Genomic DNA, 121,896 nt, shown 5'->3' with positions numbered 1-121,896 from the left:
TGTGCTACACAAATTACAGGAAGGTGGCCTTGAATCCTGTCCAGAAGTGAGAATTGGCCTTTTGTTCCCTTACTCCAGGAAAACAGCCACCCTTTCTTCCTGAAAAACAGAATACAGCTTCTAATATTGTTTTTCTAACCTGCTCTTCAAATTCCTCCTCAAAAAACTCAGACCAAAGATGCCCAACTGGAAGCATCCTGTTTTCTGGCCTTCGAGTCTTAAAATGACAAGAACTGAGAACACTTTAAAGAGTTCCTCTCTAGTTTAGTTCCCTCATTTTATAAAGGGGAAAACTGAAGCCCAGGTTAGGGATTAGTAGTAGCAAAGACAAAATTAAGATCCAGTTCTCCTACTTTTCAGTCCCAAACTTTCTCCTCACCATTCCTTAGGTCTCCTTTTGATTTAGGGGTCCATTCTCTCTAGGTCCACTCTTCCTGATTTCTGGTCAACACTAAGGCCATCTCATATTTTTTCTGTTGGCTTGTTCCTATTCTTGGGCTTTTCCCTAAGTTTTGCCACGTGGTGCCATCTCATTCTTAAGTCTAACTCTCTTTTTGTCTGCCTTTTTTTGAAAAAGGACTCAATTCAACCCATTTCTGTTCCCTAGTTAGCATTATCATTCTTTCTGACTCTACCCTGCTATATCATGCAATGGGAATCCAGTACAGTGTGCAAAAAAAATCATTTTAGAGTCAGGAAATTTGGAGTTCAACCTGTGCTCTTATACTAAATTTGTGTGATCTTGGGCAAATCACTGAAGTGTCACCAGGTCATACCTCTGCTCTGAGATTCAGTTTTCTCATTGATCATTATAATTTTGCAACATTCTGTTTTGATTGTTTTTTGATGGTTATTTTAATTTATGTCACTGTAGTCATTGTGTTATGTTATAGTTTTCCTAGTTTAACTTTTCATTCTCCTTCAGTTCATGTTAATCTTCCTTGGGTTCTCTGAATTCATCACATTCAATATTTCTTATAGCACAGAAGTATCCTATTACATTTATATCCTTCAGGTTATTTAACCTTTTCTTAATTGATAAGCATCTACTGTTTCCAGTTCTTTTGGTATCACAAAAAGGGCTGATACCAAATAAATATATTAATGTATATGGAATCCTTCTTTTTGTCATTTACCTTCTTGGAGATATATACTTAAAAGTAGAATCTTCTGGTCAAAGGACATGCACATTTTAATTTCTTTATTTGTATGATTTCAAATTGCTTTCCAATTCACAGCTTCACTCACAGCGCAATCGTGTTGTTGTCTTTCCACAGTCCTTCCAATGTTAACTGTTAAAATCTTGTCATCTTTGTTAACATATTCAGTGTTAGATGAAACCTCAGAGTTTTTGTTTAAATATCTTATTAATGATGAAATGAATTTTTATTATATCACTCTATTTCTCTCTGTATACTTCCTCCTTCTCTTCCCAGAGAGCTATTGCATGTAACAGTTTTTTAAAAGACAAAAAAAAGAGGAACAATCAGCATACGTGATTGATACATTGAAAAAGTACATTGTGCTACAGTTACAGAGGTTCAGTTATGGACCTCTCACCTTTGTACAAGGGTGGGCTGGTTGTTTTTCTCATATCTTTTCTTTCAAGTCATGTTTGTTTTCCAAAATTTTGCAACATTCACTTCTGATTTTTCTATTTACATTGTTTAGTCATTGTATGTATTGTTTTCTTGGTTCTCCCTATTTCACTATCCCAACAGTTCAGATCTTTCCAAGCATTTTTTAATTCATCAAATTGATCAGATTTTTTTTCTTTTTTAATAGCCTTTTATTTACAAGGTATATGCATGGGTAGTTTTTCAGCATTGACAATTGCAAAACCTTTTTGTTCCAATTTTTCCCCTTCTTCCCCCCACCCCCTCCCCAAGATGGCAGGTTGACCAAAACATCTTAAATATGTTAAAGTATAAGTTAAATACAATATATGTATACATGTCCATACAGTTATCAAATTTCTTATAATACAATAACATTTGATTACATTTATGCATCTATTTAGTTATTTCTCAACCAACAGGCATCTACTTTGTTTCCAATACTTTGTTATCATAGAAAGAGGTTTTATAAATATTTTGGTTTCTATCAGGATGTTTTTCTTATCAATGGTCTCCTTGGAGTATGAACTTAGTAATGAATATTCAGGGGAAAAAGGTATGGACATTTTAGCCTCTTTATTTGCACAATTCCAAATTGTTTTCCAAAATTTATTCACAATTTCATCAACAATGCATAAGTGTGATCATCTTCCCACAATTCCTTCAAAAATTAGTACATCTTTGGCTATTTACAAGATATAAAGTTTTCACTTTTTCACTTCAGGGGTTATTTTGGTGTGTGTTTATCTTATTTAAAAGATTTAGGACATTCTATCCTATAATTATTAATAGTTTGCAATTCTTCTTTTGAAAATTATTTGTTCATATCTTTTGATCACTTATCTATCGGAGTATGGCTTTTGGCCTTTTATATGTCTGCTACTTGCGTATATGTCTTATACATCACTTTTCCGTAGAGGTGTAAACTATTTTTGTATCTGAGACTGTAAAAAGCATATCTGGGACAAACTGAATAACACAAAGATCCTCAATGATAATAACTCAAAGAAGGGGTGAGGAGAAAGGGAATGGGATCAGGAAAGGTAGGACGGTCCTTTGGGATGCTGTGATGAGTGGAACTTAGAAGTACGGTCTGGAAGCTTTCTGTTTTAATTAATTCTCTCTAACTGGATGCTGAGCTCTGTTTTTTTCACACTGCAGACAGCAAATACTTTAAATGCCCTCTAAATTTCACATTCTAATTATAGCTTCACTGTTCACCCATAATCCATTTTTGTTGGGGAGGAATATTTTACTACAAAGTCAAGTTGCAATACTTCCTATATGGCAATAGCCCATATCACACCTCAAATCTCCATTCTCAGGATGTGGAAGTGGCCACTTTTTTCATTTTCTGCCCTGGGGAAGGTTCACTGGGCTGGTTGCCTAACATGTTACTCATTGACTTTGAGCAAATAGCAGATTCCCATATCAGGAGGTGAACTGTCCTGGGGGGCAGCTCAATCCTTCATCATGGCTGTCACAATAAGGCTGTACATCTCTCTGGTCCTGCTCTCTGGCCTGGGCACCTCTCATTTTTTGATAAATCCTCTCAGGAACAACAGGGTGAGTCTAAAATCTCTACTTTCTGAGATCTGGGCCATACTTAAGGTTTTGCTAACAAACAAGTCTATGCCCCAGTGCTGGTAGACCTTTGGCTAGGTGGGCAGGCAGACGGATGGGGAATCCTTAAGGTATTTATTCCATGCTCTCCAGTCTGCAACTGCTGCTTCCATGCTCCAAATTCCCCAGGAAATAAATCTTACTGACTTCCCTTGGTCCAGATATGAAGAGTCTCTGAGTCAGACCTTCATTCTGGACTTTCACATTCCTGAGAAAGTCACCAGGGTCTAATGAGCTAGAAAGCAATAGAATTGGATTTGAGTTCTAACTCCACTACTGACCTCCCTCCTGAGCTTGAGCAAGGCACCTTTTTTCCTCTGGCCCTTGGTTTCCCCTTCTGCAAAATGAGAATAATAATATCTAGCCTGCCACCTTTACAAAGAGTAGTCCTTTGAATGAAAGTGAAATCTTGAAAGAAGGCACTGCACAAATATTAGAGATCAGGAGTTGCTGGAAAGATTAGATTGGGGCAGATTTGACTAGGACACAAATTGGGATCACTTGTTGCCCCCAGAGGGGAAACTCTTTCCAGATGTTGCCTTGTAGAGGAGAAAATCTGAGGACCAATAGAGAATGATGGGGGTATTGGAGGGATTAGAAGCAGGAGTGAGAAAATCAGGAAAGAGAGTAACTGCCTTGGAGATCTGCCCTCAAAGGCCAATTATATCTGAGATGGGACCAAAAGGCCAGGGTGGGAAAATCAGAGGGTACTGGCATCCCTGCCCTAATTCTGACCTCTAAGGACAGAACCCTAAAGATGCTGGTTCTCCATTGCCTACTCCCTTTGAAGTTCCCAAATCCTGCACCTGTTTCTATAAGTATATGAACCCAGGATTTTATTATCTATCCTTATTTCCCTATAAACTTTTCTTTTTGTTTTTTCTTGTGGGGCAACTGGGATTAAGTGACTTGCCCAGGATCACACAGCTAGTAAGTGTCAAATGTCTGAGGTTAGATTTGAACTCAGAATCGCCTCACTCCAGGACTGGTCCTCTATTCATTGAACTACTTAACTGCCCCACTATCCCCATTTTCAATGGCAGCTTGAGCACACTTCCTTTCCCCTGCATCCTGGCAATGTAGAAAGCTCGGGGAGTGAAGTCCTGTTGGGATTCTTCACATCCATCTTTTCCCCTTTCTAACCCTCTACCTCCCTACCTCCCACTCCCCACCCAGGGATCAGTTAATTTGTTCTAGGATCCTTTCATTCCCCTGGAAATCTTATCCCCAGTCCTCTCCTTCGCACCTTCCTTAACAGCTGTCAGTCCTTCTGTACTAGTAGCAGAGAGAGTCTGAGATCTCCCAGGGCATGCTTCCTTCCCCTGCATGAAGTTGAACCAAGAAGAGGCTCCCCATCCTACCTAAGGCACAAAAATGGCTATTTCCAGCTTTAAGAGAGATCCCAGATCTGGGCTAAGGACAGTCCTTGCTTCTCAGACCACCCCCGTATGGTCACAGCTCTGTGATTGATCACCCTTTGGTCTCTCCTTGACCACATTTTTGTCTATTTTTTTGTTTTCACAGAAGCGGAGCCTCCCAGATACGGTAATGCTTTCATCATTTTGGGGGAACGTTGCTCAATCGCTAAATGGATGACAATAGCTATATGTTACACAGTAGGAACCTACATGCGATTCCAGTATAGATCATATGTGCTTCACAAATACAGCAAGACCCTGTTCTGTACAATATCAAAAAATTAACTACTGGCTCCACACATGACTTAGAAAGATTCTTTCCTTCTTAAGTCTCACTTTTCATTTATAAAACAAAGGTCTTGGATTGGTTGATCTCTAAGACGCTTTTTAAATTTTAAGTTCTATTAGCCTATGACTGATTCTCATTATCCATCCAACCATCCATCCATCTATTCATTTTTTATCTACCAAGTGGCCTGGTGATACAAAGTTTAGTAAGACAAAATCCCTGAGTTCAGGGAGCTCCTGGTCTAGTTGGAAGGACCTTGACAGGTTAGCTCAAGGCACAAGGTAAGATATGAAATAAGAAGAGATAATATTTGTGAAATGTTTTATAAATCTTAAAGCATCAACTTCATCAAAGTAGGAAAGGAGGGATATAAGCTATACTTGCTGGGGACATTTTAGGGATACTTCCTGGAGAAAGGGACCTGAACTCTAACAGATTAGGGTTATATTACAAGAGCCTTTTAGGCTTAGGATTTAAGGAAGGAGTATTGTTTTTATTGGGCCCCTAAGTTCTCAACTGAACTTCATCTCCTAGTAGTTGGGGCTGTGGGAGGAGAATTTAGGGTAAAACCATGAAAGGATCTAAGAAGAGTATGTACAAATTATTGGATGTCAGACCCATTTTGGGTTAAAGAGAAATAGAATGGGTTGGGTTTGGTGCCATTTTTTGGAGGCTGACATCCTGAAAGATAGCACTATCCCTTTCTTGATTTTTCTCTAGTAATCCTAAAATAACTTCGATTTTGTTCTGCCTGAAGGAGCAAAATCTTTAACTACTTCCAAGAGAAGTTCAAATTTCTTAACTTGGTCTTCAGGGCCCTATACCACCTTGTGCCACTTCCTAGGCTTATATTATTCCCTCTCCCCCTCATACTCTTTAGGTTTCAGCCACACTAGACTCTCCATCCTCCAAACACACCATGAGATCTTCTGCCTCCTGCTATCATGAGTTCCTGATGTTCCTTATGCCTGGAATTTCTGCCCAATCCTAAAATACAGTTCAAATGCCACCTCCTTCAAGAAGTCTTCCCTGTTCTTCTGGCCAGTGATAACATTCCCCTTTGGGCCCAATATAGCACTATTTATACTTCTCTGGTATATTTATGTATTGTTAAGTATTCGTTTTATTTATATTGGTGTCTTGTCCTATTAAGCTCCATGAGGGTATGGTAACTCCCCCATTATTTAAAGCAGAGATCTGCATACAGTAGGGACTTAATCAAAATTTGTTAAGTATTACTGAATCCCATCTCCCATTCTGACTCCTGAATGGATAAATGAACAAGAAAGTGTTTATTAAGTATTTTCTATGTAATTTGATAGCTCGATCCTGCTATCCTTTCTTTATTTCTCCCTGGACAGGTTGTGGATGGCATTGAAATATATAGCACCAAGATCAACTGCAAAGTGACCTCCCGTTTTGCCCATAATGTGGTAACGACAAGGGCTGTCAACCGTGCAGACACTGCCAAGGAGGTTTCCTTTGATGTGGAATTGCCCAAGACAGCTTTCATCACCAACTTCACCATGTAGGTATCTGTTGGTTGATACTCCCTGTTCAAGATGCTTTCTCTATGTCCTTTGATTGATCAAACCCCACCTGGCCCTGCCATATCCTATTCTGAACCCCTCAGTGTCACTGAAGGTTAGAACATCTATGTCACTTTACATCAGTTTTAGGATTTTTTTTACTCTCTTCCCTGTTTGCTTGTGCATCAAATTAAAGTTTCTTATTCAGTACATCTTATGAGCCCAGCCTTTAGACAGGCAATAAGAGTCCTCCAGAAGTAAGAGAGAATCTTTAAGACAAGATCATGGTTTTTTCCCTTAGACTAAGAGGCCAAACCCTTTATCTCCACCTCAAATTGGGTGTTCCCTGAGGCAGAATGAGTCAGTTTCTGTTTCCTCTCTTCTCCTCACTTTCCTAACCCTCAGTCTATTGCAGTGAGCCCAGTAGATACCCAATGAATGTTGCATAAACATATCAATGTAGTTGCAATAAAGATTAAAATTGGGACCCTCAAGTAAATGGAATCTTTTGGACATAATCCTGACACTTACACTTAGGGGGATGAGATGGATCATGATCCTACAAAAGAGATGGAGAGGAGAGGTCAGGTAGGTGAGAGGAAAACCAGGAGACAGGAGTGTCATGGAAGCTAGGGAGGAAAGGGTATCAAGAAATAGAACATGGTCAATAATATCAAAAGTTGTCAAGTGGTCAAGAAAAATGAGAACTGAATAGGGTTGAGGGAAAGGTGAGAAGGTGAAGGCAGACTGAATAAGAAACATTTTCTAAAAGAAGTGAAGGGAAAAAAAGATAAAATGATAGCAGGGTCTAAGGAAGTTTTTTTTGGGGGGGAGTTGCTTTTGTTATTTAGGATGGACGCTGTGTTTATAGGCTGAGTGGAAGAACCCTGGGGAGAGAGGAAGGGCTAGAGAGAAGAAATGAATATGACAGAGAGGTGATGATTGATGGATCAAGTTCCTAGAGGGAACAGAGGGCACAGGATCATGGGTACCAATGACAACTCTGGTGGAGTGAACCTCTGGAAAAGGGCATAGCTTTCTCATTTTTTGAGGCTGGAAGAGAGGAGAAAAGAATGGATAAGGACAGTGAATGCAGCAGAGTGATTCTCCTTGCATTTCTATTGTTTTGTGAGACTGTTAGTATTTTTAGAGACTGGTATCCCTATCCATTTGGGGACCTAATTTTCTAACTATGTTCTGAGCATATAGTCAAAACTTTTGGGTCCTTGGCTTTTTCTTTCTTAGATTCTTCCTAGAGAAGCAAAACCAGGACATATCATCAAACTGGAAAATTCGGAAAGAATAGAAATTCTGTCAGTTGTGCTCCTAGACAAGTCACTTAACCCTGATTGCCTACAAGAAAAAGAAAGCAAGCAAGCAAACAAGCAAGCAAGAAAGAAAGAAAGAGAGGGAAAGAGGAGGGAGGGAAAAAGGGAAGGAGCGAGAGAGAGAGGAAGGAAGGAAGAAAAAGAAAGGAAGAAAGAAAGAAAAAGAAAAAAAGAAATTCTATTAACTATTTGCATTACACAAAACTATTTTGAATAGTCCTTATATCAATTGTCTAGTTGATTCCTACTAGCTTCTTTTTTTTAAAATAGCTTTTTATTGATAAAACATATGTATGGGTAATTTTTCAACACTGACCCTTGCAAAAACTTCTGTTCCAACTTTTCCCCTCCTTTCTTCCACCCCTTCCCCTAGATGGCAGGTAATCCCATATGTGTTAAATATGTTAAAGTATATATTAAATACAATATATGTATACACATTTATATAGTTGTCTTGCTTCACAAGAAAAATTGGATTTAGAAAGAAGGTAAAAATAACCTGGGAAGAAAAACAAAAAGCAAACAATAACAGAAAGAGTGTAAATGCTATGTTATGGTCCACACTCATTTCCCATCCTACTAGCTTCTTAGAGGGCATTATAGGACATAGAAAGACTCTTTGCTTCAATACAACTAAAAGATCAGGGAATCTTTGAGGCAGGGGAGATGAAACCAGTCAAGTCCAAAAAAATAAAGTAGATTTGACAACTGATGGGCACTTTTATGAACTAGCAAAAGAGGTGAAAATGCGTTGATTAGTCCCAACTCCTCCATTGTAACAAAAGAATGATAAGATTCTCTGCTAAGAAATGATAGCAGGGAGCATCAGGGACTTGAGGTTCTGGACACTGGGAAGCAAAAGTGACTGCTACACATCTTCTTCCTGACAATAGGACAATTGATGGCGTCACCTATCCTGGAAATGTGAAGGAAAAAGAAGTCGCCAAAAAGCAGTATGAGAAAGCTGTGTCCCAGGGCAAGACGGCTGGCCTGGTAAAGTAAGTGGAGCCTGGGAAGGGAAGGGCATCTGGTACTGAGGCTCCTTGAAGCCCATTGTGATGAGACCTGAGCCGCATGGGCTTGGACTCCCCCCAGATCCTCTAGCTTGGACTGGTTCAGGTCCCCTTTCATCCTTTGTTGAAATATATCCTCTTCCCTCATCTGGCCTTGCTGGTCTCTGACGTACATACATAAATGTGTATCCACATATTGAACCGGCAGACTGCTTTCTGTAGATATCTTTTTGGTACATAATGGTTTCCATATTGTCTTTCCCATTAGATTGGGAATTCTCTGAGGTCAAGGATTGTAATGCTGAATAAACATGTGTCGTCTTGATTTAACTTAAGAACTAGATAATTAGTGGGCTTGGAATCAGGAAAATCTGGGTACAAATTCTGCTACTTATTATGATCCATGAGATCCTGGACTTAATCTCAATGAACCTACGACTTAACTATATTATATTACAGACATGCTGCTATCTACAATGTGCAGGGAATGTCCTTATTAGTCTCTTTGAAGAGCCCTTTGTAGGGACTGGGTCATTGCCCCTGTTCTTATTTTTATACCAGGGTAAGGGTTTTGTTCTGGGAATCTGGCCTCTCATGAGAGGGTGTTCCCTTTTCCACACACTCTTTTCATTAAAAACATTTGAGCATCTAGATGATGCTGTGGATAGAGCACAGAAACTAGAGAAAGGAAGTTCTGAGTTCAAATACAGTCTCAGACACATCCTAAGTGTGTGATTGTGAGCAAATCATTTTACTTCTGTCTCAATTTTCTAATTTGTAAAATGGGAATAGTAATAACACCTCCTTTAACACCTCCTTCCCAAGGTGATTGTGAGAAAAAAAGAAGATAATTGTAAATTGTTTAGCACAGTACCTGGCACTTAATAAAAGTTATTTAAATTGTTATTATTGTTATAAAGTTCAGGGCTTGGCATATAGTAGGAGCTATATAAATATTAGTTGTTATTCTTCCTACTTCCCCTCTACTATCCCGTGTCTCTTTCTGGATCTATCTGAAGTTCTATAACCTTTGCTTTATTTTAAAATTAGGCAGTTTTAAATCAAACTAGTAAAAGAAATCATAGAAAATAAAATTAGCACAATTATTTAAAAATGAAATTTTATGGAATAAAAAAAATATCAAAGTATTTGCAATTCTGGTTCTGCTGGTTTCACTTTGTATCTCTTCATAAAGGTCTTTCCAAATTTCTTTCATAGTTATCTCTTGTATCTCATTGTATTTAATCATAGTGCTTCTCCATTTTGATGGATCTGGACTTTCACTGATATTGGTACTTTCCCCTACCCTCCCCAGAGCAGTTCATAATCCATCCACACCTGCTTCTCATGGGTTCTTCTTGTCTCTTTCCTCACAAATCCCCAATATGCAGGGGGATGCCTATAGATCTCTTTTCATTGTTTGAATACAGAATACAAATCTTGTCCATTGGTTATTATCCCTCACATTTCCTACATGATTTAACTACCTTTGCAGTCATATAATATACACAGCTCTCTGAGTACTTTTTTTTCCTGTAATTTGTCATTTGGTACCATGTTGCAATCTGCTCACTTCTACCATCAGGTTCTTCATTGCCCTATAGGTGACCTGAAATTTTTATGTTTTGGAGTTTGGGTAATTCCATGATTTATAGCATCCACCAAACAATATTGTTTAAAAGATAGGTTTTTGTTTCAGAAAGAAGCTTGGGGTTTTTAAAAATATTGTGCAGTTTCCCAAAAGCAATTCTGTGTGCCTCTTCTGTTCAATTCTGGGCCCAACTCATTACTCATTTGCAATGTTAGTCCAAGATAATATACACTTATAAACCAGCTCAATAAATTGTCCATCCAGCACTGTATCCTAGTCTGGACCAACCATTCTTCATCTACTTGCTTTTTCCTTTGTGGATGTTTAGGTCAAATACTTTTGAGTGATTATGGGCTGGCTCTGAAACATTCTGGGGCTTGATGTAGTCAGGACAATGCCATCTATCAACAGAAACACACAGCGGACATTATGTTCCCCTTTCATTTGGTTAAACATATTCTGATTGGTGGACATGCAAGTTATTTGCAAATTTTTACCATTACAGATGGGGCAGATATAAATATTTTACATAGATAGTTTTGTTCTGCTCTCTTTATTATCCTTTGAGGATCTAGCTAGCAATAGAATCCTGCTGGGCCAAAAAAATGACCCTTTTTATAGTTCTTAATATATTTGTTATGCTACTGTCCAAAATGTTTGTGTAAGTCTTCAGTCCCATAAACAATGTATTTTTTCCTATCTCTTCACTATGGAGTATCATTTTTATTATTTTTGTCATTCTAATGAGTGGAATTTTCATAATTATTAGTGAATTTGAGTATCTTTTCATATGGTTATAAGAAGTTTGTATTTCCTTCTTAAAAATCAAAAACTCATGTTCATTGCCTATTGCTATTGGATAGTGTGTATTTTTAATTTTATGTTCATCAGTTCTACATAGATTCTGGATGTCAGCATCTGACTTATTTCTTGAAAATATATTTACTAATGTATTTCTTCCCTTTTAAAGATTTTATTTTTATTGTGTAGAATCTTATGTTTGAATAATCTTATTCATTTTATTTTCCATAATTTCTTCTACTTGTTTGATACAAATGCTCCACCGCTTCATAGCTTAAAAATTCTTTTCTTTTACTCCTAAAAATGATTTTAAAATACATTGCTGATAAGTTAATTTGTTATGGTATATGTATTAGATATGATTTGTTTTTGCTTTGTTTTGCTATATAGCTGTCCAGTTTTCCTAAATATTTTCATTTAAAAAATGATTCCACTATTGGATTCAGAATGCAGATTGAAGTTTCTTCCTTTTTTTTCCCTCCCCCCTGCCTCCCTTCTTTCATCCCTTCCCTCCTTCCTTCCTTCCTTCCTTCCTTCCTTCCTTCCTTCCTTCCTTTCTCTCCCTCTCTCCCTTCTTCTCTCTCTGTCTCTCTGTCTCTATGTGTGTGTGTCTTTCTTTCTTTTTTCCCAACAAAAGATCAACTAATGTCTGTGTAACACCATAGGATCAAAATTTATATTTGAAATGAATTTTAGAATTTTAGTCCATTTTCTTTCATTTTACAAAGGAGGAAACCGAGGCCCAGAAAAAATGACTTTTTTCAGGATTGCAAATAAATTACAGCTAGAATCAGGATTTGCTATGCTTTCTTTGCTATATGTTTCTTTTCTTTTAAATATATTGTTTTTATTGTATAAAATCTGATCTTTAAATAATCATGCTAATTTTATTTTCTGATTTCTTTTACTACTTTGACACAAATGTTCCACCACTCCATAGCTTTAAAAAATTGTTTTAGTTTTAAAAATGATTTTTAAAACATATTGCTGATTCAATTAGTTTATTGTGGTATATGTATTACATATGGTTTGTTTTTAATTAGGATTAAGTGACTTGCCCAGAGTCACACATCTAGTAAGTGTCTGAGGCCAAATAGTTTGGATCTATTCTCACTTTAGGGCTGCTGCTCTATTTACTGTCCCATCTAGGTGCTCCTACAGTCAGGATTTGAACTCAGGTGACTGAATTCTAAATCCAATGCTATTCTCGTCTGAAAGCTTCCAATGCTAGGAAGCTCATCAGTTTCCATGCTGTCCACTCCCTTCTATCACTGAGCAGCTCTAATCATTACCTAGCTCTTTCTCACTTTGAACCAAAATCTGCCTCCCTGTAACTTTTACCCATATGTCTAATTTTCGACTCTCTGGGAACAATCAGGAATCTCCACCACAGTTAGTCCTTTAGACACCAGGGAGCAGTAGTCCTCTCCTCAGTAACTCTGCTTTTCTTCAAGTTAAACAAACCAGTTCCTCCTGATTGGGGCAAGGGGTGAGAGGGATGTGTATGTGCCTTTCAGTACTGGCACATACATGTTTTGTCCCTGTCTTGTCTTTACCCAGAGCCTCAGGAAGAAAACTGGAAAAATTCACTGTCTCTGTGAATGTGGCTGCTGGCAGCAAAGTCACTTTTGAGCTGACCTATGAAGAACTGTTAAAGCGGCACAAAGGAAAATATGAAATGTACATCAAGGTTCAGCCCAAGCAACTGATCAATCACTTTGAGGCAAGTGCCTGGCGAGGAGTTGTAGCTTCAGAGGAAAGCAGGGGCTGGACAGAACAGAGCTGATGTCCAGTGGCTACAGGGGGACCAGGGACAGGGGCATTTCTGCTGGTGGACATTGGGAAAGGGACTTGGGTAGCCCCAAAAAAGTACAGTCCAATGTCAAGGACAGAGAAGCTAAGGTCCTAATCAATAGCCAAGGGGAACAGGTGAGCATCAGAGGTAAATCTGAGGCTAGAACATAAAGGTCAGAAGAAAAGGGGAGGAGAGATAAGAGACTGAGAGAAGAACCAAAGTTGCCACAATAATAATTATTATTTAAAGATTATAAAGTATAAAAAACAAAATTACATGCAGTAGATGAATAAACCTGTTAAAAAGTACAAAATCTTCAGTATTACCATATAAAATTGAAAAAATTATATAAATTAATTCAAAAGACTATTTCATTTCTTTTTTGGAAGATAATCAAGTAAGCAATGTGAAAAAATTATAGCTTTTTATTTTTCAAAATACATGCAAAGATAGTTTTCAACATTAACCCTTGCAAAACCCTGTATTACAAAAATTTCTCCTTCCCTCCAACTTTCCCTGTCCCCTAGGTAGCAAGTAATCCAAATAAGTTAAACATGTGTAATTCTTCTAAACACATTCCCACATTTATTAAGTGCATAAAATTCTAAAGGACTCCTACTGTGGAGTAGGTCTTTTGGAGATACCAAGTCCTCATTGTTCCCAGAACCACACTAATATGGCCTTATTTTTTTTTTACCTTCCCCCACTCCTTTCCTGGTATTGTAGATTGTGGCAGACATTTATGAGCCCCAAGGGATCAAAGAACTGAACGCTGATGTTTCCTTTATCACCAATGACCTAATGAATGTCCTCACAAAGTCCTTCTCAGGGAAAAAGGTATTGTAAACCATTAAGTGCCTAAAGAGTGGATGATATGTCCATCTATCACTGTCTCCATGTTACCATGAGGATACAGAGAATTCCGGTTTGGGGGCTGGGGATCCAGAAATTTATTCATAGCATAAATCATAGGTATGATCTGCAAAAGAAAAGATGAAAGCAAAAGATCTCAAGTAACTTTCCCAAGATGACACAAAGAGTGGATGAAGGAAATAGCCCCAAAACTCATCTCCCAACTGCTGGATCAAGGGTTATTTTTTCTTTTTCTCTTAGACCTTGATGTTTCTCATCCATTGACAAGAATTTTGGGATCCTAGTAGTTCAGGAAATCTATTTCAATCCTTACTTGATGTCGGAATCTAGTCAATGATTTCCTCAGAAAGTTGCCATTTTTTGCTCTTCTTCTCCCAAGGTGGTTATTATTGGACAGATCTCAGTGTTAGGATATTCCTTATATTGAGCCAAAGTGGATCTCTCTGGAACTTGCATCCCTGCATCCTCATCTTGCGCTATGATTCACTGGAACAAATTCCCAAATATCAAGACTGGTGTCCTTCCAACCTTTGACATCACTTAACAAATCTTCCTCCCTCTTCTTCAGGGTCATGTTTCCTTCAAGCCAAGTTTTGATCAGCAACGCTCATGTCCAACTTGCTCCACTTCTCTCTTGAATGGGGACTTCATAATAACATATGATGTAAACAGAGAACAACCTGGGAATGTGCAGGTAAATCATACCTTTTGAAGAATCACTTATCAGATGGAGACTTGAGTGTGGTTCTGGGCCTTCTGGTAGAATCATGAGGAAGTGATCACTATGGAGGAAGGCATAATGTTGGGTTGTGAGTCTGTCTGTCTAGCCTTTCTATCACCCAATCATAGCTTTTTCTACTCACTGATGAAGGCATCCAGGCCAGCATCATCCATTACTAACCTTATCTAAGACAAACTGTTTACACTGGGCTCCTTCCCCAGATGGAAAGAAACAGCCAATCAGTTTATCAGCAAGCATTTATTAAGTGCCTACTAATTTGCCAGATACTATACTCATCTCCAGGGACATAAAAACAAGATTAGAAATAGTCCCTTCTTCTAGGAGCTTACATTAAACAGGAAAAGATAACATGCACATAGGTAAATATATAAAAAGTAAATAGGAGAGTTTGGGGAAGGCAGGTAGAGGTGAAGATACTAGCATTTAAAGAAGTCAGGAAAGTTTTCATATAAAAAGTAGCTCTTGATTTGGGACCTGGAGGAAACCCAAAAGGTAGAGGTATGGAAGAAGTACACTCCAGGAAAAGGAGTCAGTCAGCATGAAGATTTAGAGATAAGAGATGGAGGAAACTTAATGAGGAACGGTTAGAAGGACAGTTTGACTAAACCATGGAGTATGAGGAGTTATTTATAGTAAACATAGAAAAGGCTTTAAATGCCAAAGAAAAAGAATTTATTCTTAGAAGTCCTAGGGAATCCTGGGATTTATAGAGTAAGGGAAGGTCATGGTCAGGTTTGGAGAGGGGAAATACTTGAGTAAAGAGACTAATTAGCAGGTTGTTGCAATAGTCAGGTAAGAGGTAATAAGTATAGAATAATGAGATGGGGATTGAGTTCAAAGATTTTGTAGAATTAAAAACAGTAAGATTTGACAACCAATTGTTTTTGGGTTTTTTTCAGATTGTCAATGGATACTTCGTGCACTTCTTTGCTCCCCAAAACCTTCCCATTGTGCCCAAGAATGTGGTCTTTGTCATAGATATCAGTGGGTCCATGTCTGGTCGGAAGTTGGCCCAGGTATGTGATTATTCTGTAGAAAACACCAAGGAAAGGAGAAAGTGACACAAATGTGAAAAATCTGTCATTTATTGTGTTGCTGGAAGGAATCTGGGCTGAGGGTACTATTAGGGACATCCATGCCTTCACAATGAACCTGAGACATTCTTGACTAGGCAGACATTATCACCTGCTCTGATAAATTGGGGAACAACAAGACATACCTTCTCCCTCCTTCTGAGAGAAACAAATTATCTAGAACAGTGCACATATGAACATGAATCCCCTTGATCACACAGAGGTTCCCAATGACTCATTACTTCTCAAGGTGGAATTTTTAGGAACTTTTCCTCCATATATTTTGTCTTTTTCTATGATTTCCACTCATTATTCCTGGTTTTGCTCTTCAGGAACCAAGCAGAATAAGGTGGTATATAGTGAGTGCTGCACTTGGAATCAGAAAGACTTGCTTTCAAATTTATCTTTGGATTCATTTAGCTCATATGTAAAATGAGGAGATTGGACCAGCTGGTCTCTACTGTCCCTTTCAGCTCCAAATCTACAATTTTACATTTATCCTTTCTAAATTTTTTCTTTTTCAATTTGATTATTATTAAGGCCAACAAAGATCTCTACTCTCTCAAACTTGTGTTTTTTGCACATTTGATAAATATGCCATTTATGCTTTCATCCAAATAATTAATAAAAATGTTGATCAGTAGAGAATCAGGGACAGACATCTTGGACACTCTTTTATAAAAATCTTTCATCTTGACATTGATTCATTAGTCTTTACTTTTAGGGTCAAATAATTCAATGAGTTCTTAATTCCAGGTATATAGATCTACAATATTCCCTTTATCTACTAGTCTATTGATCTTATAAATAAAGAAAATTAGGTCATTCTCTCATGGAATTTCTTGATGGACCTGTGTTTATTCTTACTAATCATCTCTTCCTTTTCAAATTATTCACAAACCATCTCTTAATCTTCCTTTCATTTCTTCTACTTTTTTCTTCCTTTCCCTTCCCTTCCTTTTCTTTTCCCCTCCTTTCCTTTCTTTTCCATGATTATTTTTCAAACTCACCAACAAAGATTCAGCCAACACCCCTCCCAATTCTTTTCTGTAGTTTCTCTGAACTAGTGACTAAAATTATTAAAGGCAGCTAATTCTCTTATGATTTCTTCACTTATATTAGATTTTAACTTTTGTTACTTGTTTTTTGTACTATCCCTCCTTTTCCAAAAATTCTTTTTTCCCCCCTGAGACAATTGGGGTTAAATGACTTGCCCAGAGTCACACAGCTAGGAAGTGTTAAGTGTCTGAGGTCAGATTTGAACTCAGGTTCAAACTCCTGACTTCAGAGCTGGTGCTCTATCCACTGCACCACCCAGCTGCCCTCCCAAAATTCTTTTAAAGAGAAAATACAGAATTTTTTTGCATGCATTGCTATTACCTATCCTCCTTAATCTTTTCTTTGATCTTCCTCTTAATACTTAATACAGTAACTGATACAAATAGTAACTTAAACTTTGCAAAATAATACACAGACTCAAGTTCATTTGATTCTCACAAATCTTTGAGATAGGTGCTATTATTCTCATTATATAGATGAGAAAACAGGCTCCAGAAGGTTGAATGCCTTTTCCAGAGTCACTTAGTTTAGGAAATGTCCGAATTAAACTTCAAATATAGGTTATTCTGACTCCAAGTCAAAAGTCTATCTGAGGCAGCTAGATGATGCAGTGGATAGAGCACCAGCCCTGAAGTTGGAAGGACCTGAGTTCAAATCTGACCTCAGACACTTAACATTTCCTGGCTGTGTGACCCTGGGGAAGTCAACTCCAATTGCTTCACACAAAAAAAGTTTATCCACTAAGTCATACTGGTCCTGATACTTAAAAAAAAAAGAGTGCCATCCTTTGTATCCATCTAGTAGTTCCTTATCCTTGTGTCTTAAATGAAAACAACAAACTTGCCCTCTCTCTTACAGACAAAGGATGCACTTCTCCATATCTTGAATGATGTAAAAGAAGATGACTTCCTGAATTTTATCCTGTTTAGTTCAGATGTGACTGTTTGGAAAGAAAATATGGTCCAAGCTACTCCTGAGAACCTCAAGGAAGCAAGAAACTTTGTAGAAAACATGCAGACCGCTGGATGTAAGGAATTGTCAGCCCAATTGGGCTTCATGTACCCCATTCCATCCTCAAAGACCCCCTTGTTATCTGGTCATCTACCCTCCAGATCAGGGTGGGGTGTGACTTAACAATCACAATCATCTCTGTGCTAAGTCCTACTGCCTCTAGCTAAAGTACTCCGGCTAAGTCGGGGGTTCTGGGAAAGCAACCTGTGAGTGAATCTTTAAGAGGAAACTTCTTAGGCTCAAATTCTCCTAGCCAAGCAGAACAGTGACCCAACTTCTGGATAATACCATCAATTTAGTAGGTGTCCCTTATCTAAATGTCTTCTGGTTCCCTTCTGGAGCCACGTATCTTCTTGGGTCATGCATAGAGAGAGAGAGCCAGCTATGGAGAAAAGAATGAGATGGTATAATACAATAGTACAAGATGATAGAACTGGATGGACTTTGGAGATCTTTTCAGATCTCCAAATTTGTGAGAGAATTTGTGAATTATGTCTTAAAATAACACTTTGAAAATTATATTTCAATATTTTCTGATGCGTTTCTGCAATTCTACGAAATTCTGATGATTTTATTTGCAATTCTATGCATTCATTTAATGCACTTAAAAATGCTACTCTGAGGAGAGGAATGTTTTACCAGATTGCCAAAGGATCCGTGACATCCACAAAAAGGGTTAAGAATCCCTGGACTAGTTTAGTTCTCTCATTTCAAAGTTGAAGTTGAAGCCCAGAGAAAGGCACCCTTGCAAAGTCAGGCAATGAATTAGTGGCAAAGCCTGGGCTCCTGATTCTGCAATTCAGGACTATTTCCCTTGAAACAAAACACCCCGCTGGAGTCTAGGAATAGGAGCCATTGATGTTATTTGGATCATCCATTCATAGTCAGGAAATTGGTAAATAAGCCTGTCTTGGGATGAATCCCAACTGGGTTCTTGGTTATAGACCCTGATTTTTATAGATGCTACCAGCTGTCACCAAACTGGGAGCCCAAGAGGGTCCCAAGACTGCAGAGTCCCTGGCCTTTGCCAACATTCTGAGACGATAAAGCAGTGCTCAAAGATGTTTTTAAAGCCTTTGTTTGGCTCAGGTGGTTCAGTAATCAGACCTCAGTTCAAGGACATGGGTTTAATTCTCTCTACTTAGCTTCTCTTTAATGCAAAGTTCTTTTCTGTTCCTCCACTCCCTAATGTCTCCCTTATAGATGCACTTGGTCACAAAAGAAATCAGGAAAGAGAATCCAGATGGTTCATTTCAGGGCCCAGACACAGCTCAGGCTCTATATCAAACAATTAAACAAGACCTACTATGTTCCAGTCACCATGCTAGGCATTGGGGATAAACATACAATAAATGAAACAATCTCTACTCCAGAGGAGCTTATATATTCTACTGAGATTAGACATCATTCCCATACTCAAAGTCTGGAGGCAGTCCTGTTTCTACATTCGTTTATTATGGGACTTTGATTAAGAATTTTTCTCTCTCTGGGCTTCAGCCTCCTCCATAAAATTAGGGGAATATTTAAATGATCTCTAAAAGGCAGGGTGGTGTTGTGGGCCAATAGGACTGGGTTTAAATCCCGCATAGACAAGCCATTTTTGTGCTTGTGATACCTTTGTTATCTAATCTGTGAAATGGGAATACATTTGCTTGACCTACTTTTAAAGGTTTTTGTGAAGAAAAATAATTGTGAAATTGAAAGTACTATATAAATGTGATTATTTTCAAGTCTAGAATTCTAACTGCTATGATTTATACTATCCTCACTGCCCAGAACACAGCTTTTCAGGGACACATTCCAAAGGGAATACGTCTGAGAATCTCTGTCCCCTGGCCTTCTAAACAGGAGGTTGATTTTAGTCTCTTGTTGGATCCCAGTCTTCTCTATCCTCTCACAACTATCCTTTCCCCCAAATTAGGTATCCATCCACTGACTGACCACCCATTGTTTGTCCTGAAGCTTCCTAGAAACAGGTGGTCTCTCTGTTGGTCAGCCAGGTGTGCCTTTGTCCTGGAAGGGCCATGCTTGCTTGAATTCTAATGATTTTTCCACATAGCCTCCTAGGTGATCCTATTTTTCTGAACAATAATAATAATGTATTTCTAAGTAAGATTAATAACATCATTCCATATAGCACTTTAAAATTTACAAACTCTTTTATGTTACACTATTTCATATCTTCAAAGAGATTCTAATCCGCTTCTTGCTTTCCACTATTGAAGGTTGAGTAGTCATCAATGCTCACCCTATGAAACTTTTAGTTGAAACCTATGAAATTAGCTTTCATAAGAAGACCTTGGCGGTAGTGTATCTCTAGAAATGGATAGAATGCATCTTAGAGCTTTGAACTCAAATCTTTTCCTCTGCTAATCTTCAAATTTGAATTTTTCAATATTCAAATCTCAAATTTTCACCAAATTCAAATCTTTTCCTCCGCTATAAAAATGTTATTTAAATTTTTTTCAATTAATAGGCATTTTTTTTTCCTCTCTTCTTTACTTCCCCGGGGGAAAAAAGAAAAAGAAACCTTATTGCAAATGTAAACAACCAAGCAAACAAAAAGCATCTGGGATTTTATAGGTATGGGCATATCTACCAAAGTAAATCAATAGCTTTATCAATGACCTTCAAGAGCTGTTATGACCAAAAGAATCTATCAGTCTGTGGCCAGCCTAGTGATGTTATAATCTGAATTTAACTAGACTGATGCTTGGACTACAGACATGCACTTTAGGATAAGGTCTATTCTTAAAATCTTTCCAAAAGGTAGCGCCTGCCTACCTACCACAGGTAGCTTACTTCCATAGCTTATGAGGTATCAGTGGAAGACTCCCATGGCAGCCTCTGTTAGGGTAGAGTAATTACCATCAGAGTGTCTCATACTCATAGAAGGTTTTTACATTTTTCAAGGTACTTACACATCCATTGTTACTTGGGATCCTCACAGCAGCTCAAATTACTTAGGCACAAATATTATTATTCCTATTTTGCAAATGAGGAAAAGGAGGCTCAGAGAGTGTAAGCTTCCTCTGAAAGGAGGCTCACAGCTGTATAACTTAGTAAGGGATTTGGGACTAGATCCTACATCTCCTCAGGTGCTCTATCCATCGCAAAGGTGAAGACCGAGAAGTTCTCTTCCAATGGAGCTTTGTCTTTTGTCTGTCTGTGTCATAGTAACCAACATCAATGATGGCCTTCTCAAGGGCATTGAGATGGTGAACAGAGCTCGAGAGATGGGAATCCTCCTTGACAGAAGTACCTCTATAATCATCATGCTGACCGACGGGGAAGCCAATACTGGTAGGTGGCTCAGCAGCAGAAAAGGTGGGAGGGGTGAAGGACCATTATGGGAAAATGGCAGGGCTCCTGACAAAGAGACCCCTGTTCTGGTAGGAGGAAGTTACACAGTTGTGGAACTGCAACTCACAGTTCAGTGTCTGAGAGTAGCACCTTAAGTGAGCCAAAAAACAAAATCCTTAACCCCACAAGGCCAGTAGTTTGCATCTTACTCATCTGTTCTAGAGGCTCCCTGGGTGGAGGAATTTAATTGTCCAAAGAATGAATCAGATCCTCTGCAAAACATTGTTTATCTTACCAAGCTAAAAAAAGGATTTCCTAAATTGTTTTCCATTTCCCTTTCTCCAGTTCTTAATTCACCCTCTTGTGACCAGCTCTGACTCTAGCCCTGACTCATTTACAATCTCTCCTGCAGGAGAAAGTAGAGTTGATAAAATCCAGGAAAATGTAAAGAATGCCATTGGAGGCAAGTTTCCCTTATATAATCTTGGCTTTGGCCATGATGTCAATTATAACTTCCTGGAAAAGATGGCGTTGGAGAATCACGGGGTGGCCCGAAGGATCTATGAAGATTCTGATGCAAATTTACAAATGCAGGTACGGGTCCAATCCCATGTCAGCAGGAAAAAATCCATCTGCCCCTCAGCACTTTGAGCCCAAGAACCAGTCCTTCTATACTTTTGATTCTAACCTGAAAGTCTAAAATTCTATGTATCTGGCTTGGATGATTTAATGATTCTAATGTACAATTATAGTATTCTATAAGAGACAGAATAGCATAGTGGTCAGAAAACTATTCTGGACTCAGCATGACCTAACTTTATGGTTTTTCTCTGATATAATAGCTGCGTGATTAACGGTAAGCCATTAAAATTCTCAGTGCCTGGCAACTATAAATTCCAGTTGAATTTCTATATCAATGGTGGGAGTTTTTACACTGAGAATTCCCTACAAAAAATTAATAATAAATCTGTCACATCCCCTTACCCTATAAGACCCCAAGACTCTGCCATCTCCAGATCCTTTCATTCCCATTTATAAATCTGAGATTCCATGGTTCATCCTTTCATTTCTAAGATCTATAATTCTAATTTACAAGTCTAAAATTTCACATCCTAATTTCTAAACTAAAGATTCTATGATTTTAAACTTTTGTTTCAAAGATCTTATGATTTGAATTTACAAGCCTTCAATAATCCTACCTTTTCCTAACATTTCTATGAATATAGTCAAGTTTCCAAATTATTGGGAGTCCCTTATTGGGTACAGCAGGGAGCTCGAGCCTGCTGAGCTACTCAAGAGAGTCATTCTCATCATGACAATATCCATAAATTCTCAGCAAGGTTGCTTTTGCTATTTCTCAATTACAAGGCCACAGTTTCTCTCTTTTTTGGAGTGGTTAAAAGCTACATAAGCTTTAATGTTCTATTTCTGAGATCCTGAGTCACTCAGTGGGACTCAGGGGTGACTATGTCCTAACTCTTATGTTTCTCAGGGTTTCTATGATGAAGTGGCCAACCCCCTGCTCATCGATGTCGACCTGCAGTACCCACAGAATGCCATCAGTGACGTCACCCAGAACAACTACCAGCATTTCTATGACGGCTCTGAGATTGTGGTGGCTGGGAAAGTGGTGGACTTGGAGAGCAACAGCTTCGTTGCTGATGTTAAGGGACATGGTGTGAGTTACTCTCTGGATTGGGGGTCTGGGACTGGGCTCCTCATCAAAAGGGAGGTTGTCTTATTGTGGCATCCGACCTTTGCAGCTTGCCAGCTTGGGATTTGGTGCTCAAGATGCTTTCTTGTGAATGACACACAACTTATTGTTAGGAAATTCATTCACTTACGGTCATCTCCCTTAGCTTCCTCCTCTGGAAATTTGGGAACCCAATGGCAATCACCTCTCTGTATCAAGCCCTCTGTCTGCATAAACATATTAATGTGTCCTATCTAATCAGGGGGATGACCTGAGATAAGAGTTAGGTCCACTGCCTTGGGCCTTGATCTTCTGCTGAATATAACACCCCCTCCCCCATTTTTGCCAAGACCAGGATGTTGACCATCATTCTTTTTCCTCTCTTCCAAGGCCTTAAATGACCTGACATTCACAGAAGAAGTAGACATGAAGGAGATGGAGGAAGCCCTTAAGGAGCAAGAATACATCTTTGGGGACTACATTGAGAGACTCTGGGCCTACCTCACAATTGAACAGCTCCTGGAAAAGCGGTAACCCTTTTTATACCTCTCTTCTAGCTAGCATACTGAGGCAATTGTGAAGACCCTGACTCAGGGTCTCTCAAGACTCTTGAGTTCATTTGGATGAGGTCTGATTTTTAGAGCCTTCCTTAGGTTCTATGACCTCTGGTTTCTGACTCATTTATTCTGAAATAATCTCCAAATTCACCTTGTGTCTAGGTTTATACAAAAGGAGTTTGTAGGGTCCCTAGCTCCTGTATAAGCACATTTAATTATATATGCATATAAACAGAAGAGAATTTTTATTCTGCCTTAAAGAAATATAGAAGATTTAAAAGTACTCACAAAGAAATACAGAAAAAAAACCAGAAAATACTTATTATAGCCCATCAGCTCCCTTACAAGAGAACTGATCGTGAGGTAGTTAGCAGGGTTACACTGATTTTTGGGTAAAATTTCTCTCTTCTACACAGTTCCTCCCATACTCATAATGTTACCTTGTTGTTTGGGTTAACTCTGAAAGAATAGATAGACAAACTTCTTCCTACTGGACCTGCACCATTCAAATTAGTCACTATAAAAGTGGAGAGTGATAAGATCTTGATGTCTTGCTCAATGATGTCCCAGTTTTATGCTCCTTGATTCTGCTCTTCTATCTGTAAGAACTACATAGACAATCTTAGAGCATTACTCTAAGGAACTGATTTTTTCTTTCTAGAAATCCAGTCCCCAAACTCTTGAACTTGGGGCTACTTCCAAGACAGCCCTAAGATTAGCACTGTCCAAGAAATCTTCCTTCCTTGACTAGAAGACTAGATTCTGGAAGCAAACTGTCTAGGAGAACTCCCCTTCTCTACTAAGGAGACAGTTGAGGGATGTTGTTCACCATTGTCCATGAATTCTCCTTGGTCATATGGGCCAGTGTATGTAGTTTTCCCACTGCAATCACTAACATCCCCAGTGATAGATTATGGAATCCACAGACTCCAGTCTCCCCTTTTCTTGCCCCCTTTTCCTTTTTCTCCTGCCAGGACCGAGGTACAGTCTTATTCCACTCTTCTCTGACAAGTACAAAGGTGAAAAGATGCCAAAGCAGTGTGTCAGTGATCTTTCCTAGGCTGGTACACAAAGGTGACTCCCCTTTGACAGAAAGTGTGCAGCCTAAGTTGCTAAAAACCAATGGGGAAGGGGGAAAGCAGTTAGATGGTACAGTGGACAGTGCACCAGTCCTGAAGTCAGGAGGACCTGAGTTCAAATTCAGCCTCTAACACGTAATACTCCATGCTCCCTAGGCAAGTCACTTAACCTCAATTGCCTCAGTAAAATAAATAAATAAATAATGAAAAATGGATCAGGAGTTTAAATAATAAAAAAATCAATCAGGAGATATTTTTTGTACTTTTAACAAGCTGTCAATGGACAATTCATATTGTCAACAGGGATTTGTTTTCCTAGCCCTAGACAAAGACTTACCACTCTGTAAACTTAGGCGCAGTTAGATGGCTCAGTGAACAGAAGGCTGGGCCTGGAGTCAGGAAGGCCTGAAATCCAACTTCACACACACTATGTGATCCTGGGCAAGTCTTAACCTCTACTTGCCTTAATCCATTGGAGAAGGAAATGGTAAACCACTCTATCTTTGCCAAGAAAACCCCATGGACAGTATGGTCGATGAAATCCTAAAAAGCCAGACAGCAAACCTCAAATTAACTGGGAAAACCTTTCCTTCCAATTAATCTTTTATGCTAATAATTACCACTTAGCAGTACAATCCAGGATTGATTTTTGTGTGACTTTCCTCTCAGCTCAGTTCCTCGAGTGCTTCCCTGAATTGGATCCTTCTCTTCTTGCTCTCATCCCATCCCTCAAGTACTGAAGTCACCGGGTAGGGACTGAACCCAGTGCCCAGATCTGCAATGGCTTTACCTTTTTTGGCTCTGTTTTAGGAGACTTATTTTTAGGAGCTAATGTTGAACTGAGCTGAGATCTACAAATAGACCTCTATGGCCAGCTACTTGAAGACCATTGTCTTTACGCCAACCTCCAGTTATCTCAGAGCCCAGCACTGTTGCTAAGGAACCATCCATCCCTGAGTGGTCATGAAGCTCCCATGCTATATGTGGCCTCAGAAAGTTCAGTCTTATGCATTAACAGGATTTTCACAAATAAAGCTTCTAGGGAAGGGAAAATCAGGGTACTGTTACATTAGCATTGGAGTAGGAAAAGAGTTCTAGTTACACCTGTCCAGGGAGTTCACCCTTTGCCCATTCCCTCACAGGAAGAATGCTGAGGGGGAGGAGAAGGAGAACCTGACAGCTCAAGCTCTGGATCTGTCCCTAAAGTACCACTTTGTGACACCACTGACATCCATGGTGGTCACCAAGCCTGAAGACAATGAAGAAACACAGTCAATCGCAGACAAGCCTGGTGAAGGTAGGGGACCAGACACCATGCTTTGCAAGGAGCCCAGAACAAAGGCATCAGGAAGCTGGCTTGGGTGGGACTAAGGTTCAGATAAGCTGAGAATATCTACAGTCTAGAGACTGTGGAAACAGTCCAGAACACGGTCTAGAGACAGTGGAATATAGTGCAAAAGGGCACTGGTCTGGAAATAAGAAGACCTATGTTCAACTCTCTCTGGTGCCATTAATTTGGGACTTTGGGCAGATCACTTGGCTGCTATGAGCTTCAGTTTTCACCCTCTATAAAAGACCAGCATTGGACAAGGTGACTTTTAAGGACAGTTCCACTAGTTAAAGCTTTGGTTCTAAGCTATATCCAGTCTGAGTTTATCCATTTTCAACATGAATGAATCATGTCTCTGTTAATTCAAAATGTGACAAAAAATAAGGCAGTAACTGCCTTCAGTTTCTGCACAACTAACAGCTTTTGACTTCTTTTCTTTTTCCCCATCACTTGATTACCTGGAAAACAGAAGGTAAGTCTTGATATCTGCTTTTGGGTGGGGCTTGCTAAAGGGATCATGGAGAAAGGGTGGAAATGGCAAAGAAATAGGAAAACCTCTCCCAAGTAATATCCAGGTTTCCTTAAGCTTCTCTGATTTTTGGTTTCTGGACCCACACTCAATAACTCTAGATCCCCTGGCATTGTCAAAAGTTAAATTAAATATCAAAGGACTGGGCTATAGTATTATTCATATTACTCACCTCTGTATGGTGATGGAAAGAGCACAGTAGGTGAGGGGATCTAGTCTTAAAATTGTCAATAACTTACTATGTGAGTATGAGTAACGTCCCTTCTTTTGGCCTTAGTCTCCCCATTTGTAAAATGACCTACCTTGTTGACCTATAGGATGATTGCCATGATCCAGTGAGGTAATGAATGTGAAAGAACTTTGCCAAATGTAAGGGATCATTTACCTCTCTCCCCCAACCAACATAATAATTTCATGCACTAACAGCCTGATCATGGCCTCTTGGGGCTACTAGTCTTTCTTCCAACTTCTCACTCAACAATAGCGTCATAAAGGGATTTCCAACCCCCTTCCCACCATTTCACAAAGTTTATCTCTTAGATATCTCAGATAATATGGCCTTAGGTCCTCATGCTCAGGACACTCAGGGAGGCTTTAGACCAACTACATTACAATAGCTTGGGAGAAAACCCAAGTTGGAAACTATCGATTTGGAAATGGGAGAAAGAGTGTGGATTCTTTCCCAAATAATAAGGAGGCAGTGTGGTAAAATGAAGCTACTCTTCCTGGGGAAATATTCAGAGGCAGAAGGCTTGGATTCAAAACTAGAGTCTGCCAGTTACACAGACTGACTTTGGACAAGTTTTTAATCTCTGATTCTCAGCTCCCTCATCTTTAAAATAAGGAGAAGGATACTAGTACTACCTGCCTCATAGCATGGTCTTGTAAATTTAGGGCTATATAAATATGAACCATCAGAGGCAGCTAGGTGGTACAGTGGATAGAGCACCAGCCCTGAAGTCAGGAGGACCTGAGTTCAAATCTGATCTCAGACACTTAATACTTCCTAGCTGTGTGACCATGGGTAAGTCATTTAACCCCAATCACCTCAGGGGGAAAAAAGGAAAGAAAGAAAGAGAAATATAAACCATCTTTATCATGAGCTATCAGCTTTTCCCTCTGCCCAAAGGCAGGAAGAAAAGGGTGTAAGCAGAAATGTCCCATAAACTTTAGTGATGAAAAGACCTTGGAGATCATCTGGTTCAACCCTTCATTTTATATGTGAGAAAACTGAGGCCTAAAAACATTATGGAATTTACTCACTAGTAATGACTGCCCACTAGTAAATGTCAGAGCTAGGATATGACAGTGAGTCTCAACAACCAAGTCAGAGCTCATTTTACTATTCAATATGATCGCTCTCTTTTTTAAGGTCCCACCTTTACTGGAGATATCTTTGCTCCAATGGCTTAGCCCAAGTCCAAAGTCTGAAGGGATCTTATAGAGAGTCCTGGCAGGTAGACCCAAGAGTGGGCCATGAGCCTTGGAGTAAGACTAAAAAACTGCTGTATCTTTCCTTTACAGTGAAGGCTGATCAAATCTCCCATGTCTGTGAGTATCTTATTCTGCTAGGGTAAGGGCTAGGATTAAATAAATGATTTTTCTAAAAGAGTTAGTGACCAAAGACTGAAGGTGTTTGGGTGAGAAAGCATGTGAACTATTAAAGGATATTCCTCTTTCAAAGACCACAAAAAATATTTTCTTTTCTGAAGCATCCAAATCTGGGCATTAATATCAACATTCTGATTGAGGACCAAGCCTTCCTCATGTAATACTGCTGTTTATTCCTATGTCTTTTCAGATGCAACCCAACTTAATTATCAGCCTCCATCCAATCCCTACTACTTTGGTGAGTTTCAAGTCTTCTCTGAGCGTTTGGATCCTAGCAGCAACAGCAAAAGTTCCTTCAGAAAACCCCTTCCTCCCTCTGGGCCAGCATCAAAGGCCTGGGGATCAAAGAGCACACGCAGAGGGAGCTAGTGAAAGGGACCTTGGGGAAGGAGATAAGGTTGGAGAGGTCTTGGGGAAAGGGAAGATGATTTGAGGGTAGAAGTGGATTGAGGGAAATTAAAGGGAGAAATTTTTGGTTGCAAAGGAAGAAGAGATACTTGATGGGGGAAGATTAGCTGAACCTCCCCTCCTTTCATGGGACTTTGTACCTCTTAGCTCTTAGCAGAGCTATCAGAGGTATTAAACTGTGAACCACCCTTCATTAGACCAAAAGCTTCCTCAGGATGGCAACTGGCTGGATTTTATCCTTTTTTTGGTTTATTAGGAAGCACAGTATCACTCATGTATTAGGCATCCACTTAAAAAATATATATATATATAGATAGATTGGATTGCTTGCTGTCTAGGGGAGAGAAATAGGAGTGAGGAAAGGAGAAAAATTTGGAATTTAAGGTTTTGTAAAAGTGAATGTTGAAAACTATCTTTGTATATACTTTAAAAATAAAAGCTATTATTATTTAAAAAGAGAAAAAATAAAAATTATATATATAGAAATGAGGTAGTCAGATTAAAATAAAGGAAGAGTTATAAAGAAATCCTATGTGAAGGAAGAGAGAGATGGGAAAAAGAGAGGAAGGGAGCGGGGACAGAGAAAAGCCAGGAGGAAAGATTCAGGTAATGGATTTTAGGTTAAAAACAAAGATAAGATGCAATACATTCTCTCACTCTCAACTCTAAGTGAATAAGGATAAGAATAACATTTATATATTGCCTATTGTGTGTCAGGCACAGTGCTAAAGTACTCTACAATTATTTTTATTTGACCCTTACAACCATGCTGGGAGAGGTGAGCTATTATTATCTCATTTTATAGATGAAGAAATTGAGGTAAACTTGCCTAGAGTCTTCCAGTTAAGTAGCTTAGGACTTTCACCCTCTTCATGACCTTCAGTACCTTCTTGGGGCAAACTCAGATCCATAGACCCATGTCAGGGCCTTTGAGAGGCTGAGTGGTACAGCAGAGATTGCTGAGAATCAGGGAAGAGCCAGATCCAAATCTTGCCTCTGATACTTCTTGACTAATTCAATCAATCAATTAACCTCTCAGAGTTTCAGCTTCTCTATCTGGAAAATGGACACAATAGTACCACTAGTGCATACCTCTCATGCTTGTCAAACACGTCACGCCCTGTCCCTCCCAAGTGTCTAAGCCATTTCCTCTCTACCATGTGTCTGCAGTGGATGGAGACCCACACTTTATCATCGAAGTGCCAGAGAAGGACGACGCTCTCTGTTTCAACATTGATGCACAGCCCGGGGTAGTGCTGAACCTCATCCAGGATCCAGACACAGGTGGGAGCTGAGGCAGAAAAAGGCTGGGAATAGACTGGCCCCCAGCATGCTTCTGCTAGGAGCCTTAGGAAGGACAGGGAGACTCCACGAGCTTTTGCCCCAATAGGGACCTCAGATAACAGGTAGACCAACCACCTTCCTTCAAAGTGGAGGAAGCTGAGCCCCACCGTGCTTAAAAGACATACCTATAATTGATAATAATAATAGCTAGCGCTCAGTAGGGCTTTACAAAGTGCTTTATATATGTTCATCTTATATGACATACTTGGGGTACCATATGTCAGAGACAAGATAGAAGAGAGAGTCCTCTGACCTGGGACCCAAAGCTCCTTCCATGGGTCAGTCTGGGGTCTGGATCAGAAGGGTCAGTCAATAAACATTTATTCAGCACTTACTTCATGTCAGTCACTATGCTATGCCCTGGGGATGTAAAAGAGACAAAAGCTCTTGAAGAGCTCACAATCTCATGGAGGAGACAGCATGCAAACCACTATATACAAAGCCAATATTAGACGTTAGTTTGGGCAGAATCAGGGTGAGTCTGCTGTTTTTGGAGAAAAGGTAATAGCTCAGAATTCAGGGAGGGATCGGAGGCTGAGAAGCTCGAATCGCTCACTCATATTTCTCACTCCACTGCTGTCCAGGTATCACAGTTAATGGGGAGATCATTGGAGAAAAGAAAGCCAGTTCAGAACCAAACAAGAACAAGTCCTATTTTGGGAAGCTTGGAATTGTTGCCCTTCAGATGGATTTACAGGTGGAAGTAACACCCCAGAGGATTACCCTGTGGAGTGGAGGCAGGAAAAGCAGCTTTACGTGGATGGACACAGTCACTATCACACAAAATGGGTAATTAGATTTTCCAAATGACTCAGAGTCTGGCCTTCCAGAAACCCTGAATGATCCCTAAAGAAAAACAACAAAGCTGTGGATCACAGAACCTTAGAGCTTCCATCCAATGGAGCTTCCCCATCTTACAGATTAGTAAAACTGAGATCCAGACAGGCAAAATCTACAAAGTTACTGTTAGGAAATAACCTGAGAAGCAGTACAAGAGAAAATAGGACTGTTTTCAGAAGGCTTCCAATAAATCCCTGGAGAGTAGACTCCTAAGGAGTTACTAGGAGGAGTTGGGAGTCAGGGAATGAGACCATTCCTCTCCTCCTTAAATGGCTGCATCAGAGACAGATTTAAAGGAGTGGCTCATAGGAAGTTTTCTGATTCTGACAAAAGTAACAGATGAAGCTGTAAATAGGAAAAGAATAACCATAACAACAACAGCAATAACAATAAGCCAATGCTATATTTACCACACTTTTCATTTTCACAGCTAGAATCCTAGCTGGTGTTCACTACAACCCAATGAGATGGGCAGGGCAGAGATCATTATCCCCCTTCTGTATTTATCATGAAGCTTAGAAAGGGAAAGTAACCTTGACTTGATGGAGTCAGAGAAAGAGATCAAATTGTCTTCTACCCGCCCCGCTCCCCCAGTCTAAGTTTCAGAAAAATCCCTTAACTGAACTAGTTGTGTGCCCATTTAATGCACAATACAATTGATCTGAGAGTTCCAGGAATTCTATTTGTATTCAGGTTCTATTTTTAATTCAGAGATGTTGCTTCCCTTGAATTGGGCTTCACACAATGTCTGGGGACAATCTCCCAACACACGGCAAAAACTTTTTGTTTTTCAGTTTGTCAGTGACCATCAACCGAAAGAAAAACATGGTGGTCTCAATTGGAGATGGAGTCACCTTTGTGATCGTCTTACATCAGGTGTGGAAGAAACACCCAATTCACCAGGACTTCCTTGGGCTATATACAGTTGACAGTCACCGGATGTCAACAAAGACACATGGACTGCTGGGTATGAGTCTAAGCATATTTTAGAGCCAAAGACCTTAACATTTTTGGGCAATCTGGTAAAGTGTATGTCTCATTTTCAGAATGATCTTTTTAAATACATAAAATAAAATATTTAGGATTATAAAATAAACCAATTATATTGAAATATGGTCATCAAATTTATTATATTTATATGTAAATATATGGTGTGTATTAGAACCTATTTATATATAAATATTAATATATTGATTAATTGATATGATTGATATGCAATATATTGTTGAATATACAATATGTATAATATAATATATAATAACATATTATATATATATGCATATATATTTAAAGCTCAGAAATCTCAGTTTAGGAACTCCTGCTTTATGGGGACCCAAGTACTGTAAGTTTGACATATGGTGATTTGTTTTTAGTCACAGTAACTCATGAAAGCTATATCTACTAAGATTGCGAAAGGGATTGCAATTGTCATCTGTGGAAGGAGCAGCCACATTGCTAAAATCACAGATCCTTAAAGTATTGTCATTATTATAACAGTATTATTGGAAGAATATTATTTGGTTCAAAACCCCCTAATAATAATGACAATGATGATACTACTTACTATTTACATAGCACAGTAGTTTCCAAAGCACTTTCACAATCATATTTCATTTGATCTTCACAACATCTTGGAGAACTAAGTAGGGAAAAATATTATTCTCCATTTTAAAAATGAGGGAATAAGAAGCTCAGAAAAGTGAATTCACATACCCAGGCTCATACAGCAAATCTTGTAGAGCCATGAATATAGAACTCTCTTGACTCCTAGATTAACATTTAACCAGTCATGTCAAAATAGACATTTTAGGGAAGTGACATAGGAGGTGTTGATAGTGTGGTCTTTTTCTTTCTAGGACAATTCTTTCACCCTTTTGACTTTGAAGTTTTTGATGTTCGGCCAGGATCTGACCCCAAGAAACCGGATGCCACCATGATTGTGAAAAACCATAAGCTGACAGTCACCAGGTAAATAGGTTCTCCTAAAAACCTAATTTTTCTATAGATCCTGTGCATTTCTGAGGACTTCCCTTGGACCATACAGAATTTCCTATGAGATCCCTAGATCACACTGTTTTCATAGTTTAGGGTTTTCTTTGGGGGACCTTTCAGTAAGAGAGTCCATAGAAGTATGATTGATCCATGGAGAAGTCCAAGCCCCCAAGATGAATATCAAGGGACTCATGCTTCTGTTATTCTACACTGGAATCAGATCTCCAGCACAGGATCTCCCAAATCCCTATCCTGGACAGATCCAGGATCTCCTATATGAGCCTGATATCTCACAATCTTGACCAATTTTACAGTGAATCATTTTTTCTTTTCAGGGGTTCACAGAAAGATTATAGGAAGGACTCTGGACAAGGCACCAAGGTCTTCTGCTGGTTTGTCCATGACAATGGATCTGGGCTGATTGATGGTGTCCACACTGACTATATTGTGCCTGATCTATTCTACCATAGTCCAATTCAGTCCTAATCAGACAAACATGCAAAAGACTGGATTCCAAGAGAGCAATAAAGAATATTTTGGCCTTTTGTATACCGTTGTAATCTGTGAAAAGGGGGCTAGTCTTGATGGAAATTATAGAAATGTAAATGCTTAGAAACAATGAAAGATTTTAATAAAAAAACCCCAAAAGAACAAAAGTCATGCAATAAATCTAGAATCAGAGAATTTCAGAATTGGAAGGGCTTTTAGTTTGACCTATAACTCAATTAAAAATCCCTACTTAACAAGCAATCAGCAATCTGGACCACCAGGGAGAGGGAATGATGGATGCAACCTGGCAGGAGGTGAAGGAACAAAGAAAGAATAAAAAATGCCACAAAGAAGGATGTGTCAGAGTCAATGCTAGGTGCTGAGGGTACAAATATAAAAGGCAAGAGTCTCTGCCCTGCCCACAAAGAGTTTACATTCTGTTAAGGGGATATAATGAATACACAGAGAGGTTATATACAATATAAATAATTGGGGTAGGGTGAGGGTGTAGGACTAATCCCCGGGGGGGGGGGAATTAGGGGAGATTCTTGAACATGGTACTGGAATTGATCCTTGAAGGCAGGAATCCCAAGAGGCAGAGGTAAAGAGGAAGAATGTTCTAGGACGATATAGCCTGTGCAAAGGAATCCTGTATAGGAGAAACAGATAGGTGACAGATAGGCATCTCAAGCTGGGTGGTATAGTGAGCCCAAATCATGGGAAGATTAAAGTATAATAAGGCTGGAAAGATATGTTAGCTCCATATTGTTAAGGGTTTTAAATGCCAAATCTGTATTTTATTATATACCAGACAATAGAAAGACATCAATTATTTTTTAAGGAGGCATGTAATGTGGGAAATCACTTTAGCAGTTACATGGAATATTGATAGGAAAAAGAAGAGATTAGGGGATAATTATGAGACTGGGAGAGTCCTGGGAAGTGATGAGGCTCCGGATATGGATGGTTTTGTTGTGAGAAAAGAGAGAGATGATGAGGTAGAATCAACAAGACTTGGTAACTGAATGTGGGAGTGAAATTCAAACCTGTGTTATCTGGAAGAATGATGGTGCCCTTAACAAAAATAGGGAAGGTAAGAGGACTAGTAAATTTAGAAAAAAAGATGATGATGCTTGTCTTTTGGATCTGTTAATTTTGAAATTCTTAAAGGACATCAGGGTGGAATTGTAAGGCAAGAAGTTGGAGATATGGATCTGGAGCTAATGAGAGAGATTAGGATTTAATTCTATAGACCTAAAAAGAAAATAATTTGTATAGAGATGATATATGAAGTCATAGGAGTTGAAGAGATCAAGAGGGAGGAAGTAGAGATGAAGAAAAGAGCTGGCAGGACAAAGCTTTGGGGGTACATCAATGGATAGGAATGGAACACAGATGATGAATCTGCTGAGTAGACTGGAGGATTATTTGGAGAAGATGTGTCCAAGACTATATTTAACTATGTAATTTTAGAGGCTGAATGTTTATCTCTTCATAGAATCTTCATACAGCTCCTTCTTGGGTACAACATTTCTACTAAGAAAGTTGTTCAGATGGGCTCAAAAGTGCAAGTTCCTTATAACTATAACATATGTGTGTGTGTGTGTGTGTGTATGTGTGTGCGCGCACACACACATACACACACACATACACACACCTTATAGTTACTAAGGCTAGCTCTATTTTGAGTCTACAATCCAACCTCTTCAAGATCAGGCTTCCCATTCCTCAAAGCTTCTTTCTCCTTCAGACGTCTCCCTTTCTGTGTCTATATCTGTGCCTGGATTTCTTTCAACCAAACTGCTGGATAGAATGTCTCCCTTTGGGCAAGTTGCTATTAGATGCCATAGCCAGTGGAGTTGGGAGAGGAGACAGACCTTTCCTCCTCTCTGCCCCACTGCAGAAATCTTTTCTACAAAGTTTTCCCAGGTCTACATGGTTTCTATTCTTGCTTCTTTATGTCACTTCTTTTCTTGCTTTTGTCCTATGCTATGGTTGAGAGGGACAATCACTCAATCAATAAACAATTATTAAATGTTTAGTAAGTATCAAACACTGCTAAGCTAGCGATTCAGCCTTTTATTGGTTTTCAAAGGCATTATTGGTTTTCTGTGCAGCCAATCACATTGTCCTTTTTTTTTCTGATTTACTGAAAGGATTTATTTGTATCACCTGAAAGTAGAGCCCCAAGTAGTTCCAGGGAGTAGTAGATAAAGTGCTAGTCTTGGAGTGAGGAGGATCTGAGTTCAAATTTGACTTCAGATATTTACTACTCATGTGAACCTGAGGCAGTTGCTTAACCCTGTTTTCCAGTTGCCTTATCTGTAAAAATGAGCAGAGAAGGGAATGGCTAACCATTCTAGTATCCTTACTCAATAAAACCCCAAATGTGGTCACAATCAGCAACAAAGATGGTGGGACCATTATCTATTAAAACTTTGTCATCTGTGACTTCATCAGCTGAATTGCATATGTGGAAGAGAATGCCATACATTCTCCTTTACACATAATACAATATTTCTTAAATAGATGCGTCTACTAGAATATCTAGTAAGTGGACTATCTCTCTTCTTGAATCCAGAATTCTTGCTCCAAACCCAGAGGTTCTGGCAATTATACTTTTTTGAGCTTGATTAGTTCCCCAAAGTTGCACCCCTTTGGATTGTCAAAAGATGGTCAACTGCACTTTCCAACTCAGGCATCCAGTACGTAATAGGCATCCGAATGTACTTTAGCTCATTCTGAGAAAGAACTTGGGATCTGGTGGGTGATGGAACTCACAGGATTATAACTTTCCCAGTTCCAGATGGATTGATGGATTGTTCCTGGTCAGGTAATCTCTCAGACAGCAGGGTGAATAGGTTCAACCAGTCCAAGCAAGAAGTCATGCAGCCATCACACTGCCTTGGAACTCTTCTTTCTGACCTTCACTCTCTGCCTTTTTTTTGTTCCTGCTGCATTATGGAACTTTTTTCCTTGCTTTACAACCCAAATCCTCTTTTGTTCAGTGGTATGGCTGGAAGGAGCAATCATTCAATCAACAAACAATTTATTAAATGCTTAGCATGCACCAAGCACTGGGTTACATGATGAAAATACAAAGACAAAACTAAAACAGTACCTGCCTTCAAGGAGCTTACATTCTAATGGAGGAAATTGGCATGTACTTATACACAAAACACATACAAAGCACATTCAAGGTAACTTTGAAAAGGAAACATTAACAGCCAAGGGGATTTATAAAGGATTAATAAAAGAGAGAGAATATTATCAGTAAAATTTGCTACAGACTCCTCCTCCCCCAATTAATTGTTTCCTTTCTAATCTTAATGACATTAGATTTGTTTGTGCAATGGCATTTTAATTTTATATAATCAAAATTGTCCATTTTACTTCTTGTGAATCTCACTATCTCTTGTTAAGCATTGAATTCTTTCCCTATCCATAAATTTGACAGGTATTTTTCCCCCCAAATTCCTCTAATTTCTATTATGTGACCTTTAATATCTAGTTAATGTATATCCACGTGGAGATTATCTTAGTATAAAGTGTGAGGTACTGGTCTAGAAATAATTTCAGCTAAACTGCTATCAAGTTTTCTCAGAAGTTATTTTCAAATAGTGAGACATTACTCCAGCAACTAGAATCTTTGAATTTATTAAATAGGCAATCTTTTGCTGATTTTTATCTGTTAATTACATACATACATATTCCACTGAAGGGATCTCTCTGTTTTTGTTTTGTTTTTTGGCTGAGGCAATTGGGGTTAAGTGAGTTGCCCAGGGTCACACAGCTAAGAAGTATTAAGTGTCTGACACCAGATTTGAATTCAGATCCTTCTGACTTCAGTGCTGGTGCTTTATCCACTGTACCATCTAGCTGTCCCTCTCTGTTTTTAAATCGGTATCAAATTGTTTTGAAAATTATTGCTTTGTAGTATAGTATGAGATCTGGTCTTGCTAAGCTCTCTTCCTAATCACTCTCTCCTTCCCTTTCCATCCCCATCACCACCCCACTTTCTCCACCATTATTTCCCTTGAAATTCTGGCCACTCTTTTGTTTCTCCAGATAACTTTTGTTTTTACTTTATAAAGTAATCTTTTAGTAGTTTGGTATGGCACTAAATAAGTAAATTAATTTAGGTAGTACTTGTATACAAAATAATAGTAATGTTCTGGAATGACCAACTGTAAATGATTTTGTTATTCTCACTAGTACAATCATACTCTGAAGGACTTGTATCTGGATACATATTAAAGCATTTTCTCTTTCTCTTTCTATCTCTCTTTTTAACTTAATTTTTCTTGAGGGTTTTTATTTTCATTAAGATGAGAGATCTATGTTTTCTTTCACAATTTGACTTTTATGGAAATGTTTTGCATAACGTCACATGTGGTTTCTTGTTAAGAGACAGGTCAACAGCCGTGAATCATAGTATCTGAAGGAGTTGCAAGGCAGCCTTTGCTGACACAGGTGTTGTGGACTGGGTATGAGATAAATTGGAGGCAGAGGGAAGAGGAGAGAGGTCAGACAACTCAATGGCCACTCAGTGAGAGAGGTCAGAGAATAGCAACGGCCTCTCAGTCTCCTTGTATCATCCTCTCACAAGAGGAGATCCATTCTGTAGGTCTGGGTTGGATCTCCAGCAGCCACTGTGAGGCAGCTCCCGTGTATTCCAACAGCTCTCCGGTGTATTCCAACAGTTTTTTAATTGTGGATGGAAATAAAGGAAAGGACTTAGAACTCAAAAATCTTACAAATTTTTAAAAATTGTTTTGAATGTAACTGGAGGAAAATATTAAAGAAAAGAATAAAGAAAAAAATTAGGTAGTACTGCCATTTTTATTTTATTAAGCTCAGACTATCCACGAGCAATTGTTGTCTCCAATTATTTAGGTCTTTATTTCTATAAACAGTGGTTTGTGGTTACATTTATGTAGTTCTTGGTTATGTCTTGATAGATTCCTCAGGTATTATATACATTCTGTAGTTATTTTAAATGAAATTTCTCTTTATATCTCTTCTTACTGGGTTTTATTGGCAATATGGGGAAGAATGGTGATGATTCATGTCAATTTATATCTACAGCTCTGAAGTTATTATCTCAATTACTTTCTAAGTGACTCTTGAGGATTCTTTAAATACACAAAATTATCTGCAAAAAAGTGATCATTTTATTTCTTCTTTGACTATGCTTCTTTGACCATGTCTTATTGCCATAGGATTTCTAGTACAGTGTAAAAGTGGACAATAGACTTTGTCTATTCATTCCGTGTCAGCTTTTGGTTTTAGATTTTCCTTCATGTGAAGGAAAAATAATTTTAATCCCATGTTTTCTCCTGCTTTTTATTCCAAATATATATTTTTTAAAATTTGTACTTTAAAAATTTTAAGATTATGTCTATCTTGCCCTCTCCAGAAATGCATAGACTACTCATAGATCTGTTTCCCTTCTTAATGGTACAGGAGCTTTGACCTACTCTATTTCTGCTCTACACCAGTTTATTCCTTCTTAGACAACTTGTTAGCCCATAGCTACTAATACAGTGCTACTAATAAATATGGATACCAAACCTAAGTTGGATGGTTCATTGGCTTAGACAAGTGAAACTCAGAACTCCCAAACTGTAATGACTCATCTATCTAAACTTTCCTGGTAGCAGGGCAAACAGGTATGCACTACTATGTCTAGCTTTTCTAGTATGTGTGTGTGTGTGTGTGTGTGTGTGTGTGCATATATGTATGTGTGTATATTTAATAAAAATGGATTATATTTTGACAAAAGATTTTCCTGTATCTGTTGAGAAAAATCATGATTTTTGTTTGTCAATCCTGTTTTTCTAGCATTAAACCAACCTTGTATTCCTGATATAAATCCAACTGGTCAGTCTATAATTGTAATATGTTTCTGTAGCTTCTTTGCCAATATTTTACTTAAATTTTTTTTTTACATTTTACATCAATGTTCATTAGGGATATTGGTCTATAGTTTTCTTTCTCTGTTTTTCTTTTTCTTTCTTTCTTTCTTTTTTTTTGCTGAGGCAATTGGGGTTAAATGACTTGTCCAGGGTCAAATCTAAGTCAAATTTGAACTCAGGTCCTCCTGACTTCAGGGCTGATGCTCTATCTACTACACCACCTAGCTGTCCTACTTTCTCTGTTTTTAACTTTCCATGGTTTTAGTTCAAGACCATATCTGAGGCAAAGAAGGAATGTGGAAAGATACCTTCTTTTGCTATTTTGGAACAGTTTGTGTAATATTGGAATTAATTGATCTTTCATAGAGTTTGCTTAGAAATTCATCTGTCACAAGTTTTTTTTTTTTTTTTCTTTTGAGAGTTCATTTAGGACTTGTTTAGTTTTTTGGGGGGATATTGAGTTATTTAAATTATTTATTATTTGCTTAATTTGTAATTTTTTCTTTTGAAAATATTTATATATTTCATGTTGCCAGTTTTATTGGTGTATGGTTGAGTAAAATAGTTTCTAATAATTTTTATTTCTTCATTTGTTGTAAGTTCTCAGGCAGCTAGGTGGCGCAGTGGATAGAGCACCAGCCCTGAAGTTAGGAGAATCTCTGGTCTCAGCCATTTAATACTTCCTGTGACCCTGGGCAAGTCACTTAACCCCAATTGCCTCAGCAAAAAAGAAAAAAAAAGCAAATTTTCCACTTTCATTTTTATATCTTTAATTTGGTTTCTTATTTTTAATCAAATTAGCTGATGGCTTACCTATGTTGTTGTTTTAACAGCTCATAGTTTTATTTATTCCATAACTGCTTTTCATTTTGTTAATATTTTCTTTAATTTTCAGGGTTTTTACTTTGGTGTTTAATTTTTTTTCATGGACTTAATTCTATTGTTTTTTTTTAATTGCATGTCTAACTCATTCATCTGTTCTTTCTTCTATTGATAAAAATATTTATAGACATAAATTTTCTTTTCTTATTGATCATTTTTTTTAATGTTTTTTCTTGACTCTTGTGTTTGTATTTCTAAATTTTCTATTTTTTTATTAATTAGGAATGCTTGGAGGTCCTCTATTTCTCTTGTGGGATTATTCTTAATTTTGTTTGTAAATTATTCTTGGTTGTAATATGTATATATACACACAAGTATAACTTGTGTGTGTATATGTGTATATGTATAGAATTCGGGGTTAAGTGACTTGTCTAGGGTTATGCAGCTAGTGTCTGAGGCTGAATTTGAACTCAGGTTCTGATTCCAGGGCTGGCACCCTACCCATTGTGGCATCTAGATGCCCATTCTCTATTACTTTTGCCTTTTGGAGTATTTCATTCCATGCTTTCTACTTCTTTATGGTGTTAAGTATTGAAACTCATGTGATGCTGACTATATTTTCTTGGTATTTAAATTCCTTCTTTCCAGCACCTTAAAGTATTTTTTCTTTGGTCTGGAAACCCTGAACTTTGGCTATTAAATTCTCAGGGATTAAATTTATTTTACTTATTCACAGAAAGAGGAAGAAACAATTTGTTTCAGAGATTTTAGCTCAAAATAAAGAGAAAGTTCTTAACAATTAGGTCTGTCTATAAATGGAATAAAATGTCTTTGTAGATAGTGAACATTCTGCCACTAGAGGTCTTCTAACTAATGATTCATGACAACTTGTCAAAGATATTGTAGAGGGCTTCCGGCTCAATGGCAGGTTACTTTGTATGCCCTCTGCAGTTCACTTCAATTCTGAGATTCTGTGATTTTGAAGGTTCTAAAATTTTAATATTCTGTGAATCTGGAATTATTAATCCAAATTGACTTAGGGGCACATCCCTAAGGGATAGACCCTTTGTCTTTCTTCCTTCAAAGACTGACTTCACACTTCATTATGGGATTCAATCACCAAGGACACACACATCATTTCCCCCCAGAAAACAAGAAGCATCACACAAAAACAATACTGACCCATAGCCTCTGCTTTATAACATCTCCCAGCATGGCCCCAAGAAGCAGCTCCTGGCTGGTCTGGATCAGATATGTGAAACAGAATGGGAGAAATACATGTTACTTATTGTCTATGAAGTTCTTCCATCTTATAAGGAGTGTTCCAAGGACCAGCACAGCAACTTTGGCACTGAGGCGCTTTCTTCTCCATTTTGGTAATCCAACATGGTCTTTCTGTAATACATAGAAGAATACACATATTAACAGAGTTGTGTCAGAAAACTCTCAACTAATTTTTGATAATTTTATTTTCTAATGATCTGTGTTTTAAAATTTTTCTTCAATTATGTGTAATTTTAAAAATATCCATATTTTAAATTGATCTGTGCCTCTTTTCTCTTTTTTTCTTTCTTTATTTCCCATGATCCATGGACCTTGCTTTTTTCTATTACAAATGATTCAAATTAATTGTGGTGTTCAGTGATTAATGTGTTCTTCACTTATCCATAGATTTTAGATCATTTGTGGGTCTTAGATAATTTGTAGGTTTATATTATCTGTGGATTTAGATTACTGGTGTGTTTGGATTGCTTGTCAGTTTTGGATTATCTATGGAGTTGGGTTATCTGTGGACTTAGATTATCTGTGAGTCTCTATCAATGGGCCCTTTTGGGCTCTAATTATCAGGAATTAATTATACTGTTCAAAGGCTGCAGCATGACTCAGAGTCCCATTTCTATTCTTGGGCTAAAATGTCCAAATTCTAGCATTCTAAATGGCAAGGAAAGGAGTAATTAACAGATGAAATAAAATCAGGGCATCTTTACTGAGCTAGCCAATGCTTACTTGGTGATTGTATATGTCCTTCCCATCACTCTCAGCTTCATCTTGTCATTTTTGTAGGGACTGCAGTACAAATTCTGGTAAAACTGACCTGGGGAAAACCATCAAAGGATGTGTCAGATGAAGTGGTGATGAAACCCCAATAAAGAAAGAGAAATAGAAACAAGAGATCCAAAAACACAGAAAAAAGTGAAAAAACAAAAATACAGAAACAGAGGCAGAAAGAGTAAGAAATAGACAGAAAAAATCCAGAAACAGAGAAAGACAAAAAGAAAAAGAATGAAATGGAAAGGAAGGAGAGACAAAGAAGGATGTAGATGGAGAGACAGGGAGTAACAGAGAGGAAGAAATCAACAGATGGACAAAGAGGGAGAAAAATAATTCAGTCAGTGATATAAAGAATGAAGTAGTTCAAAGAGCAAGCTCAAGTACCAGCTTAAAAAGGCAAGTGTTTACAAAGTGGAGGGGGAAGGCGCGAGGAGGTTGGGAGAAATGAACAGGAAAAGATGATGTTTAGGGAAGGGGATGATATAAGATGAACATAGGAGTAGGCAAAGATATATGTGTATGAGAGGTGGAAAAGTTGATCACAGTAGTCAGGGAGGCATGAGGGTCTATAAACAAGGTCCAAGCTATACTGAGAAGCTCACCAACTTTGCTAGAGAATCTAAAGAGAGGGTAGGGGGACTATTCATAGTGGTGGAAGCCTTTTAAATGGGCACAATTAGGGAATTAGGAGTAGTCAGAGGGATAAAGGAAATGATCATGGTCAGGGAATGAGGTCAATGAAAGATTACAAAGGGAGAATGAAGTAAGGGTGTAGGCTGAATAGAGGGTGATGGCTGATCCTAGGAATGCTCTGAAGTAAGGAGAGAGTTCAGAGGAGGAGATATTCATAGAGGCAGACAGTCAAAAGGGGAATGGTCACAAAAGAGCATACTCAGGAGGTAAGAGAACATGGAGCTGATTAAAGATATTGTTGGTTAGAGACCCATAGAGATCTGTGGATAGAGTCCAGCTCATACCAAGGATCCCACTGACTTTATGAGAAAAGTAAATTGGATTCTGCACAAAGAGATGGAGCCCATGGGTGAAATGACTCAAAGAAACCAGACCGATGGTGACCTTTTCTGGGGCAGTAAGGAGCAAGACACTATTTTCCATGGTTATCTTCAGTCTGTGAAAAAAAGCAAGACATGAATAGGGTAGAAGGAAGATCCAAGAGCATAATTCAAAGTCTGGAGACCAGTAATCAGAATGAGATTTCCTGCCTTTCTAGGATAAGAAAAGTAGATTTTGTATAATAATAAACCTCACTAAAAACTCAACCAATATCCATGATTCTTGGAGAAGCCTCCAGATCCTGTGCATGGGAATGTAGATCATCCTGTCAAGCTAAAATTGCTACCTATTTACTATCTTCCAATTTTCCCTTCAAATGTAGCCACCATTAACCCCAGGCTTCACTACTATTACTACTACTAATTACTATAACTATACTACTATAATTACTATTATTATATTTACTACTACTACTACTAATATTACTATATTAATACTACTACTATTATTTCTATACCACTATGGCAGCTACTACTACTACTACTACTATTACTATTACTGGTATTTCTAACTCCTCCTCACCCCCAATCCTGATTTGAGTTTGAGAAGTGTATGTGTAAGAAACAGATCACTGGATTTGAAGTCAGGAGATCTACGTTTAATTTTTGTTTGACATGTATGAATTGTGTTACTTTGAGCAAGCTACAGCTTCTCTGTGGTGCCAGTTTCCCCATCTACAAAATGGGGATTATCTACCAAAATAGGCATAGTTCATGGTGAGATGAAAACTTCTGGTGAACTTTAAAAAGCTTTGTAATAAAAGATACAAGAAGCCTTAGTAAGAGTTACTTAAACAGAAAAATAAGTAGCTAGACAAACTTTTTCATTCTAAACTGGATGGAGAAAACCCATCCTTTGCCCTCAATAATGCTATTTAACATAAACCATGATATAATCAGGACCTAGAATTCCATTCTCCAACCACTCCCTCCTCCACCATTGGATTCTAGTCTCCAACTTTGCTGCTAATTCAGTCTGTGACTTTGGGTTAGTCCTTTCACTTTTCTGAGTCTGAGATGCCTTCCTTTTAAAAGGGGAGTTAAATTGAATGATCTCTAAAATATCATCCAGCTTCAAATCTATAATCCTGTGAACTTTCCATCATAGACATTGAGTAAAGGCTATTATTATTAATATTATTATTATTAATCAGGCTCTTCTCTAGAGCAAGAAACATCAGCTGAGATGGGAGCAAGAAGAGAGAAGTCCAATCAAGAACTCCAATCCAGGGTACTGGGCTAGTGGCCAGCTAGACTTACCCAAGAAACCCCAAGAAGAATGTCTTCTGCCACTGATAAGAGTCACTTTTTCTATGTTGACCATTACCACGAATCACTGTGATGCTGTCCTGGGTCACATATATCTGTATTTCAAGAGTTCTGTAACTCACTTGAAACCAGGAAAATGTATCCAGAAAGTCCTTATAAAGGCTAGTCACTTCAATGCCTAGAAACCCATGAGATCAAAGAGGTTAACAACAAGACTCAAGGCAGCAACAAGTCACCTTTTTGAGGAAGTGCAGTCTTCTCAAGGAGCCTTTCTCCATCAAGATTCTCTTAACAAATTCATCTACCTGGCTCAAACCTAATCACCCCTGCTTGGACTTTGCCACAATTTAATTTGTCTTTTTAGCTCAAGTCCTTCCCCTTTACAATATAATCTTCATACATCTATGGGAGCAATGGAGAGAGCACAGCTCATGGAGCCCAGAAAAACTGAGTTAAAATTCTGCCTCTGACACTGGCTTATTGTCATTTAGATGTCATTAAGATGACATTGTCAGGATAGAGTTAATATATATAAAGCACTTTGTACACTGAAAAACACTATAGAAATACTATTATAATAATTATAATTGCTCTATTATACATTATATACTACCAAACTAATTTCCAGGTAGTACAAATCTCACCTTATCACTGACCTAGGCAATATACTCCAATGGTTATTATGTCTGGTACCTAATACAGACTCTTCCATTTGATATTTAAAGCCTTTCACAACATGGCCTTAATCTTCTTTTCAACCTTATCCTATTTCATCCCCACTGTGGTCCAGCTAAACTGACTTTTTCGCTGTTCCTTACTCAGCACAATGTATCCTGTGTTCTTGCCTTGGATTGACTGTCTCCCATGTCCCATCCTCCTCTCCATCTCTCAGAATCCTACTTTTCCTTCACGTTTCATTTCATAGTGCTTGATCCTCCTAATCACTCTGTATCTATCTTGTTAAAATATAGGTGCATGACATCTTTCCCAGTTACACCATAAGATCTTTGATGACAAGATTATTTTCACTTCTATCTTTGTATCCCCAGCACTGAGCACATTCCCTGGTACATACTCTTTAACAAAAACTTGTTAACTGATTGATTAAAGCCTCGTGGGATTAACTCCACCCACTCTCATCTAGGCCCTTTAACGCAGTCCTTCAACTGTGACAATCCACAGTCTTAAGTTAAAATCTTGAAGCTTTTCCAGCATTTTTGTCTTTTTTTCCCAGTAGACAAGAAGCTCCCTGATTGAAGTGTAAGGATGCTTTCTTAAGTTAAAAGTTCCTTTCTAAATATTCTTATGTTCTTAGTCGTTTGTTAAACCATGTTGTGGGAGAGACAGGGAGAAAGAGATCCTAGCCCTCCCTATGGGAGCTTCCAGTCTGAGAGAACAGAAGGAACAATTCCAAGACTTGCACTCAAGAAGCTCCAAGGTGAGAGACAGAGGAGGAACAGTCTTTAAGTCCTATACTTAGGGAGCAATTCGGCCAAGGGAGATAAGACTCAACCATAGGGAACAAAGAAAAATACTATGTTTTTTTCATATTCAGTGGAGAGGATATGATAAAAACCAAAATTATAGAAAGGGTGTGTGTGTGTGTGTGTGTGTGTGTGTGTGTGTGGAGGGTGGGTTACCTTGTATTGGATCAGAGATCAGGGTTAATGGCCTTAAGGATGATCCCTTGATATCCACACACAAAACCTCTTTGTAGTTTTCTGGCGAAATCAGTGACAAAATGAAGTGAGGGGCCCTTTCCATTGACTCCGAAGATTTTTCCAGAGGAACAGAGGATGGAGATATTGAAATCCCTATTGACAGAGATTTAGTAGTCCTTGGAACAGAAATAATGATGAAAACAACTCAAATTAATGTAGATTAAATATACAAAACACTGGCCACAATAATCCTGTAAGGTAGAAAGATAGGGACTAAAGCTATGATATTATTGGTATAGAGAACTCCCAGATGAGGAAACTCCCTCCACCAATGTAGGAACTCCACCAATTTTTAGTCTTACAGAGTTGCCCAGAGCAGTGAAAGGTAAAGATGCTTTCCCAGGATCACACAGACGGTATGAGTCAGAGATGTGATTTGAATGCAGACTTTTGGAGCTCTCTATTCACTATGCCATTTTGCCCCTCTCAGGGCAAATATAGAATATTAATTTTTGTTTGACTTGTATGAATTGTGTTACTTTGAGCAAGTTACAACCTGTCTGGGTACCAGTTTCCCCATCTACAAAATGGGAATGATCTACCAAAATGCGCATTATATATATATATATATATATATATATATATACACACACACACAGGTAGAACATATATTATTATTTCTGCTTTTCTTCTGAGCTGCAGAGAGGTTAATGATTTGCCAAGTCATATACCATAGCAAAGTTTTGAACCAGATCTTATAATTCTATCCTTTACTCTATTGAACCATATAATTCACTCTAGTTAGAATCTTGTCTCCCCCAGGCTAGGGGCAGAGTTGCTGGGACAGAAGTAAAGGGGGCAAACAGTTTGTCTCTTATATGAAATATGAGTCTCTTTGCATCAAAAGGAAGAAAATCATGATTGGCTAATCAAGCAAGCCAATCATGTTTCTGGGATAGTTAAACGACTGGAAGAATTTTAGCAATGGCCAGTCCAGCAATGAAACAAACAAATAATAGGACTCCAAGATAAAGGACACCCAGGGGAGACAGACACTTACACCTCCTTCCTGGATTGCCCAGGAATCATTTTATTTCCCATTACCAATTCTAGTGATGAGGTACAAGTTTTGATCCCCTCAGGCACACTACCTGGTAAGACAGTTTCTAGAGAAGACAACCGGGGCTCTAGAGGGAGAAAAAGGGATAATAACCAATTATGTATACATTCTATATTATTATACACATTATATTATACATTACACATATGTAAATAGCCCAGCAGTAAAGCAATCAAATCATGGAGGACTGAAGGATCAAGAGCTTCTTGTGGAAGCAGACACTTAGTACCTGTGCCAGGTATTAGCAAGGGATTGGGGGTAGTGAGTCCAGAGGGAGTTACATCCCACCTCCCTCATTTGTTGATATCAGACTGGACCAGTAGCAGACAATACAGTCAAAGGACATACAAGGACAAACATGGACACAAAATATAGACATCTAAGCCATTTCTAGGAGTGTAATTCCCTTGTGACAGAGTATACTGGCTTTGGGTACTAGAAAGGGCCTATCCCTTAGATCCTAGCAGAGAGCTACAAAAGGGAAGCTCATAGGATTCTACAAAGGAAGAGAAAGACATCCAATAACAAAGAGTTATGAGTTATCCCTCTGTCACATGTTCTCTACATGTGTGCCTCACTTTATTTGTATTTAAGATCATTCTTCCCAGGGATCCTGTGTGTGCATTAGAATGTTCTCCTGGTTAGGTGGAAATCCTTGGCACCAATTATTTTTTCCATAATTTCTCAATAAATCTCTTTTCTTAACATTAATGTAGTCCGCCTGACTGAGACTGATTGATCATAGGGAAGGACATACCAGTAGGGGCTTAGGAGCTACAATACTATATAAACTCCTAAGAACTATAAGAATAGTAATCAACTTGGAAGTCTGACCTGAAAGTACAAATGATGAGGGTGGGGAGAGACCCCAGAGGAGCTTGCTGCACCAGTAAATGTCAGAGTCAAGATTTGTGCTTTTTTCTATAGACTTAATGCTTTTTGTACTACACTTTAGTGGAAGGAGGTAAGAGAAGGAAAAGAGGCAAAATCTGTCTGGGGAAAACCTAGAACCTAGGAAAGTGATCCTAACAGAGTTCCTTCCCCAGAAGCCTGTCCTAGATCTTCTTTTCCAGAGCATGGGAAAAAAGGGAGCAGAAAGAACTATACATTAGTTAGTCTGGCTTCCTAGGGATGGTTTAGCTAGCTTCAGGTAGGATTTCTCCCAACATCTCTTCAATCATTTCCACAAAGTCCTCACCCAATCAGGTGGCCTCCTGCAAACCAGCTGGTGTCTTACCCAGTTCAGCTGGCTCCTGGGAAACGATCTTCCTTCTTCTAAATTTTATTCTGCCTGCAGGGAGATGACTAGGAGTCAAAAAATCTTGGCTCTTTGTAATCACTCGCCTTGGCCAGATCTTCCTCCCTACTACTAACTCGCTGTCTGAGCTTGGCTGAATTACTCCCCATTCCTGACCCTTAGTTTTCTTATGTGTTTAATGGGAAAAATGATCTGCATGGTTCTACCAGAAAAGCTTCACCTAAGGAGATGGTGATTTAGAAGCTCTAGAGAGAGAAGAAAGAGGATTCCAATCCAGTTCCCTCCAAGGAAAAAGAGAAAGGTTCAGGTATGACACTTATGCAAAGTTGGAGCCTTAGAAGAGTTGTACACTTTATTGAAGGGCCCAGCTTCTTAAACTGTGGGTTACAATACCATATGGGTCTTGTAACTGAATGTGGGAGTTATGAAATTATGATTTATTATCAGCAAATGTTTGGTCAGTATACCTATTTTACACCTATATACCCAAGGTCATGTAAATATTTATTGGGCAAAAAGTGAAGGTGAGTAGAGGAATTCAGTCTATGGTTGGGATCAGGGATCTGGATCTGGAATGGGGACATGTCTTATTACCATATTAGGATATATTAGGATTAAGTTAAAATTCAAGGCTGAGATTGTCATAAATATATAATCTCTTATATGCTTTCTTGAAATAGAAATTTATTATTACACATTCTGAATCTTCCCTGATGTTCTGCCGGACCCATGGCAATATTTTGTTTTGTTTTTTAACTTTCTTTTTCTATTTTTTTCTTATTGTATTGAGTTTTAAATAAATAGATATACAATGAAAAATAAACACAAAAAAACATTGAGGCTGGGGAGAAAGATCAGGTTGGGCCAAGTTTAGAAATAAGTATGAATTTGACCACTGATGGTGCCATTTGGAAATGGGATCAGCGCTTAGTCTGGGGCTAGATAGAGGAATGGGAATTAGGGCTCAGTATGTTTTCTGGGCAGATAGGTGACACAGTGGATAGAGCACTGCACCTGGAGTCAGAAAGATCTGAATTCAAATGCAGTTTCAGATACTTATCTGCTGAGTGACTTTTGGTAAAACACTTAACCCCTATTTGCTTTAGTTCCTCATCTATAAAATGGAGACACATTGGAGAAGGAAATGGCAAATCACTCTGGGATCTTTACCAAGAAAATCCATGGAGTTATGGAGAGTCAGTCATAACTGAATGACTGACCAATCACAATGGCCTGAGAGCAAGGGGCTCAATCTGTAGCTGACAATGTATATATAATATGTATATATAATATGGGAGTGAAGTGAGGGATCAGTTTGGAGCCAGAAGGCAGGGAACAGAACTCAATATTTGGTTGGAATTAGGGCTTTGGATCTGACAAAATCTAGGATTCTTAACCTGGGGTGTGTAAACATATTTATAAAAAAATTATTCTTATAATTGTGTTTCGATACAATTGATTTTCTTTGTAATCTTGGTATTTTATTTTATGGATTTCAGGGAAGGGAAGGGAATGAACATTCCTATAGTACCTATATTAATTTCATTTGATTTTCACGATTACCTTGTGAGGTAGAGGCTATTATTATGCTCATTTTATAGATGAGGAAATTGAGGCAAACAGTTTAAGGTCTACACAGTATTACCAAGATCACACAGCTAGTGAATAGCTGAGGCCACATTTAAACTTAAATCTTCTTGATTCCAGGTTCATTATCCCATGGGTCCCTTAGCTATCAGGAATTCATCAGATCTCTAGAACTCTGACACAAACAAGGCCAAATGCCTTTTTGGGGCTTAATTGACAAGATATGTGAGCAAAGTCCCTGAGGTCAGAGCGTAGTATCAGAGCTCAGTCTGGGGAAAAGTCTGAATTTAGGACAGTCAGATTTGCAGAAATCCAAACTTTACCTGTTCTTGTTGGTTGTTCTATTTTCACCTTTCCATGATCTGAAAACAAGGAGAGAGACATCAACACTTAGCTAAGAACTTCTGACCCCATGAGTCCCCATGAAGTTTCCCATAAGCAAATAGAATGACTGAACCCTCAGAGAAAACGAGGTCCCCAGTCATATATCAAAGAGGTTTGATGAAGTTGGCTTAGGCAAAAAAGGATGAGGTTTGACACTAAATGATGGGGTCAGGATAGCAATTCCCAGTTCAAAATACAAGGCACAATGTGAAAGGCACATCTGACACATTCACAAGGACTTTCTCCTTGCTAAAAGATAATTTTATTTACAAGAAGAGGTTACAGACAAAATGAAGGAGCAAAATAAATATCAGAAGTGGTAAATATGAACTAGATTTGGGAGAGAATATAGTTATCAAAGAAAGGGTTTTTAACAATTAACAATGGAAAAGACAAGCTCCCTAGTAAAACTCACAATTAACCGAGAGAAAAGGAATACAACATAGCTTTGATTTAGTACCCTAAAAGAGTTAGTTAGCTGGGGCAGTTGGTACGAACCTTCCCTCAGCCCCTATCCTAAAGCCTGGGGCACAGTTTCCCACAAAAATTCACAGGGTCAGTGGGGAGAGTGGGCATAAATGTAAGGTACCACAATGCTGAGACATACATGTAGAGGAAATGTAAAGCTCACAATTTTTGGTCACTGGAAGCCCTTGCTTGAGTTTATATCTAGTATTCTTTTATGATTTCAGAGGGTCCATACTCTTTAAAGCTCCTTCCTCTTCCCACCAAGTGGCTTTCTTTCTCTATATGCATTTGTTCTTAGCATGTCTTTGGGGTATTTCTTTCTTATAGCTGGGAGCATTGTTTCTTACTGGTAAAGTCTCTAAGGAGTCATTGTGCTGGGGAAGACAGGGGAAGAAGGAAGGATAACCAAAACATTCTTTCTTTTCATCAAGAACATTCTCTGTCATAGACCTGGCTCCAATTCTCAAGCTGAAATCCTCCAGATTTCAGAACCTGTTAGACTCTCCAGTGTGAGACTACTTTGCTATTGGACTGATTTCTGTTGAAATTCTTCCAGTTATTTAAAATCCTCAAAGGCCTGGTAGGCGCATTTGATCAAACAATTGGTTATGCCCTTCTTGACCAATCAAAGAGGCTGACAACTTACAGAGAAATCATAGGTTATAAGCTATTGTGCTCATACATTTTAAACTCTCTCATGTCTTTATACTGATTATATTACATTAATTGAAGTGCAGTATGGAACAGCCTTCTTACACTCCAACCTGAATTAAACATTTATTGTCTTTAGCAAATCTACTGGAATGCTTTTGGCAAAGTTCGCAATCCCAAATTCTGAGTATCTCTAGTGATTTAGAGAATTTCAAGCATTGTCCTTTTTCCACTGCCTTGTAATAAATAATCCAAAGGAAATTCTAGGTGACATAGTTCATGGACCAATCTGGAAATTAAATTTCTTCCAAATTTGTGAATATATGGTGACACAATTTAATAAATGGGTATGATTTTTCAAAATTCTTATAGGTTATTGACTATCTTGGCATTTATAATAGGCTTTTCCAAGCCAAAAACAATTAATGGAAGAAAAAGCTCCTTGAGGACAGGGGCTGTCTTTACCTTTTTTATAACCCCTTTTTCTAAAAACTAGTTGAGACTACTGAACAATAATTAATGAGAGTTAGTGGGAGTGGGAGGTTTATTTTTATTTATTTATTTATGTTAAATAAATTTGTTATTTATTATCCATGAAAAGAATATATTAGCTAAAGCAAAGATATCTTTTTATTTTGAGTACCCTCTAGTGTTACACAATCCTCATAAAAATTACAAATTTATAGTTGAAAAGACTAGTAGACAACCTTATATATCTATTACCTAAATGAAAAATGGCACATGTATATTGTGTGCTATAGTAATATTAACAGATAATGGGCTTCATTCCAAAATACTCTTCCCAGGAACACTGATTATTCTTTCAAATATAAAAGATCATTATTTAACTAATGCAACTATTTGAACTTGAGTATTTATTTATTTTTTTATGGAGAACTTTTTTTTTATTTTATTTTTTTTATTATGATAACTTTTTATTGACAGAACCCATGCCAGGATAATTTTTTACAACATTATCCCTTGCACTCACTTCTGTTCCGATTTTCCCCCCGTTCTTCCTACATCCCCTCCCCTAGATGGCAAGCAGTTCTATACATGTTAAATATGTCACAGTATATCCTATATACAATATATGTGTGCAGAACCAAACAGTTCTCTTGTTGCACAGGGAGAATTGGATTCAGAAGGTAAAAATAACCCGGGAAGAAAAACAAAAATGCAAACAGTTTACATTCATTACCCAGTGTTCTTTCTTTGGGTGTAGCTGCTTCTGTCCATCATTGCTCAGTTAAAACTGAGTTAGATCTTCTCTTTGTCAAAGAAATCCACTTCCATCAGAATACATCCTCATACAGTATCGTTGTTGGGGTATATAATGATCTCCTGGTTCTGCTCATTTCACTTAGCATCAATTCATGTAAGTCTCTCCAAGCCTCTCTGTATTCATCCTGCTGGTCATTTGTTACAGAAAAATAATATTCCATACCACAATTTATCCAACCATTCTCCAATTGATGGGCATACATTCATTTTCCAGTTTCTAGCCACTACAAACAGGGCTGCCACAAACATTTTGGTACATACAGGTCCCTTTCCCTTCTTTAGTATCTCTTTGGGGTATAAGCCCAGGATCAAAGGGTATGCACAGTTTGATAACTATTTGGGCATAATTCCAGATTGCTCTCCAGAATGGTTGGATTCATTCACAGGGAGTGGGAGGTTTATGAAACCCCAAGAAATCTTAAAATTACTTAGGAATAGGACTCCGAAGTGAAAAATAGTTAACCCCATTCCTGACTATGTAATCCACCATTACTAGTGGAAAGTAGCAGTCAGACCAGTTTCTTTATGATAGCCTTTGCTTAAACTGAGTGTCTGAATACTTCAGCACTAATGCCCATAAGTATGCCATTAGAAGTATAGAGGCCAGGAGTCATATGGATTTTTGCTTGCCTAAAATAATGATGCCTATCAGTTTACTTAAAGCATACTATGTTGGCTCATAAATCTTGTTTTTCTCCTTTTATCTTCTTATTTACTTTTTAACCTACTTTTTACTTACTAGACAATATATTTTGTTTCAGATACTTATGGACTCAACATTCATAAGGTAATGTTTGTCTACTATGCCACAAAATCGAGAAATCCATCTCTAATGCTTAATCTCTTTTTAGGATCCATATTTTCCTTTAGGACTTTTTTCTAGTTTGATTTTCTTTTTAAGTTAAACTGGGTTTGGGGGGGGTTGTTTGTTTTTTGTTTTCCTGGTGAGGGGTGAATTAGGAGCTCCGTTTGGATTGTTCAGTAGTCTCAATTAGCTTTTAGAAAAAGGGTATTGACTAAGGTGGTACTTTAAGAACATTTGGAACATTTTCCTCCCAAAGTCTTATACATACTCTCCCACAAGAACAGACACAATTGGAGTGGAGAAGGAAGAGTGAAGTTAAACTTAGAGTGTGCTGGTCATAGGGGCTTTTGCAGACACAGATAGGCTGTACAAATTGAAAAATGATATCTGTGAAGTTTTATCCTTATTTATTTCGAAGTATGGAAGAAAGTTAGTTTCCAGAGCTATTCATGAATTGTATCACCTAGACTTTCAGAAAAACTTCTAGCATAAGGCACTAGAAAAAAACAAACAATGCTTGAACATTCCTAAATCAGTAGGATTTAGGACTATGGAATTTACCCAAAGCACCCTAATTGATTTACTAAGGACAACAAATATTTAACTAAGTGGGGAGTTTCCACTCCAATCTCAACTGCTGTAAATATGTAAGGTCCAGACTTCTTGACTGAATCAGTAAAAGATATTGTTTGGTCATCTGATCACCTGGTTGACTCTTTCTGACCCCATATTCAAGTCTGTGAACTTGGCAAAGATACTGCCATTTCCTTCCTCAGTGTGCCCTCATTTTACAGATGAAGAGTTGAAACAAATAGGGATAAACAATTTGCCCAGGATCAAATAATTAGTGAGTCTGAGGCCATCTTTGAATTCAGATCACCCTTTAGCTATGTGTGTTATCTAAATTTGAGCTTACCATTCCCAAGATCCTTGTGTGTGTGCAAGGGAAGAACATTCAAAAAGGGACTATTTTGTATCTGCTATATCTTCTCAGCAAATATTCCTTTTGAAAAAGCTAATTGATATCAGCTGGTAGATTGATCTGGAGGAGCACATCAGATGGGAGCTCATGGACAATTTTATTAGAAACCTCAACTGCTTTAGAATTCTGAAGAGAGGAAGAGTCAGTTACCTTTTGGAGCCTCAATCTACCAGCACTAGTGGGAATTGGGGAAGTAACTCTGGAAGAGGAGTTAGGCTCATAACATCATAGACGTTGGAATTATAAGGTACCTTAAAGGTCATTGAGCCCAACTCTCTGATTTTACAGATGATAGCACTGAGAGGCACAAAGAATTGAATATGCTCATGATCACATATCTAGTAAGGATCTGAGGAAGGCTATGAATCTGGGTCTCTTTGCCTCTAACTCAGGTGTTTTCCAACTATATCATAATACCTTAGCTCCCAGAGCCAGGAAATACTCCATGTACTACTCACCTATTTCCACAGGCTTCACAGCCACCTGGGACTGGCCCTGGCCCTTAGGTGGGTTGACTACCATGTATGTAAGAGGAGTGACAAAGCTGAAATTGAGGGAAAGGTCCAGAGCTCTGTCCTCCAAACTCTGCTGTTTAAGACCCGAGGCTGAAACACTGAAAATCAGATATATTAGCTCTTAACCTGAAGAGCTTCCAATTCCTTCCCTCCGTGCTCACCCAAAGTATCCCAGGTTCAGAGTTTAAGGAACAAAGCTAACCCTCCCCCTTCCCAAATTGTCCAGGATATGACAAATTTAACTCTATATAGTTGGGTGTATGTGATTTCAGGTGAAAGAATTTTTTCCTTAGTCTTTCATAGATGGCTATACTTACCCACATGATAAAGTCACACAGACATGGGTCACTCACGCTTTCTCCAGCAGCTGCTGGATGGTCAAATATGCCCACAGGCGCTCCATGAAATTGTGGGAAGTGTACTTTGGGTCCTGGAAGACTTTTTCCTTGTTCATAATATTCACTTCTGTTTGGAAGTTGACATCCTGGGTGTTCTGGACAGGGAAGACATGAACTTAAGCCAAGTATTTGCCTGAGGGCTCATCCCAGGATATAGGATCCCTGATAAAGGACCAGCACCAAACTGAGCCTAAACCACTCCATGTTATATCTCATGCTTGTGCTGATGGCTGGTTGATCTTATTTCATCATTTGGAGTTTATTATAAAATATAAAACATTGGGCAGATAGTTTTCATAGAATCATAGGATTGAGAGCTAGAAAAGAACATCAGATTCTCTATTCCGACTCCCTTTCTTTTTCTCTCTTTTTTATATTTGAGGAAACTAAGATAAAATGACTCACCAAGGTTGCACACATGGTAAGTAACAGTCAGCTCTCTAGCATTTATTAAGTGCTTATCATATGCCAGGCATTGTGCCAAGTGCTGAAGATACAAAGAAAAGAAAACAAGACTAAGTTTCTTTTCCCATTGCAAAACAGACCTGTTTCTTCAGATATTAAACTGAATATAAACATCACTGCTTTCTTTTCTTTTTTTTCTGTTCCTCTCCTCCTTTCCATGAGACCATTACCATTGCCTTTTAATATATTTCTCCTGACTCTTCCAAACACTAATAGATTTTGAGCAAAATCTTACTCAGAAGTCCTTTAACACCATCAAGTTCATAATTCTTTGCTCTTGCTCTTTCCTCCTTCATTTTAATAAAGCCCTATAAGTTCTTTCTTTTGTTCTGACTTGCTCTTTTACTGCCTTCCACCCTGCTTTCTCTCTCCTCTGTCCTCCCCCAAAAGTCTCAGTCAGCTGGCTATATAAATTCTAGTGCACTTAAGATTCAGAGAATCAATCTTGAGTCAAATCCAATTCTCTTGGGCAAGTGCTGCCTTTTAAGCCCTAGACTTTGATATCCACACCTCTGTTCTTATCACCTCCAGCCCTGATAGATCACATTGAGCTGGCCAATGTGACTTCTCAGGTTGGTTTAGACTTGGCCCATCCTCCTCAAATTTCAACCTGATCTCAACATTCTCTCCTGGTCATTGACATAGTCATACATGAAGATTTTGGAGATTTGTCCAGCCTGGCAAGTTCCCATCATAAGTATCTTAAATGTATCTTAAAGATCCTAATCAAGGCAGTCTGAGCATATTATGGTCGCTTTAACTATTAATATCACAGTTTTTAATCGTCCTTTTTGCCTTCTTAAGATTCTCGAGACCTATGGTAGTTATCAAAGTTCTTCCTAAAATTTGGCACCCAAAACTAAACCTAATGCCTTACTTGCAATAGGCTTTTAGTATATTTTTGTTGAATTCAATTGGATTGAACATGATATTCCTGTGGAGTGTGGTGGCTCCTATCACTAAGAAGAGGAAGGCTGGTTGATCCCTTGAGTTCTGGAGTTCTAAGAAGAGCTAAAACCGTTTGGATGTCCAATTAAGTCCAACACCAGTATGGCAAGTCATCTGGGAACAGAGGGCCACCAGGCTGCCTAAGGAGGAGTCAACTGGTCCAGCTCAGAAAAAAACAACCTTTTACACGGATCAGTATTGGGCTCAGACCCATGAGTGGCCAGTGTATTTTGATCCTTGGCAAGAAAGAGAGATCCAGTCTCAAAAGAAAAAAAAATGAACACAATACCCCAAATATGATCTGGGCAAAGCAGAGGACAACAGGACTATGAACTCTCTCTCATTCAGGTTGTGATTTCTACAAATGCGGCATTAGATAAAATTAACTTTTTTTCTGATTATTTCAAATTAAAAACACCTATCTGGTTCTTTTCAAAATGTTTTTTTTTTTTTTTTTTTTTTTTTTGTAAATTGATTTCACACATTCTACTTGCTATTCCTCATCCATTATACTCTAACTCCCACCTTCATACTTTTGCCCTATGTCTACAATGCTCTGTTCTAGCTTCTATCTTTAGGATATTTGTTGTTGTTGTTAAGGCAATTGGGGTTAAGTGACTTGCTCAGGGTCATACAGCTAGGAAGTGTTAAGTGTATTATTTGAACTCAGGTCCTCCTAAATTCAGGGCTGGGGCTCCACTGCACCACCTAGCTGCCCTTTATCTTTTGGATTTTTTAAAGGTCAGCTTATATTCCACCTATTTTAGGAGAGCTTTCTTGATTCTCTCCAGTTATTAGTATTCTCCCTATCCCCAACCACATCTGCATAGAAACTCTGTACATGTCTCCACCAAGAAATAACTTTCTATTTACTTTATCTATATTATAAATTTACTTCTCCATGTGCTGTTTTTTCCTGTTGAAGGTAGGACTGTTTCTTTTTTTTGCATCCTCAGTGCCTAGGAAGGTCCTTGATCCCTAGTAGGCAACATGTAATTGCTTATTGATCTGAATTGAACTGAATTCACAGGAAGGTTTGTCTAGGTCTGGTATCTTCATTCTGTCCTTGTTCTATACAGGAGAGAGCTCTCAGGCCAAAGAGAGCTGCTCTGCCTATTAAAGAATTACTGGGTCTCACTCACCGACTGGCCCCTGACTTGGGCTGACAGCAGGTCCAGCACTTGGGACCTCAGCTTCCCAGCCACCACTAGCTCAGAGTCTTTGAAGAAGACCCTGAAGCTGTCCTGTGTGAGCTGCTCCACAGCATCATCTGGGTAGTGGAACTCCACCTTGGTCAGCAGTGGGTTGGCCACTTCCTGGTAAAAGTCCTTTGGGGGAAGGGGAGGGCAAAATGAAATATGGTGGATAGAGCAGTTGTCTGGGACCTAGAGTACTTTAGAGGTGGAATGCAACTCTCTCACTGGAAATAAGGGCAAAGTGAAACTCAAAGTGGGGACAAGATATGTCTAGGTCAATCAGGAATTGAGGGACAGGTTCTAATCAAGATGCTGGGAGTTCCCCCTCCCACATATAGAGGGTATCCATATGATAGTCTTCCCCCATGGGATCCCAAAGCCTGGGCTCTAGTACTTGGAGCTGCAGGTCAGAATCTGAGTCATCATAGATGCGCCGGGCTACCCCGCCATTGTCCAGGGCCAGCTTCTCCAGAAAGGCATAGTTGATATTAAAGCCAAATCCCAGGCAATAGAAGTGGTATCGACCATTCATGAGTGCCTTCACATTCTCCTGAATTTTCTGCAGTTTTGTCTCTCCTGTGGCACCATAAACCAGGGAAAAGACAGAGGGAAGAGAAAGAAAAAGACAGAGACAGAGACAGAGACACACAGAGAGAGACAGAGACACGGAGATATAGAGACACAGAGAAAGACAGTGAGAGAGACAGAGGACACACAGAGAGAAAGACAGAAGACAGAGAAAGAGAGAGAGAGAGAGAGAGAGAGAGAGAGAGAGAGAGAGAGAGAGAGAGAAACATAAAGAGAGAAGTAGGTAGGACATTTCTTGAGTGCTTATTATAGGCCATGAACTATGCAAATAGAAGGAAATATCAATTATCCATTCAATAGTTAAATATCAAAGAAGACAATAGAATTGTAGCATGTGAGAGCTTGGTGGGACCTCAGGGACCACATATTTCAGCCTCCATCTGTATGGGAATATCTTCACCCCAACCCTCACCAGTTATGGAGTCCAGGAATCATACAGTGAAGCTGGGGCTCCCACGGGCAAAATATTTACTAAAGGTCACATAGACAATTGGTGGCAGAGATTTGACTGGAAACCTGGAATTCCTGGCTCCTGGTTAAGTACCTCTGAGGAGCTCCCATTCCAAGCTCTACCTACTCTTGCCTGAGGCCATCTATGACCTCTCAAGCCCACAGTGATAGCTCCATTCTGGGGTTTCCTGCAGAGTTTAACAATAGAACCACATATCCCAGGCCTTCTGTTTGTTGCCAAGTGCATCATGTTCCCCAACTTGGGTTGGAAAATTCCAGTGTCAGAGTCTATTTATGTTCCTCCTTGCCTTTTCTATATTGTAATCTCTTTGAGGACAGGTCTAGGATCTGTACCACTTCTGTTTTCCCCAAACTATCGTCCTCCTCTCCTGGGAAAAGGTCCCCAACACAAAAGCCCCCAGAACACACCCACACCAGAAGAAGTTGACAACCAAACAGAAAAAGTCCTCCCCACTGCCACCTCACCCTCAGTGGGATCTCCATCTGTGAGCAGGATGACCATGGACACACTCCCTGCTGGCAGCTGCTGCTTCCTGTCACTCTCATCTAGCATCCTCACAGCAATCAGGATGGCTTCATTGATGTTAGTTGCTAGGAAGAAAAATCTTTTCAAACCTGCCCCAGTTTAGGTGCCAACTGAAATATGTGGAGGGTGAGAAGCCTGGGAGGAAAAGAGGGATGGAGGCTTGTACAGGGGCAGAGTGAAAGATCAAATAAGGTAGGGGCCAAGCAAAAAGGAAAGGAAACTAGAAACTGGGGTCAGAAAGGGAGGAGGAGCAAGGGCCCGGACCAGGTTAAAGAAGTATAGCTGTTAATTTTTTAGGACCATCAAATGTAAGCCTGCATCAATGAAAGTTGAAGTTCATATCTGGATTCTGTACAAATCGGTCAATATGGCCTAGCTTGAGACCTTAAATTCCAAGTGTGGGTTTTGGGGATGGAGAGTATATTGATTTATTATCTTTTTAGTAATGTGAGGACATGGGTCAGGAGACCACTGGGATTGGGGATGAGGAAATACCAATCTTCTTTTCAATAGGTCCTGTTTTTGACTCTTCAGCAACCCTCATTTAAAAAGCGATGCTAGGATCCCTTGAGGTGCTGGCCCGCACTCACCACCCAGAGCTGGGGTATTAGAAAGAAATGTCTTGGCTGATTCCAGGTGCTCTTTTGAGGCTTGAAGCAGCATTGGCTTCCACTGGATCACTCGTCCACTGAAGGCAACCAAGTTGAAGTGATCCTCTGGGTTGAGATCATCCAGGATCTTTACTAGGGCTGCCCTGGTCTGGGAGGGTAGGGAAGAAGAGAGTTTCAGGAAGTGAGGAAAGGGGTTAGGAAGAGTTTCAGGGAGCCAAAATGTAGGGAGGAAGTTTAGGGGACAGAGAGGGGATATAAAGAGAGAATCAAAGGCAAAGATGATGGATGTTGGGAAGCCTTAGGAGAAAAGGAAGTGGTCCAGAGAAGAGGATGGGAAGGGAATAAGCCCTTATGTAACACCTAATATGTGCCGGGTACTGTGCTAAGAGATGTAATATTTCACAAATATCTCATTTGATCCTCATAACAACTCTAGAAGGTAGTAACTATTATTATTCCCACTTTACAATTGAAGAAACTGAGGCAAACAGTAGTTAAGTAACTTGCTTCCTGCTAATAAGTGTCTGAGGACAAATACTAGGTCTTTCTGACTTCATGCCTAATGCTCTATCCATTGTGCCAACAGCTGCTTTCACACTATCTCTATGGTAGAGATGGCAGGAAACTGAATCATAGATAGAAAGGTAAGAATGAAAGTGCTCAAGAAGAAGGGGAAAGAGAAAGAAGGAGATTTAGCATGAAGGGGTGCTCAAGGGACAAGTGGAGATGGGATAGAATGCTTGGGAAATAGAATATGGGGCTAGAGGATGTTAGTCCTTTCCATCTGGCTCATTCCTTGATAAATCATGGGAAAGTAAAAGGGATGCCCTGGAGTAGGAGCTGATAGAGTGAGAACGTGAGGAAAATAGAAGGTTAGAGGTATGGCCTATAATGAATTTGGGTCCCTTCCTCCTAAAGCGATAAACAATTCTTTTTTCTTCCCATTCTCACATGCTTCCAGAACACTGTCTGACCTTCTTAATTTTCCTGCCAGCCATGGATCCACTCTTGTCAATCACAAAGACCACATTCTTGGACAGTGTAGACAGGTGCGCTGGGGCAAAATGATGCACGAAGTATCCATTCTCGATCTGCAGCATGGGGACAGATTTGGGTCAGAACTGCCCTCCCCATACCCATTTTTGCTATCCTGGCAAGAAGCAGTGGCTCCACCTCCTATTTCCTTCCTCCCATTGGCCAATAAAGCACAGGATCCTTAAACTCAGTGAATTAGCCCTTTCTATCTCCTCCTTGTACTCTGCCCTTTCTTTCACCTCAGAGTAGGAACCCCCTATCCTCACGCCCAACTCCTCTCCAAACCTATCCATCTTCCAATGCCCATCCCAAAGCCTGTCTACTGAGCAAGGCTTTCCCTGATCATAGCTCACATGTTTATGACCTTAAACTTGAAGACACCTTTCCTCTACAGACATGTAGCATAAGGGGCATGGTTCCCATTTTACAATCCAAGAAATAAAAACTAAGGGATTTCTTGAAGATACAGGGTAGGGTTGAAAAGTGTTCATGCCAAATCTAAGACAAGAAGCTTTGTCTCTGTGTCCCAAATTCCTCTCCTGAGTCTTTCCCCACTGCATACTTTCACTCACTCTGTCAGAAAGCACACGTTATGTGTCCCATAAATCTTACTTCCTGCAGGCCTTTTTCCTAGTGTCCCCTTCTTTTATTCCTTTCCTCTGAGACTACCTCCATTTACAAGTACTGTATATACACATTGCATGCATCTTATATATATATACATTTGTATATATTTATACACATTGTGTCATATATATGCATTATACACATCTCACATATACATATGTATATATACATATATATACATTGTGTCATATATATTATGTCTCATCATCAGGGCTTCTTAAACTTTTTCCATTCATGACTTCTTTTTATCTGAGAAATTTTTATATAATATCAGGTATATAGGTATTCAAGTCATATATTTACTGATAATAAATCATAATTTCATGACCCCCATATTCATTTACAAAACCCCATATAGTGTTACAATCCAGTTTAAGAAGCTAGGATATATATTATACCATATAACGTACAAATATATAATGTGTTATATATTACATACAAATCTAATATGAAATTACATTTTAAATATGTTAAAATTACATATTTAATTACTTAAATATGTTACATGTTATAAAATTATATAATTCTAAATATATTATGTTGTATGTTGTCATCCCTATTAGAAGGTGAGTTTGTTGAAGGTAAGAATTGTGTTTTTTGACTTTAGCTCTGAGGATGATTCCCAGTTAAGTGCTTAATAAATATCTGTTTCCTAAGCTATTACCAAATTCCTGCCCTCAAGGAACTCAATGGATTATTGTGATTTAAGAAGACTTGTTGATGAAATATGTCTCCCACTAATGAGTAAAGAGGTAGTACACAATGGTACAGAATAAGGCATACATCTTTAGACATGGCCAAAGTGTTGATCTTCTCTGTAATTATTTATTATGAAAAAAGTTTCTATTGGGAGGAGGTGTGTTGATGGAAAGTGATAATGATAAGCAAGCAAGCAAAGAACAAGACAAACACAAAAAAACAATATTCTTGGGACAGCTGGGTGGTACAGTGGATAGAACCCCAGCCCTATTTGGACTCAAACACTCACTATGTGACCCTGGGCAAGTCACTTAACTTCAATCACCTTGCCAAAATAAATAAATAAATAAAGACCTTCCCCACCAAAAAGTCAAAATATGCTATTTTTTAAAAGAAAGAATTCAGCTGAAGGGTATGAGATGGGAAAAAGGCAGTATAGTAGAAGTAGAAAATGACAGGAATACAAATAACTTTAGCACCAAAGACAGTGTAGGATGTCAGTCTAGAGACACATATTCATCAGTCTTCCTGTTTAAGCTGACAGTGTCTGGTTCGGCTCCCATCTACCCTTGGGGCATCTCAGCCTTCCTGTGAAGTTGGATACTTACAGAGACTTATTGTAAAAGAGGCATTTACATAATAATATGTGGGTGCTTATGGTTAGCATATGCTCAGTGTGCTGTAGTGATGTAATCATACTAGAGTTAGCACATGCTCATTGTGCTGTGGTGATGTAATTTTACTAAGGTATTTAGGGCTGAGAGATCTTGAAATAAATGGACTCCATATTTGACCATCCACATGGGTCTCTGCCTCATCACTCCTCTGGTAAGACCAAGGACTCAGGCTGGTCCAGAGATCCTCCAAAGAGCTAGTCTGGACGGTATATTTTGGCACACTAGAACCAGGCACTTAATAAATGCTTCTTAATTGGTTGATTGGATTGAATGCAAGGTAGCTCAAAGGAAGCCAATGTTTGTCTTGGACAGCACCTTAATTATAGCACTTTGAGTATAGATCAAAAAAAAAATTGATTCTCTCAAGGATTTAAAATTTTTAAATTCTATCAAAAGAGATGACATATACAAGCATAAACAAAGTAAATCCAACAAACACATTGCTGTTTGTCTGCACCATTTGCAGTTAGAATGTAAGGTATTATGGATCTCAGATGTGAGATTCTGCTAGAACGGAGGACTGAGGTCCAAAAACATTATCTCCCTCAAAGCGAAAAATGGACACAAATTCAAAAAGAGCACAGAAGATCAGCAGCAGATAGGATTGGTCTCTCCTTTATGAAGAGATGAAGAGGAAGAAAAACAAGAAAGAAATGAGTTCCTGGGACCTTACTGAGACAAATTCTGGATTGAGCTGGCAGTCCCTTAGCCTCCTAGTGCCCACCAATTAACCTGAGCAGAAGCATCCAGTTCATACTTCATTTCAACTTGATTCATAGATTGGGCACTTAATCACAAAATATAAGAATATAAGAACTGAAAGGGTTTTTAGCCACTATGTAGTAAACCCTTCATTACACAGAAGACAAAACAGAAGCCAAGATATGTAAGCAATAAAGTTCATGTACACAATGATGTCCTGTATCTCTCAGACTACTTCTCCGAGGGCAGGGTCCTAGATGGCACAGCCTGTGTCTCCTTCACAATGCTGCTAAGCACAGAACTAGGTACACAAGGGAGGGCCAATGTTTCCTCTTGGATTGATTTCCCAAAAGTTTACAGCATTGCTAAAATCAAAGGATAGAAGGGCTTGGCAGCTGCTTTCTTCCTACAAGGTGCCCAAAGCCCATCTTTCTCATTGCCAGGCCCTTTCACCTGGATGTCCCCTGCAGCACTGGTTCGGTCCACATCATAACGAACGATGAAGTTACCATCCAGTATCGTGTCTGGCTTCCCTGGCTCCTCTTGCTGCTGGGCCAGAGATGGCTTGAACACAATGTGAGCCTGCAGGAGGAGAAGCTGAGAAATTAGCTGAAAAGGCAGAAGATATTCTGGGTTCTGTCAGTGGTCTAAGAGTTGGGGAAGCCGGAATAATCCATCTTCAGCAATGCCCAGAGACTTCTAAAAGAGAGGCTTACCTGTCAGATATTGGTTCATCAGATTCTCCAGATCCTTACTTTGAGGTTGAAGAATTATGTGAATGGAAGTGGAAACAATGGCGAACAAGAAGGCCCAAGAGAGGGCATATGGGGCACAGATGCCAGGGAGAAGCCCTTGGGAACATCTGCCTAGGAGCCAAGCTACAGGATATGGGGAGGAGGAGTGTGAGTCACCTACATGATGAGTAGTGGTGGTAAAATTGGAACGTAAACAACTTACTAGGAATAACCTTCATTGCTGCTCTAACATGAATTAGGAAAAGAGACAATAATAATAATTCCTGCTCTTCCTCACGGGGGACCTGAATATATTAGACTCTACCATGGTAAACAAGCAAAGCTGTCTGTGACTGACAGCTTACAATTTCACCTAGTGATTAGACTGGGACAAAGGATGTGACAGCCTGGGATAAAAGAGGGGGCAATCCTCTTCTACCTCAATACGTCTCTAAATCATTCACTTAACATCTACAATTGTTTTTTGGTTATGTCCAGTGCTTCAATAGTATCCAAATCCCTCAATGGAATGGCCAAACCCCTAGTACGCTCTGTGTGTACATGGGTCTGAAAACTGACTGCACTGACCTGCCCCATTCCATCTCCTGCCTTGTACCTCATTGCCTCCTGACTCTATAATGACTTAGACTTCAGCCCAAACTCTGCTCTCCCAGGTTTCAGCGTCTGACCTTGGTCTTGTTCTGTGTTGTAGTGAGAGCATCTTCCAGATCTTTGGTCATAAAGGAGATATCGGTGTCCAGGGAGCTGATACCCTGAGGTTCAAAGATATGGATATCTATCTGTGGGATGGAGAGAGATGGTATAAGAAAAGTCTGGGGTCTGTGGGAAGATAATAGCTCTATGCTCAGGGAGGTTCCGATCTGAGGAGAAAGAGGCTCTGGCCCTTAGGAGACCCTGGTCTAAAGTAAGTGGGAGAAAGAGACACACTTCTCTCTGCTGAGGAAGTAGAGTAAATGCATCATGGCAGGTTTCCTAGAGGGTGACCCACAACTCAGCCCTCTTACCTGCAGATGTTTGACTAGTTGTTGGGGCTGGACCTTCAGCATTAGCTCATATTTCCCCAGCTGCCGCTTCAACAGTTCCTCATAGACAAGTTCAAAGGTGACATTGGCAGTTGGGGCCACATTGACAGACACCTGGAACTGCTCCAGATTCCTCCCTGTGGTCCTGGGTGGGAGGTGGGCTCCTTAGTGTCACTGAGAGTGGACAGGGTAGGGGGCAGGGAGAGCTTGGGCAGAATTTGTCCATATAGAGATTATTGTCAGTGTTGTCATGGCCACAGCCTAAAAAGGGCAGGAGGTGCTCTCAGGAAGGACGCTAGCTGCATGGGGCTTCCTGGTCCCTTGGCTGTCCCTGAACAACTCCCATCCCAAATGCTTACTTGAGGATTTGAACATGCTGTCCCTTGGCCAGAGCTAAGAGATACTTCTCCTGGGGAGCTGTCTTCCCCTTCAGCTCCCCTGGGTATGTCACACCATCAACGATCCTAAGAAGGGAGGAAGAAACTCCTTAGAGAAGGAGTTCAGAAATGCTGAGGAAAGGGGGCTAGAGAAATTGAGGAGGGGGCAGATTGGATTTTAATGTTAAGTAATATCTACAATTGTTATCGTTATTCAGTTATGACCCATTCTTTGTGATCCCATTTGGGATCACTGGAGTAGTTAGCCATTTTAGTTCTCCAGTTCATGTTAATGGATGAGGAAACTGAGGCAAACAGGGTTAATTGATTTGCTTCGTGATTAGCTAAAAGGTATCTGAGGCTGTATTTGAACTCAGGTCTTCCTTATTTATTTCAGGTCCAATATCTGTCACATCACTTAGCTGCCCATAACATCGATACAACACAACCTAACTATTTTAGCTCCTTATTCTGAACAATTCCTATATTAACTTTTCTATTTATTATTTAAAATCTTTCACCATCTGATTATTGCATACGTTTCTTAGCTTATTACACAATTCAAGGACATCATCACTTAAAATATTTTTAGGGAACAAGTAAGCTTTCCCAAATGACATTCAATAATGAACCATTCCTGTGTTGGAAGCTATATTGGAGAGAGGAGAAAACAGGTACAGGAAAACTAAGTAGAAGTCCATTGCAAGAGAAAAGGTGAAAAATAACAGGATTCTAACCTAGGGCGTTGGCCATGTGAGTGGAACAGAGGTAGATGCAAGAGATTCTGAGGCAGTATCAAAAAAACTTGGAAAGTGAGAATTGAGTGTGGATCACAACATAATATTTTCATTCTTTTTTTTTGTTTATTTGCATTTTATTTTCTTTCTCATTTTTTCCCTTTTTGAACTGATTTTTCTTGTGTAGCATGATATTTGTGGAAGTACATATGGAAGAATTGCACATGTTTAACATATATTTGATCATTTGCTGTCTGGGGGAGAGGGTGGGAGCAAGGGAGGGAAAAAATTAGAACACAGGGTTTTGTAAGGGTGAATGTTGAAAATTATCCATGTATGTATTTTGAAAATAAAAAGCTTTAATTAAAAAATAATAATAAAGAAAAAAGACTTGGGAAGTGAGTTAATATGGAGGATGGGAGAGAAGAAAGACTCAAAAATGATTAATTTTGTGAGAGAGAGTGACTAGTCAGAAGGTATGATAGTGCTCTCAAAAGGAACAGGGAAGTTAGGAGGTCAACTCATTGTGGCTATATAACTGGACAATGAGTTAGTTGGGCTTCAGATTAAACAGGTGGAAGAGAATGGATTGTGTGGGTTGACTAGGAAACTGCAATACTCAAAGACTCCAGTTCTCTCTCAGAAACAAAGGCCCAGCTTTTAAGTACTAATATTCAACCATTGTTGTGATACATCAATCCAAAAGGCTGAAAAAATTGAAAAATTAATGTAAGGAAAGAAATGTAGAGAAGCATGAATTGTAGATGTCAGTGGGTTGTAATATATATATTTTAAAATGAGGAACTTTGAGCGAAAAGAGTGGGAAAGAATGTCATCAGAGAAATATCCGACAGGAAAGATGAGATGGTCACATGGTGAGAGAAAAAGACATTTGATAGCCCAAATCCTCCACTGACATTCTTGAGAAGTCAGGTGAAATTGAGAAAAGCCATATTATTTTTGGGGAACCACTTGTGGTGCATTTATGGAAGGCCATGAAGGAGAGTTGTATGGGATGGACCAGCATGAATAGGTAAACATTCAAATCAATAGGAATATTGACCTTATTGAGTATTGAGAAGAATGAATCCAAAAGGAAAGCTGACAACTTTCATTTTGGACATATTGAGCTCAAGATGGCAGTAGACAATTGGGAACTTGGGACTCAGGGAAGAGAGAAGAGTTGGATATGCAGATACGAGAGTGGTCTACATAAAGAGAAAAACTGAACCAATGGGAACTGATAAGCTCACCAAGACAGTAGGATAGAACAGGAAGAGAAGGCCAAGAAAGAATTCTGAGATAAATTTATGCATAGGAGGTTGGGAATAAATGAGAATCTAGCAAAGGAGATTGAGGAATGCTAGAAAAATGCTAATAGAGAAGTACTAGGAAAACCTGGGAAGTGCCATGTCATAAAGCCTCAGGGCAGGGGAGAACAGAGTATGTAGTCAGAACAGATAACTCATAAAAATTAAAGAGAGATCAAGAAGGGTGAAGGCTGAGAAAAAATCTTGGTGATTAAGATCTTGTTGGGAACAGAGAAAGAACAGAGCCAGGGAGGGTGTTCCATCAGGGTATTCACAGGCTAAGAGACGGAAGGAATAGGACCAGTCTGAACTTCCATTCACAGAGCTACCATCCTGATGTGAGCCCTTATCATTTCATGTCAGAACTCTGGAAATATTTTCAGGTTGTCCTCCTAGGACCAGTTTTCTGCTACTGGAGTTTATTCTCCACTCAGCTTTAAAATTGATCTTCCTAAAGTCCAGGTCTGTCTATGTCATATACACACCCTATTAACTTCGGGATCATATAAAAACTCCCCTATTGACTTTTAAATTCCTTTATTACCTTTCCAGGCTTTATGTACCTCCTTTTACAATCCAGTGCCATTGACTTCCTTGTACAAGACACCCCATCTCTTGACTTCATGCCTTTCTCTTGACTCCATGCCTTTTCACTGGCTGTTTTCCATGCTTAGAGTTACCCTTCCTCATCTCTGCCTCCTGGCTTCTCTGACTTTCTCCAAGTCTCATCTAAAATCCTACTTTCTGCAAGAAACTTTTGCTGTTTCTCCCTTAATGCAAATCCATTCCACCTAACATAGCTTCCCATCGACTCCACCTATATCTACATTTTCTCTCTCTCTCATTAAACAGCAAAGTTCTTAAGAATAGGTAATTTTGTCTCCCCTCCGCCCCTTTTTTGTATCTTCATCATTTAGCATAGTTCCTGGAACATAGTAGGATCTTAATAAAACTTGTTGATTAACTGGGTATCTTAAGAAAGGGGATTATGGTAAGGGACTCAAAAGGAAAGGAGAAGGGAGATTTCTTGGAGGAAGGAGTAATTAAAATAGGTAAGGAATCATCAAATTCTAGATGTGAATGGGATCTCAGTGGTCATAGTGAATCAAAAAAATCATAAAAAATCAGCAAAAAAATCAAAAAAATCAATTTCACTTAAGTTCTAAGGCATATTTATTCTTATTATATTTCAACTAGAATCTATTTCTGTTTTATTTCCATGGCTGTTTCAACTCATTCTCATTGTTCTAGCTCCTAGTGATCATTTTGAAGCTTGATTCTTCTGTTGTCCAATATATTAACTACTTCTTCCCCCTTTCTATCATCAACAAAGGCACTAAAACAGTCTACAATGTCTTTATCCATGTTATTAAATCAATCAAGCAAATGAAGAGGTTTTAAAATTGTGTTTCTAGAAAGATACCTTCACCAGATATCTAGAGAGATGACATTCCTTGTTATTATTCTATCTTGTCTCTGTGCCTGTTTCATGATCTATAGGCATCCTGATGAAAGAGTATTTTGTCCATACTTGCATTTAGAAAATGTGTGTTCAAGATCAATTTGGAAACTTTATTGCCATCTAACCTTATAAATGTCACTTAGTTTCTCTGAACCTTTGTTTCTTTAGCTTCAAAATGGGAATATCAATATTTACAATGAGTATCTCTTAACAATTGTTCTGAGGATAACATTCTAAAAATCTTAAAATACTATAGAAATCTACTACTACTAGAAAAGCATCATATATACCCTCCATCTGGTCAGGCAGTTTGTTGTATATTCCTAATGAAAAGAGTTATCTTTTCTTTCTCTTTCCTTTTATTCTTAGCTAAATATTCAATACCTGCATTTTTTTCTTGATTCCATTAATGTCCATGCAGATGCAGACTCTCAAATCAATTTTTTAAAAACTGGGTTTTGATGTTGCATTACAAAATACTGATTATAAGTCTCATCCCACCAAGTCTCTGTGAGTCATATGGATTATTGATTTTCTTGTATTAAATGTTAAGTTCACATTACCTATATTCTGCACATTAGTGTATATACCTCAGATCATGAATCTTCTTCCTGAAACTCTTCATAAGGAAATTGAGAAGCACAGGATATTGAAGTATGAAGATAATTGAAAGCTGCTAAGAGTCAGTACCTACATGGAGAAGTTGGTGATGAAGGCTGTCTGGGGCATCTCCACCTGGAAGATGGCTTCTTGGGCTCGTTCAGCTTTATTGACCACATGGCTGGTGATGGTGGTGTGGGCAAATCGTGATGTGATCCTGGAGTCCATAGTGAGACTATAGATGTCAATGCCATCCTGGAGTATGAATGGTACCAGAAGGAGACACGGTGGAAGGATTTCTGGTGGTCTCTTCTCTGCTAGCCTTCAGTTCTTCCCCTACTAATGACATTTCCCTGACCTTACCGAGCCATTTACAAACTGATCAGTGGTCACCATGGACATTCGTATTAGTGAAGTATAATCCATGTCCATTGCTTAGGGACACGATTTAAAGTCTAGGAATGGGGGAATAGGAGTGAGAAGGTTTGAGCTACACTGGGAATTATGAGGTTTAGTCCTGACTATGTTCATTTGTTTGGCAACTTGGGCCACGTCATTTTTGTGTCTCTGTCTCTTACTTTTATAGATGGAAAGAATGAAACCTATCCTAGTCTCTCATCAAGGGCTGATGGTAGCACAGGTAGGTAAAGACTAGGAGTGAACACAGAGCCTTTGAAACTCCAAGACTTCTTCTCTTCCCACCCCCCAACCTAAGGGAGTGCCATTCTCTTAATAAGGAAGCGAAGGCTTGATCAAGTGTCCAAAACTTATGCTAGAGCATCTCCATTTCCTTAGGATAGACTTCTCTCAGTGACCCAAGGTCTATGGAAGTCTTGTTATAACCTTCTGTAGAGAAAATTCACCAAACTTCTGGGTTATTTAGGTCCCCACTTCCCCAACTACCACATACAGACATAATCATCACCATCATCTAGTTCCCATGTCCCTGGCATACCGTATCTAGGCACCCCAGAATATTCAACCCAAAGGCCCTTCCAGATAGACTCAACAACACACACATTCATACCCTTCTATTTCTATATAGGCACACAAATATACAAATACGCTTCTAAATATTGTGCCAGTATAAGTTCACAAATATGCAGTCATACATGCTCATGAACACATATATACAGGTACCTCCTGGGCATCACTGAGGTTGAAGGAGGCCAGCAGAAGAAAGAGAATAGCAAGTAACAGGGCATAGGTTAGACCCTCCATCCTGGTTGTGTAGGGAGAGAAGGAGCCAGAACTTAGAAGCTTCTATGAATTAGTAACTTTCCTTTCCTCCCTTCTCTCACCTGGACTCATCCCTGAGGTTAGGGGGCAGATTCCAGGAAGCTGATCCCAAGGTGGTAGATATTTGCTAACCAAATACAATAGCTCAGGATGTGCTGCCAGACTCCACCTCTCAGAGAGCCTTTGATCTATTGAGAAACACCTTCCTCTCCTATTTTAAACAGGAAAGCTTGAAAGTGACTCGGTCTGCAACAGACAATGGGGAGTCCATGCTACCCATTGACCTCTCCTTTCTTAGTCTTGTTTTCTGAGCCACATGCTTCTTTTTCAACGCCAGCATTTTGACTAAGTCACGCTGAAGTGGAAGAAAGAGTGACACAGGGAATACATTCAGAAGGGAATAGTGTCAAGGTCAATTCAATACAAAAGTATTTGTAGCACTTGGGGTCAGCCTCCCCCAACTTCCAAAGTGGACACCCCAGAGGAAATTAACCCAGATTTGAAGTATTCTGTAGGTTTTATCTCAAAAAAAATCACAGCTCAGGAGCCTCCACCAATGTATTTAATTTAATTATCAACTAAAGGACACAAGTATCTCAAAACAAAGACATTTAAAGAATGATAAAATTATAAAGTAATAAAATAATCATATAGAACAAAAACCATCATAAAATATTTTCTTTTTAAATACAAGGCAAACTCTCCCTCAAATGAACACCATTGACGAGAAGATCTATAGGGAACATGTGCAGAGAAGACATGCAGAAGGAATAGAGTAGTCAGTGTGCCTTTATGTGGGGCAGTTCTCATCTCATGGTGTAGACACACTGCTGTCTTTCGGTGATATCTTCATTCTCTTTCCTCTGGTTATACTGTCTCCACCACATGCTGCTTTGCTGTACATGAAGTTTGTGCCAGAATATCCAGAGACTGCAAAGTCTCTAACAGACACTGCCAAGTACAGCCTTACAGGATATCTGCCTGCATAGCTTCTCGGCTTCTAGTTTCTGACATTAGTTGAAGATCTCACCTTTATTGCTATGTCTTCCTCATGGAAAGAGTGGACTCTGTTGTGCTTTTAAAGTTCAAAGCTGTCTTTTTTTTTTTTTAACGTGCATGTAAAAAATTTACAGCCCACTTCTCTACCAGAGGATCAGCAACAATTCCCTTTGAAAAGAAACAGAACAGAACAAAGCACTTTCTTTGATTTTTTCCCCCCAAAAGAGGTGACCTGTGTTGTTCCCGTCAAAGAACTAACCATAGCCCCTCATTTTCAGGAGATTCTTTGCCACAGGCAGCAAGTTTTTTTAGAACAAAGGGAAGAGAATTCCCTAGATAGACAGCTAGTTCTATCAAGCAGAACTTCCTGGTCCAGGAACTTGGGTCTCTGTCAAAAATCTTACTCTACTTTATAGTGAACTGCTTTCTGATTGTAATCTTTGGAGTCCAGAATATACCTGATCATCATCTATGGAACCACTACTTTCCCCCAAAATTTTCAAGGGCTCCTAGCCACCACAATCCTAGGCATTTCCAGGGGTCAGACTTGGTCATTTGCCTTCCCTTTTCTAGTCTTGCTCTGGAGCTTTCTCCAGGGGCCAGACCAGATACCAAACTGGACCATCCACCTGATTTGTTACTTTCCCTATGTCTTAAGACCCGAATCCTCTTTTTTATCTTTACTGTGACCTCCATTCCTTCCTTCTTTCCCTCTGTCCTTTTTCAAGTCATTATCCCTGAACTTACTATACTTTCCACTCTTTTCTATCTTGAGCTCTTGGTGACTCAAACTCTATGCTATACTCTTTACTCCCCATGAGAGGAACAACATTTTAACTCTTCCTTCAATGCAGATTAGGTTAATTTTTCTTTAAAAGATATCAGGGTATTCCTCAAGACATAGTTGGCTCAGAGACTGTTGATATTTTGTACAGGTGCTGACCTACAGATAAAGTAGTCAAAGGATCTGGGGTCGGAGGATTATTCTTAGACATTTGTCTGGTGAATTACAATAATTAACACAGCAAAGGAGTCAGGAGTTTCGATTGTCTGATTCAAATACAGGGATGGTCGATATATGATTCTTTTCTGTCATGGTTAAGTAAAGCTCCTTTTAATTGTCAAATGACTTAATGAGTGTCTCATTTTGTTTCATAATGTAAGCTAAATTACCAGGAGATTGGCCTGAGTCAGACCCAGATCAGAATTCCTTTGCATATCATCAATCATCCTTTCCCTAATTTCAATACTGGACATTTCCACTATCCATCTGTTTTGGCACCATTCACATACATTGATTGGAGTTGGAGAAAACCAGAAAACTGTGCTTATTGAATTCACCATAAATTTATGTTAAATAATCTCAACAAGTCCCTCACTGCTACAAAGCAATCTTTCTATATTAGAGGTGTCAAACATATAGGCAACACAACCAAGTGCAGCCTGAACCAGATTAAAATGTAATTGGGAAATATTTAAAAATAAATCAAAACAGCAAAACATAGATAACATTACATTTTATTTTTAAACTTAATTTTTATTTTCAATTCTAAGTTCTATCCCTCCCCCACCAATTTGAGAAGACAAGATATTATACATATATATATATATATATATATATATAGGTATAGTCATTCTGCATCCTTAATATAGGTTATTGGTCTTTGTTTCTAGTTGAGTTTCATGCCACTGTTCTATACTTCTTAATTATGTGAGACCTCAAAGATCCAAGGATATATGTAGGTAATCTGAATTCATCAAAGACAAGTGATACTTTCTTACTAAATTTGACTTGGGTTTTAGTTCCATTAATCATTTTGTTGTCATTCTCAATGTAAAATATTATTCTTTGTAGAAAAAACAAATACCATAATAGCTGAGCAGCTTTACTTTCTCTCTTTTGCCAATTATTATCATATCATCTACAGTCTCACCCCTTCTTTGAATCTACTTTTCTCAGTATAGCTCAAAAAATATCTTTTCTGTTGAACTTAGCTTATCTCATCAGACTTAATTCATTCTAGAATTAATGTTCCTATTTCTACAGTGTGATCATGTTGCACCCTATATTCATCTTCTGTTACCCAGCTTTGCTTCCTTTCTCTATATAACTTCTTTTTGAAAATTGAAATTGATTGATAAGTTCCTTGTACAGACAAAGCCCATTTTCCCTTTTCACTGAAATTCTTTCCTTTTGCATTTTCAGAAATTTTATTCTTGAACACCACTCATTCATCTTGGGCTGATTTCCCCTGAAATATATGGAATCCTACTTATTTTTCCTCCAACCCCTTTGAAATCTGCTCTCCAAGTACTGCATATATTTCTTTTATCTCTTTATCATGACCTCTAGGAAAGAGAAATTTTTTTCCTCAAAATTTTCAACATTTCAATAATAACCACCAAATCCATCCAGTGTACACTACCTTTTGAAGGATGAATTGACTATTAAGGCAAGTGAAGAAGTTATTAGCTGCTCTGATTTTGGTATGGAGAGAGCTCCAGCAGATGTCTGAGTAACTGAAATCCCCTATTTCTACTATATCATGCCACTGCATCAGGCTCATCATCTGTTTCTCAAACTTCTCATCTATTTCCTTTTTCTGACTAATCAAGTTTACAGTATGTTTTGTTAACCAAATCATTTATGTTTCTCCTTACTTTGATCTTTACCCAAATACTTTCCATGGTGCTTCCCTCATCTGATTCTAGGATTTCCTCACATGAGTATAATATTTTAATATATAAGGGTAACCCACCACCCAATCTCCTTTACATATCTTGTTCATCTTAAATAAGATACATAATCCTGTTTGATACCTAAACTTTAGATGTTTGTATAGAGACAACTGAGGCCATGGTTTTTACAACTAGTTCCTTTCTTGGATTTTGTCCTCTGCTGAAACTCCTTTGTCAAAGAAGTAAAGTTGGTTCCTTTAGTAAACTCCTCATTCTAGTCTCCCCCAGACATCTTTGGTGTAAAAATAGTAAGCTTAGGGCAGGGTTTAATAGTTTAAGGTAAGTGATTAATTCCTCTTTTTCTGGGTAGACTAACAAAAAGACTGAAACTAGGGGTGAATAAGATTCTAGACAAGATAAAAGAAGAGAGAAGCAAAATTGGCATCAATCCATATTTCCCCTCCAGAACCAGTCATCATTTTCCTGAGGGAAGGCTGAATTTCATTGAGTTCATCCATTCCTCTAAGCATGAGCTGGGACTAGGGTTAAGCTGGGAATATATCACATAAGGAGTTGAATGAGAAGTGAGTGGAATAGTGCCTTGTAGACAACTATAGTGTCATAAAATCTCTATGGTAACATAAGAGATAATATTTTTTAGCAAATTGAAGGGCATGGAAAATTTTCACCTGAAATATCTATGGAAAAAGGAAGAATTAATGACCAAACAAGAGCTAGTAAGCATTACAGTATATAGATAGTTCTGACTACATTAAATTTAAAAGTTTTTGCACAAACAAAACCAATGCAGCCAAGATTAGAAGGAAAACAAGAAGCTGGGGAACATTTTTTACAGTAAGTTTCTTTGATAAAGATCTCATTTCTCAAATATTTAGAGAATTGAGTCAAATTTATAAGAATACAAGTCATTCCCCCATAGACAAATGGTCAAAGATATGAATAGGCAGTTTTCAGAAGAAACCAAAGCTATCTATAGCCATATAAAAGTATCCTAAATCAGTATTGATTACAGAAATACAAATTTCTGAGATACCATCTCACACCTATATGAATTGATGTAAAGTGAGCAGAACCAGAAGAGCATTGTATACAGTAATAGCAATTTTGTACAATGATCAACTATGAATGGTAAAATGATCCAAGACAATTACAAAGGACTTATTTTGAAAAATGCTATCCACCTTCAGAGAAAGAAGTGATAGAGTCTGAAAGCAGACTGATGCATAATTTTTTCACTTTCTTTATTATTCTTGCTTTTTTTTTTCAACATGGCTAATATGGGAATGTTATATGTACAATTACATATATAACTGATATCACATTCCATGTCTTCGTAATGGTAAGAGGGAGAGAATTTGGAATTCAATTTTTTAAAAACAAATGCTAAAATAAATAAGTAATTATATTTTTGTTTATTTGTTTGCTGAGGCAGTTGGGGTTAAGTGACTTGCCCAAGGTCACACAACTAGGAAGTGTTAAGTCTCGGAGGCTATATTTGCACTCAGGTCCTCCTAACTTCAGGGCTGGTACTCTATGCACTGTACCAAATAGCTGTCCCAGTAATATATTTTTTAAAGAGAAAAAAAATAGTGAGAAGATTAGGACCAAACTGGACACTAATGAGAGAACGGAAGCATCTTGGGATCAAACTAGGATCACTAATACTTTGCCCTATTTTAGGACACCATGAGAGGCCTTTTCAGGAGGGGAGGGATTGGAATCTGAGTACCTGAACTATGTTCATTTGAGTTCCTGAGTTTTGACTTGCCTGATCTGAGAAATAATTATGGATTTCCATTTTGCTTATTTAATATATTTGGTTTCATTCCTTTATAAGGGCATAATCAAAGAAATGTATATAGCTGTATTCTATTTTCTCTTTCATTTCTTGATAACCTCAATTAAAATACAACAGAAACAAAAAGAGCAGAATAGTTTTGCTGTAGAACTAATAGGAGTTGAGCCAAGAACCTGATTGGACAGATCTCCATTAAACCTTTAGACTAATGAGCCAAGTGTTGCTATCTGCAAAGGGGGTATAATATATATAATATATTAAATTAAAAAGTTTCAACATTTCAATAATAACCACCAAATCCATCCAGTGTACACTACCTTTTGAAGGATGAATTGACTATTAAGGCAAGTGAAGAAGTTATTAGCTGCTCTGATTTTGGTATGGGGAGAGCTCCAGCAGATGTCTGAGTAATTGAAATCCCCTATTTTTACTATATCATGCCACTGCATCAGGCTCATCATCTGTTTCTAGGAGACTTTAATTATATGTTATATAATATATATAATATATATAATCTCCAAAAGGCAGGAGATTGGGGAGCCAAAAAGAACTTGGCGTTCCTCCCTCTCCTTGAATTCCTTCTCGTATTGAGTTGGGGTACAAAAAAGACAAAATAAATCATTGACAACTCTTAGTTCTTAGTTAACAAGATTAGGTAACTGATCAGCAGTAAAGTACTTAAAGCTTAAAAATAAATCAACTATTTCTTAAGTACCTACTATGTGTGATGTATTTGGTAGGTACTAAGATTACAAAAGAGGAATTAAATAACTCCACTCTTCAAAAAGCATATATTCTCTCAGAGGGGCAATAGGTAAATAGATAAATAAATACAATATGATTTGAGACCTCTTCAAATGAATACTAACTAAGGAATGGAGTATCAGAAAGGCTTTCTGTATAGATGGCACCAGGAATGAGTCTTAAATAATCTTGGAAGGTTGAAAAGCACTTTACAAATGTTGCCTCATTTGATCCTCATGACAGCAAGATGTTATTGTTGTCCCCATTTTGCAGGTAAGGAGACAGGTTGGTTGACTTGCAGCTACTTACAGATATTCAAGACTACATTTGAACTCAGATCTTTCTGTCCAGTTCTCTGTCCATTGTACCACCTAGCTGCCTCAAGAAATCAAGATTTCTAAGACGCACAGCTGAAGGCAGAACACAGCCCAGACTACAAAGAGGTTGCAAATATGCAACTAGACCTGTGATTTTATTTGGCTGTAGGAAAATCTTAGATGAAGAAATGCTACCAATGCAAATTGGCACATTCTTTATAATTTATAACTGAGAGTTCCATAGAACAGTGATATCAAACTCAAAAAGAAAAAAGGGCTACTAAATTGTACATAAGGATTCTTACTGGCTGTGTATTGGTTTCAAAAACCACAGATTAACATTATCTATGTTCTATTATATTTTCAATTATGTTTAAAAATATTTCCCTATTGGATTTAATCTGCTTAAAAAATAACGAGTTCAAGAGAATCTGGCTTTTAAATTATTTGTTAATTGTTACATTACTTGTTAAATATTTCCCAATTACTTTTGAATCTGGGAGTTTTGCCACAAGTGAATATGTTTGACATCTTGGGTTTAGAGTTGTTTGGTTATATCATTTGTGTCTAACTCTTCATAACCTCATGAGTTTCTGTCCATGGAGTTTTCTTGGCAAAGATATTGGAGTGGGGGGTGGGGTGTAGCAAGTTGGTGCAATGGATAGAGCACCAGGCCTGAATTCAGGAGGACCTGGCTTCAAATTTGACCTCAGAAACTTAAGACTTAATTGCCTCAGCAAAAAAAAAAAAAAAAAATACTGGAGTGCTTTGCTATTCCCTTCTCCAGTGGAGTAAGCAAACAGAAATTAAGTGACTTGCCCGAGATTACACAGCTAAGAAGTTTTTTAGCCTGGATTTGAATTCAGATCTTCTTGATTCCAAGACCAGAACTCTATCCATTGCATCAGCTAGCTGTCCCCAGACTTAGAGTACTAAATACTTAATAATTTGTCCCCAATCACACACCTACATGTGTCAAAGATGAGATGAGCTTCGGCTCCTAACTCTGAGGCTTCAGTAAAAAATTAGTGGGGCCAGTTGGAATGGAAAATGTATAAATAAGAGTAACAGAAAATAAGCCTAGAAACACCAATTGGAGTCATCTTGTGGCAGGTTTATACTTTCTATTGATTGCTAAAAATGATCAGGTAGTCATTGAAATGCAGCCATCAAAAGGGGGAGAGATTGTCTTATAATCACGATTAAATCTCTAATTGTGATTATGAAAAATAAATGAATAAAAATAAATCAATTGAGCAAATGGTAAGCTAAAGCTAACGTGCATACAATAAAAAAAGACCAAGAATGATACCTCTTTTTTTTCCTTAAATACTTTGAAAAGGTTGTTGTAGGGAAAGGATTTGGTACATATAATGTTACATAAATGTAAGTTTTGATTTTTTTTATCAGACTGAAAGCTCTGGGGACAGACATTCAAGTTTGGATGTCAAAAAAATTTGGATGTCACAGTTTAGGAAGACTACTGACAAAATGAAGAGTATCTATAGGAATCAAAATCAGGATATATGAAAAACAGTGAAGAAACTAGTGTTGTTAAGCTTGGAGAAGTTTTTTTTTTTTTGAGGGGGAGGAATATGATAGCTATATTCTTGTATTTGCAGATTGTCTTGCAAAAAAAAGAAATTAAAATTTCCTTGCTATAAGACAGAATTTGTAGAAAGTTAGGAAGATTTCAGAGAACTAGATTTTGGTTCACTAGAAGGAAGAACTTTACAATCGGAGCAGTTCCCAATGGAATAACATGCTTGGGAAGTAGAGAGTTCCCTGTCAATGGAGGTTTTTGTACAAATACCAGAAACCACTTTTCAGAGTTATTGTAAAGGAGATTCTTATTCAAAATCAGGTTGGATCTGCTGTCCTCAGAAGTCTATCTAGTACAGAGATGATATGATCCTAAGGTTCTAAGGTTCTAGCCTTCTAAAATTCTACAAATCCAAGAGTATCAGCCCAAACTAGTCAAAGACAGGTCCCTGAAGCAGGTGACCCTCCCTCCTCACCCAAGACTGACTCCACATTTCATTTCAGGATTCAGAGATCAGGAACACCTGCTGCCACTGGTCCCCAGGAAATGAGAGACACCACACAGAATGGTACCAATATGATCTCTGCTTTATAACATGTCACCATTCTTCATGCCTCCCCATTTGTTCCATATAGACAAATAGCAAAAGACTAGGACAGCTTCTGACTGGTCTGGGCTGCACCGGGCATGGGGCACAGAAGACGAAAGCAAGCTGGTCATTAATCTTCACCTTATAAGGGCAGCTCCAAAGACCAGCATGGGAATGTTGGCAGTGGGGTAGTACCTCTGCTTCTTTGAAAATTTGTCACGGACTTTCTGTGAAATAAAGAGAGAGTAAGACAGAGAAAGAGACAGAAAAACAGAGACATACAGAGAAACAGAGAGAGTTCATAGAAAAATCCTGTCAATTATTCAAGGGTTTTGTTTATTTTCTAATCATTTTTCATTTTCAATTAATTATATTTTTAAAAATTATAGTGCAGAATTTTTCATTTTCTAAAATTTGCTTTTTCCCTAATTCTCTTTTCTTTTTTCCTATCTATTTCTATAGTTTGATTTTTTTCTGTTACATGTGATTAGAATTAACTGTGGTTTTCAAAGATGCTCCATGCATCTTGTTATTTGGAATATCTGTGAGTTTGGGGCTGTTTAGGAGTGGCAAGAAACTCCTTTGTTGCCTCAGCTCCTCAGAAGTTACTTGGCCAAAGGTGCCACCACTGCCTTGAGTGGCCAGATCCATGTTTGGGCAAAAGATGCTCACATTTGAAGTTCACTATGAGAGCGTGGGAGGCAGGGATTGATGGTACAATACCCAAGTACCCTCTCTCCCAGTCTAGCCTGTACTCATAGTAGGTTGGCCCATGTTACCTGGTGACTGTATACTTCTTTCCCCTCATACTCAACTCCCGTTTGTTTTCAACTGTACTTGGATTCCACTGCAAGTCCTGGTAAAATTGACCTGAGAAACAAGAGGTCAGGAGGACATGTTAGAGAAAGAGTGGCAGTGGGACAGAGAAAGAGAACCAGAGAAAGAGAGAGAGAGAGAGAGAGAGAGAGAGAGAGAGAGAGCAAAAAAGAAACAGAGAGAGAATGATCAATCAGAATAGAAAGAGAAACACGAAGAGGGAACAGAAGAACAAGACAGAGCAAGAGGAGGGAACAGAGACATGCACAGGAAGGAGGCTGAAAAAGAGATAAACAGAGATAGTGAATCCCAACTCCCATGAAGTAACATTTCAGTGTATTCTTGGATAAGAGTTTATTGTTTTATTGATTTTTTTCCCTGAAATGTTCTGATAACTACTCAGATCTGTGGAAGGATTGTCCAAGGAGCAGATAATCAGAGGATGGAGTAATCAGATGGACAGGAGATGATCAGAACATAAAAACATAGAAACATAGAAAAGAATCAGAAAAGGGAAATGGAGGAAGGAGAGACTTAAATGTTTTAAGTGAAATGAACAGAAGATAAATATTGGCCAGGGGCCATCTGAGGGAATTCTCTGAAGGCTAGAGCAAGTGCAAAAGGACATTGTGGTCATAGGAAGATATATTCATAAGGCTGATGGTCAGAAAGGGGGATGTTCAAAAGTAAGAGCATAGTCAGAAAAAGAGGTAATCAGGGAGCCACCAAGAGCAGGGGCCAGGCCATACCCACGACTCCACTGGCTTGACTGGAGAAGTAACCTGGATTTCTCAGAATAAGCTGCAGTCCAAGTGCAGGAGGGTTCAAGGACACCAGGCCAATGGTGACTTTGTCTGAGTCACTGAGTAGCAGGAGGCCATTTTCCAAGGTCAACTTCAGCCTGTAGAGAAACCAAGCTCTAAGCAGGGAGACCCAGAGGGACAGCTCAAAGTCTGGGCAGGGAATATCTGCCTCTTTTTGTACAAGGGAAGCAGAAGTCCAAGTGAAGATATTCTACTCCCTTTCCACAATATTAGAATTGACTCTTGTCTACAAACTCCCCAGGGACCTAAAGGTCCAGTACCTGTGGATACTGCCCATTTCACTGATTCAAAGCTTACTGGTCCTGGTTCAAAAGCCCTACCTGCTCCTGGGTCCCTAGGTTTTCCTGAGCATCAGATCTAGAGCAAGAGATTGGCAGTCAGCCAGACTTACCCAGGCATGACCAAGTACAGTGTCCCTGTCCATTGATAAGAGGAGCTTTTCCCACCACTGCTGCGAGTCACCACGATGCTGTCCTGTGTCACACGCACCTTCACTTCAGGAGTCTTGTAGCTCACCTGGAGCCAGACAAACTTATCTGTGCTCCCCTCATACTTTCCAGTCACCTTAATTCCTGGAAACAAACAAGATCAGAAGGATTGAGAGCAGCACTCAGGACAGCAACAAATCACCTCCTCTAAGAAGCCCATTCTGATTTACCAGGTGACAGAGTACTCTTTGGAAAGTGCTGGGGATAGGTCTTCCCACCCCTGACTGATTTTTCCCCCTGCATTTCCTCAGCCCTTCAGGCTTGGTCTACACTCATTGGTGTCATTTGTATATGACTGCAAAAGGTCAGTCTTTTTCTGTGGGGATTCTGCTCCCCTTCTTTCCTCCAGAAGACCTGGAGCACCCTAAGGAGAGCAAGAGTTTCTCAAATTAGCCAGCCTTTCTTGATCTCCTTCATATACTCAATCCTATGCCTTAGTCATGCTATGGAAGAGAGGAGGCAGCAGCCTCTGACCTCAAAGAGCTCCTGGTTAAGGGAGACAGCTTAGGAACTGATTCCTAATCTGTGGAAGACAGACTCCCCAACATAGAGCAAGTTGGTGTAATCAGATGAAGGGCACTGCAGAACACCAACAGGAAAAGATCGAGGGGATATAAACTGTGCATGATGGTCTCTCACCTTGAATGGGATCAGAGAGGATCTGAAGAGAGGGCTGGGATGACTTCCTGACAGTCACACACAGAGCTTCTGGAATATGGTTATTACTTTGTCTAGGCAGTGACAAGATGAAATGAGGCTGCCTTTCCATTGGACCAGGAGAGGAGAGAACTAAGGGATGTGATTTATCCAGATTGGTTTTATAAAAACTTTTAAGAGCTGAAGAGTAAAAAACAGTAACACTTTAACATGACACAATTTTTTCCTCACAATAATTCTCTGATCTGGGTCTATTTTAAAAGATATTTTTTCACTCTGTTTATTATAAAAAAATAACATTTCCTTTGTTTCAAACCAACTTATTGTAATAATCAAAAGGTTATTAATACAAAGTATTTGTTTTTATATACAGTTTACAAGTAAAGCATTTACTTTACAAAAAAAGGAGAGGCATAATGTGCACGCACGCGAGTGTGTGTGTGTGTGTGTGTGTGTGTGTGTGTGTAACAGTGAACAGGTGGACAAGGGCTGACCAAATGTTGGCCATTATAGTATAAATGCATCCTTGCAAAGCAGCATTGCACCAAAGTTGATGAACAAGAAATACCAACTGACTTTAAAACAGTGATAAAGATTAAAGGTCAAGAAAATGAAAAAAAAAAACCCAAAAGATAAATATCTGAAAGCAGCCCCAAATCCTTCATTTGCAAATAAGGCTAGTCCAGCTTATCTTTCTTGGTATTCTTTTTATAAAATAGATTTCCATTTTTTCCTAATAATACAAACAATTTAACCATGTTACAATGGATTTAAGTGCCAACTTTCATTGTTTTCTTTTGTTTTCAATATGCATTTCTTATTAGAATGCCAAAATTAAAACTTTTTATTTTTTAAGTCACAACCAATCTTTGGACTAAAATGAAGCATGGACAGTTAAGTAAATGTGTACTGTTTAATTCTTTTGTGTCTTCATGAAAACAATTATGATGTAAAAATGTCAAGAATATAATCTATTTTGCCAGCAATTAAGTCTGGACACTTGACAAAGCATTTTTGTTTATGCTACATTTGACGCAAAAAGAAATAATTTATTACTTAATAGAAGCCTGGCCTAAACTTGTACTTATTTAATTATTTCTTCCCATGCCAAATGAATAACAGACTAAGAATGTTTGAACTATCTATTTTGTTGAGGACACTGAAAGCTATCATTTACTTTAAGTTACTTGGCTTAACATGAGAATTCCTCAGCTTCCCTCCAGTTCTAAATCTAGTTTAAATACATCATATCCACTTTACAGATGAAGAAAGTGAGACTCAGATAGACTGAATGACTGAACCAAAGTAACACAACTGACTTCTTATCCTTCTGTCCCAGAAAAAGGGTCTGAAAATATATAACAATGCTCCTTGATGTGCCTTCAATTGGCATTGAAGAGAGTCTTACATAAAAATTGGGACATGAAGTCTGCCTGAAAGGTAGGCAGCAAGGGCTATTCTGAATGTCTTGGGATGTCTTACTTTTAAAGTGAGGTGCTGGCCTTGACCTCGAGTATGCCTTGCTCCTGATGAACATTGAATCTGGAAGGAGAAAGACATGACGGGGATAAGGGAAGAAGGCTACCACAAAGTAAGGCAGTCAGATCTATTCTGATGCCCCATAGAAAGGATCAAGAGAGAAGGGACCTCTTCCACTGAGGCCCTTCTCCAAAGGAAGGACGCCAGGATTCTATAATGGCTCCCCCACTGGATAAGAACTCTTCACCAGAGCCCAGACTCCACGGGATGGATGATGACCTGGCTAACTCCACCTCCCATCCCCTGTACAGAAGTTAGCTATAAAATCTTTAAAACATTTCTCCAGAGAAGTCAACTTTTATCTTCTCTACCACAATCCCCTCATTGAACTTGGGCAACCCAGATGAAACTAACACAATTTTTAGGTATTTTTTTCCTAACTGCAGGACTTGTGGTATTTCTCAACCTAGCAATAAGAACCTTACTCATATTGATCAAGTCCCTCTTTCTGCCAATAACTCATGGTGTAACCTTAGCTTTCTCATGTATAAAGCTTGTAGAAATGGCCTGGAAGGATCCCATGAGGCCCTAAATCTTAAATGATTTGGAAAAAGGTGGGTGAAGAACCTCACATAGACTCCAGTAAGGGCCAAATCAGGACATGTATACTGAGAAAAGGAAAAGGGAAAGGAATAAACATAAGTGCCTACTATGTCCAGGCACCATGCCAAGAACTTTGCAAATATTATCTCATTTTATGTTCACAACAGCCCTGAGAGGCAGTTACTTTTATCCTCATTTTACAGATGAGAAAACTGAGGCAAACAGGTGAAGTGACTAGCCCAAGAATAAACAGCTAGTAAATGTCTGAGGCTGGATTTGAAGTCAGATCTTCCTAATTCTGAGCCCGGCACTCCATAAACTGAGCCATCTAGCTACCTGTAGACAATGGGCTGGGTTCCATAGAACTATTCACAATATCTCGACTACATCCCTTTCTTACCAATAACATAGAATAACATCTAAATCACTGGAAATGTGTGAGATAGTCATCTGCAGGGATTCTGCTAAAGGGGATTCTAGGTATAGTTTGAGTATGAATTAAAGGTCCAGTGCCTTCGAAGCCAGGGTTTAATCTGGGACTTGAGTTGGGGAAACAAACTGGCCCACACAATAACTAATCCCTATTCTGTGACTTTATTCACTCTAAGCTCCAACTACCAGGCTGACTCCAGTCAAACAGCCACATATATCCCCTGGTCCCTGTTCCAGGAAATCTAGTCTTTACCTTGAGATATCCGTGCATTTTGGGAAAATAATGGAAATGAAGGCAACAGATCATTATCTAGAAAAAAAAAAAAGAAGGAGAAGTTGGCTCCCAGGTTCTCCATGATTCTGCCCCAAAGCCCCTAATGTGGCCAAGTTCAAAGAGAAACAGAACACTGGAACCCTCAGAGTGGGCTGGAGAGATACCTGTGCAATGAAGGTTAAAGGATCTGGAAAAATCTGGTTCAGGGAATCCCCCTGATCTCCAGGAAACCCCCCTCTTACCCACCCACCCACTCTTACCTGCTTCCACTGGCTTTGAAACCACTTGGACTTCATCCTGATCCTCTGGTTTGGTGACCACCATAGATGTGAGTGGAGTGACAAAGTTGAATTTGAGAGACAGGTTCAATGCTCGGGCTTCCAGGTTCTTCTGCTCATCACCTGAGGCTGAAACACTGCATGGCAAGGCCATTAATGCTGATCTCTTTCCCTCTTGCCAATCATTCTTTCTGTTCCTTCTGGCCCCAAGGGGTTTATCACTCTAGCATCCAATGCTTTGGAAATGAGGCAGTGGGCTTCTTTCCCTTTTACAGGATATAACACCCACCCAGATCCACCCTTTGCTCCCCAGCCAGATTGAAAGATAGCCCAGATAGGAGTGCCTCTCACTTATGGGTGTCAGTGACCCAGATGAGGTGCAGAGAGTCTCAATGCTTTCCCTAAGGTCGGACCTTACGGTCCATGGACAAGGATCACTCACGCTTTCTCCAGTAGCTGCTGGATGGTCAGGTATGCCCACAGGCGCTCCATGAAGTTATGGAAAATGTACTTTGGGCTTTGGAAGATTTTCTCCTTGTCTGCAACATTTACTTCTGTTTGGAAAGTGAAGTTCTGGGTGCGCTGAATAGTGGGGAAATAGGAGGTGAAGCCAAGCATTTGCTTGGACTCTGCTCAGGTCCGCAAGACCCTTCTCCCTTCCCCCAAGCTGGACAGAACAGCATCAAACTGCCTGAACCCAAGCTACCTTGCTGGCTAGCTTGTAGGCTCTAATAAATTAATTTCACCATTTTAGGTTATCAAAAAATGAAAAGATATTTTATACATCTATACATTATATTTTATACATTCATAGGCCAATGAGTTTAAGAACTTTAGAATTTCAAAGGAACTTAGAGGTAAGCTATACTGGGATCTTCATTTTACAGATGAGGAAGATAAGGTCCAGAAAAGTCAAATGATTTGCCCAAATTCACAAAGGATAAGTAACAGAGGTAGGATTCTTTCCCCATTAGAGCAAATTAACATTTCCACTCAGCAGAAGCAGATTAATCTCTTTTTCCTGTGATAGCCTTTTTATATTTGATGGCAATTAAGCCTTTTTCTCCAGGTCAAACACCCCCACTTCCTTTGATCCAGAAATATCTGCTAGGTCTATATCTTAAAGAGATTAAAGAAAAAAGTAAAAAGAGTTATTTGTACAAAACAATTTTTCTTTTACTCTTTTTGTAGTAGCCAAGAATTGAAAATCGAGAGAATGCCTATCAATTTGTGGAATGGCTAAACAAGTTGTGGTGTATGGTTATAATGGAATATAATTATGCTGAAGGAAATGACAAGCAGGATGATTTCAGAAAACCCTGGAAAGATTTACATGAACTGATACATAGTGAAGTGAACAAAACACAGTAACAGCAATGTCTAATGAAGAACTATGAATGACTTAGGCATTCTCAGCAATACAATGATCTGAGACAACACCAAAAAATGATGAAACATACTATCTGCTTCCATAGAAAGAACTGGTATTGTTTGAATACAGATTGAAGCATGCTATTTTCCACTTTTCTTTCTTTCATTTTTTTCTTTTATTTGAATCTTCTTGTTCAAAATGACTAATATGGAAATGCTGTACATAATTGTATATATAACCTATAGCTAATTGCTTGCTGTTTTAGGAAGAGGGGAATAAAGGAAGGATAGAGAAAGGGAGGGATAGAATTTGGAACTCAAAAATTTAAATAAAAAATGTTTAAAAAAACCTCTAACCCCAAACATCCTTAGTTCCTTCAACTAGTTTATACCTTGCACAATCTCAATGTCTTTTTCCTTGATAATTACAGAGAGAAAAGAGATGAAAGGAAGAATTTCTGTTGATCACGCCTATGCATTGATATATATATATATATATGTATAATTTACATATTACACATATATACACATATCCTATTATTTTATCACACACAGGGGAGCCAACCCACCTTATGAAATACTATCCCTGCTAGTAAAACTTGAAGAAATGAGTCCCAACATTTCTACTGTCTCAGAGAATCTTCAATTCCAACTCTGAGAACAAAAATCTGTGCCCCAAAACTCAAAACAAAGTAAGTACCTAATGAATAAATAATGGCATAGGAATGCAATGGAGTATTATGGTGCTGTAAGAAACATGGAAAGGGATAGTTCCAGAGAAACCTTGAAAAACTTTATTAATTGAAACAATTAATAACTTGAGCAAAGTCACAACACATAAAATAAATCCACACAAATCATCAGCATTTGTATATGAATAAAACTAAACAGCAAAAGACAGGAAGAGAAATTCCATTTAAAATGACTGCAGAATATATAAAATACTTAGGAGTCTACCTACCTAAATACACATAAGAACTACATAAATACAACTACTAGCTACTGTTTATAGAAATAAAGGTGGATTTAAATAATCGGGTAAATATTAATTGCTCATGGGTAGGATGAATCAATATATTACAAATGACAATGTTACCTAAATCAATTTACCTTTTCAATGACATATCAAAATACCAAGGGATTATTTTATAGAACTAGAAAAATATAATGAAATTCATATGTATAAATAAGTGGGAATAAAGAGTGCCTAGCGATGGAGACATCAAACTATATTTCAAAGCAGTAATTTTCAAGATAATTTATACTAGTTAAAAAATAGTTTGATCAGTGGAAGAGATTAAATGGACAACATCTAGAAGCAAACTAGCAGCCCGATATTTGTTACATCTAAAGAACACAGGCCCTGGGCTAAGGATCACTATTTGAGAAAGGAAGGAAGGAAGGAAGGAAGGAAGCAAGGAAGGAAGGAAGCAAGGAAGGAAGGAAGGAAGGAAGGAAATGTGAGAGAGAGGGAAGAAGAAGGAGGAAAGGAGGGAGAGAAGAAGGAGGAAAGGAGGGAGGGAGAGAAGAAGAAGGACGAAAGGAAGGAAGGAAGAAGGAGGAAAGGAGGGAGAGAGAGAAAAAGGAGACGAAAAATCTATTGGGGAAAATGGACAGCAGTCTGGCAGAAAATGGGTTTAGATCAACACTTCACTTCTTTACCAAGATAGCTACAAATGGAAACATGATCTAAATATAAAAGATCACATAATAAAGAAATTAGAAAAACAAGTGAACCCTAACTTGTCAAATCTATAGAGAAATGAAGTTTGTGACTAAATGAGGTTGAGGAAGGATTGCAGTTAATAAAATAGAAAACTTTGTTACATAAAATTGAAAACTTTTTACACAAACAAATCCAACTCAGTACAAAAAGCAGACAAACAATTAATTGGGGGCAATCTTTGCAACAAGTTTCTCTGATTGAGGTCTCATTTCCAAAGATATAAGGAGTTATCTCAAGGATAAAAGGAGCTAATTCTTATAAAGATAAAAGCCATTTCCCAACTGATAATTGGTCATAGAATATGAATGCACAGTTATCAAGGAAAGAAACTCAGGGTTTCCATTTTCGCATGAGAAAATCATCACAAATCACTACCAATAAGAGAAATGTAAATTAAAACAATAAAGTTTCACCTCATATCTATTAGGCTGGCAAACATAAAGAAAATCGCAAACATTGGAGGGGCTATTGAGAGAGGCACATTGATGTACATTGGTAGATTCTAGAGGACTCAGGATGAAGTATAACATCAACTTTCTAACAGAGATGATAGACTCAAGGTGTATAATAAGACATACATCTTTGGATGCAAAGATGTTGTGTTCTATTTTTTTATTTTGTTTTGTTTTACACTATAAGCCTTTTTTCCTTTTTTCTTTTTCATTAAGGCTGGAAGTAGACTGGAGGTAGAGAAAGAGGGAAGGCTATGGTTAGGCTTAACAAAAAAAAAAAGGGAAAAAAGACAAGACAACTTTGTCTCAAATTAAACTCTGGAGTGTCAGAAACAACAAAAATCAGAGTGAGACATTCTTCCAGTCCAAGGTAACTCAGGGTGTTAAAAAGAGAGATCTGTGATGTGAGGGAAGAGCTGGAGTCTTCTGGACTCCATATGGATGAAAAATCAATGGTGGGACTAAATACTCTTGATCAAAGCAGCAGCAGCTTCAGGGGCTCTCATTTTAGAGATAGTGAGGGGACCTGGAAACTAATCAGAAAGATTACAGGAGAGCCTTGTGCTAGCTCTAGATGCTGTTTGGTCTCCAAACTTTGGGGCATAATTTAAGCCCTAAATTTAAGGGCAAAGAGAAACACTTTCAGTCAGAGACCTTGTGCTCAGAATTGTTTCTGGCTCTTAAGAGCAGCATTAATTGAAATCTCAAAAGATCAGGTCCTTCCTGCATAAGGAACAGAGTTCAGACCAAGAGAAGAAAGAAAACTTCCAAACCCGCAGATCTAGCTCTGAAAACAATGTGGAAAAGCCTACTAGGAATAAAGCCTAATATCATGCTAGGAATCAAGCCTAATATAAAGCTATAAATCAAGAAATACAGTGGGAAAATGAGCAAACAACAAGAAGAACCTGACCATAAACAACCACTATGGTGACAGAGAAGATCAAGAAACAAACTCAAAAGAAATGAAGTCAAAACAGCTGCAAACAAAGCCTCAGAGGAAAAAATAGTGAATTGGACACAAGCCAAAATAAGAATTCCTGGAAGATCTAAAAAATGATTTTCAAAATCAAATAAAAGGGGTAGAGAAAAAATTATATTAAAAATGAAAACAAAACAAGAAAAATATGAAAAAATAATTAATAGAGTTACAAAAAATGTTAAAGAAAATACTTTAAAAATAGAACTGGCCAAATGAATAAGAAGGTACAAAAGCTAACTAATATATATATATATATATATATATATAATTAGAATTTGGCAAATGGAAAATAATGGCTATATGAGATAATAAGAAACAATAAAATGAAGTCAAAAGAATGAAAAAAATAGAAGAAAATATGAAATGTCTCAATATAAAAACAACTGACCTGGAAAACAAATCAAGGAGAGACTATTTAAAAATATTTTTAAACTACCTGAAAGCCATGATCAAAAAAAGAGCCTAGACATTATATTTCAAGAAGTTATCAAGGAAAACTACCCTGTTAAACTCAAACCAGAGAATAAAATAGAAAATGAAAGAATCTACTGTTTACCATCTGAAAGAAATCCCAAAATAAAAACTCCCAGGAATACAATAGGGAAATACTAGAACATTCAGGTTAAAGAGAAAATATTTCAAGAAGTCATAAAAAGAAATTCAAATACTATAAAGCCACAGTCAGAATTATCCAAGATTTAGCAACTGTCCACATTAAAGGAGTAGAGAGCTTGGAATATTTCCAGAAGACAAAAGAGCTGGGATTATAATCAAGAATAATCCACCCAGAAAAAGATGAAATAGAGAGTTTTCAAGGATTCCTGATGAAAAGACCAGAGGTGAATAGAAATTTTGACTTTGAAATACAAAACTCAAAAGTAGCACAAAAAAAGTAAACATAAAAGAGAAATCTTAAGAGGCTAGATAAGGTTAAACTGTTACTTTTCTTATGGGAAGAGGAGACATGTATCTTCTAAGAACCTTATCATTATTAAGGAAGTTAGAAAGCTTACAAAGAGGATATAGGAATGAGTTAATTATGTTGGGTTGAGGTTCTAAAAAAAAAAAAAAAAAAAAAAGGATGGATAAGAAAGGATTGATTACCTGGGAGAAAGGGGAAGGAAAAGGAAAAACAGAAGAAAGTATTGCATGTAAAAGAGGTATACAAGTAAAAACAAGGGAAAATGGTGAGGTGGGGATAGGCAATAATTCAAAGAGAGAATACATATATATGTGTATATGTATATATGCATATGCATATAAGTATATACACATATATAATCAATTGGTAATAGAAACCTATCTTATCTAACTGGGAAATAGGGAAAGAGACTAAGAAAAAGGGGTGAACAAAGATATTGAAGAAGGGAAAGGGACTTGTATGTGCAAAAATGTTTCTGGCAGCCCTTTTCACAGTGGCTAGAAACTGGAAATTGAAGGGATGCCCACCAACTGGAGAATGGCTGGGTAAATTGTGGTATATGAATGTTATGGAATATCATTGTTCCATAAGAAATGACAAACAGGAAGATTTCAGAAAGGCCTGGAGAGACTTACATGAATTGATGCTGGGTGAAATGAGCAGAACCAAGAGATCATTATACACTTAAACAACAATACTACATGATGATCAATTCTGATGGAAGTGGTTATCTTCAACAACGAGAGGATCCAAATTAGTTCCAATTGATTTGTAATGAATAGAACCAGCTATACCCAGAGAAAGAACACTGGGAAATAAGTATGGACCACAACATAACATTCCTACTCTTTTCTGTTATTGTTTGCTTGCATTTTTGTTTTTTCTTCCCAGGTTATTTTTACCTTCTTTGTAAATCTGATCTTCCTTGTGCAACAAGATAACGGCATAAATATGTATACATATATTGCATTTAACATACACTTTAATATATTTAACATGTATGGGACTACCTGCCATTTAGGGGAGGGGGTGGAGGGAAGTAGGGGAAAAGTTGAAACAGAAGTTTTTGCAAGGGTCAATGTTGAAAAATTACACATGCATATGTTTTGTATATAAAAAGCTATAATAAAATTTTTAAAAAAAGAAAAGAAAAGAAGGTGGAGATAAAAGGGAGGACAGATAAAAGAAAACAGTAGCCAGAAGCAAAACAGACTTTAGAGGAGGGACATAATAAGGACAGAGAGAAGGATAAACAGAAGAAAGTAGATTGAAGGGGAAAACACAATAATCATAACTACGAATATGAACGAAATGAACTCACCCATAAAACAAGTGCATAACAAAGTGGATTAGAAACTAGAATATACAATATGCAACAGAGAAAACAACACAGTGAACATAAGGGTCTGGAAAAGCAATCATGATCAGACCAAAAAAAAAAAAAAAGCAAAACCAAATCTAATTAAGACCAAGATAGCACCATCCCTCCACTGCTGACACTGTTTAAGTTTCTCTCTGGGCCCAACTCTTTTGCTGCACTTTTGTTAGCTCAACATTTTATACTCAGGACTGCCAAAATGATAAACTAGGTAGTAGAAAATTTTACTAACCTTAGGTGCTACTGCAGGCCTGTGGGCCCTTCTCCCACAAATATACAAGATATTTTGGAGTATGAAAGAAGAAAAATGCTGGAAAAAATTATTTGAAATTGCTTCTTTCCAATTGTGATGTCAACCAATTTGTCAGTCCACTGAATAATATGTCAGAAAATAACTACTTTTAAGATTTCTGTATGGTATCACAAAATGTACGAATAAAAACTCATCAAAAAAGGATATCTGCCCATTTTTCATGTTATATACATCCTATTAACTTGTAGAAAAATCATGTTGAAGATAGCATTTAATCCAATTGTGCAGATGAGAGGGATCATATATACATTTGAATGACATTAACATACATAAGCAAATTAAGAGCTTCAGTAAAAATTAAAAATAAAACCAATGCCTGAAATTGAACACTGGTATTTAATATCTTAAGACATTTATCCTCTATCATCAAATACAACAGTGGCATCCATGACTGTGGTAATTCAGAAAGTGTGGTAGCAATTTTCTTTTAACTGGTAATTTTAATATAATTCTGCCAAGCTGCTATTTTTTCCTTACTGAAGTCTTATTTTAAATTCAGAATGTTGATTATGTAACAGTTTAGCAAATTGGGAAGAGAGAGATGCTTCTAATAAAATAGAAGAATATATCTCCCTCTTTATTTTCTTCTAGGATAGTCATTTAGGATTAGAAAAACAAAGAAATAGCCATGATCTACTCTTTGAAAGTTTACTGATTTATCTTTGAACTCCTGTTTTTTTCTCTACTATCAGGTGATTCTTAGGACTGAAAGGATACATGATTAATAAGGAGAAATGATTAAAATGATTCCTGCCGTCTAGGAGTTTACAATCCACCAGGGGAGGTAAGGCTTGCCTAAATAATTATGATACCATTCCAATGTAGCAGTAATGCACTGAACTAGCTGCACCCAGCGAAAGAACTTTGGGAGATGACTAAGAACCATTACATTGAATTCCCAATCCCTATATTTTTGCCTGCCTGCATATTGGATTTTCTTCATAGGCTAATTGTACATTATTTCAGAGTCCAATTCTTTTTGTAAAGCAAAATAACAGTTTGGTCATGTATACTTATTTTGTATTTAATTTATACTTTAATATATTTAACGTCTACTGGTCATCCTGCCATCTAGGGGAGAGGGTGGGGGGAAGGAGGGGAAAAATTGGAACAAAAGGTTTGGCAATTGTCAATGCTGTAAGATTATCCATACATATAACTTGTAAATAAAAAGCTATTAATGTTGGGGAAAAAACTAACTAACTAACTAAATAAATATGATACCAAATAAAACATAAAATTTCCTGGGAAATACAAAGGAAATACTCTGAGAAGTCACAAGAAAGAAGAGTATAAAGAGAAAAGAAGGCCCAGAAAAGCACCTGCTTACCATTGAACATAGACCAAACTTGGTGTGTCTTGAGGATTCTTACTTGCAGGTAAATTAAAAATTCTACCCATTCTTTCATTTATTTTGATCTGAAAGAATTAGTTTTAGTGAGCATTAGATTATACCTCCCTTAAATGTTATTTCTAAACTAATGTGAGAAAAATCACTGTCTTTATCATTCTGGTCATCTACATTTTAAACTTTATTCTAATTGAAACTATTTCTAGTCATATGAAAAGATGCTCCAAGTCATTATTAATCAGAGAAATGCAAATTAAGACAACTCTAAGATACCACTACACACCTGTCAGATTGGCTAAGATGACAGGAAAAAACAATGATGATTGTTGGAGGGGATGCGGGAAAACTGGGACATTGATGCATTGTTGGTGGAGTTGTGAACGAATCCAACCATTCTGGAGAGTAGTTTGGAACTATGCTCAAAAAGTTATCAAACTGTGCATACCCTTTGATCCAGCAGTGTTACTACTGGGCTTATATCCCAAAGAGATCATAAAGAAGGGAAAGGGACCTGTATGTGCACGAATGTTTGTGGCAGGTCTCTTTGTAGTGGCTAGAAACTGGAAACTGAATGGATGCCCATCAGTTGGAGAATGGCTGAATAAATTGTGGTATACGAATGTTATGGAATATTATTGTTCTGTAAGAAATGACCAACAGGATGATTTCAGAAAGGCCTGGAGAGACTTACATGAACTGATGCTGAGTGAAATGAGCAGGACCAGGAGATCATTATTTACTTCAACAACAATATTATATGATGACCAGTTCTGATGGACCTGGCCATCCTCAGCAAGGAGATCAACCAAATCATTTCCAATGGAGCAGTAATGAACTGAACCAGCTACGCCCAGAGAAAGAACTCTGGGAGATGACTAAAAACCATTACATTGAATTCCCAATCCCTATATTTATGCCCACCTTCATTTTTGATTTCTTTCACAAGCTAATTGTACAATATTTCAGAGTCTGATTCTTTTTGTACAGCAAAATAACGGTTTGGTCATGTATACTTATTGTGTATCTAATTTATATTTTAAGATATTTACCATCTACTGGTCCTCCTGCCATCTGGGAAAGGGGGTGGGGAGTAAGAGGTGAAAAATTGGAACAAGAGGTTTGGCAATTGTTAATGCTGTAAAGTTACCCATGCATATAACCTGTAAATAAAAGGCTATTAAATAAATAAATAAAAGAGAAAAGGGGGAAAAAAATAAACTTTATTCTAATTCTGATTGAGGCTTTTTCCTGTAGACTTCAGATCATTACCCAAAAAACTTTATGCCTAGTAACTTTATTTATACACAGAAAAACTGCCTGTTGTTAAGAGTAATGATTAATTTTATCACTGTAAACAAAAAAAAAACACTCTTTCAAAAACCTTGATTATCATTTTCTATCCTCCCAGAGAAAGAGAGAGAGGGAAAGAAAGAGAAAAAGAGTGAGTCACAAGGTTTTCTAACTGAAGGTTTTCATTAGTGATATTTTTTAAATGAGAATTTTGATTGTAACTCTTGAAAGATAGTTCTATTTAATGTAAATATAGAAGCTAAATAACATTTCTAAGTAATCTGGTCATTCAACAAATGTTAAAAAGCCTGCTATTTATAAAGCACTGAAAGCCCTAGTCATATTTTGGATATAACCCAGATCATATACACAGCATGATAGAATTTTCCCCCTCTAAATTATGGCATATTTGAAACATAATTTTTCTTAGAAAATTTATGAAGTATTCAACAATGGCAGTTCAGATTTAACCACTGTAAAAATAAAGTGACTTAGAGAGGAAAAAAATATACCTAATTAAAAGGGATAATTAGAAAAAATACATTAGGCTAAAAGGAACCATAGACAATGAAGCAATATCAATATTAAACATATATGTACCAAATGGCATAGCATTCAAATTTTAAAGAAAAAATAAATGAATTATAGGAAGAAATAGACATTAAAACTATACTAGAAAAGAGGAACCCAACTTTTCCCTCTCAAAGCTAAGGAAATCTAACCATAAATAAGAAAGAAATCAAGGAGATGAATAGAATCTTAGAAAAGTTAAACATGATAGATCTCTGGGGAAAATTGAATGGGAATAGAAAGGAATCTACCTTTTTCTTAGTTAAACATAGAACCTTTACAAAAGTTGACCATGCACTGGGGCATAAAAACTTCACAACTAAATGAAGAAAAGCAGAAAATTAAATGCACCCTTTTCAGACCTTAATGCAATTAAAATTACATTTAATAAAGGACTGTAGAAGCAAAGATTAAAAGTTGATTAGAAACTAAGTAATTTAATTCTAAAGAATGAATGGGTAAAAGAACAAATCATAGAAAGAATAATTCTAGTAAAGAGAATAACAACAAGACTACATTCCAAAATTTGTGGGATAAAGTCAAAGCAGTATTCAAGAAAAAAAAATTATCTCTCTAAATGTACACATCAATAAAAGAGAGAAAGAGCAGCTCAATGAATTAGGTATGCAACTAAAAAAACTAGGAAAAAAATGAAAACACCAGAACATCAAAATAGAAACCCTAGGAATTAAAGGAGAGATTAATAAAATTGAAAGTTAAAAAAAAACAACCTTTAAAATAAAACTAGGAACTGATTTTATTCAAAGAAACAATAAAAAGGTAAATCATTGATTATTTTGATTAAAAAACAAAGAAAACTAAATTACTAGTATCAAAAATGAAAAAAGATGGATGTAATACCAATGAAGATGAAATAATATTAATTAGGAGTCATTTAACCCAATTACATGCCAGCTAAATTGACAATCTAAGTGAAAAGGATGAATATTTATAAAAAATATAAATGGCCCAATATGTAACATCATCTTAACAAAAAAAGTTTGCACAAGTCAGCAAAGAGCTCCCTAAGAAAAAATCCCCAGGTAGAGATGAATTTACAAGTCAATTCTACCAAATATTTAAGGAACAATTAATCCCAATACTACACAAACTATATTAAAAATAAGTAGGGGCAGCTACTAGGTATAGTGGATAGAGCACCAGTCCTGAAGTCAGGAAGAACTGACTTCAAATCTGGCTTCAGTCACTTAACACTTCCTAGCTGTGTGACCCTGAGCAAGTCACTTAACCCCGATTGTAGGTAAAGATGCCATATCAAATTCCTTTTGTAACACAAATATAGTTTTGATAATTAAACTATGGAGAACAAAAATAGTGAAAAAAACCTATAGATTAATTTTCTTAATGAATATCAACATAAAACTTTATGTAAATGCTAGCAGAGAGATTATAGCAATATATCACAAAGATCATGCATTATTGTAAAATAGGATTTCTTCCAGGAATCCAGGGCTGGTTCAATATCAGAAAACCTATCAGAATAATTGACTATGTCAATAACAAAAACAACAAAAATCATATAATTATGTCAACAGATTCAGAAAAAAGCCTTTGACAAAATGCAACAGCCATTCCTATTAAAAACACAAGAAAACACAGAAATCAATGGAGCCTTTCTTCAAATGACAGATAATATCTATCTAAAACAACTACAAGCATTTTCTGTAATGGGGATAAGCTAAAAATCTTGCCCAGGAGATCAGGAATGAAGCAAGAATGGCCATTATTGCCACCATTATTCAATATTGAACTAGAAAAGTTAGATATAGCAATAAAACAAGAAAAACAAACGAAGGAATAAAAATCAGCAATAAGGAAACAAAACTTACTCTTGGCAGATAATATAACAATACATTTAGAAAATTCTAGAGAATCAACTAAAAACTTGTTGAAACAATTAACAACTTCAAAAAAGTTGCAGGATATAAAATAAATCCACATAAAATCATCAGCATTTCTATATATTAGGAACAAAACTGAGTATCAAGAGATAGAAAAAAAGAAATTCCATTTAAAATAATTGCAAAAAATATAAAGACAAACACAGGAACTATATGAACATAATTATAAAATCTTCACATAAATAAAGAGAATAGAGAATACAATACAATTAGAGAAATATAAATTACTTTTGGGTAGGCCAAGCCAATATAATAAAAATGACAATTCTACCTGAGTTAATTTACTTATTTGGTGCCATTCTAATCAAAGTTCCAAAGAATTATTTTATAGAACTAGAAAAATAATTCATCTGGAAAATTCATCGGGAAAAACTAAACATAAAGAATATCAAGAAAAAAAAATTTTTAAATGATAAGGAGGCCTAGAAATCCTGGGTGTCAAACTATGTTACAAAAGTGGTAATCATAAAACAATTTGCTACTAGCTAAAAAACAGAATAGTGGATCAGTGAAGTATAGATTACATAAACTATAAATAATAGTAAATAAATTACATAAACTACAAACAGTAGTACACCAAGGTGTGGTTGATGAACCCAGAAATATGAACTTTTAGAGAAAAAACTCACCATCTGACAAAAATTGTTTTTTTTTTTTTAATAGCCTTTTATTTACAGGTTATATGTATGGGTAACTTTACAGTATTAACAGTTGCCAAACCTCTTGTTCCAATTTTTCACCTCTTACCTCCCACCCCCTCCCCCAGATGGCAGGATGACCAGTAGATGTTAAATATATTAAAATATAAATTAGATACACAAATAAGTATACATGACCAAGCCATTATTTTGCTGTACAAAAAGAATCAGACTCTGAAATATTGCACAATTAGCCTGTGGAGGAAATCAAAAATGCAGGTGGGCATAAATATAGGGATTGGGAATTCAATGTAATGGTTTTTAGTCATCTCCCAGAGTTCTTTTTCTGGGCATAGCTAGTTCAGTTCATTACTGCTCCATTAGAAATGATTTGGTTGATCTCGTTGCTGAGGATGGCCTGATCCATCAGAACTGGTCATCATCTAGTATTGTTGTTGAAGTATATAATGATCTCCTGGTCCTGCTCATTTCACTCAGCATCAGTTCGTGTAAGTCTCTCCAGGCCTTTCTGAAATCATCCTGTTGGTCATTTCTTACAGAACAGTAATATTCCATAATATTCGTATACCACAATTTATTCAGCCATTCTCCAACTGATGGGCATCCATTCAGTTTCCAGTTTCTAGCCACTACAAAGAGACCTGCCACAAACATTCGTGCACATACAGGTCCCTTTCCCTTCTTTATGATCTCTTTGGGATATAATCCCAGTAGTAACACTGCTGGATCAAAGGGTATGCACAGTTTGATAACTTTTTGAGCATAGTTCCAAACTACTCTCCAAAATGGATGGATTCATTCACAACTCCACCAACAATGCATCAATGTCCCAGTTTTCCCTCATCCCCTCCAACAATCATCATTATTTTTTCCTGTCAGCTTAGCCAATCTGACAGGTGTATAGTGGTATCTTAGAGTTGTCTTAATTTGCATTTCTCTGATTAATAATGACTTGGAGCATCTTTTCATATGACTAGAAATAGTTTCAATTTCTTCATCTGAGAATTGTCTGTTCATATCCTTCTGACAAAAATTGTTAGGAAAAATGGAAAACTGTTTGACAGAAATTAGGTACAGATTAGCATCTCATGCTGTATACCAAGATGAGACCAAAATGAACCAATGATTTAGACATAAAGAGTGATATCATAACTAAATTAGGGGAGCATAGAAAAAATGTACTTTTAGATCTGTGGAAAAGAAAAGAGTTTGTGATCAAACAGGGATAGGAAGAATCAAGGGAAATAAAATAGATAATTTTAACTATATGAAATTAAATTAAAAAGCTTTTATGCAAATGAAACTAATACAGTCAAAATTAGAAGGAAAATAAGAAAATGGGGGAGGAATTATAGCAAAGTTCTCTGATAAAGGCTTCATTTCTCAAATAAACAGGAAACTCAGCCAAATTTATAAAAATTAAGCTATTTCCCAATTGATAAACAATCAAAGGATAAGAAAAGGCAGTTTTCAAAAGAAGAAATCAAAACTATCTATAATCATATAAAAATGCTCTAAATCACTTTAAATCACTACTGTTAGAGAAATGCAAATTAAAACAACTCTGAGATACCATCTGACATTTATCAAATCGACTAACATGACCAAAAAATGTCAAAAGCTGGATGGGATTTGGAAATATTTGAACACTAATGCACTATTGATGGAGTTATGAATTAATCCAAACATTCTGGAGAACAATTTGGGACTATAAAGCCATGCATACCCTTTGATCCATTATAAGGATTGTATCCCAAAGTTACAAGAAAGGGGAAAATATCAATATATACAAAAAATATTTGTAGCAGCTCCTTTTGTGGAGGAAGAGAACTGGAAATCGAGGGAATGCCCATTAATTGGGGAATGGTTGAACAAGCTGTGGTATAGGATTATGATAGAATATTATTGTGCTGTAACAAAGAATAAGCAGGATGTTTTCAGAAAACCTTGAAAGACATAGTATATGAAAATGAAATCAGTCTGATATGATCTATTCTTAACCCAAACTTGTAATGTTCTTCTCTTAAATATAATCATTCTCTGGGAGCAGGTTTCTTCTGGGGCTTCTGGAGGCAGCCTTCGTTTCAGTTCAAAGTAATAATTACCTCAAATTCAGCCAGGAGCTAAAAGTTCAGATCCTTTATTGTCTCCTTCAAAATAGCCAGGTTAGCTTTCTTAGAGATCTATCTCTCTCTCTCCTTGGTTCCAAGAGCTCTTGCCACTAGTCCTTTGTCTCTTCCAGCTTCAGCCTCCAGCCAGCACAAAGGTGGAATATGGAATGAATCTGTCTTGCCTCCAAGAGTGGGCTCCTCCCCTTGTGGGCTCCTCCTTTAGTGGGCTTGTCCTTCTGACTTGTGAATCTCACACTGAATCCTGGCTCTGAATCTCCGGGAACTTCCAGTGGCCTTGTCCTTTTATATGCTCTTTTAGAGGTGTGAACTGTTAAAGGTGTGAACTCTTGCAGAACTCTAACAAGTACTAAGCACATTAGTGAGCCAGAGAACTGCTAAGCACCATGCTAAAATTAGACAACAGACTTAGCACCTTGTAAGAACCCTAACACAAATTGAAGTTAGTGCTCTTACTTAGTGGTACTCAACCCTATTGCTCTTAGCTCTTCTCTTTCTAAAGGTTCACCAATTAATTTTTCTATGATATGGTCTGGGAAAGGCAGTGATGAGTACTGGGCAGAGATCTGGCCTCTAAGATCTAGGTCCAATTTCTTCCTACCACCTTTTTCCAAATCCTACTAATAATCAAAAACTCGAATTCAAGTCCTTTCCCTCCAAGGAAGCCTTTATTATCCACTTCATCTCATGGTGACTTCTCTCTCTCTTCTTTGACTTCATGCCTCATTGATTGTTTCTACTGTCATTCTCCAGTAGACTCCTCAGTGAGTGCTGTCTCATCACATTATAAGCTTTCTGAAAACAGAAACTGCCTGCTCCTTTTCTGTCTCCTTCAGCTTGCTAACGCCAGGTCTCACGTCTGTTTCTGCCTTTTGCTCACAGAATGTCAGCTGCCCAAACTTAGAAGCTACATTAGGTCTGCCAAATTGTCCACTCCTTGATGGTAGGGCCTGGGTCTTTCTGACATCTCCTTTCCTCCTTCTCCCCCAAGATTCTGAGCTCCTTGAGAATAGGACCTACACCTGTTTCTTTCCACACTAAGCTATCAGTGAGGAGCACAGACCTGGACACAAAGTGGAGAAAGGAATTTTGTGACTTAGGAAAGACTAGATGATAAATAGAACGAGTTTCAGGCAGAGTCACAGCCATGATTAGGACCCATGTCTCCTAGCTTTCAAGTCAAGGCTCTCATATGTAAGGATTTCTGTGCTTCACTTACCAACCGGCTCTTGACTTGGACTGAGAGCAAGTCTGGGGCTTGAGGCTGAAGCTTCCCAGACACCACTAACTCAGAGCCCTGGAAGAAAACCCTGAAGTTGTCCTGGGTGAGCAACTCCACAGCATTTTGTGGGTACTGGAACTTCACCATGGTCAGCAGTGGGTTGGCCACCTCCTGGTAAAAGTCCTTTGGGAAAGAGGGAAGAAATTAGATCAGACTGAGGCACAGTGAGAAGGGCAGCTTCCTGAGTTCTGTAGGACTTCAGAGCTAAATGGGGTTTTAGGCATGCTCTAGTTCAATTAATTCTCTCACTGGACACAAAGGGAAAGTTAAGTCCCTAGAGGAAGAAATAAAAAAAGCTTGTCCCTTATCACACAGGAATCAAGCAGTAGATTCTAATTAAGGATCTGGGGGCTCCTTTCTCCTATCTAATTTCTCCATCCCCCAGTACCTGATATAGCATTCCACACATAAAGGGTATTCATGATCTCCCCTGGGATGTCTCTCCATGGGATCCCAAAGGCCAGGTACTGGTACCTGGAGTTGCAGGTCAGCATCCGAGTCCTCATAGATGCGCCGGGCCACCCCACCATTTTCCAGAGCCAGCTTCTCCAGGAAAGCATAGTGGACATCAAAGCCAAAGCCCAGGCAATAAAGGTAGTAGTTGCCCCCAATAGCTGCTTTCACATTCTCCTGAATCTTTTGTGGATTTCTCTCCCCTGTAACAGGGGCCAATGGATGGACAGGGAGGAAAGAAAAACATTGATTAAGTATTCAGCAAGTAAGTAGTAAGGCAGAATCATAGAATGTCAGAGCTGGGAGCTCAGAGACTTACTCTAAGCCCCTCATTTTACAGATGAGGAAACTAAGGCCCATAGAGGCCAACTGAGATCATGGCTCACAGGTAGTGCCAGAGGTGAAATTTGAATGTAAGTTCTGTGACTAAGTAGCCAATATTCTTCCAGGTACCTTGATGCTTCTACCTCCATATGCACAGGATCTCTTCCCCACAACAATCCCAGTTCAAAGTGAAGGTGGTAAAACTGAGGATCAGACAGGGCATGAGACTCATTTCCAACTAGAACTTAAAACCAAAATGGCAAACCACCTAGCTCTCCCACACCCATTCCAGCAAAAATCTGAAATTCACTGCAGATTGAATATCAATCAAGAAGTCCAATGAGGAACTTCATCAAGTGCTTTTATTCTCCTAGAACTAGACAAAAAGTCAATAACCCAGGGACAATAAGAAAGGGGGGTCACTAACATAGGCAACAAGCCAGTAGTCTTCCAGAGAAGGACCTGAGACCAGTGTTGCCTGCAATGATTTTGATCTGAAGCGAACAAGAGCACTGGTTCCCCAAAAATGTTTCAAGAGGAGCAGGATCTAGTATAACCATGACTTGGAACCTGGATATCCCAGCACTCTGGAGATCCTTAATCATATCTTCTTAGGTGCCAAAGATTTAAAACCTGAATCTCAAAGATCAAAGAGAGACAATATCTAAATCTGGGAGGACAACAGCATAGGAACTGAGGTAATCCAGGGTGGGATCAAGTAGGACAAACTCTAAAAACCTCCCTCCATCCCCCTCTAAAAAAATCCAATCTCAGCAGGACATCTAACCTGGTCCTGGTACAAAGTCCCAATTCAGGAACTAAAGCTGGGAAAATGGATAAAACACAGAAGACATGGACCAGTATATAAAAATTAGAGCAAATCTAGAAATCCTACCAATTGTATCAAGAGAGACACAAAGGGGGATAAATGGCTATGCCACAAGGACTGCATGAATACCTGAAAGAAAGTAAGCAGGAGGGGTAAAGCAAAGTCAAAACTCTGAAGGAAAGAATTGGGAAGAGAATAAATAACTTAGAAGACAAAACAGAAATTCTTGCCTGTGTTAGAGATTCCCTAAAAACCAAAATAAGCCAAATGAAATACAGCAACTTTACAAGACAGCAAAAAATATTGGAACAATAGAAGAAAATGTAAGATAGCTGATATTGAAAACAATGGAGCTGGAAACCAGTTTAAGGATGCAAAATCATCATATTCCTTGAAAACAACATTTAAAAAATATTGGACACTATATTTCAAGGAACATAACAAATTAAAATCTATATTAAAACTATAGGGCAATGTAAAGATAAAAAACATCCAGAAACCATCTCTTAAAAGAAACCTCACTAGCTATGTGACCTTGGGCAAGTCACTTAACCCCAATTGCCTCAGCAAAAAAAAAGAAAAAGAAACTTCAAAAGATAAAAGTTCTAGCAAAATCACAGCCCAGAGGTAGAACTCCTACATCAAAGAACACATTGCACACATCCAGAAAAAACCAGAAAAAAAAATCATACAAAACTTGTCAGCTTTTCTAGTAAATGAGAGTAAATTTTCTAGTAAATCTTGTCATCTAACATTTCAAAAGGCAAAAGATTTAGACTTACACTAAAGAGTAACTGCAAAAATGGGGATAATTCTAGAAGGAAAACAATGGATACTTATGGGAACAAAGGACTTTTAAGCATCTGATGAAAAGTTTAGAGCTGAATAGAAAATTTGACATGCAAACACAAATTCAGGAGAAATGCAGATGCTTAAGAAAAACATATGATTCCACACTGAGGAAAAGCTTCTCATGCTAAATCAAACAATATGTATTTCAAGTTCGATCCTCTTTGTGCCTCAAATATTCGGTTTTACAGAATACTTTAATACAGAGCTTTAACCCAACCTTTGTTTTCTTATAGAGACAACAGTCAAATTTCTCAAATCTAAATTTTGCTAAATCTGATAAATAAAGCCTTTTATATGGAGTTGATGGGTAGGGAGGGAGAAGAATAGTAGAAAGAGATATTAAAGAACATCTATCTAGTTCAAGTTCACATATGTGAAAGCTGAGACTTCTGGAGGAAAAGTGACAGGTAATGTAAGAATCACTTTTATCTGAGCAGGAATCTCCTCCATCACGTGCTCTCCTTCTAAACCTTGACAGAGTACGACTCCTTCAACGTGGCAAAGCTGAGGCCCAAGGGTCTTACTTCTCCAAGGTCATCTGGAGATTTAGTGGCATAGTGGGATTAGAACCAAGGACTCCTGAATCCCAGACAACTGCCCTTTCTGATATGTCTTCTCTGAAGCACACTGAATGAGACTTTCTCTAGCTTTATTTACTACTCCTCTTCAGGTCTCCTAAAGAACTTAGGGGCAAGACATACCTGAGTCCTTTTGTCTGTCTTGTTTTGCCCTCTTTATTCTTTATATTTATGTGTCTCATCTCCTCATTCAGGCTGGGGATTCCTTGCTAGCAAGGACCTGCTCTCATTCTCCTCCATCTCTCCTAGATTGTATGTATTCTGAGGGTAGGGCCAGGATGTCCTCCTTCTCTGTCTTCCCTAAATTGATGTTCTCTTGTCTTGGGAAAGGATCCCCAGAACAAGAACCCCCAAGATACAGAAATCCCCCCAAAAGTTATTGACAGAGTAGAAAGAGTCCTTCCCACCCCCACTTCACCTGTAGTGGGATCTCCATCTGTGAGCAGGATAACCATGGACACACTTCCTGCTGGTAACTGTTCTTTCCTGTTGCTCTCATCCAACATCCTCACAGCCACAAGGGCAGCCTCATTGATGTTGGTTGCTGGGGAGAAAAATTTGCTCACACCGGTCTCAGCTTTGGTACCAACTGAGAAAGGTAAATGAAGGAAGGCCTAGAAGGAAGAGAGGGATGAAAGCTTGTCCAGAAGCAGAAATATAGCAAAGAGCAGCAGAAGGTGGAAGCTGAGAGATAAGATAGAAAGGGAAGGTGGGCAAGAGACCGGGCCAGCTTAGAAGAGTATAGTTTTTTAGGACCTGAAAGCAGGAACTTGCTTCAAACATTTGAAATTAATATTGGATTCTATTTAGATTGGCCAGTCTAGCTTGAGATAGAGTTATACTGGGAATGGTGAAGGAGAGAAAGAGCTTAGAGAATCCGGGGAGGGGTGTAGATCATAAAACAAGTGATTGTTCTACTGGGTTAGTGAGGTTGGGAAATAGAGCCAGGGGCCAGTTAGAAATGAAGTCAAGCAGATGCCAACATTCTTCTCTAAAGCTATTCAGTGGGTCCTGTTTTAGCAGATCTCCCAGAAGGAAAAAGAGGAGGCAAAATGGAATAAATTACATCACATGAGGAGGCACAAAAGACCTAATACAGTAGAGGGGAAGAATGGAGAGGAATGAGCATTGTTTGAACCTAAATCTCATCTGATTCGGCTCAAAGAAGGAATAATATACATAATTGGTATAGAAATTTTTTCTCAGTTTATAGAGAAATAGGAGGGAATGGGGAAAGGAAAGGAGGAGACTAATAGAAGGAATGGCAGAAATAGAAGGGAAAAGGATAAGAAGGAGGGGCTGATTAAAAAAAAAAGGCAGGCTGAGGGAGGTGGGAAACAAATGCAAAATAGGTGAAGATGGGAAAGGTGAAAGGAGAGAGAAAAGCAAATCTCCCAGATTAGATTTCTCCCAAACCTTCAGCTAAATAGCCAGGCTAGGAGACACAAGGCCAGTCATATTGCCCCCCCTCCCCCCGGAGCCCTGATCCTTTACTCACATCCATCTGCGTTGATACTGCTGGCAAATAGCTTAGCTTCCTCCACATGCTCAGTTGAGGCCTGAAGCAGTGTTGGTTTCCACAGGATCACTTCCCTACTGAAGATGACCAAATTAAACTGGTCCTCTGGCTTGAGATCACTCAGGATCTTTATCAGGGCTTCACGAGTCTAAGAAGAAAGGAGACTCAGGAAGCAGGAAGGACAGATGGAGCAGAAGGCTTAGGGCAGGGGTCCTCTAACTTTTTAAATAGGGGGCCAGTTCACAGTCACTCAGACTGTTGTAGGGTCGGACTATAGTAAAAACAAAAACATTGTTTTGTAGGCCTTTAAATAAAGAAACTTCATAGCCCTGGGTGAGGGGGATAATCATCCTCAGCTGGCCCGCGGGCTGTAGTTTGAGGACTTCTGGTTTAGGGAATATGGGTTTGAGCCTGGAGAACATGGATCTCTTTCACTTAGGCCATTCTTTGACACATCCCCTCTGGTACTGAGGCTGATGGAGAAGTTGCATCAGTGACAGAGGAACAAAGTAGTGGCTTGTGATAAACTTGAGTCCTCCCTTGTCTGAATTGGAACATTTACCTGTTTAATCTTCCTACCGGCCATGGACCCACTCTTGTCGATGACAAAAACCACATTCTTGGGCAGTGTAGACAGCTCTGCTGGGGCAAAGTGATGCACGAAGTATCCGTTCTCAATCTGCAGTTTGGGGATGGCTGTGAGTCAGAACTACACCTCTCATAGCCTTTCTGACCACCTTTGCCAAGAGTAGGTTTTAGTCAAGCTTGCTGCCTCCACATTTCTTCTCTCTGATCTAACATGGAGACCTTTACGTTTAGTAAGTTCTCCTTGAACCTTTCCTTTTCCACCAGGAACATCCTCCCAGGTCCTCTCAAGATCTCACTCAAGGTCTGCCAACTGAGCAAAGCCTTCCCTTATCTCTCAGGACCACCCTTAACAACTCCTGTGCCAGATATTTGAATGTTTAACAAGATAGTTTCTCTAAGGTAGGTCATATGAGAACTATTATCATCATTTTACAGATATCAATATTGATTTCTCTTGGCTAGGTAAAGTGACAGTGGGACCATTTAGTTCAACTGTTCATTGTTCAGAGGAAAAAACTAAGAGCCAAAGGAGGAAATTGCTTTAGGGAAATACAACAAACTATGTCAATAAATAAAATGGAAATGCACAGTGGGATATGTCCTTGCCACTCTCTCAGCCTGGGGATTCCTTCAGGTCAGGGCCCTAACTTGCACATTCTGTATCTCTCCACAATGTTCCATAGAACAGAGCTCAGCACCTTGCATGGATTGGTTCCCTAGAGGTCTCTGTTGCTACTAAAGTCAAAGGATACAAAGGGCTTGGATGCTGACCCTCTCACAGGGTTCCCAGAGCCCATCAGTCTCATTGCCAAGTCCCCCCGTCATTCACCTGGATGTCCCCTGCAGCATTGGTTCGGTCCACATCATAACGCACAATGAAGTTGCCATCCAGAATCGTGTCTGGCTTCCCCTGCTCTTTCTGCTGCTGGGCCAGAGATGGCTTGAACACTATGTGAGCCTACAGGAGGAGAAGCTGGTGCTCAGAAGTTAGCTGAGAAACCAGAAGGATTTATAATCCTTCTCATTGATCCAACAGCTAGAGAAACTGAGGGAGAGAATGAGCTAGAATAGATGGTGGGTAAGCTTTTCCACTTGGACTCCTTCCTTGTCTGGGACTGGCCTTAGCCAAAAACCAATGGAAAAGCTGAACTGCCTCTGGGAGGTGCTTCCCTGGGCCTTGACAACCTGAGAGTCCCAGTGTCTTGCCTAGTCCCTGTCCCACCCTACTTCAGTTTCTCCTGTCCCTGTTATGATTTGTGGCTATTACATTTGAGATTCTTCCCCCATCCCCACCATAGGGCTGAGCACAGAGAAAAAGCACTGAAATTAGGGAATTGGAAAACTAGGCTCTAGGGAAAGTCATCTATCCTTCTGACCACAGTTTCCCTATCTGTATTATAAAGGGTTGGACTAACTGGACTTTAAGTTTACTTCACTTCTGACATTCTATGAATCTGGGACACCCCAAGCCTCTGGAAACCAGATGTGGTGAGGCCTGGGCTGCATGGGATAGGTTCCAGACTCTGTTCCACTGTGTTCCCCCAGGTCTCAGCATCTGACCTTGGTCTTGTTCCGCGTTGTGGTGAGGGCGTCTGCCAGGTTCTTGGTCATAAACGTGCTCTCAGTCTCCAGAGAGGCGATTCCCTGAGGCTCAAAGATGTGGATATCTATCTGTGAGGGAGAGGGGTAGAAGGCATGAGAAGAAGGGAGAGAGGAGAATGAAGGAAGATGGAAGAAGAGGGAAGAGGAAGGAAAGGAGGTCTGCTCAGGGAACTCCTGATCTGAGCAGGAAGAGCCTCTGGCCCCAGGGGGCTCCTGCTGTGAGGTAAGGGTAAGGAGAAATAGACTTCTGTCGGTTGGGGGTGGGCAGTAGAATGAGTGCTTCAGGGCAGAGGAGGAGTCCAGTTTAAACCCTATTACCTGCAGGTGTTGGACCAGCTGTTGGGGCCGGACCTTCAGAATCAGCTCATATTTCCCCAGCTGCCTCTTCAAGAGCTCCTCGTAGACCAGCTCAAATGTGACCTTGGCACTTGGGGCCACATTGATAGACGCCTGGAACTGCTCCAGATTCCTCCCTGTGGCCCTGGGTGGGAGGTGGGCTCCTGAGTGCCACTGAGAGTGGCCGGGGGTGGGGTGGGGTGGGGTAGTGGTAGGGGGAGAAGGAGGTGCTTTAGGGCAGAGGGTTGGCTTGTGGGACTCTGATGCCCACCCCCTGCCCCAGACACTTACCTGATGATCCCAGCACTCTGCCCCCTGGCCACAGCTGTGCTGTACCTCTCCTGGGCAGCTGCCTTCTCCTTGATCTCCTGTGGGTATGCCACCCCATCAATGATCCTGAGGAGGCAGAGAAAAGGGAGACAGAGAAGCCTCAGAGAAGGAGCAAAGGCTGGGGGTCCAGGGATGCAGAGTGAAGAAGGCTGACAGAAGAGGAGGGAGAAGATTGGATTCTGATCTGTCATATGACTCGATGTATATGATGCAACCTAACTGTTCTGGATTGTCCTTGCTTGTTCTGAATGGTTCCTATACAAATCCTCTATCATTTGAAACCCCCCACCATCTGGTTATAGACCACCTCCAAGCTCCTCCTTACAAAACTCTGTTTCAATCACACTAACCCCTTTGCTCTTCTGTTCTTGTGTGTATTTAACATTCCATTTCCCAGCATGCCCCATTCCTAGAAAGTACTGCTACCCAACCTTTGCCTCTTAGAGGCAAATCTTAGATCCCTTCAGTGTTGGCTCAAATGCCTGCTCCTACCTGAAGCCCTTCCTGATCTCTCCAAGAACTTGTCCCTCCCTGAAATTTTTGGACACTGTAATACTTTTTAACATATTTATATGTGTTCCTGATCTAGTTGAAACCCAAAAGTAGTAGAGACCCTAATCCTTTTCAAGAAACTCCAGGTTAGCAGGCCTTTGGAATGATGTAGTCACTTTAGGAATATAGCTATTGGAAGTGAGATGTAGCACAATCTTGAGAATGTGTGTGAAAAAAAGAGAATTGGACCTGATATCTTTATTTCACCAAGCTACCCTTTAAGTATGTCTAGTTTTTCATCCAAAAATCTGGGCTGCTAACTTGCACCTGGACTCGGACAACAAACACTTTTTAGTTTCATGAGAAGAAGAGTGGTTGTTAGTCCCCACTGTCAAACTCAGCACCAATCATTTTGACTCCAATCTCTTGATGTCATTTACTCTGTTCTGTTCTTTGTTCTGTATTCCCCAAATCCCTATAAATTTATGTTTGCTCCTGGCTCTTTCCTATCTTCCTCTCTTGCAATTTAACCCACTTTAATTAATGTTATAATTTAATAAAATTTTGTCTCTTGACTTAGAAATTAAGCTTCCAAAAAGCTTAGGGACACCTGTGACACTGGTCTGGAACCCCAATATATTTTGAGGATACCATGTGCCCTGAACCCTAACATGTCTTCCTTTGATAAAATGTAAATTCCTCAAGGACAAGAACTATTTCCATTTTAGCTTTATAACTCCAGCACTGAGCACTGTACTTGCACACAGATACTTAATGATCCATCGATTCATTAATTGAGTCTTCTATCTGGTTTTCCCTCCTTCAATCTTGCCCCTCCTAAGCATCCTACACATGCTCACTGACAATCTTCCTAATGTGTCCTGGGCTTAAGAAACTTTTAGTGGCATTCTCTTGCTGATTTAATAAAATAAACATTTCCATTCCTATAATTCAAGGTCCTCCATCCTCTGGCTCCCATATCTGTCCAGATGAGGCCAAAATAAAGAAATTCACTATTTCCTAATTTCACCTTGTCCTTGCCCATCTTAGTGCCAATTTCCTAGTGATAATTATCTCAACACACTAATTGGGTGACTGTGAAGGTGGATGGAAAAGAGAAGAGATTGGAAGCAGGGAGATTGATTGGAAGTTACTATAGCTGTCCAGACCAGAGGAGGTGAGATATTGAAACAAGATAGTGGCTGTGTGAGAGGAGAGAAGATTCACTGTGATTCCAACATGAGATGTCATGGAGTTAGCATAGATTAGACTCAACAACTGATAGGACATGAAATGGAATATAGAAATGGTGAGAGAGGGCAGAGTTAAGGGTTACTCTGACTTTACAAACTTGCATGACTGGGTTGAAGGCTGGCAATGCCTTCAATGGAAATAGGGTAGTTGAGAAGATGAAAAGTTTTAGGAAAATGCCATTGAGTTTGGTTTTGAACTTTTGAACTTGGATCTCTAGGGGACATTCAGTTCAGTTGGCAGTTCCTAATGGGGAAATTCTATAACTACATAAGGATTTTGCTACGTGTCCAAATCAAGATAGAAGCATCCATGTGGGAGATAGAGAGATCTGTTTCTCAGAGTAGCTTCTACCACTGATTGGAAGGAGATGGATAGGAACAATCTCTTTTTTGTTGTTCCAAGTTCCAGTTCCAAGACTGGAAGAGTCTTGTTGTTCTTCTAACTGCATCCAGGATATTCAATTTACATAATGGACACCATGTACTGAAATAGGTGGGAACTGCCTCTTTAGGCCCTGTGATCCTAAGAACTGGGCTTGGAGTTTTGCTCTGTTTTATTTTTCTTCAGTTCTAGGCAAAAGTGATGAAGTACACAGACTACAGCTATGGTGATCTTGTAGGGAGGGATCACAGACTAGATGTTTCTTCTGCCATACCAAGAGAGAAGCCTTGAGGAACAAGAGTGTCAGAACTAGAACCTTAAAAAGGCTTTGGACTTGGAACTCATTGGGATGATGTTATATACAAACTGAGTTAAGCCCAGACAATGAGGTGAAGTGGGATTATAGCTCTCAGGTATGAGGGGAATTGTTTATAAGTTTGCTCTTCCTATACCTGTCTTTGTTTCTTTATCAAAAGCTAATTCATACAGTAGATGAATGGAACTTAGGTGTAGGAGATTTCTTCCTTCCCCTAGGTTACCAGCAATCTCCCCAATCTAGAGAGATTGTTTGACATGGTAGAGCCTTAGGAATAAGCCTTTTTGGATTTCCAACATGACAGCTGTGAAGTCCATCCAAGCTTAGGATCTAGAACACAAACACACAGACACATACATGTATGCATGTCTACACACCCTCCACCCCCAATGCATGCAACATCTCTCTCCCTTCATTCCCTTTCCAAGATCTGCAATTGTTACAGGAAGCATTGGGAGACAACTAGATGTAGTACTGCTGTGAGCATGAACACTTATATTAGTTACCTTTTCAACTTTTGCCCTGTCTAATAAATTATATGACCATGAAAAGTTACTTGCCTATATATTATAAAAAAGGAAAGGGTTAAAATTGAGTTTGTAAAATTCTCAGATGCCGTGTGGTGGTGATCCATAGATTTTCACTGGTAATGGAGGATTGATCTCAGGTCTAGTCCTAGGAGAACAGACTAATATTAGGTTTGATGAGCCTGCTTCTGGAAGGGTTTGATTGTAAGGAATGGAGGGGCTGGCTCTTCCTGTCAGACTATGCCCAGGTAGTCTTTGATTTTTGCTCACTTATTTCATTGTGGACGATGGCTTTTCAATTGGTTTTAGAGTTGGAACCTGAACCTACTTAACAAAAAGCCCCAATGTGTCTTCTTGTTTTTTTCCTGACTGGTTACCTTCAAAAGAAGAGGTGATGACTATTATATGCCTCCAGATGAGGAAAGTGGTAGTGCTCTCTCCACTCCACCCAAGTGGACATGAAACTAAGCACACATGATCCTGCTCTTACTTCGATGCCTGTTGTTCAATTCTGCCCTTCCTTAGGTGAAGGATTTTTGGAGACACAATGGATGAAGCTTGTGAGTTTTGAACAATCAGGTCAATACCAGAGGTCCAGGATATTCATGTCAGATTTTGGGGGCAGCTGAGACTGGTAAGATTTAAAGTCCTATTTGACCAAGTCCAGCAATAGACAGATACAAAGATAGCAATTTCTGCAAGCAAGCGAAGGACTTCAACTTCTTCCATCAGCTCTGTTGCCTTGAGAAGTGAACTGGAAGGGGATAAATGCTTTGAAGTAAACCATTTTAAATGTGAGTCCACTCTCCCCAGGGAACTGAAGCAGAATGGAGAGATTATGTCCCTGATTTGGAGGGATATTTTTGTAGGTCTATTCTTTTATATCTTCTCAATAAATATATTTTTTTTGTAAAAGCTTATTGATTAAATGATACCAGGGTATGATCTAGACAGAATAAACCACTTAACTTCTAAGCAATCAACTTCCTCATCTAAATCACTGGTTCAAACAATGATATAGGGGATATATTAACTGTAATTGCAATTTATATTGCAGAAAATATAATGGAATGGCAGCTCAAATTCCCATTTAAAAGAAAGCTTTTAAAAGAATAAGCCAATTCTCTGGGTTATCCCATGAATTCTGAGGGAGTGATGTACTTGACAATGAGGGTTGCAGATGGGATAAGGGCAACAGGAGGTTCCATGTGTGGTGTATTTCTGTCTTTGTCTCTCTGTCTCCATTTCTGTCTCTATCTCTCTGTATCTCTTTCTTTTACTCTCTTTCTCTCTTCCTTACCTATTCAAAGTCTCTAGAACCAACTGAAAAAGTTCCCTATGAAGGCACACAGCCTTTTGTTTCACATTCTCTCAGATAGTTCCTGTTAGGCAGCATAGGCAGCAATGTACCTTAGAAAAGAAAAGAAAAAATATTCCCCTCCTCCTTGCCAGGGTGGGAGAGTATATTAGATTTATAAAGTTCCAATAATTTGGAGTCACGTTTTGTCGTCCTGTAATTTAAATTCAGAAAACAGATTTTCCTTCTGATCCAATCACTTATTTGCAAAATTGGGTGCCTGGTCTATGTGTATAGAATCATCTGCCCAGATTTCAGAGACCCACCCTCTTTTGATGGCAGGAGCATATCTCCACCTTGTGGGTAAAAGATAAATTGTTCTTCCTCACTGGTTAATCCGCAAATTGATATCTTGTCTTTTGTTGCCTTACAGAAGGCAAAATGTGAGCTGGTATAGGCTGCTGCTGTTACTGAAACATATAAGACCTATGATACTCAGCAAGACTACACCAAGTGTTTCGCACCAACTGTTACAAAATATGCAATAATTCTGAATACAGAATAGATCTAAATGAGGCTTAGGAGAAGAGGGAAACAGTTAGAGCCTTTAAGAGTACAATGGGTCTACCCTATTTCTCCATCTTCACTCCAGCTCAACTATCAGAGGCCCTCATTATAGGAAATAGGGGAAAACATTTAATAGGGACATCCAAAATCATTGAGTTCATCCTTCTATCTTTGAGCATCTACTCATATCCCCTGGATATGTATCAACGTCCTTTCCAAAATGTGGTCCTCAGAAGTCGAAACAATTTTTCAGAAGTGATTTGACCATATATCATTTACTCCATCTTGGTCAGAAGAGATTCTGGCTTGAAGTTGAGCTCTCCTCTTCATCCTTTTTTTCCAGGATGACAGGAAGAGGGAATAGTGGGAGAAGTGGGGTTGGAAGGTAAAGAAAGAGAAAAGATCATAGAATGACAAGTATCTAAGGAGAAGAAGGCCATTCCTTAAATTCCAGAATTGGAAGGAACCTTAGAAGGCATAAAGAATCATGAAATTACAGTTAATACATATTATACAGTAGAAACACACACACACACACAGATCTAGACAGAATAAACCACTTAACTTCTAAGCAATCAACTTCCTCATCTATAAAATGAGAGGGTAAAACCAGATTGTCTTTGAAGTCCTTTTCAGTACTAAATCTATGATGGTATGACTTCCTAGATGCTTTCTCCTTCCTTCATTTCAAAGACATTACACTGCTCTAATCATTCTTTTCCTGCATCTTTCAGTGGTGGCTCATTTTGTTTGACATTTTAATGTGCCTAAGAGTTTCCTCTTTTCCTCTTCTTCCCTTCCCTTCTTTCCTTTCCCTTTGTTTCTCTCATTCTCTCCTTTTCACCTAGTTCCTTCCTCCTCCCTCTTTCTCCTTCCTCTCTTGCTTTTTCGCTCCTTCTCTTCCTCTTCCTCCACTATGAACTATATATTAACTTTACAATGTCCTTTTCAAAATGTGGTGCTCAGAAGTAGAAATAATTCTCTAGTTGTTATTTGATCAGAGAGAAGATAGAATCACCAAATTCTTCATTATGGAACCAATGCTTCTCTTAATATAGTTGAATATTGTGTCATAACTTTGAGCTACTATCTTAATTTTTGCTGATTTTGGGATCTTAGATGATTTTGATCATTTAATTTTTTCCCTGCCTTTCAAATTCAAGTTTCAAAGTATTCATTTATCCCCTCTAAATTTCATATTATTTTTCTCAGCCTATTTTTCTAAGCCACAATGATCATTTTGAATCTTGATTCTTCTGTTGCCCAGCATATGTAGTTATCTCTCTCAGCTGTCTGCCACCTACAAGGATGCCAAATGTCATCTATGTCTTAATCAAAGTCATTGTTAGAGATATTGAACAGAACAAGTGATTAAAATTTCACCCAGGCAAATGAATATTTTCTTAGATAATCTGCTTCTAGCAGAAAAAGACATCTTGAACATGTGGAGACAATTGGCATCCCTTGCTATGGCTCTAGCTTGCCTATACCAGTTTTTTGATCTGGAGGCAGCTTCATGGAGAGGAAAAACCCATTTTATTGGAATTGGAGCTATGTTCAAGATCAGTCAATACACTTTATTACTAGATGATTTTGAGCAAATTATTTAACTTCTTTAACCCTCAGTTTTCTTATCTGTAAAATAGAGATCCCAGTATCTGCAATACTCTCTGCAGTACTACCTCAAACAGTTGTGATATGAAACTAACAAGAGGAAGCTGAACAAGAATAAATGAGTGCCAGTTCCAATTGATCAGTGATGGACAGAAGCAGCTATACCCAAAGAAAGAACACTGGGAAATGAGTGTAAACTGTTTGCATTTTTGTTTTTCTTTCCAGGTTATGTTTACCTTCTGAATCCAATTCTCCCTGTGCAACAAGAGAACTGTTCGGTTCTGCATACATATATTGTATCTAGGATATACTATAACATATTTAACATGTATAGGACTGTTTGCCATCTAGGGGAGGGGGTAGAGGGAAGAAGGGGAAAAATCAGAACAGAAGTGAGTGCAAGGGAAAATGTTGTAAAAAAAAAAAACTACCCAGGCATATGTTCTGTCAATAAAGAGTTATTAAAAAAAAGAATAAATGAGTGCATGGACAATGCTTTGTAAACTGTAAGGTACTATAGAAATCTAAGCTATTATTAGTGGACTATTATCCATATCCTCTATCTAGCTAGTCAGTCTCTAGCAATTTCCATGGCAACATTTCTCTTTAGCTCTTCTTTTATCCTTATCCAAATACTCTGCACCAATATTTTTACTCTTGTTTCACAAACTTTCAAACAGATGGAGATCCCTTAATGCAATCCTCCATTCATGAGTCCTAGCCTACCAAGTCACTTTGAGTTAAATGAAGTCATATGAAGTCCTATATCTCTTTGTTCACTCTATTCATTATCCATTCTCTGAACATTGATGTATAAGTAAGATTCTTTTTACAAATAGGAAAATGGAGAAAAGGAAGTTGGAGTATGGCATGATGGGGTGTTATGAAGAGGAGGGAATTAGGGAGTTGAGGGAACAGGTAATTCAAGATCAGTACTTACATGGAGAAGTTAGTGATGAAGGCCTTCTTGGGCAGCTCCACCTGGAAGATGGCCTCTTGAGCTTCTTTTGCTTTATTGACCACATGGCTGGTGATGGTAGTATGGGCAAAGCGCAATGTGACTTTGGAGTCTACAGTGAGACTGTAGAGATCAATGCCATTCTAGATTGGGATTGCCAGAACAAAATGGGAAAATATTTCAATTTTTCTTCCTCTGCCCTAAGGGATTGCAATTGTCTTAATAAGAAAGCTAGGCCCAAATCACGTGTAAGCTAAACTTTTCCCTGTCCATAGACAGCCCTCCCCCAACAACCCAAACTCTATGGAAGTTCTGCTTTGACTCTTTCCACAGAGGTAGATGGGTAAACACAACCCATTAAACTCCTAGCACTAACCCCATTCTCCTAAAACACTAATAATCAGATGTCTATTCCCAGGTCCTTGACATTCTCCCCCCCCCCCCCCAAGTTCCCTAAAACACACTCACACTATTTTATATACACACATTCACACATTTATACATGCACACTCTCACAAACATGTTCATGAGCACATACAGGTACCTCTTGGGCAATGCTGGGGCTGAGGGAGGCCAGAAGAAGAAAGAGAATGGGGAGCAGCAAAGTATGAGCTGCAGGCTCCATTTTGACTAAGTATGGATAGAGAGGTGCCAGAATTTAAAATCAGTAGCTCATCTCTCTCCTAGTTCTTCTTTGGCTTCCTTCCCCCACCCCCTACTCCTATAGATTCCAGGAAGCTGGTCACGAGGTAATGTGTATTTACTGGCCAAATGCAGCCAGCAGATCAGGATAAGCGGCCAATACCCACCTCCCAGAGGGCCTTTGATCTATTGAGAAACACCTCCCCGCTACACACTCATTGCTTCTCTTTGTTGCTAAAAGGTCAGACCCACTCACTCAGAGACTTCCCCTTTCTAAATCTCCCCAATACAACTTTTTCAACTCCAGCTATTTGGGTTGGGTAACACTGAGGCAGAGAAAAGGGCGATGAAAAGAATAAAAAGTCATGTATTCAGTAAAAGTTCAATTCTATTTACTTAGATTCAGAAATATTCATAACACCATAACCATAACACCAGAAATATTCAAAACTATTGGGAAGCTCTCTAGGTTCAAGATTCTCAGTGGGTCTGCATCCTCTAAGTTCATTAAATTCAATCTTTCTTTGTCTACTGCCTTCTTCTCTACTTCCTACAAACATGCTAGGTTCTCCCCCATCCCTAAAAAATCCTCATTTTATCTGAACATTTCCAGTAGCTATCACCTAATATCTTCTACTTCATTTTGTGGCCAAACCACTCAAGAAAGCTTTTCACAATTGGTGCCCCTAGCTTGGAGAGACTTACATGAATTGATGCTGAGTGAAATGAGCAGAACCAGGAGATCATTATATACTTCAATAACAATATTATATGAGGATCAAATCTGATGGAAGTGGCCCTCTTCAATGAGAGGATCCAAATCAGTTCCAATTGATCAGTGATGAACAGAACCAACTACACCCAGCAAAAGAATTCTGGGAAATGAGTTTGGACCACAACATAGCATTTCCACTCTTTCTGTCCTTGCATTTTTGTTTTTCTTCCCAGGTTATTTTTTAACCTTCTTTCTAAATTGGATTTTTCTTGTGTAGCCAGACAACTGTATAAATATGTATACATATATTGTATTTAACATATACTTTAACATATTTGACATATATGGAACTGCCTGCCATCTAGGGGAGGAGGGAAAGAGGGAGGGAGAGTTGGAACGGAAGTTTTTGCAAGGGTCAGTGTTGAAGGGTTACCCATGCATATGTTTTGTCAATTAAAAAAAATATTTAAAAAAAGTAATAGGTTCCTCTATTTCCTCTCTTTGTTTTCTGTCCTAAATCTTCTGCAATGTGGTTCCTGACCTCATCATTCACCTGAGACTGCTCTCTACAAAGTTGTCAATGATATCTTGATTACCAAACCTAATAGCCTTTTCTTGTTACCCATTTTCTTTGCCTTCCCTTTAATCAATATTGACCACCCTCTTCTCTTGAATATTTGCTTCTCTCCAGGTTTTTGTGACATTTCACTCTCCTAATTCTTCTTCCACCTGTATGACAGCTCCTCAGTCTTCTTTGCTGCATCTTTCTCCAGGTTATGCCCACTAAATGTTGGCATTCCCCCAACTATCCTGGGCCCTTTTTTCCCTCCACATTGTCTAGCTTTGCTAATCCCATCAACTCCTGCGAATTCAGTTATTATTTCTATTCAGAAGATTCTCTCACTTATTCAGCTCTAACATCTCTCTTTATTTCTAGTCTTGTTTCACTAACTGCTTATTGGATGTGCCAAACTGGATGACCATCTTCAACTCAATATGTGTAAAACAGAACCCATTATCTTTACTCCCAGTTTCTCCCCTCTTTCTACTTTCTTATCCCTATTGGAGTCACTACTGCCCTCCCGTCACAGGCTGTATATTTCCTACTCTTCATTTGTTATAGTTTTTAGTGTAAGTAGTGTTTCATGATTTCAGCTGGCAAGTGTAAGCTGAGGAAAGCAACTCATGAAGCAGCTTTAGTTCTGAACCTTACTTGTGATGTAATGTGATTTTGAGCTAGGGACTTCTGTTCTAATGAGTCTTTGGTCTTCTGGCTTTCGAATCTGCCTCAGGAAATTGAGTACACCCAATCTATCTGAAGACTTCCCTTAATTCATTTGGAGATTACTTCCTAGCCTTATCCTTGGGCCATAGAATTAATATATTTGTGATTGAAAGCTGTATAAGTGAATCTCCTTGCTTCAGTCTCTCTATTGGATTCTTAGAATTCAGTTTGCTCAGTAATGGTGTCACATTGCTTTTAATACATTTTGCCCCTTGACTAGGAGATGGGTTCAAGTCTGCAAATTTTTTGAGACACCTTGAAACACCGATCTGGGACTTTGGGGTCCCCCTTCTCAACCTCAACACTTGTACCACTAGACCCACAATACTTACAGAGGGAGCAGATAGGAACAATTCTACTCTGACACCTACCTTGAAGAAAAGTGAGGGAAGGACCAAATTCCCAGCTATCATCCTTCTCCTGCTCCTCCATCTTTCTTGAAAAGAAGTAGCCAGATGAAAAAGATGTATCTGTTCATAAGTCTACTACAAACTTTATGTCTACAATTTAGGCAATCTTGTGGACATGTATATATCAGGCATGGATACATCTTATATAAGAAAGTAACTCCACCAGGGAGATATAAACAAAAGCACTCTCAAGTCTGAGAGAAAAGAGTTTAAAGGTTAGAGGGATCAGAGAAGGTTTTCTGGAGGAGAGGACATTTGAATTGAACTTTTAAAAGACAGAGAAGAACACTAGAACTGAATTAGGAAAGAATGGACAGTCCAGAGACCTGGAACAGCCTAAATAAAGAGGAGGAGATGAAAGCATGATATGTCCACACCCATCTCTCTAATTTATTTATTATGTGACCTTTTATATCCAGGCCCTGTATCTGTTTAGAATTTATGTTGACATTATAGGGTGAGAAGGTATCTAAACCTTGTTTCTCTAAGACTACTTTACAATTTTCCCTGGAATTTCAGCCAAATAGTGAATACTAGCCCCAGTAATTGGGGGCTTTGGATTTATTAAATACCACACTGCCATGTTTGTTTTTGCAGTGGATAGAGTCAGGAGTTCAGATATGATCTTAGATACTTCTTAGTCTTGTGAGCCAGGGTAAGTCATTTCACCTCTGCTTGTCTCAGTTTCTTCCTCTAGAAAATAGTGATAATAATAGCTCCAAAGTCTCTCCCCTTCCCTTAAGAAGGTAAACACTTTGATAAAAAATTATACATGTACACCCATACAAACCATATTTCCATATTAGCCATGTTACAAAAGAAAACAGACAAAATAAATGAAGAAAGTCTTTAAAAAGTATTATTTTATCTGCATTTAGATTCCATTAGTTCTTTCTCTGGAGGTGGATATTATTATTAATCTGCAATCCTTTGGAATTATCTTGGATCATTGTATTGCTGAGTCATTCATTGTTGACCATTGTGTACTATTGCTGTTATTGTGTACAGTGTTCTCCTGGTTCTGCTCACTTCACTTTGTATCCATTAATTTAAGTCTTTCCAGGTTTTTCTGAAACCATCCTGCTCATCATTTCTTATAGCACACTAATATTCCATCACCACCATACCATAACAATTTAAGAGAGAAACAATGAGAAAAAAGTCAAATTGCCAGGTTGACAATTGGACAAAAAAGTGAAAGAATTCACAAAAAATTAAGAAATTTAAAAATCATAAATGGCTTTATTAAATTACATGCCAATAAAATAAATGTCTATATGCATTCACACACAAAGAGATAGCAGGTAGGTAGAACAGATAAAGCATTAGACCTGGAGTCAGGAAAGTAAGAGTTCAAATCCTTCCTCAGATACTTATTAGCTAGCTATGTAACCCTGGGCAAGTCGCTTAACTCTATTTGCCTCAGTTTTCTCATCTGTAAAATGAGCTAGAGAGGGAAATGGCAAAACCACTCCAGTATATTTGCCAAGAAAACCCCAAATTGGGTCCTAAAGAGTGGGATGTGCCCCCAAATAATTAACCTATATACACATATATGGAAAGTGTGTGTATGCAAGTCAGTATATGTATGCATATATATGCATATGTATATTTATATACATGCATATGTATGTATATATATACATATATATTACAAATAAATAATGATCACAAGTTAGAATGGAAGGCATCAATAAAATAAATTTATTTATTTGTTGTTTTGCTGAGGCAATTGGGGTTAAGTGACTTGCCCAGGGTCACACAGCTAGGAAGTGTTAGGTATCTGAGATCAGATTTGAACTCAGGTCCTCCTGACTTCAGGGCTGGTGCTCTATCCACTTCACCACCTAGTTGCCCCCTAAAATTTATTTTTTAAACTGAAAAATGCAACAACACAAACAAGGCCTCA

General features: G+C 38.5%; 3 protein-coding genes across 9 annotated transcripts; 1 reads left to right on the top strand and 2 right to left on the bottom strand.

Annotated features, from left to right (window-relative positions):
- Positions 1-3,057: 3,057 nt before the first annotated feature.
- ITIH3 (inter-alpha-trypsin inhibitor heavy chain 3) lies at positions 3,058-32,996 on the top strand. Of its 3 annotated transcripts, XM_012543762.2 has the most exons (22): positions 3,058-3,182; positions 4,764-4,784; positions 6,308-6,474; positions 8,697-8,801; positions 12,769-12,931; positions 13,730-13,840; positions 14,445-14,570; positions 15,518-15,634; positions 17,609-17,777; positions 20,939-21,064; positions 21,477-21,658; positions 22,557-22,742; positions 23,148-23,287; positions 25,536-25,690; positions 26,193-26,195; positions 27,777-27,803; positions 28,054-28,101; positions 29,442-29,555; positions 30,200-30,404; positions 31,250-31,422; positions 32,312-32,423; positions 32,783-32,996. In XM_012543762.2, exons 1-22 carry the CDS (start codon positions 3,090-3,092, stop codon positions 32,931-32,933), a joined length of 2,694 nt encoding a protein of 897 aa, XP_012399216.1. In that variant the 5' UTR covers positions 3,058-3,089; the 3' UTR covers positions 32,934-32,996. The 3 variants fall into 3 exon arrangements, with proteins under 3 accessions (XP_012399216.1, XP_031813360.1, XP_023354069.1); XM_031957500.1 differs by lacking the exon at positions 4,764-4,784; XM_023498301.1 differs by lacking the exon at positions 27,777-27,803.
- A 2,004-nt stretch (positions 32,997-35,000) lies between these two features.
- Positions 35,001-71,308, bottom strand: LOC100928439 (inter-alpha-trypsin inhibitor heavy chain H4). Of its 4 annotated transcripts, XM_031957535.1 has the most exons (22): positions 71,132-71,304; positions 70,086-70,246; positions 65,865-65,969; positions 65,488-65,650; positions 65,152-65,262; positions 64,182-64,310; positions 60,963-61,079; positions 59,968-60,136; positions 59,317-59,442; positions 58,187-58,368; positions 57,739-57,924; positions 55,139-55,278; positions 54,729-54,883; positions 50,020-50,058; positions 48,089-48,142; positions 46,883-46,918; positions 45,711-45,884; positions 44,062-44,248; positions 42,706-42,857; positions 41,684-41,771; positions 40,859-41,071; positions 35,001-35,952 (listed from the first exon to the last, which is right to left on the bottom strand). In XM_031957535.1, the coding sequence occupies exons 1-21, from the start codon at positions 71,210-71,212 to the stop codon at positions 40,987-40,989; spliced, it is 2,640 nt and encodes an 879-aa protein (XP_031813395.1). In that variant the 5' UTR covers positions 71,213-71,304; the 3' UTR covers positions 35,001-35,952; positions 40,859-40,986. The 4 variants fall into 4 exon arrangements, with proteins under 4 accessions (XP_031813395.1, XP_031813399.1, XP_031813403.1 ...); XM_031957539.1 differs by lacking the exon at positions 65,152-65,262; XM_031957543.1 differs by lacking the exons at positions 42,706-42,857; positions 44,062-44,248 and having other exon boundaries at positions 71,132-71,307.
- Positions 71,309-79,900: 8,592 nt separating this feature from the next.
- LOC100932429 (inter-alpha-trypsin inhibitor heavy chain H4) lies at positions 79,901-117,652 on the bottom strand. 2 transcript variants are annotated; one of them, XM_031957523.1, is made up of 20 exons: positions 117,480-117,652; positions 116,918-117,078; positions 109,491-109,595; positions 109,182-109,344; positions 108,822-108,932; positions 108,091-108,219; positions 107,236-107,352; positions 106,653-106,821; positions 105,573-105,698; positions 102,593-102,774; positions 102,056-102,241; positions 86,214-86,353; positions 85,754-85,908; positions 85,473-85,529; positions 84,188-84,247; positions 82,688-82,885; positions 81,952-82,132; positions 81,486-81,637; positions 80,700-80,790; positions 79,901-80,147 (listed from the first exon to the last, which is right to left on the bottom strand). In XM_031957523.1, exons 1-20 carry the CDS (start codon positions 117,558-117,560, stop codon positions 80,063-80,065), a joined length of 2,649 nt encoding a protein of 882 aa, XP_031813383.1. In that variant the 5' UTR covers positions 117,561-117,652; the 3' UTR covers positions 79,901-80,062. The 2 variants fall into 2 exon arrangements, with proteins under 2 accessions (XP_031813383.1, XP_031813391.1); XM_031957531.1 differs by having other exon boundaries at positions 82,688-82,837.
- Positions 117,653-121,896: the final 4,244 nt, after the last annotated feature.

The sequence above is a fragment of the Sarcophilus harrisii genome, chromosome 1 (genome assembly GCF_902635505.1).
Source record: "Sarcophilus harrisii chromosome 1, mSarHar1.11, whole genome shotgun sequence".
NCBI lineage: Eukaryota > Metazoa > Chordata > Mammalia > Dasyuromorphia > Dasyuridae > Sarcophilus > Sarcophilus harrisii.
This window is presented reverse-complemented; position numbering and strand designations above follow the sequence as displayed.

Excerpts from the sequence above, each read along its gene's own strand:
- LOC100928439 (XM_031957535.1), bottom strand. The coding sequence starts at position 71,212 with ATGGAGGGTCTAACCTATGCCCTGTTACTTGCTATTCTCTTTCTTCTG. Across the intron at positions 64,311-65,151 it reads CAACACAGAACAAGACCAAG|GCTCACATTGTGTTCAAGCC; the intron begins GTCAGACGCTGA and ends CTCCTCCTGCAG. Across the intron at positions 44,249-45,710 it reads GATCTCTGATCCAATACAAG|GCATTGAAGTGACTAGCCTT; the intron begins GTAACCCACCCT and ends ATGGGTTTCTAG.
- ITIH3 (XM_012543762.2), top strand. The coding sequence starts at position 3,090 with ATGGCTGTCACAATAAGGCTGTACATCTCTCTGGTCCTGCTCTCTGGC. Across the intron at positions 8,802-12,768 it reads AAGACGGCTGGCCTGGTAAA|AGCCTCAGGAAGAAAACTGG; the intron begins GTAAGTGGAGCC and ends GTCTTTACCCAG. Across the intron at positions 32,424-32,782 it reads CATAAGCTGACAGTCACCAG|GGGTTCACAGAAAGATTATA; the intron begins GTAAATAGGTTC and ends TTTTCTTTTCAG.
- LOC100932429 (XM_031957523.1), bottom strand. The coding sequence starts at position 117,560 with ATGGAGCCTGCAGCTCATACTTTGCTGCTCCCCATTCTCTTTCTTCTT. Across the intron at positions 108,933-109,181 it reads AGCTGGTCCAACACCTGCAG|ATAGATATCCACATCTTTGA; the intron begins GTAATAGGGTTT and ends TCTCCCTCACAG. Across the intron at positions 102,242-102,592 it reads ATGCTGACCTGCAACTCCAG|GACTTTTACCAGGAGGTGGC; the intron begins GTACCAGTACCT and ends TCTTTCCCAAAG.